This window comes from Panthera onca, chromosome C2, assembly GCF_046562875.1.
Source record: "Panthera onca isolate mPanOnc1 chromosome C2, mPanOnc1 haplotype 2, whole genome shotgun sequence".
NCBI lineage: Eukaryota > Metazoa > Chordata > Mammalia > Carnivora > Felidae > Panthera > Panthera onca.
The window spans coordinates 142,919,875-143,064,053 of NC_138347.1; the positions used below are offsets into that span (position 1 = coordinate 142,919,875).

Below are 144,179 nucleotides of genomic sequence, written 5' to 3' on the forward strand. Positions count from 1 at the left end.
ACATTGCAGACTAGGGAATCGCTCCTGCTGCTGGGCTGAGAGCAGAGGACAGTTAGACTTTTTCGGAGGGTAATAGAGTACCCAGGTGAGATATGATAATGTTCTGAATCAAGCCAGCAGTGGAGGGGCCTTGACAGAGTGGTGTGGACCATTAGCAAGATATTGAGGGGGTAAACTTAGTTCTATTTGATGATGCATAGGGAGGCCAAGGGTGACTATGTGGTGAGTAGAGAGAAGAATAGGACTTTGAGCTTCTTTTACGCCCCTTCGCGCCCCTCGCTGAAATTGTTGCACGACTCCTTATGTCCAAAGGTGCGTGCCAGATACACCCAACAACCTATAAATGTAACTCAATCTTAATTCCTGGTACAACTCGCCAGCAGTGCCTCTCGCCGTGTAACTCTTGAGGAATTGAGTAGTGTGGCTCAAAGAACTTTGGCCATGTGTGAATATTGCACCTTTCCTCTCGGGTATGATCTCTATTTTTATTGAACAACTGTCAGTAGGCCACGCAGCATTGCCAACAACACACTGAAAATAGAATGAAAGCAATTACCTCAGCAAAGATTAACGCAGAAAGTAAAATTGCACTTATGTAATACTCCTTTTCCAGGCACTGAGACCAGCCTTCCGTTGGTTTGTCTGTATCTGTTTCAGAACCGTAACAGAATGACACCATCCCTGTCCATGCTGGAGGGATCCATTTTCTCCATAATCCCCTCTTCCTGCGATCTCTAAATCTGTTCTCAGAGCAGACTCCAGAAGAGGGCTGCTCCCCAGGGATGATTTCCCATCAAGATGCTACAAACAGATGAGAGATAATATTAGCTAACAACATATCAGCACTCCTCTGGTGTTTGGCAACTACTTGTCAGTAAGCTTCAAGAAGATGCTTGTGTTTTGGAGAATGTCAGTCCTAAGAGGAACTAAGAGTTGCAGAAGAGATGATTTAGGCCAATTCTCAAGCCTGGGGAAATAAATGGCTTGCCTGAAGCTTCCTTTGTCCCTTGAATTTAAAGAAAGGATTGAAACCCCAACCTCTACTCCAACAAGGGCATTTCCCCCACGCCCTTGGCTTCTTACAATGAAACAGGGACCATAGGGAAAGCTTCCTTGTCAAATCCCTAACACCCCCAGTGGGTGGAGAAAACCTTAATACAAAAGAAGAAAATCAACCCCATAATTAGATACAGAACTGACTCCAGACCAGCTAGCAGAAATATTGTGCCGGCTTCCATAAGTGCTACAGAAGGAGGAAAGGAAAGTCTGCATCAGCAACTTGAGGCTTACATGTGGGTCTGATGGAACGATACCATTTCACAAAGCACAAACAATAACAAAAATAGCTATGATGGGAGGCAAAAAGAAACAAGAACAACTAATTGCTAAGGAGGGCCACTTTGGCATCAATTGTTAATGTCACCCAGCTTCACCCCCCCACCCCCCGCCAAACCCCACCACCAAATCTCTGGCATTACAGACTGAGTTGGCTCGTTATACCTATTAAGTTGTACTATTATAAATGTTAACCTCTGACCAAACCTTGTCAAAGCAAATCTCACATCTGAAAAGTAACAGGGAGACAGGATGGTAATGGAGATCGTGGGGGGAAACAGGATGCCTGAGATGCACTGATGATTCTGCCTTATGCACCTAGGTCCCCATGTTAGTTAGTTAGAAAGAGAGAGAGGTTATCTGCCAGACAAAGTAAGTGTTATATACACTATCTCAATTGATAGTGTATAATTCTTATAACGACTTTACGAGATGAATATTGTAGTATTGTTCTCCCTTAAGGTAGGGAAACTGAGTCAGAGAAGTTTTGACCCTTCCCAAGCTCAGACCTTCCCAAGTTTAGACCCAAGTTTAAAAACTGCTTATTTTAAAGTAGGTTTACATTTGCAAAAGAATTGCCAAGATAGTACAGACCGGCCATTCCCGTACACCTTTTACCCAGCCTCTCCTAATGTTAACATTTTACATCACAATGTGGACCTAACTTCAAGAGCTTTGTTCCGATGCAATTCACATACTATATAGTTGACCTATTTAAAGTGTACCTTTCAATGGTTTTTACTATATTAAGAGATATGGATAACTCTGGTCATGTTTAGAATATTTTTATCACCTCAAAAAGAAACCCTACACCGTTCAGCTATCTCCTCCCTTCCCCACTCCCCTCCACACGCCCAAGCCCTAAGCAACGGCAGATCTATTTTATGTCTCTGCAGAAATCCTAGGCATTGCATATAAATAGAATAATATTATATGTGATATTTTGTGACTGTATTGTTTTACTTACCATCACATTTTCAAGATCCAGCTGTGCTATAGCAGGTCTCAATATTTCATGCCTTTTAATGGCCAAATAATATTCCATAAACATATTTTGTCTATCCATTAATCAGTTGATGCTTATTTGGGTTGTTTCCACATTTGGCTTTTATGAACCATGTGAATATTGCTGATAAAGCTGTTTGGAGAGCATGATTTTAGATCTGTAAGGATCTGGTGAGTGTCCTAATACATCACTCCTGGAATAAACTGACTTATGCATCCAGTTGCTAACTGAAGACCTTCCCACGAAGGCAAGCCTTTAAGCCCACAGCAGAGGGTAGTCCAAACATGCATGTCCTATGAACTTGCCCTCTTCAAAAGAGTTGAAGTAATAGATAATGTTCAGTTTCTTCTTTCAAACTCATCGATCAGGTAATCTGACAGTCTCCCTTCAGGATGAGGATAAAGGGGCCAGAGATATGACTTAGCTCCTTAACTCAGGTGAGCCCAGAAGCAGAACCTTGAGATAAAGGCAAGAGTTTGAGTAGTTTGTTTGGAAGGTTCTGGGAGAGGTGAAGGGAAGTGAGACATGGAAGGAAAGGAAACCAATAAAGGGCATACTTTTAAGCAAATTAGTGTTGTGGGTAATTGGGGCACAGTCACATCGAGGACCTCTTGGAGACAGTGTGGAACATGCCTTGGAGTCAAACCAAAAGAGGTGGAAGGTGTAGGGTATTTATCCATCAACTCCCATCAGTCTTGGGGGTAAGGAGTAAGTCCTCTAACTCTTCCAGGGGAAGACCAGGGGAACAAGAAGAGAGCTTCCATCCTGAAAATGAGACTTTCTGAGTAGATACTGACTGATGAGTACTGGATGCAGCCCTATAGACCTGCACTTACTCGTCTGTAGAGTGAGGACTAATTCCATGTTCACTAAATCCTTGATCATTAGAGCTGGAGTTATATATGAAGCAATATTCCAGTCCAGCCCTGTCCCCTTTTAGTTTATTGCTACGGAAGAGATCCCTGCCCTGTATGTTAATATGTGAATGTGGTATGTTAGAGAGAGCACACGTTTTGGAGACTGGTGCTCCTGGGTTCAAATCCTGACCCCCACCATATAGAATCTACGTGCAAACTGTTTGAACAAACTGTCTCATCTTAGAACAAGTTCTCGGAATCCATAGTCGTTTCCCACCCACAACCTCCGCTCCAAGGTCAGGTAATAAACTCAATGACATGTTTGTTGACACTGAGCACAGTGGCTGATTTGTAGTATGGATTCAATAAGGAGTCATTTTCCATATTTCGACTAGGACTAAGGAAGATATGCAACAAATAAATGCATTCATTCATTCCACAAATATTTATTAAATAATGTGCAGAATTATCTAGCATGTGAAGCATTCTATTGTAGTCATCAGTGAACAGTGGTAAAGAATCCAGATTTCTCCCTCATGAAGCCTACATTCCAGTAAGTCAAAAACACTGGGATCCTGCTTTTACATGTTAGATCCTATTTTTATTATCTGGAAAAATATGGTTCAATTTATATTAGTCACCGGGCTTTTAACTTCTCAAACTATAAGCCTCATATCGAAGTGTCCCCAAACACACTCTCTCCAACCCTTAATCAAACATATTCTGAGAAGCATTTCTCAAATCTTTCTTTGATGTTGCATTAGTTGGACTTTTTTTTTTTTTTTGGTCCCAAGAGACAGAAACTAAATGTGAACTAGTTTAAGCAAAAAGGTGATTTCTTGAAAAAAGAGGATGAATAAAAACAGGGGAGAGCAGAGACATGGCTGGACTTCCAAATAGCTTGAACCAGGGACTCAGACCCTACAGGGAATCACTCTGCCTCTCACATTTGTCCCTGTGTGGAAGTTTTGTCACTCACAGTATAGTGTGGCTTTCTCTGCATGGCAGATATCATGCCTGCTCATGGCTCCTATGAGTTACACCTTGCGATGTTAGTCATCAGAAAGATGAGCCCGGTCTTCCCAGTTTTCTTGTCCAAAATGCCCAAGAAGAGAGTCTGATATTTCCACCTAGGGATAGGAATTCTCTATTGGATCTCTCAGCTACAAGACACTTCCCACAATAATTATATGGCTAGGGAACTAAGAGTGCAATCCTAGAATCCCATAGGTACTCATATGACCTGTCAAGACACGGAACCCCAAGAAGGCTGATTCTCATATCCTGGGCACCTTTCTGGCAGAAAACATGTATAATAGCCGTTCTGAGAGCTGGAGAAATGAGCAAACAATAGAGCCAGAAGAGGCCACGTCTTATTCAGTCCACACAAGGTGTCCATTAGTAGAAATGAGCCAACAATACATTACTTCCTGCAAATTTGTTGAGTATATTCAAAACAAACACATTAAAATGGATTATTCACCATTTATGTGTCAGGGAAGTAATAATAATGTCTTTATTGCACATATTAATGTTCTTGAGTGCTTCCAAAGTACTGTGGAACTTCAAAACATTTTCCAGTTTCAGAGAATTAATTAGCTCCCCTGTGGAGCAGCTCACGAGCAATATTGCCATTTTAGAGATAGAATGATTGAATTGGAAAGGCAAGGGGTGTTGAATTATTCATCTTTTCAATAAGCATGTATAAGCACCCACTCCTTGCATGGCTCGACTGACAGTTGTGGGGGCATAAATTGATCGGAATAAAGTCTCTGCTCTCAAGGAACTTTAGCCCCCTATGATAAGTCTACTAGGAGAGGTGAACTTGTCAACAGCTAGCCTGAATAGGAGTCTACATAAAGCCAAGATAAGATGGATAAACATGAGAAGATAAAAGAAGCTGACAGAGCTGGAAAGAAAGTTAAATGGCAGAGGCCTATGAAAAAACCATGATAGGGAATTTGGTCTTCACTATGTGGACCAGTCATTAAATACACACACACACACACACACACACACACACACACACACACAAATTACTATGCATTTATACATGGCCAGCCCTCTAATTCCTTTATTTTTATTAAACAGTAAACCTATTTCTCCCATCTCCCCCAACCTCTGCCTCTGGCAACCACCAATATGTTCATTGTATTGAAGAGTTTTGTTTTTTGGGTTTTTTTGGTGTTTTGTTTTGGTTTGGTTTGGTTTAGATTCCACATAGAAGTGAAATCACACAGTATTTGTCTCTCTCTCTCTGGTTTCTTTCACTTAGCATAATGCCCTCAAGGTCCATTCATGTTATTACAAAGGCAGGATTTCCTTCGTTTTTATGGCTGAGTAATATTCCATGGTGTCATTTTGTGTGTGTGTGTGTGTGTGTGTGTGTGTGTGTGTGTGTGTCTGTGTGTATGTATTTTTCATTACCCATTCATCCATCAATAGACACTTAGGTTGTTTCCATGTCTTGGCTGTTGTAAATAATGCTGCAATGAACATGAGGGTGCAGACATATTTTTGAGATCGTGATTTTGTTTTCTCTGGATAAATACCCAGAAGTGGAATTGCTGGATCGTATAATAGTTCTATTTTTAATTTTTTGAGGAATCTCCATATTGTTTCCCATGGTGGGTGCACTACTTTGCATTCCAAATGATCTCGGTAAATGGAAGAAAAACGGATCCATGTACCCAAGTCTTCCAAATGATGAGCTAGATTCACGAGTGTACATTGCCCAGTGAGTTCTGGGTTAAAACTTGCAATGCCATTCGAAGACTAGATTGTTTGTATAATGTTCAGATTTTCATTATCCAGGCAAGGTCCGACTCCTATCGGGTTCTCTTCGTAAACCCAAATGGCATAAAGTGAGGAAATCTATGAGGAACTATGGAGATATGGGAAAGATGCACATGGAAACGCCCATATGGAGAGAGACTGAGGTCTGAGCCTCAGCTCCTGTCGAACGCCAAGAGCCAGCACATGCTGCCAGGCATGTGATGGAACCATTTGGGAAGTGAATCCTCTACTTCTGATTCCAGTGGCCCTAAGCTGACACTGAGTGGGCCAGAAGTGAGCCTTCTTCCCCGAGCCCTGTCCAAATTCCAGATTCAGGCTAATAAAAGATTGTTGTTATTTTAAGCCAAGAAGTTCGGGGGTGATTTGTTATGAAGAGTACTTAACTGGAACACGTTCCACAAAGGATTCATGATATTAACATCTTCTTGCCTTGATTCCATTCATTTAAGTCACCCCAACTATTTAGATTTCAGAAAATCAACTCAAGGGCTCGGAAAAATGCGTTTCCATTTCTCTGGAGAGTTCCAAATGGAAAATGCAATTACAATTTCAAGAGGTTTCCTTTAGTTGCAAAATTACTGGAATATATTGATTTTTTTTTTTTTTAATTTTTTTTTTCAATGTTTTTTATTTATTTTTGGGACAGAGAGAGACAGAGCATGAAGGGGGGAGGGGCAGAGAGAGAGGGAGACACAGAATTGGAAACAGGCTCCAGGCTCCGAGCCATCAGCCCAGAGCCTGACGCGGGGCTCGAACTCACGGACCGCGAGATCGTGACCTGGCTGAAGTCGGACGCCCAACCGACTGCGCCACCCAGGCGCCCCGAATATATTGATTTTAAAACAATTGCTTACCCCTATTCTAGAGAGAGTTAAACTGGAAACACCAGTAAGTAATGTAATATTTGTAATACACACATAAGTTTTACAAAAGCTCCCCCTCTGGGTCAGAGGGGCCACTGCTGTGATGTGAAGGTCATTGAATGAAGTGGCCCTTCAGTGCTAGGCTTCCTTCTTAATTCACTAATCAAGTTACAAATATAGCTTCTGATACCTCCTCTCTTCTCTTTTTTTATAGGTTGTCAAGACAAGTCAGGGGCAGCAACCAATCAGCTCCTCGTATTAAACAGCATATTTTGCTGAGCTGGATTTGACTCCTGGTTGCTACAAAACAAATCTAAGTTTATATCAGAGGTGACAAACTCCATGCCCTGTCATTTATCCTTTTTATAGCATGGGCGACACCAATGGTCAGCAAGTCTTGTTGATGAGCATGTGAATCAAGTAGAGCAGAAAGCATCCCAAGTCTAGAGGTTTCCTCTGTCAATAGGTAGAAATTGTTTGTTTTAATTAAAAGAGAACTAATTTAAAACAAATTCCTCTGCTTTTGATTACCCTATATATTTTTTTTAATTTTTTTTTTACATTTATTTATTTTTGAGACAGAGAGGGACAGAGCATGAACGGGGGAGGGTCAGAGAGAGAGGGAGACACAGAATCTGAAACAGGCTCCAGGCTCTGAGCTGTCAGCACAGAGCCCGATGCGGGGCTCAAACTCACAGACCGTGAGATCATGACCCGAGCCGAAGTCGGTCGCCCAACCGACTGAGCCACCCAGGTGCCCCTACCCTATATATTTTAAAAGATACTTGTAATCCCTGTATGAACAGGGATAACCACTGTTAATACTGGAGTATACATTACTCTAGACAGGAGCCTAAATATATGCATATATTCACATTTATACATGTAATGATTGCCAAGAGAAAAACATATTGAGATTTTTACCGTGTAGTAGGCACTTATTTGTGAAATAAGTGTTTTGCAAATTTCAATGAAAACAGAACACTATGAGGTAATTAACATCAACCAATTATACCTTTAAGGAATTGGAAGTTCAAGTCTAAGATTTCTACATAGCTATCAAGTAGAAATGTAGAGCTCCAAACCTACATCTGTTGACTCCAGATATTAATTTTTATTATTGTGTCTCTCATCTTGTGCATCTGATTTTTTTGCATCTAAAATTATAATTATCATTTATAACAATACTCACTTAACTCATTTACAACCACAGTTTAATGTCTGACCAGTATCCATTTATAGATTTAAAAAACATTTCACTATTCCAGTCTTGTTAGAAATTTCAATTTGGTTTTGTTTATTTTCAATTTTCCACTAGTGTAAACAACACTGTAATGAATATCCTTGCATATAAGTCTTACTGAATATCCATTATTTATTCCCAATGATGAATTTCCAGAAGTACAGTCTTAGGGACAATGACCTCCAAAAAGTTTATGCTTTCAAGAGTAACATCATATTTCCCTTCAGAAAAGTTACACCAAATTACATACCTGCCATCCATAAGTCCTAAGACTTCATTTAAAAAACAAAAACAAAATAAATAAACAGAACTTAAACCACAAAAAAACCACAACCTTTCCAATCACAGTTTCATCTTAGAAATAGAAGATATCTTAGCAATGATGTTTTCTAATCTCCTACACATTATGGACCTTTTCCTTAGCACATCCCAGATCTAGATGGTATTCATCCTACAATGCATAGGAAGTGGGGATAGAAAATAAAGAACAATTTTAAATATCCCTAAACTACATAGCACTTTTTTTTTTTTTTTACCTCTCAGCAATGAAGTACTCTTCAAACTATTCTAAAATGCATCTACAATAAGAGAGCCTCATTGGAAATGAGGACACCTTGGCAGTCTTTCAACATACTTGACACAGGTCATGAAATAATACAGATTTTTTTGGTCATTCTCTGCCTGGAATGGGCTTGCTTTAGGTGTGGGCAACTGAGTACATATCACTTGCTCTATGCAGTTGCCCAACAACTCGGTTTCCCTTGCTTATGGGAATTCAGCAAACAGACGCAGGCTGGTCAGTGGGAAAAGAAAAGTGTCCAGAAACAAAAAATGAATTAAATGCTTTTCCATTTCTAGGTCAGAGGAGCTGGGAGTAGAACTGTGTGTGCCCTCCCCTTCCCCAAACCCTCCCAAATTTCGTCACCCAAGTTCCTTTAATTCTAGACACACTGGGATTTAGCAGTGTTTAAAGGAGAAAACGACTTCCAACAGGCTAAGCTTTCCTTGAGTACCCACTAGACACAAAACAAGTCTGGATGTTGCAGTGGTATCCTAAAAAAGAAGAAAAAAGGAGGTAATACAGGTGAGTGATGCAATAGAAAACTATAAAAAAAAATCTATACCTATGTGAATTCTGCAAGTGATTGGCAAATTTGACTGTGATAGCAAAGAGAAGAGGAAAAGTAATTCTGCCTGGAGTGAGGGGTGAGGGCTGGGGTGGAAACAGGGCTGTAAAAGAAGGTGGTATGTGTAGATGCTGGGAAGGCTGGTTCCTCTGGCCCCACTTGCTTGTTTCTTGATTCATTTATTTATTTAGGTGCAGCTCTGCTAAATAATTTAAATCATGAACTGAGAACCACTAAAACCAGCAATTTGTGTTAATCTTAGCAAACACACATGAACACACGCACATACACTTTCTTAAGGTCTATATATACTCTGCACGCCCTTTTGTTGTTGTTGTTGTTTTGTTTTGTTTTCGTTTGGTTTTGGCTGTAGAAAGTCATCCCTGCAACGGGAAGGCAAATTGAATTCTAACACCTTCTTCTGCTTTGGGAAACTGGACTAGTAGGGGGTGGGGATCAAGGCCCAGGACTCATGGCCAAAACTTTGTGCTTCAGGAACCGCAGGGGATCATTCTGATATTGGAACATAGAGCCTTCGGGGAATAGCTCACTTGATCCCTCTTACCCCGGAACAGCCTACTACATACAGCACTTGGCACCCAGTAGGCCATCATTTGTCGAAGAGATGTTAGGCATCCGCCTTTTCCCCATTAGAGGACAACCAACCCATCACCTCATTATGCTTCTTCTGCCGGTTTTATTCAGCTCGGATCTCAGTAGTTAGATAAACAGGAGAAAGAATGGGGCCGTAGCTTCCAGAGAGAGGAGCTCTGCACCGGCGGGGTGCGAGGAAGGCAGGCGAGGGAGGCGGAGGGAGCCCATACTCCCACCTCGGCGCCTCTCCTCCCGCAGCAAACGCTCAGCCCCCGCCCTCTCTCTCCGTTCCGGACCCTCCACCCGGCTGGCGAGAGGGCAGCGCGGGAGAGGCGGTGGCAGGGCTCTGACTGTCACGTTCGTTCCCTGCTGCTTTTCCCGTCCCCAGCCTCCTCGCCCCTCCTCCCTCATCCTCAGCCGGGGTTTGGAGGCGATTCCCCTCTAGTGCCTGAGACGATCGCATCTGGGCGAGCGGCGCTTCGCCTCCCTCGCGTCTTTGTCTCCTCCTCCTGCAAGGCTCCGGGGCCGGGCGCAGGGTCTGCAGCAGCCGCCGCAGAAGCGGGAGCCAAGCGGTGCTCCGCACGGCCGCCCGGAGCCGCACCCTCGCTCGGTGGAGGCGCCGGAGGACGCCGGCCAGCCACGCACAGCCGGCGTCCCGCGCTCCTGCCGCCGCGCACTAACGCCGCCGCCGCGGCGGGGAACGAGCCCTCCCGGCCGGCCGGGTCCGGGGTGGGCAGCCCGGCTGGCAGCGGGGTGGGAAGAGCGGGCGCTGCAGCTCTGGCAGCTCACACCCCCAGGCAGACGCATCCAACGCCTCTTCCCTGCGCCACGAGGATGGAGCAGCCACCCCGGCCCGGGACTGGCGCAAGGTAAGGTGCAGCCGCCTGTTGCTTTTCGCAAAGCGCGGTGTCGTCCCTCTACCCGGGTGCCTAGGCCGTCCCTTCCCGTAACAAGTAGAGGGGAACTGTCACCCCAGGTCAGAGCCACGTCCAAAGCTCCGGTCCCCTTGGCGCAGACCCCGGGAGAGACCCCTCCTGGCGGGGGGAAGTCGACCCCCTGCTCGCTTGCAGCCCGCTGCTGTGCAATAGTCTGCAAAGTTTTGTGCCCCCCCCTCCCCGCGCGGTGCTCACCCCGTGCCGTGCAAGTTGCAGGTCTAGTTCTCGCGTGCGCCCTTCCCCCAGCCCTCCCCCACTACCACCCCTGACGTTTGCATCTGCCCATTTCTCTTTCGGTGTTCTTGCCAGTCGACTTTTCACTCCCTGCAGCTCCCGCTAGAGAGGCGAGGGTTTGGGACTCAGCAGTGCTCATCCTGCTCGTGAGGGTGGGATAGGAGCAGAGAGAATGCAATAGGAGGGGTGGGACATGGGAGGAGGCTGCGGCCACCCTTGGGGCTCAGTCTAGCACGGTCCATCCTTGCGTATGCCACCCCGAACTCGGTAATGAAACCCTTGGAGTGGCTTGCGGCTGTGTGCCGCGGGAACAGCAAGTGCAGATCCGGGTGGGTGAAGTAAGTCATTTGGGGAGAGAAATGTTGCTGGAGGGGTGGGGGTGGGGGTCTCGGGTAGATCTGGTTGACAGGGTACCAAAGGGCTCCGCTTTTAAAGTGGGCGAGGGGCCAGTCCAAGCCGTCACCTGACACGGAGGAAAAAGGATTTGAGTCCGGAGAGCTCTGGCCCGGGTGTGTAAATAGAGATGGGGGGAGGGGCTAGGCACCTGGGAAGGCGCAGAGAGGCAGAATGGAGCCCTGGAATGCCAGAGCCGGGGGGAGGGGGGTGGAGGGGGGGGGGTACTTGGGAAGGCCGGCTTCTGGGTGCCTGGAACGGGGCGATCTTCCTCTCCAGGAGAAACAAACCTCCAGGCGAGATTGTGAATGCGTTGGCGTCTCAGGCGGCGACCGAGTGGTCAGATCATGGACCAGGGATGCTTTTCCTGGCTCTAAGAGGACCAGAGTCCTCTCCTTTCCCCGGCACCCGCTTCTACACCCTTCCACCTCCGCAGCCGAGTCCGTAGACCCACGCCCACCTTCCCTGCCGGGCGCTCTGGAGTCAAGGAGGTCTGCACAGCCGCAGGGTGGGAAGGGGATTCCTGGCCCCCAGGAGAGGCGTGTGTGCCGGGCAGGGGGGCGGGGGGAGTCCCCAGCGCCAGGAGAGTAGACAGGGGTTCGAACCGGTTGGAGGAGAGCGCAGGGGCGGAGGCTGCAGTGGGAAGCCACCTTTCCGTCCCCCCCCCCCCCCCCGCCCTTCCGCAAATCGCACCTGGGCGGAGCGAGGGAGTGGGGGAGCCCCAAGCTGTGCCCGCAGGCTCGGGAGCCAAGAGCCGGAGGGCGTGCGGGAAACGCAGGGCGAGGTGGTGTGGGCATCCGATGAGGGGAGACTTGGCTTCCAGGCCGGGGCCCCGGGCAGAGGTGGGTCTTTCCACGTTTGGGCCCCTCGGTAGGTCCTTGTGGTTGTTGCAGCCGCCTTAACGGATGCGGGAAGGCGAGGCTCTCTCCTCCTTTGCCCCCCAGCAATCTCGAATGGAAGACCATTTGCGGGAGGGGGCCTAGACTGCTGTTGCAGAGAAGGGGCGCCCCCCCCCCCCCCCGGGCTCCATTTCTCCAGGTGGGCTACCAAAGGCCTGGAAGCACCTCGTTTAACCCTTCTCTCTCTGAGGAGGTGCACGCCCCTCTCCAAGCAGCACCTTGGAGAGTCCAGTGCCGGGTTTCCACTGGCCCATCGAAGAATTTGGAGGTTGCGTGGGGTCCCGAGCTGTTTAAAACCCTCTGGCCCTCCTTGCCCAGGCCTCCCACGTGCAGGCTTTTCGGGGCACAGCCGCCTCTGCGGTTGCCCTGTTATAATAAGTCTGCTGCTCTCCCGTAACCAGCCGGGAGAAAGCAGAGCTCAGCGCAGTCTCCTTTTCTGGGCCCCACGCCTTGGCCAGACCCTTCCGGAAGAGACGTCGACTTGCCAGGGCTCCGGGGGAGGAATCCTGAGGTCTCTCACTCCCACCCTGGGGCACCCCTGGAGCAGCGAGCTCCAGTCTCCCCGCGGCCGGCTTCAGAGCCCCGAGGAGCGGGACCGGGGATTCCCTCAGCGCTGACTCCCCGCGGCTCCTGAGCACAAAGGCCACACCCTCACAGGCCAGGCATCGCAGGGGACAGAGCGTTGGCTTCTGCCGAATTACCTGGATACCTGAGGTAGGATCCCAGAATGAAGTCCCTCACCCCGCGAGAACTACCCCAGGGCCAGTTTCTTTCCGGATGCCTATTACCTGGGTTTGTGCTCGGGCCACTTCCCTCTGCATGGAGAAACAGGTTGGAACATGTCCCTGGGGAACTCTTGAAGGAAGACTTCAATTGCACACCAAAGTGTCCCCGTCCGTCCTCCCCACCCCCCCCCCCACCCCCGCGTTGCTGAGATATCCTGGGGAGACAGGTAGTAATAATAATCCGCGCCAGTGTTTATTGAGCTCTTACTCTGTGCCAGGCACTATTCTTGATATTTTGCGTGAACTGTTTTAGTTTTACTCCTCACAACAGCCCTGGAGGACAGTTATTTTTTGCCCATTTTATGGGTGAGGAAACTAAACCATGGAGAACTTAAGTTATGTGTTCATTGTCATCCAGCCAGCAAGTGGGGAAGCTGGTTAATCTTGTGGGTAGAGAACACTGGGTGTGTCCCAAGCTCCCTGACCCTGTTTGGTACTAAAGACCTTTTGTCCACAAGGAAGTATGGGTGAGGTCTCCCAGCCCTTTACTCCAAACCCCGCAGGCATACTGTGGGAGGCTGATGGGGCATGTCCCCTCTCTCAGAGTCTGTTGGGGTACATCTTGGTAGAATGGGATCCTGGTGCTGAAAGCAAATTTAGGGAACTGGCTGCTGGCAATGGACTTCTTTTCTGAACCTTTTGGTAGACCTTCCCATTTAAAATATGAAGAGCAGTGGAGAGGGGGGAATCCAAACGTGAGCAGAGATCTATAGTCACAAACCGTAGAAACTGTGTTTTGCCAGTGTCTTTCTAGTGATTGAACCACAGAATATTAGAGCTAAAGGGATCTCAGATATCACTGCCCCCAATCCAGAAGCAGGGAGGAGATTCAGTGATATGTTCAAGGCCACTCTGTGTGTTCCTAACATAACCAGTGCTAGAACCACTGTCTTCTGACTCTTGGCCAAAATAAGCCATGTTGATGCATAAATGGATTATGGCCACTGCTGTTTTTCAGCATCTTAAAATTAATTAGGGAAAAACTTATTAAAAGAAAGTTCATTTTTCTAATTCTTCATAACTGCCTCAGTCAGCATAACCAGAAAAAAAATAACTATCATATAACGGATACACCATCACAAATGTGTCTCATTTGCAAGAAATTGCAACCAAATACTTATAAGCCTTCAAATCAACAGCGTTTAAGTAACCATGCAAACCTTTAGGTGACGTTCAATAAAATTGAATGGATTCCCAATCATTGTAGCAGTCTTTTTGTCAGGAGGAGTAGCTCTGTCTGGCCTCACTCCCAAGTATTTGGGAAAATAAGAGAAATCATAGTAGATCAGAGGGGAAAATTCTTTTGAATACAATGGAGTGATTTGGTATGATTTCTTCTGAATTTCTGACCGTTGGGTCACACTTTAGGCTGTTGCAAATCTGAGGCAAAACAATATCTTTCTAGCGGATATACCTGAGGCTCAGAGAGGGGGAAAATAGCCCTTTGCTACTTTGTTACCCACAGAGACCTTATAACAAAGGGACCTTCTTCAGCAGCCTAGGGATGCCATATGGCCCTAGCCGTTCTTATAGGACAAAATTTTGGTTTCTAAGAACATCCCATGTCTTTTCTCTGTAGCTACTGGCATCAGGAGGTCCTGCCCCTGGAGACAAATCAAGAAAAAGTCAGCTGGAGTAAACAGAGAAGGGGATTGAGAAAAACCTGTTCCTTAGAGCCACACAGAGGGGTGAGAGTTACAGGCAGACAGATGGTGGAAGCTTGGTGCCTTTTATGTAGCCTGGGGTAGGATTTGCATCCCCGATGTTGTGAGAAGCCAGGACAGAAGCCTTCAGGCAGTAACTAGGGGTGAAGGAGGAAAAGGTGAAGGTGAGGGATCATTGCTGTCAAGAACCTGGGGTGGGGGTAGATGGAGGTCGGCTGATAAAGGGCTTTGGGGTGACAGGAATGACCATGGAGAGACTGAACTGAGAGATGCTGTTCTTTCCCCTTCCCCGCCTCCCCACCACCTCAGTTTGCCTTCTGTGTTGGGTTGACTGGTCCGAATCCCAGAATCCCCTGTTATCTCGAGGGGAGCACTCACATTTTTAGAGAATTTATTAGAAATGAATATTATTTTATGTTAAGTCAGAAAACAAAATATACATAGCTGTCCCAATCTTTAGGGGAAACCATGAAAATTCACATTAAAGTGGAGAAGCTGGTCTAGTGAGATCACAGCAGTGTTAGAGGAGAAAAGATGTACCATTGAAATCAGGTATGACAAAATCCAAAAGAAATGGTCTCTCTTTTAGGAAGCACAGGAAGAAGAATCCTTTTTGATCTGGGCAGACATCCTGGTTCCCAATTTGTAGCTTTTCAGGGATGATAGGAGACTTAGCTGGAGCCTCATCCTGTTTATGTGGTTGGCATCCCTTCTCCCTGTTTTACTGTGGCTTTTATGTGGTGTAGTGTTAAAGGGCCCACACAGCACTTCTGCTGGGACAATTCTTTGCGCGTGTATCTACCTTAAATCATATAAACTGATATCAGTTTGTTGGCAGAAGAGCAACTGCTTTAAACGGCATGTTCTGGGGAAAAGAGTATGGAAAAAAAAAAAAACCCGAAGCCTTTTTATTCAGAACACAATGAATAAACGCATTTATGCAATACATAGCATGAATTAAAATTCTCAGTTTGGGTGAGATATTTGAAAATAAAAACATAATCAAGGACCGGAGCATCTGAACTTGACCTACTTTGAGTAACAAGAGAAGCCGTATAATAAGTTTCTGTGGAGTTTGAAGAAGACGTTGGAGGGGAAAAAGGTTCACTAAGTAGAATCTGAGAAGTTTTACCCTTGTGTGTTTTATTTTAAATAAATATATACTATCTTAATTTACACTTAAGTTTGAATATTCCATAAGATCAATAAATCTAATATTTTATCTGCAGGTTGTGACTTTGGAGAGCTTTATTCTACAAGTGGTTGGGAACCATGATGGCAGCTTTTATATCTGACATACTAGTATATAATTGTATATCCCTTATAAAAGCCCAGTGAATTAATACATTGTAACATGGCGTATGAAATTTTATGTGAGAATGAAGTCTGCAGTCTTCTCAAGAGCTAACAGCCTTGGAACATGCTATTTTCCCAAAGGGGATGAGTTGTTGGCAAGGGCAGTATAATTCATTTAAAATAAATAAATGAACAAGTGTTGAAAAAGAACCACCCTGATAAAAATGGATTTTTTTCTCTAAGAGGATCAATGAACAGATCAGTGAAGTTTATAAAATTTGTGGTTTCAATTTATCCCAAGTTCTCTGAGCTGCTTCATATGTTAACAACTCTCCAATGTAAGTGTCACTACACTTTCAGATAGTTTTCTAAAAAGAATTGTGCCTTTCCTTAGAATTAAATTGGAAACAGAGGTGCCTGGGTGGTTCAGTCGGTTAAGTGTCCGACTCTTGGTTTCAGTTCAGCTCATGATCTCAAGTTCGTGGGATCGAGCCCCACGGAGCCTGCTTGGGGTTCTCTCTCTCCCTGCCCCTCCTCTGCATGTGCTCTCTCTCTCTCTCTCAAAATAAATAAACATTTTTTTAGAAGAAGAAGTAAAATAGAAACATTAAAAAAAAAATAAAAGATTGTGAACCATTCTCGAACACAGAATAACCCTCCACAAAATGAAGCATGTCTTCAAATGCAGATTCGTTTCCTTTTTTCTCTTTCTTCTCTTTATTTCTTCCCTTTTGTTCTTTCTTCCTTTCATTTTTTAGGCCATTGATACACGTTTTCAGTCTACATGTAAGCCTTCAATACCTTGCTGGGAGAGTTGGCTATTTCAGGACAAATGTTTCCCCTGGTGAGGGCAGGGAGGAGGCGCAGTGCACTTGGATGTTTGTCCAGAGCAAAAGCACACAGGTCATGAAGGCACACTGGCTTTCCCTCTAGTCTAACCTCTTCACTTCTGATTTAGAAAAGCAGTGCTGGTAAAGGCCTGCTTACAGAGGGCTCCCCCTGTTAGCAGTGACTAAGCAGTATACTTCTCTTTTGCTACTCTGGGAGTTTATGCACTGAGAAGAATCCTGGTCTAGTCTGCTGACCTTCCCTAGACATCTGGTCAGCAGGGATTATCAAGCAGGAGTGTTTCCCATCCTCCTACAGATTATATTTAAGTTTGCGTTGGCAAAGGCAGGTACCCTTCTCCCATGGAATGTTTGGTTGTCATTTATTCAGGTGGTCAGTCTGTTTTTTGGTGGCTCCTTAGAAACGTGTCATCTAGACAAAATAAATTCCCTTCCCCAGTGCAAGGTGGACTGTAGGCGCTTGGTGCCCGAAGCATCTGCTGCAAAATCCAGGAAGGAGGGAGGACTGACAGCCAGCTGGGTCAGGGGGGCGAAGAGAGAGGTAACAGGATACAGCAAGGAGAGAAAGGGGGTGAGAGAGGTAGGCCAGGAAAGAAAACAGACCACCTGAAGGAAGAAAACCCAGCTCTGTGCACAGAAAGACTAAATGAGATTTAATAGTATGCCAAATATGAGGGATAAGATTTAAAAGGCATAAAAATAAGAAGATACGGAAAGCTAATGGGGATGATAAAGGGCTGAAGAAGTGTACAAGGAAAAATAACGTACCCAAATAATTCCTCAAGGTGTAGGTCAAAGGACAGGCAGGCTGGCTGCTCAGCCAGAGGGCCTGGTCTCATACCCACATTCCCCTGTCCCCTGTTCATGTGGCTTCTCTACCACCAGGCCAATCAATGGCTCTTCATCTCATTGATGCCTGTGGCCCTTTGGCAGTCCTCCAAACTTAGGGACCCGCAGAATGACATGTTTAAATGCTTCAAATGCAACCCAGAAGATTATAACACTAGATACACACATGCGCGCGCACACATGCACACCATTGTAAGCTCCTAATGTATGTGTAACAACAAGATCTGGTGGGAAAGATGGCCACCATCTCTCCTAAGTAGGGATCTGCAACGGGGCTGCTTTGAGACACCTGCAGCAGCTGTGTTCGGACACGAAGAAGTCTGCTTTCTGTCAGTGGCAAAGTCTTTGGTGCTTTTACGACATGGCAGACCGTAAAGGCAGTATTGTCGCCTGCCTTTATGATGGAATGAAATACTAAATTGTAGTGCAGTGTTCATAAACAAAGTTGTGACTCTTTCCCTGTTCAGGTTTATGGATCACTTGCATTCTGTTGATAAATGCCCTAGAGGTCTGCGACCCCAAAAACCTTGGACCCATGTTCAGTGTCTCCAGCTAACGCGGTAGGAGTACATCGGAACAGACTTGGGCAGATTATAACAGGGTCCTCCCAGCTTCTTTTGTCTCTCTGGGATCTTCTCTCTCTCTGGACCAATTTTCACTTTTCCGGCCCCAGGAACTGGCCTTACCTGCCCTATTCCTAGGGGTCATGGTTGTAGACAATGACGGGCGTTGGCAAATAAAAATCACTGTTAGCTGAAAGAGACTCACATATCAGGGGCACAGGCAGGCTGTGGGATGCCTCTGTAAGAACTAGAAAATAGGCAGCAGCATCTGGCTCCTGGCTAGGTGAAGATTGGCCTGTATCTCAGTCCCCGATGGCTGGCTGCCTTGGCTACGTGCCCTGTCGCCTTGGCTGGTCACCTGAAGTGTGCATTTCAGCTGAAAGTTTTAAGTTCCCCTCCAACACTTTTTTCTCCAAATCAGAGCTGCTATAATGATTCACTTCCTTTCCCTGTCCATTTCCTGCTTATCAGGAAATGGCCTCAGTTCAGGCTAGGTAGATGGAGACCCAGGGGGAAAGGTCTGGGTCTGGAGAAGTGAATTCTTAAACTGATGAATAAGGCCATGAGTGATAGAAAGGAGACTGTGGTCATAGGAGTGTTTTCCAGACAGATGGCTCATACTGTCCTGTGTTACAGGAGAATGCCAGGATGTCCCCGATCGTGGAGATCACCATGTTTCTGTCTGTTCTATCTGGTGAAGTAGAACCTGCTTAATAGAAAAAGTTCTCCTAAGAAAGCCTTTGACTTTTCAGGAGGGAAGCAACATCTCAGAAAACATCCTGCTTATATGCAGGTAGAGTATTTGGGAACGAGGCAACCTCATTCTACATCAAACTTTGGCCTTAATCAGCATGATGTCTTTGGGCTGGTTAAGTTGACTGCCCTCTGCTCTACTTCCCCAGTAAACTGGAGGCTTTCTAGAGCCCCTTCCAGCTCTGTGGTCTCTAATGTCAAGGATGTGTCTGGCTTTGCTTTACTGATAATACTCCGTATGATGGCTTTCCTGTTGAGCTCGTTCAAGCTCACTTCTTTGCTTAGGCCCTCCAGCCCTGACATACCAGAGGACCAGTAATGATGGGCAGAGACTCCCCAGTCCTGAGGGTCTGTTGACCCCCAGAGCTCTTCCAGGAGCCCAGAATAAGAGGATGGTGGTGGTCGGCAGAGGGATTGATAGAGGGAACGACAGCTGACAGGTGAAAAGGGATAGAGTAGGCAAAGGGCAGAACCATTGGTAAGTTTCCTTGCAGCAGTAACTGTCACTCAGGAAAGTTGCAGGAAAGATGAAGGAGGGGCTCCTGAGGTTTGACTGTGTGCCTGTCTTCATAACTGTATGATGTGTCACTTGCTACTAAAAACTTCCAGGTTACTCGTTGTTGTATTGAGGACGATCCTCAGTAGGGTTCCATAGTTCCTTCCTCACCTGGTCCTGCCTGTCTCTTCCTCTGTCGCCTTCCTAGGTGCATCCTGCACTCTGGTGTATCTGAGCTGACGTGTTAGTACCGGGTAGTGCCACCGACTCGTCCCATTTCCTCTTTCCAACTCTGCATTCAGTGATATCACGTTGAGAGCTCAAAATCCTCCACGGTAGGATTATCGGCACCACAGAAACTCACAGACACTGCAAAGCAGGGCTTTTTTGATGCAGAGAATCTGTTGCTACATTTTACCAGCATACGACACTGCCCTGGCCCCACCAGGGACCTTGTGGTTGCTGCCACAGAACGTGCCTTTTCCTGTTCCTAACAGTTCACCTGACTGGGTCTCCCTCCTTTCCTCTCTTTTTCCTTTCTTCCGTCTCTCCCTTCCTTCTGTCTTTTCATCTACCCATCTATCCAGAGGTAGCCAGACTCGGTTCTAATTCCCCTTCTGCAACTGAATAGCAGAGTGAGTGACTCCGAGAATATTCCCTGACCTTTAATGTGCCTAAATATCCTCAGACATCCATTTTCTCTAGGTGAGATGAATGTAAGGATAGAGAGTTGTGAGGCTTACATGAGTTAATATGTATTAGGTGCTTTGAACCGCGTCTGGTACATGATAAGTACTACTTAATTCTTTGTTTTTAGTACGGATCAAAACATAGCTGATTGCTTACTATGTGCCCAACACTGAATATGCACACATGAAAAGACGTTTAATAAACACAAAAAGGGAGGCCTTGGTGCTCAGTCAGTTAAGCATCCGACTTTGGCTCAGGACATCATCTCACCATTCGTGGGTTCGAGCCCTGCATCGGGCTCGGTGCTGACAGCTCAGAGCCTGGAGCCTGCTTTGGACTCTGTGTCTCCCTCTCTCTCTGCCACTCCCCAGCTCGCACTCTGTCTCTGTGTCTCTCAAAAATAAATACACATTTAAAAAATGTTTAAATAAATAAAATAAACACAAAAAATATTCAAGAACAGAGGCTGGTTCGTTCTTCCAGGGATACCAAGAACTGACTTTTTGGAGCCAAGGGCATGCGAACTGGATCCTGAAAGACTGATCACATACACATACCAAACTGGCAAGACAGGCAGAGACGTCCCAGGAAGACAGAAGTCATGTGAGCACAGGCGTGGAAGTGGGAACAGCCTGAGCTGTTAGGGTTTTGTGTAGCTGAGCATGAGACCGTGGAAGGAGAGAGTCTTTGACTGTGTTTGGGTTCTGGGTTATCCATGGGAAAGCGGGCTACAGTCTCCTCTTAGCTCTGTTCTTTGGTTGCCCTGTGTGAGGACAGATCTGAGCTTTTTTTTCCCCCCAGAAGTCAGAAATCCAGGTTTTTATGTGAAACCTCCTGATGTTTGACGGTTGGACCAGCTCAATTAAAAACAGAACAAAACAAAATACAAAACACATCCGCAGGCTACGTCCAGCCTCCTGCAGAAGAATGGACTTCTAGGTTCCCAAGCCCATGTAAAGATGATAAAATCTGCCCTTGGAATTCCTGATTTTGAATAGGATTCTGCCATTAGCTGTGTGACCAGAGGTGAGAGTCCCTTCAACTTTCTGAGCCCCGGGTTTCTGCTAAATGGCTATCATATTTCTTGTCCTACATCAGTGGCTGTGAGGAGCCTTTAGTACTATGGAAATAAAAGCCCTTGCAACGAACGAGAGATGCCTTAGAATTATTCCCAGACCCTGTGTGCTGTGGCAGAACCATCCATCCAGCACAGCCCGATTTAAGTCACCCAACGATACCCGCTTTTTTAATTTTAACACGAGATGAGGGAAGAGACACGTAGGAGTGTCTTTTTCCCCTTCGTTCTGTTAGAAACAGGAAGGAGCTTGACCTTCCGTTTTGGAAGTCTGGATGTCAGAGATCCAGCTAAAAGTTCTCGATTGCTTCTGCATGGATCGAGGACCAGGGCGAAAGGTGCATTCAGCCTCTGTGACGTGTGCTGATTATTTCTTTGAGGTGGCAGAGGATGGTCTGAAAGGAAGTCCGCTGCCCTAAGTTTTAGAGTCAAAACCTGCTTCTGGATTTCTGTAATTTCTCCTCTGATCCCTTTGCGTGCCAGGCTGGCTTTGATCATCCGGGCTTTTAAGGAAATCAAACCTCGAAGAGTCAAATTACGTCTAGTGGAGGGGCTGAGCTTGGTGGGCGATGCCTTTAATGTATTGGGGGGTGGGGTGTGAATACCCACCTACCCTACTTCCTCAGGTCCGGCGAAAAGTGCTCTGTGATTGCAGTTTTGTGAAAACCTCACGATAACGCATTGAATCTTGCTGTTATTCTGAGTTTGTGTTATTTTTATTTGTTTTGCTGTACTGCCTGATTGAACTTGATCACGAGAACTTCAAAGAGGGAGGCAGGCCTTGGAGTATGGATACTGGATTTTAAAAAGCATATCGTTTCTGAATTTCGACCTCACTGCGGAGATCTTATCAGTTCTGCTTTAGATGCTGACCTGAGAGCCTCAGAGCCTGTTTTACTTTCTTCCAAACCCTAAACCACCTGCGTCCTTAGGACTGGGGGGGTCTGGTGCTCCTCTGGCTCTCATCCTCTGTTGGTGTCTAAGGCCCTCAGCCCTAACCACTACAGAAAGCCAAATGGCAGAGGAGCCAAAGTCCCATTCTTCTGAGATGGATTTGAAAGACTTAGGTCTATTGAATTAACATGACAGATGAAATAGCACATTTGATATTAAAGAGGTATTGAAGCCCTAACCCCTAATGTGATGGCGTTCGGAGATGGGGCCTTGGGGAGGTAATTAGGTGATGAGGGTGGGCCCCTCATTACGGGAGTAGCACCCTGATAAGAAGAGATATTAGAGAGTTTACATCCTCTCTTTCCAACCACACCCACTCAAGAACAGTCACGCGAGGATACGGCAAGGACGTGGCCATCTGCAACCCAAGGAGAGATCCCTCATAAGACATTGGCCATGCTGGCACCTTGGCTTTGGTATTTGGTTATGGCAGCCCGAGATGACTGATACAGGAGGTGACCGTAGGTTAGCCTGGGCACCCAGCCACCTTGTGAAACGTTCCTTTGAGCAAAGATGGGCCTGTGTTGGTACCAGTGTATGTGATGTTCACCACCAGCCTGGCACATAGTAGGCATTCACTCACAACTTGTCGAATGAATGAACACTAATGAATGAAGTGACAACCATCCAACTTATAAACAAATATTTGGAAAACCATTCAAGTATTGGGGATTTTCTGCAGGCACGGTTTGAGATGAAGGAAGAGTAAATTATTTTAGAATATACTGTGTGTGGGGGGGTGTGTGTACGTGTATGTATATACCAAGCTGTTAACAGCCTGCACTTTTTTTACTAGCCCACCCCACGGAGACATAATGATAGTAAAATAAATACAGTCAGCATGCTTTCCTATTTACCCAGCATGCAAGCAAGTGACTATTTCCAAGCATTTGCAATTTCATCAAGGTCTCCTAGAACCATTCTCCATAAAGAGATGCTGAGTTGGACTGCTGACCTACCAAAATGTAATTATCTGAAATTTAGTAAAAGGAAAAAGAAAAGTCATTTCTTCATAAGAGAATCACAGAACCTCTCAGTATTGGAACTTCTGAAGTTCCTTTGGACTTTAAATCCCTAGTGGGCACGTTGCCAGTGAAGGATGTGGTTTTTTTTTTTCTAACAAAATGGTGGCTTTAGGGTTCTTTCTTGTTCCTCTGAGAAATCCCTCAGACACCGTGACGTGTTTGCTTCATGGCTTTTGCCATTTGAGAATGGAGAAGCTATTTCCTCAAGATGCTATTCATCTTTATTCATATCTGAGTGCAGATGAGTTCAGAACATGTGGGTGTGGGATTTGAAGAGTGAAGTGCTTAGGTAACAGTTGGGGTGCCAGTTCTGTAATGAAGAAAATGTATTGACAATATTAAATTGTGGGCTGAATCTGGCTTTTGGTGTTACCAAAAAAAAAAAAGAAAAAGAACAAAATTTTCAAAAGCGACAGCATTGTTTTGATGCCGGGATGTTTCTAAATGTTGGGACAACAAGTGCCTAGGAATACCGGTCTTCAGTGTGCGTCACTTTCTTTCTGCCCTGCCTGGTTTTACCCTTCTAAGCCCAGCGTAGCTTTTTTTAAAACTGGAATGTGTTGCAGTGTTTCTAAATATACATTCATATTGTACTTAACTGAGGGAAATAGATTCAGTAATAACAGGCAAGGTTTTAATCCACTTTTCATATTGCAGGTGGAAGAGCCAAGTGGTTTCTAGAAAAACTGATCGTAACTTATTGAGTCACTAGGAAGTTACTGTTTGCTTCCCAAGCTCTAAAACCTCCACATCATCATCAACTTCTAAGGCTTTAACAGGTGAAAATGTGCACCATTACACCTCTCTCTTATTTTTTAAATGTAAAATTAACATTTCAAATTTGTCGAGATTAAGTCTAGAAATATTTTAAATGTAAAAATTAATGTACATAAAATTACAAAGAACAGCACCACCCCCACCACCTACAAAACGCCCTGATTCTCAGGGATTCTGGGAATCTCTGTCACACTGAACTTACAATATTATGCATGACCTATATCACTGCCTACTCCGTCATCAGTGTTTTAAAAAAATCACTTTAAATAACACACTTGGATAGTTAGCTTTACCATCAGATGTGTTTGAACTTGCCTGGTCTGGATTTGTAGTCCACAGACCTGTCATATTTCAAAAGCCAGTGCTAACTTATGAAGAATTAAACCTTCTCATTTAAGCTGTCCGGCTTTGCAGAACTATAACAAATAATTTAAGTGGTTGACTTCTTTCTATTTATCCACGAAGAATAAACAAATGTCGACAGGGGCAGCCATTAAGCAGCCTCAACGCCTGGATCCCTGGGTGAGAAGATGCACCCTTTCCCTTTTGTGGCTGAATGACTACCAGGTGAGAAGTTGACCAGTAATCCCCTCCCTACATTAGAAGGGGCTGTGGTCAGGAGGAATTAACTATCCTGATTTTAAAGTTGTGATATTCGTAAATGATATTTCAGGATTTCGTTATATATACATATATATATGTATATATATATATATATATACATATATATATACATTTTAGAGAGAGAGAGAGAGAGTAGGAGTTGGGGGAGAGGGGCAGATGGGAAGAGACTTTTAAGTAGGCTCCACACTCAGCGTGGATCCCGAGGAGGGGCTATTTCCCACAACCCTGGGATCGTGACCTGGGCCTAAATCAAGAGTCAGGTGCTCAATCGACTGAACCACCCAGGTGGTCCTATTTCAGGATTTCTAAACAACTGTGCTGCCATGTAAAAAAAAAAAAAAAAAAAAAAAAAAAACTGTGATTTTTTTGTTGTTGTTGTTGGTGATGTCACAGGTACTAATTAACAGTAGTGTAATCTGTTGCTTGTCTTTAAAATTAAAGAAAATGCCAGATTCCAGTTGTTGATGAGTGGGGGAAAAAAATCAGAAAAGACCTTCCATAGTTGTGGATCCCCTGCATTGTAACCATGGCCTCAGTGGGGGACCATGGAGCCCAAAAACCTCTGTCTCAAGGTGCGAGTCGATGCCTGATAATGTGGGAAATAACAATGAAAGCAGTTTTCAGACACATGAAACCCACAGAAGGGGTCAGAAAAAAATGTCACTGTCTGGTAATGTATTTTTTTTTTTTTTTTAATTTTTTTAAAACATTTATTTATTTTTGAGACAGAGAGAGACAGAGCATGAATGGGGGAGGGTCAGAGAGAGAGGGAGACACAAAATCCGAAACAGGCTCCAGGCTCTGAGCGGTCAGCACGGAGCCCGACACGGGGCTCGAACTCACAGACCGTGAGATCATGACCTGAGCCGAAGTCGGCCGCTTAACCGACTGAGCCACCCAGGTGCCCCTGGTAATGTATTTAACAAACATGCCAGAATTTGACCTAAAGAGTGTGGTTGGTTTAGTAACTAGTCTCTGGAGAGAGATGCTGTTGCCTGTATTCAATAGACATTTGGGGTCTTTGAGAGCCAGGGGTATATTGTTGTGAATAGTCTTGTCTGTTAATTCTTAAACTGTTTAGGGTTGGGTCTGGTGTTTTGAAATAAGCCAAAGTCATTTGAAGTAAGGCTGCTGAATATAGAGGGTGATCAGGTGTGCACACCAGATTGGGACTTGAAAATTCTAAGTCTTCTTTTCAGAAGGGACTCATCAGCTCTCCTGGAATCTGATCCATTGTGATGGAGGCAAAGTAATGATGAGGTCTGGAAAAGATTTGAGTTTCCAAAATGATAATATCCTTGGAATCAGCCTTCAGTCCTCTGGGGTGACTAATTCATAGAGGAACAGCCATTTCCCTCTATAAACTAATGTTCCAAGATGGTTTCAAAATATTTAATAACATTCAGTAGTCACATTCTATATAGTCTTGAATGGAACTGCGCTCTTCGGTAGAAATATAATGCTAGCTACTTAAGGAATTTAAAATTTTCCAGTAGCTGCATTAAACATGTAAAAAGAGGGGCGCCTGGGTGGCTCAGTGGGTTAAGCGTCCGACTTTGGCTCAGGTCATGATCTCACGGTTCGTGAGTTGGAGCCCTGCATCGGGCTCTCTGCTGACAACTCAGAGCCTGGAGCCTGCTTCGGATTCTATGTCTCCCTCTCTCTCTCTCTGCCCATCCGCTGCTCATGCTCTGTCTCTCTCTGTCTCTCAAAACTAAAGTGTTAAACAAAGAAATTTTAAACATGTAAAAAGAAAAAAGGTGAAATTAAGTTTAATAATTTTTTTTTACTTAACTCAGTATATCCAAAATTATCCTTTTCACATATAATCAAGTTAGAATTTATTGATTTTTTTTCCATACCAAATCTATGAAATCTAGTGTGTATTTTATACTCACAGCCCATTGCCCTTTGGACGCTGAGTTTTCATCAGAAACACTTGACCTGTGTTCAGATTTCAAAAAACTGTTGAGAAAGCAAATCCCCATAACCACGTTGCTTCAAATATGCTTGAGTGTTTTCCGGTGACTGGAGTATTAGGTTTTAAGTTTAATCACAAATAAAATTAAACATTTAGCTCCTCAGTCACATGAGCCACATTTCAAGTGCTCGGTATAGTGGTTACCTCATTGGGTGGTGAATGCTCTAGATTATACGGGGGAACATTGGGAATGGGATCCATAGGCACAGTGTGGACATTTAACCTCTGGAAAACTTGGGAGATTCTTGTCCTTCCAGTGTTTTGGCCTTTCTATGAAACAGTTCTTTTTGTTAATCCAGTATTTTTCCAAAAGCTTCCCATCTTCTCCTTCGAATCCATTTATATGCGCCCCCCCCCCCCCCCCCCCCCCCCCGCAAAGGGCCTTTCCTCGTGGGTATTTACCATTTACATCCAGGGGCACCATATGGCCTCTGCTTCATAGATGGAAGGTTCAGGGATGAGTAGAGATGATTAGACAAAGGACAGAATTAATACCCCTGCTCCAGGTTCTTATGACTAAGCACTTAAAACACAGGAGCAAAGTTTCCTGACGGTAAGCCCCACTGGACGCACCTCTGATTCTGATTCTGAAGAGCTGGGGTGGGGCTCAGGAAATTGCATTTTCATCAAGTCTTCTTTGTTGTCCCTACCTCCCCGCCCCAGGTGATTTGGCACAGCCTAATCTACTAACTACTACCCCTCGCCCCATTATATTCTTTTTGCCAGTGGTCCATAAAATGTGTTCTGTACCCTATGTCTTGTTGAACTGAAGAGTCCTGGGCCCTGCCCCAAACCAGCCAAGTCAGAATAGCTGCAACTGTGGAGCTGAGAATCTTCATTTTAACAAGCCCCTTCAATAATTCTTGTGCCTAGTGACTTTAAAAAGCACTGCTCTGTGCAGACCCCTCCCAAGTTGGACAGACAGAATTCTTTGATCCCACTCTTTCTCGTTCATTCTCTTTCCCCATGTCTGATGTTTAGAAACCCCCCTGTCCCGTTTATTCCACTTCCCCTGTGTTCAAGTCATTTAACAAATATGCATTTGTCCCAGGGATTGGGGATACAAAGATATAGATTGTGAGATTCTGTCTCTGACCTCTGAGAGCTTGCGGACACAGGAGGGAGGGATAGATCTATGGACAACTGAGCTCATAAAGCATCACAGGTGGAGTGCTATGTGTATGTTCTGGGTGCAGGGAGATCACAGAGAAAAGAGTCATACTTACCTGGGCTGCGAGTTGATGATGAGAATGGCTTGAAAGGGGCTTTAGAGACCCTGGATGCGTTGAGGGAAAGATAGAATTGGTTGGCCTGTAGAGAGAGGGGGGGAAGGATACGTGGAGACCCTAGTATGAATGAGGTGAACAGGGAAACAGAGCTATCATGAATGAAGGATTTACTGTATGAAGGATCCCAAACAGTTTTCGTTTAGGTGGGCAATATTATCCCTAATTCCCATTAGAAAATAAGGCTGAGAAATTTTAAAAAATGATTGCTGATTCATTAAAATGACGATAACAAACCCATTACCTATTAACATAAAGAACACATGTTTATGAAAACTTATTTTCCAGAACAAAAATTCAGTGAGAAGAGTGGCATCCTTTTATGTTTCTGCACGTCTCTAATACCCGACTTAAGACAAGACTGTGATTCTCAGATCTGCTTCTGGATTCACTCTGTTCCGATAGCCCATGTCAGAAAACCTTTGGAAAACTCCACAGTACACTCATGATAGAATAAGTGTAGAAAAGGCAAATCGCATCTTTAATATCATATCTGTATTGTTATGGAAATAGTCTATATCATGTTCACAGTCAAATCATGTCTACAGAATCATGGAAACAGTCTCATTCTCACGTAAGGGTCTCAGGGACCCCAGGAGTCCCTGGACCAAACTTTGAGAGCCATTGATGTAGAGGGTGGCTTGGTAGGCAGGCAGTAGGCAGGGATACCAGGGGGGAGACCTTGTAACAGTGTAGGGGAGGAACATGAGGGCCTGCACCAAGGTGTATCAGTAGGGAAGGAGAAGAGAGAATGGAGGGGACAAGTTCTAGGGAGACAGATGCCACAGAACTCAGTAACCAATCGGCTGTTGGGATGAAAGAGAGGGGAGAGCCCCTGAGAGCGTCCTGGGCCAATGGATAGCTGGGTGTCTACCAGCTGCCAGAACAGGTGTGGGGGGTTCGCCAACCCATGCCTGAGCTCCCCAGGCCTTCTGCTCCACAAGGCTTTGACCTGAGGTGTAAAGGAGGTGGGAGGTCTAGCCCTAAAATAATTTTATGGAGGTCCAAATGCTGAGTTTTTATAGTATGATTATACCCTGGCAGGAACTAGAATGGGTAGAGTTACTAGAACCATTTTCGCATGGGCTGGCCAGGGCTGCATGGTTCACAGAGCAAGGGACACAGGGAAAGATGATTGTTTGGTGAGCAGCGAAAATGACAATGGTGAGGTTCAGAGAATGAACCTCTGCCCCTTGCCTTTGGGGCTGAACACATTTGTGGTTGAAAAAGCATTTAGGAGGGATTCAGGAAGCCAGAATGTGGTTTTGCATATGTGTGTGTGTGTGTGTGTGTGTGTGTGTGTGTGTGTGTGTATAAATATGGCTTTATATGTGTAATGGTATATATATATGGTTTTATACATCAAAAACTGTATAGGCTCAGGCCTCAGCATGGGGTGTAGAATGAACTGTTCTCAGGGATCTGAGATTGTAGATGAAGTTTCTGGTTTGCCACCAATGAGCAGTGTGACCCCGGACAACCCACCCAGCGTCTCCGGGCCTCTGTCTCTTTCTGGCAAATGCAGAGGGGATGAAACCTCAGGAATTCTGTGATCCATATGCATATTTTATAGGCCACAAAGTGATCTTCTGGAGGACACAGTGATTCCTTCCATCAGTGTCAGAGTTTGCCCGAGTAGCATTTTCCTGAGCCTGTTTTCAATCTTGCCTGTTGAGGGCCTGGGAAATGAATAGACAAGCAATCAATCTGGCGTCAGGGGACTGGAGATAGCAGCTGTGCCTCTCAGGAAATGCAGGCCTTGTCATTTGTTTAGATGTTGTCCCTGACTTGGCCTGACAACCTGGGCACCTTCTTGTTTCCTTAATTCTTGAGAAGGCCTTTTATGCCAACTCGGTCTACACACACACGCGCACATGTGTGCCCACAGCAGGGCGACCCTACTGTACTCAGTGTTTCCCCCAGAACCCCACTGTGTTATGGGAGATGGTTTTAGATGTGCACAGATTTGTTTTCGGTATTTTTGTATACCAGATAGGTGTTAGAAAAATAGAGCAAGCCCAGCAGAACCGTTGTTATGGATATTATTTCTTAGGATAACAGTTTCAATAAGTTGAATTAAAATAAATGACTGCATCAATGCTAATGTAAGGAGAACTTGGGTGTAACAAAATTCTTGAAGATCATATGTGAGTGACTAATGTGTGGGAAGCACTAACCTGATTGCGTTGAGGAGGCTTTTAACAAATTGAGGAGACTTGTTTCTCAGGCAAGACCTGATGCCTGTGTCAGAAGTGTTCTTATCCTTCATTGATTCGCTATTTCAGCCTAAAAATTTCTTTTGGGAACCAGAGGGATTTCATATCTACTTTACATTGGTCATGTCAGGTACTTAGAATGATAGACTTCACCCTAGATATAATTAGAGGAAACAATCAGGTCAATTAAAATGGAAGGAAATTCCCTAAGAAGCTGGCCCAGGACACCACAAAAATGTCAGTGTCATACAGGGCCAAAAAGAAACAAACAAACACGGCTGGGGAACCATTCTAGATTAAAGGAGACTCAAGAAAGATGACAACTAAATATAATGGGTGATACGTGATTGGACCCTGGGCCGAAAATAAGAAGTTATCAAGGACATTTGGGGATGTTTAAGGGATGTGAAAACCAACTGCTTATTAGGGAACAGTAGAGTTATAAGTTTTACATTTTCTGAGTGTGATAATTGTAGTAGAGGTGACTATTCTTGGTCTAATGAGATTCCTGATGAAGTATTCAGGGATGAAGTACATCAATGTCTGCCACAAACTCTCAATTCAAGCCAAATATACACGTACACTCACATGTTCACCTAATGCCCTTACATACATGTACGTAGCTACACGTACCACATAGCACGCACGCGTGTGCATACACGCAGATGCACGTGCCCACATTCACACATGCATACTCACATGTACAAGAAGAGGGAAAGCAAATGTGACAGAATTTCTAACAGTCGCTGTCTATAGCGTCCTTCGTGCAATTCTCCCACCCTTTCTGAAGGCCGAGACCTCAAAATTTGGCAAAATAAAAAAGCATGGAAAAATATTAGACTTTTTGAGGTAGAGAAGTCTAAGATAATGCGAGATTTTCATCGTGTAGATCAGGAAGCAGGTGTTGAGGAGTTGGGTAACCTTTTCTTTGAGCTTACTCAGGGGCATGCTTACTTTGGTGCGGAGAACCCAAATTGCCCTGCCGCTCTTGGACACCTAGGATTCCCTCTGGCAACTGACTGTTAGACATAGAATCAGTCTCCGGTCAGCAGACAGTTCATGATGAGCGCCTAGATTCTAGCTTGCATAGGCTTCACTGTTAACAGCTGATGAAACAATACTCTTGCACACAGAATAGCCTCTGCTCTTGTCTAATGTGAAGTCGGAAGTCTTTCAGTTAAGATTTATTGAGTACCCACTGTGCTCCAGGCATTGTTCCTAGGGGCTGGTGGAGGGTGGTTAAAATTCTCCTTCTCAGGGAGGTTATGTTCTGGGATGGGAGGGATAGAATAGCCGGGCAAGTAATGAAAACTAATTGGGCGATTCCAGAAATTGTTTCGTCTTGTGAAGAAAAAGAAAATTCTGAGGGTAACATGACGGAGAGTGATGAGGCAGGGTGAGACAGGATGGTCGTGGAAGGTTTCTCTGAAGAGATGGCCCATCGTTAAGATCACAAGGAAGAGTATTTTATTTTCCACGTCTGTACTGCTTATTCCCAATTCTCCCAGCCTTTGAGTTTGACGTCAAGGTCAAGCGTCTTCTGAAACCTGACTGTTCTGTTGGTCTACCACGGGTCTGTGTTTCTGGTTTTGGTTCATGCCAGTTGGCCAGAATGGAGCCAACACTTGGATGTGTTCTTGTGTCCTCGTTCTCTCGTTGCTAAATGCAGATGTCTGGGCATTTTCATCTGTGTGGTGGACTTTTGAAAGAGTTGAATCCAAGAGCCACAGAAAGCCCATCATTTGCTTGTACTGATACATGGTGATGAAAGTGAGTTATTGTCCCCAAATAATGCTGCAGGAAGCCTTCCAGCCAGCAATTTTCAATAATGCCACATTGGCACCCCTCTGAATTACTATCTTCTTTTGCTAATTCGATATGACAGGTTTCTAAAGCAATTTGAGCTCATGTAAAAGCAGTGTCAGAGAGAGGATTCAAACTTGCTTAGAGAAGGAACTTATACTGCATTCTTCCCTCAACACCAATCCAGAGCCATTTGGATTCATTTCCTGGAGGCATTACATATGCTTTACTTCTTTTCCCGTCACCTTTTTAGTTTCATCTGATAACTATATTCTATGTTCAGTGCTTGAATTTGCCTCAGAGTGTAGAGACAGTCAGCTGATTCTTTAGACCAGAGGCCACCAAAGATAGGAAACGAAGACGATGTTGCTTCGCATTTAGAGAAATCGCAACTTTTAAAATTCAGGCTGAAATTACGTCCCTCATAAGCAAACGCTCACGACACAGGCCAGCAGGTAAAAAGGCTCCTGTGTGGGATTCAGAATATCATTTTTCCTTCTCTTTCCCGCTTCCACCTGGGTGAACCAAAGCTGGCCTTCCGGATGGCAGGGTGTGAGCCGGGCAGCACGGCATAGCACGAGACACACAGGATTTGGAGCCAGAGAGTCTGGTTTGAGTCCCAGCCCCACCACTTATGGCTGAACTTGGCTCCAAGTCTGGCCCACAGTAAACACTCGACAGATATGAGCCCCCTCCATCTTATTTCTTTACGCATGGTCTTGTACTTCCAAGCAGGAAGGCCCTTTCCACCTTTCCAGCCCATCTCTTTTCCCATTCTCTCCAAAGCCCCCATCAGTCACGCTGGCCTTCTTGCGGTTTGTAGGACATGCCAAGCAGGTCCCTGCTTCAGAGTGGCTGAACGTGGGGCGCCGGGGTCAACTTCAGCTCAGGTCGTGATCTCAAGGTTCGTGAGTTCGAACCCCTCCGGTCCTCTCTCTCCCTCCCCCCAGCCTCTCAAAACCAAAGTTGCTGAACGCGCCCTTCCTTCTGTTTGACATGCCCCTCCCTCAGATCACCCTTTGCTTGCCACTTACCCCTTGCCGTTCTCAGTTTGAGTATCACCCTCAAGAACAGCCTCCCCATCTCTGACATACTGCCCCGATGGATTTTCTTCATGGCGTCTCTCACTGTCTTAAGTTATCTCGATGATTCATTTGTGTTTGCCGTTCATTATCTGTCTCTCCCTCCCAGCCCGGAGCTCCGTGGGAGCAGAGGCCTTGACTCCAGTGGGTGTACCAACAACACCTGTAACACACACCGGTTACTCAGCACATTATTTATTGTATGGAAGTTACCGGAAACTCCCTGAGAGATGGGACAGCGTCACAGGGCTATTCTGAAGGTCAGATGGTTCGGGTTTCTGAGAGTCCTTTGGAAATTAAATCACATCACGCAGATGATGCTTAGTATTATGAAGAATTCCCAACCTCATCTATGAACCACCCCTTCTCAGTGCCTCCGCCTGAAGTATCCTTTTCACATTCGTACAGCATTTTCTGTAGATTGGGTGTTTGTGACACACGATTTCACTCCTGATATACTTCCCCGGCACGAGTTTCACATGAAACCTAGAGGAATTTGAAACAAAGGAAAACAGTTCCTGCTTGGAAATTGGTAGCCAGCAACCCAGTTTACAGGTGTAAAGCTTCAGTCCTCTAGAGGGCACAGAGCATGCAGCAAACAATGGCCGGCATCAGAGGGAGACTGTATTAAGAATTCAAGTTACACACAGCTTCCCTGTGCCAAGTTTGGCGTAAAGGATATGGCATCACACGCCTGGTTTGGGGGAGGCACGAATAAATGCAGAGGTTTCAGCTCGGAGGCAGGCACAATGGTGCAGCGGCCCTTCTTTGTTCCTTGCGTTCTTTCAAGACAGCAGCACAGTGATGAAGGAGAACAGTGTTGATAATGAGCGGCTGAGTACATCTTGCCCGTGTATGGTATAAGGCTTTTTTTTTTTTTTCTTCATCTACCTACCTTTGTGGAAAATTTTCAACCTTTACTATTTATAACCTTTTCAGGCTTCAATCAAGATGTAGTATGTTGGCTTTGAAAGAGCTTGATTTAAATTATGGAGGGAAAGGAAGGGGTTTCAGAAATCTCCATCCATTATTCATGATGTTTAGAAAGATGTGTTTTTGCAAGTGTGAAAATCATCCTGATAGAGACTGAATCAAGGAGCGAACGATGTTGATTTCGCGGTGAAAACCCCTCACTCGCTGCCACCTTGTAGACAGAGTCTGCAGGGATGCTTGCCTTTTCCCCTCCCCGTTCTCCCTCCAGTTCCCCAGGCAGTTCAAAGGGCTTCTTTAAGTTTCAGTGGAAATTGAAGCCTCTGGTTTAAAAAACTGAAACCAAATCTTGAAAAATGTTGGGAAAAATCACTTCACCTGTAGCTCTCAAAATGGATGTTCGCTCTGTTTCTCAAAGTGCAAGGATTTTGGTAAACTGAGTCAGAAAAGGAGACTGAATATCCAGTCTGTTTTCTCCTCCCCCCCTCCCCGGAAGATCCAAATCCTGCCCTCACTTCCTAGGATGTGGAGTCTTTTTCTCCCAAGAGAAACACACACAAATGCTCAGATCTACTGGAAAAAAAATGTATATAGCACGAGGGCTTTGATACTTGATGCAAAATATTTCAATTATACTGTTTTTAATTTGAGTGATTTGAAGAATGCATGGTTGCAACACAAAATTTATAATATGGATGAGACCTTAAAATCAGCAAATAATTGCTGATAAAGACAAATATACTGGCTGTCTAGACTCTCTTAAACTTGCATCTCTCCCTTGAGACAACTCACAAATGAGAGCGAAGCCTTTTTCTTTTTTGGAGCGCTGAAGATTTCTTGTAGGCAGCGTTATTTAAAGAGGAGAGGTGGGGCACCTGGGTGGCTCTGTTGGTTAAGCATCCAGCTTTTGATGTTGGCTCAGGTCGTGATCTCTTGGTTATAAGGATTCATTTTTATTCTTTGTTTTAGGGTTTACAATTGAAGCCACTTGCGTTTCCAGGAAAAGAATTAGAAATAGAAGGTAGATCTTAATTTCTAAAAGATTCTCAGGGTTTCATATTCTATTGTCTGACTTAAGGTCAGCTGTCCCAGGTAGGACCAACCACCAGACAGAAGTTTACTGGACCCTCATGTAAGTGATTCTTTTTTTTTTTTTTAACTTATTTTTGAGGATGGAAAGCTTCTCCTGGTTTTTGTGGAGAAACCAGCAGTTGAACTCTAGCATTCAAAGAGAAGTCTTTGTCCCTCTGACTTTTCTGTATTGTTTCTTTGGGAATCTAGCTCAGAATTTTTAGCTTAGAGTATTATGTCAGCAGATACAAGAGCATTTTACTAGATGCCAGTTGTGTGACTTTCTTCCCCAGTCTCATACTTCACATCCCCCAAGTTAAAAATTTAGCCCAGCCTCTGAGTTTTAATTTTGTGATGTTTGATCCTTTGTCTAATGTCACCCATTCCATTATATCTGAAGGAGAACTTCTTCAAATTCTTTTATCACTTTATGCCTGTATCCGCATTTGCTTCTCTTTACCTCCTTCCTTTACCCCAGTCCTTCATATGACTTCATATTTTCCTAAAATACCACTTTGATTTAGTTACCTCCTTGCTTAAAGCATTTGGTGACACTCAGCTGCCAGTAAAGTCAAACCCCTTAACCCGGCTTTCAAGGCCACCTATGGCCCCATTCTACTTCCCCTAATAGATTTCATGGTGCATCTCCATGCTCCTGTTGGACATCATCCAAACTGTTGCTTGACTGTTTAACACACTCTGCATTTTCTACACCCCTGAGGTCGTCTGCCCTGAAGATTTTCTCTTCTCCTCTTCCTTTTACTCATCCAATGCCATTGCATCCTTTTGAGACCTGGGTCAAACACTAATGCAGACATTTGCCTTGACCACCCCTGATTAAAGTAATCTCTCCTTTTTAATAAGATTCTATCTCTTGAATTTATTTGCACTATGGGTTGTTTGTTTGTTTGTTTTTTGCCTTTTATAATCTGTGCCCAAGCTATGTCTTAAGTTCCAAGACTGTGTCTCATAACTTTGTGAACCCCTAGCTTGCCCTCTCACACATTATAGATATTCGGTCAGTATCTGTTATTTGCTGTCAAGAATGAGGTAATGCTCTTTCTCATAAACATGAAGGTTGGGTGGCTCCATTTCTCTGCTCATCAAAAAGCTTTGTTTGTCATATCACTTTACTTCTGAGGGATGAGCTGTCGTATTCCGGGACCTGAAAGGCCCATGAAGAATACTCGATGGCATCACACCAGGTCTGGAAGTGAGGAGAGTGGGGACACTCACCTCATCCCATCAGTGGCTTGTCTAGGGTGGGACAGGGGGAGCAGCACACCCCGTGGGCAGGCAATAAGCAGGTGCACAGAGGATTTAAACCTGTCATAAACCTGCTGAGTAGTTCTTCTTATTATCACCAAACACTAGCACATCTAAACAACGTCAGTACTAAAATACTCTTTCCTCCCCAAAATATATGTTGCTGTGGTTACTGTTAAATTTTAATAATGTATGTAAACTACAGGGGCGCCTGCATGGCTCATTCGGTTGAGCATCTGACTTCGGCTCAGGTCATGATATCACGGTTTGTGAGTTTGAGCCTCTCATCGGTCTCACTCCTGTCTGTGCAGAGCCTGCTTTAGATCCTCTGTCCCCCTTTCTCTCTGCCCCTCCCCTGCTTGTCCTCTCTCTCTCTCTCTCTCTCTCTTAAATAACAAAATAAACATTAAAAAAATAATATATGTAAACTCCAAATTAGCACATTATTATTATTATCTAATAAATGCTGAATTATGCACGGGTGTTAATTTGGAGAGATCCCAATATGCCGCATGGGCCACATGGCCTCAGGTGTCCACTTACCAAAAGGGACTTAACGGATCCTGTATCCTTCCCTTGTTTCAGGCACAGCTTGTGCCCCCAGCCCCTGTGGGATCATGTATTCTTGCATTTAATTAGTAGATTTGGAATTAGCAGTGGAGGATGATGATTGTAAAAATGAATAGATCTTGAGTCTCATCTAATTCTCATCTAATTCTTTCATCCTCTGTGACCACTTGTGGTTTTTGTTTGTTAGTTTTTAACAATCGGATACTTCAAAGTACAGGGTTTTGTTTGATGAATGCATATTTTAGTTTGTACATGAAATAAATATATTTGTCCCATTTCATGATCATCACCACAAGTCATTTTTTTTCACGTAGAGAAGGGGTATGATAAAAATGACTTAGTCCAAAAGTCATATATACTAAGAATTCTTATGTATCAGATGCATTTGTTTTACTGAAGGACAGTCTCCTAGGAGGTCCCCATGGAAGGCTCTACTCAATGTCACCTTATTAGAGAAGTTCCACTGATCAACCACCTACAGTCTGTAGTCATTCCCCTGCCTCCACTCTCTATTCCCACTCCAGTTTGTTTATCTCCAGAGCACTGATATATTGTGTGTGTGTGTGTGTGTGTGTGTGTGTGTGTGTGTGTGTGTGTCTTCTGCTGCTCTCAAGTTCCACAGGGCCAGGAAATTTGCTTTATCAGTGTTGTATCCTAGACACCTGTACGATAGTCTGACATACAGTCAAGGCTTAGTAAATATTGGTGAATGAATGAATGAATGAATGAAGTGTCATAATACGTCCTACAGAGACCTTTCCTTTATGTTCTCTCCAGAGCTTATCTGAGTAGGGAGAATGAGCAGACTTTCACATGGGTCATAGATATAGTGCTTTTTTTTTTTTTTTTACCTAAACTGGAAGTTGATGGAAAATTGCCCCCAACTTTTCTACCCATTGTTCAGCCCTGTAGGCCTAACTCAGAAGATGGATGTGTAATCAGCAGGTAACATATATTGAAAATTTACCATGTTAGGCCATTTAATATGTATTATCTCAATGAATTCTCAAAAAAAAAAAAAAAAAAGGCAATTTTGGAAATGAGACCAGTACCCATGTGATCAGCTGGATCTGCCCTGTCCCCGGGACCAAGGAGGAAGGACAGCGGGGCCCTGGGAGGCACAGCCCAGCCCTTCATGGGGTCTTCTCCATTTCTCAGTCTCCACCGCTTTGGCACCGGCTCCTGCCAGCATATGCTGCCGGGAAGTGTTAGATGTCACCGCACAGCTGTGAAGTGGGGTGGAAGCCAGAAGCGGAGGGAATAGCACAGAAGAGCTAGGGAACTAAATGCAGGGCTTCAGAAGGTTAGGAGAACCACGTCAGCTCGAACCCTGCAAGAGTGAAAGAGATGGTCTTCAGGGAAAAGGATGCGTAGAAATCCGGGAGTTCGTAGAGTCAACTGCACACAAGGAAGGGGCCCGTTTCCTGTGTCCGTGCGCTAAGAATGCCTCCACAAAGATATTCATTCTGTCAATTACCCACCCCTCAACCCCACTTTTCCCCCAAGCCATTCATAGATGTTTTAGGGACTTGAAGGCAGCTTTTTAAAAAGTGTATATTTTTTTAATTACAAGTTTAAATTTCTGCTCTAAAACCCTGCCATAACAAAGTTATAACAACACTGCAGGAAATAAACAGAGCATCTCCTGAAATTTCACCATGCTAAAAAATATTTTTGAGTTTTTCTGGGCTCCTCCCTTTCTAGTTCTTGTCCATCTGCATGCATATTTTTATTTTGGCAGAAGCCTGTATCTGGAATGTGCTGGAATCTGTTTCTGGAGGGAGTTGTGGCTTCCACTGCCACCAGTGCAGGGCATGGCCAGGGTCAAGGAGGAGATTGAAGGGATGACAGCATCCCTCGTAGACTCACACATAGGGAGAGGTCACCCCAAAAGCAGAGGCTGAGCTTGTGAGATTTAAAAAAATGAGATTGGGGCTCCTGGGTGGCTCAGTCGGTTAAGCGTCCGACTTCGGCTTAGGTCATGATCTCACGGCTGGTGGGTTCGAGCCCCGCATCAGGCTCTGTGCTCACAGCTCAGGGAATAGAGTAAGGAAGAGAGAGCAAAAGTGCCTAAAAGAGTGAATTAAAAAAAAAAAAAAATAGAACAGACATAGGTGGGAAAGGGGAAAATGGGTAGGAAGAAGTTATTAGAGGGAATGAATGAAAGGAAAATGACTTGCAGCTCCCTGACATTCAGTTTGGCCAATTTGTGTTAGCCACAGCCTACATCGGGGCAGTTTCTCCATGAAATCTAGAATTTCTGTCATTTTTCTTCAGGCAGAGTAACAAATATGGTGGAAAGACTGATTTGAAATATTCTCAAAGATGGGCTTGGATATACATGTGAGTTCAGATGTTGCAGAAATTGGTCTGTCATTAATAATGTTTTAGGAGAAACTGACATGCCATTTCTCACTGACGTAAGCCTCTGGGAGGATGAGAGAGGTGGAGTATAAAACGAAACATGTAAACCGTCAGAAAGAAGAACTCACAGAGAAGAAAGCTGACAGTGTCCCTTAAGCAACAGGAAGATAACCTGAGTCTCGCAGAGATTTTGAGAACTCTTGACCATGCTGGGTGTATTAGGCCTTTAAATCAATCTGATTACTGCTCAGGGCCAGGTATTAGATTTTACTATGAATTATAATGTTACTCATATAAAGTCACTCTGAACTGTTTGTTTTTGAGAACAGACTGTGCCCATGTGTGTGTCAAGAAATAGTTATGCCCGGCCATACTGAAAGACGCCATCTTGAAAACAGCAGTTCATCTCATGGGTGGCGTTTGGTTTATTAAGAGGCAAATTACGTTCGCGTGGATATTGGAGAAGAAGTTTATAGTGTCCATACTTGGTGGCACCAGATGGCTACTTTTTCGATGTCTAATTAAGAACCTAAAATAGCCTGCACGATACATTTCCTAGATGCAGAAGCCATCCACAGCCTGGCTGAATTGTGATGCCTTCCTGTTCCTGGTGGTCTGTTTCTAATAACCTGCACAATAATGTTATAGAAGCAGACTGAAAATCCATCAGAAATGTAGGTGTCCTGGAACGAGACCAGGGTAGCCTTACCTTTTAGCAAGCCAAGGCCCAGATCCGTTCAGAAGGCTGAACCAGATGCTTGAGTCTTTTCCCACTGACATCCATCTGTACCAAGGGAGACAAACTTAAGAAGTTCACTGTCCAACAGCAGAGGCCTAGAGAGGATTGTAAGTATCTATAGCAATGGTTCTCAAGCTTCACTACATGCCAGAGTCTCCTGGGAGCTTCTAAAATCCGCCAAGTTCCAGGCTATGTTCTGCACACATTAAATCAGAATTTCTAAGGCTGGGGCTGAATGATCAGTAGCTTAACATATCTTCCAGGTGGTTCCGATACACAACTATAGATTAGTATAAGAAATGCTGATGGGAAATGTGGGCATACTCTAGATGTACCTCAGAGAAAAGAAAAATAGCGAAGGCTTCCTTGGCAGGCAGTAAGGAGGGTGTTCCCGGCAGTGGGAACAGCATAAGCAAACACAGAGATAAGAAAGCATGTAGTGGGACAGTGCAAACTTGGTTGCTTTTTTGCGGTTAGTTTTTATTTTTTGCTTTTGTTTTTGTTTGGTTTTGGCTATAGCGTGGAGGCGTAGGAACAGCGGGAGAAAATATCATGGAGTATCATGATATGCTATCGAGGGGGTTTGACTACCAGGCTGATGAACTCTTACGTGTAGTTTCCGAGGCAGAGGTAACTATCAGAGAGAAAAGGTGTTTGTTTGTTTATTTTTTTTTCATTCATTTTTGGACGCTTTATTGTATAGCCTCACCCCAAACACCAATTTTTCCCCTCAAGAACCACAAGTACCTATTTAAAGATTTAGTTTATTTTTAGAGGGAAAGAGAGCGGACAAGCAGGTGAGAGGGGCAGAGGGAGAGAGAGAAGCTCACGCAGGCTCCATGCTCCGCGCAGAGCCCGACGCGGGGCTCAGTCCCATGACCCTGAGATCGTGACCTGAGCCGAAATCAAGAGTGGGACACTCAACCGAATGAGCACCACTCAGGTGCCCTGAGAACCACAAGCACTTCAAAGATATCATATAAATGTTTCTTATAATATCCCTTTGATGTTGGGATCGGATAAAAGAACCCTGCTTTACGGGTGACAAAGTTGAGGTGATTCTCCAACACGTTTCCTAAACCATTGACAGATGGCATCTGGGTTACAAGCCTTCCGATGGCTGGCAGAATTAATTTTTGTTGACAAAATGGCACGATTTTGTTATATCTTAGCATCCCCTCAACTATGGCAAAGGAGAGCAGAAGCCTTTCTTTTCTTTCTCCGAGTCCTGCCGGGCACCTTGTCTCCTGTGTATTTGTCTGTGGACCCAATGCCTTCCTGATGACAGTGAGGTACGAGGCGGGGGGGTGGGGGGGAGGTGGGGGGGTGAGGCTGCAACTTGAGTGAGGACACAGAGGTAGACGTGAAGTTTTCATTCAAAACTTGAGTTGTACGTGCACATGCCATCCAGGGGGCCATTTTAGAGAGAAAAGAAAACCGCAAGAAGCAAACCTTAAAAAAAAAAAAAATGTTGCTCCACATTCAATAAAACCGAGAAAAATCACATTGTCCTTGGTAAAAGCAGCTGCCACTTCTTCCAGAAGGCCTTTGAAGACGGGCTGCCACCTCGGTGCCATGAGAGGCGGTGCACCGTGGAGCATGAGCCCGGGCAAATGCAGCTTGCTTTCCGGCCACTGTGTTTCAGCTGAGAAAGAAACGAAAGGGCACACTTCCGGGCACACTCATCTCCAAAAGGCTGCTTCCTAAAATTGCTCATTGTGCATGTTAAATAGAAACCAGAGGCTCCCGGCGGCCTCTCCGACTCCTCTTTGCAGATGTTTTGTTTTTGTTTGTTTGTTTGTTTGTTTGTTTTTAATGAACAAAGCCCCGGTGTATACAAAGTGCCTACGGGAAAGCAGAAACTCTAACCCTGCGTCACATCTGGAGGCTCGTGTGGCTTTTAAGCGACGTCTCCCAACTTTAGTCATTAGCTGGCATCTTCATGATTTTTGCGCACAATTTCCTAATACTTTTCTTTAAATGGACTTACTTTACTTAAATTATCTACAAAGAATATATACGTATGTGGATCTCCGTCGATACTTACACAACTCCCTTAATGGAAAACTAGTAGCACTTTTCATAAATGGAAGCTTAACCTTAGGAACTAAGACAGAACTAAAGGACTAAAACAAAGGCATTTCTTGATAGATACTCTCACCCACCGAGGAGTCCGACTTCGAGGCCCGGCCTCTTTGTGAAAAGGGAAGGTTTGCAAGGGGTGTGAAAGACAGAACGGCACCAAGCAGGGCAGTGGCCATGAGTCTGGAGAAGATGGAATGGAAACGAGACCGCTCAGAGGCAGACGCACCGGTCTTTGGCCAGTGGCCCCTGTTGGCTCTGCATGAGGGTGATGGGCATTTTGTCGGTGTTGCCCCCAGAGAATGCAGCTCCAGTCTGCCTGCCATGTGTCAGCTCGAATGCCAAAATACCTACAAGGGATGTGGCTGAGAAAGATGGTAAAGATCAGGACAGCGAATCTTCGAGAGTTCCTTCAGATCTAATCATCCCCTTTTATTTTGCCTGCAGAAAAGGCAGCTCCTGATGGTTTGATAATCCCAGGAAGAATGTACTTGCTCTCGGTGTGTATGAACCTAACTGGTAACACACACTGTAACTAAATACAGTTGGATTTAGTGATTGTCGTCTTTAAAACACAATACCAAATAAGAGAATCATGAGAATTTGGAGTGTCACGAAATTTGAAAATAGTGTGCTGCATGGCTGTAGTTGTATGTGGGCACATTTTATTTTGGTGAGGGGCTGATTAGATGTGAAGTCGAGAGAACACTGTGGTGTCCATATATGTGTCTGTGTTTTGTATTCACGAAGCACTGTAAATGGAAACTTTCCAAAGTAGATTCGAAACTGCTGGGCAAAGAAAGTAATGAGAGAACTAAGCCTGCACTCACAGAGCAAACATTACGACCCTATCTTTAAAGCCAGTGACCAATGGAGAAGGAAATGTAATTCTTACTAACCCTCTGGAGTTCTCATAAAGCCTTTGAGACACATAATAATGTCCTTATCTTGAGTTACATGCTGCTTTGTTTACGTAGACTATTAGTAAAATCCAATCTAGAGCCTGCTACAATTGCATGACTAAGGCATTCTGCTGATAAATAGATCTTACTCGACAGGTAGGACTAGGATTATGAGTAAAACCCAGTAGTGCTGGAGACAAACCCGCTTCTGTTCATTTCACTGATTCATCTGCCCTGTTTGCATCGACAGCACCTACCTGCATCTTTTTCGTTGTCAAGTAACTGTCCTTTGCGGCTGTCTCCTCCTTGGAAAGCCAAGTTGAAGGAGAGTTCATGTCTCTGATTTTCTATTACCAATTGCCCGTATTACCTTCAGCCACCATTCTAGTTGTGTTGTGGTGACAGAAAAGCCCACGGTGCACCTGCTAAAGATCGCTAATGCCTGCTGGTTTCTAGACGTCCTTTACGGGCCAGGGCCTGTGCCATGCCTGTCACTGACATTGTGACGTGGCTTAACATTCACCAGAACATTACTCTTGTTTATCATCACCATTTTATAGATGAGGAAACCAAGACTCCGAAACTAAGGGACCAGCCGGAGTTTGCGTAGCTGAGGAATGACGGAGCTAGACTCCAGACTGAGGTCTGTTCACAGAGTCAATCTCATCTGCTTCTCTACACTGCCTCCAGTTGGCTCAATGACTTGTGAGCACAGTGAACAATCACCACAGGGAGGGATTTGACAGTCTCTGTGAAACAGAGCAAGACTCACGTCGCTGCTGCTGTTGCCCCAAATGAGCTGGCAGGCGGGGAGGCTGGTTGTGTATCATAGCCAGGATCCTCTAACTGCTTAAACAAATTGACCCAATCATGTCATGACTCAACACAACAAAAGTTTTATTTCTTTTTTTTAAAATTTTTAATGTTTATTTATTTTTGACAGAGAGAGAGAGAGAGAGGGAGGGGCAGAGATAGAGAGAGGGAGACACAGAATCTGAAACAGGCTCCAGGCTGTCAGCATAGAGCCCAACGTGGGGCTCAAACCCACGGACTGTGAGATCATGACCTGGACCGAAGTCGGATGCTTGACCGACCGAACCACCCAGGTGCCCCCAAAAGTTTTATTTCTTAGTCAAATAGTTTCCAGGGCAGTTTGAAGTTGATGGTAAGGTGGGAGGGAAAGGTGACTTTGCTCCATGTAGCCATTCAGGGACCTCAGCTGTCCGCGGCTCTGTTATCACCATGCGTGGCTTCCATGGCTGTCGTTGTTTGCCATTCCAGTCAGCCAGGAGCCAAGAGGTTTAGAGGCATGTACATGGGATACTTTCATAGGCCAGGCCTTACAAGAGGTGTATGTTCCTTGCACACCCATTCCATTGGCCAGAATTCAGTCACACGGATACCCTAATGGCAGGGAAGCCTGTGAAATATCGTCAAGCTAGGTTTCCAAGAAGAGGAGGAAATGAATTGTCCCGAATACTCACATCAGGGGAGCAGAGGAAAGCTTCCCCAGTCTAGGAACCCAGACATTTCCTGACGACCCATTACTAACAGCCACTTGGCAAGTTTCTCATTTGAAAAATCAGAATCAATCACCCTTGCAGCTTTGCACTCCACAGGGTAATTTAAGATCAAAATTAAAGCGAAATAAGGTATGTGCGTATGTATGCTTTGTATGCAACTTAGCGTGGAATAGTAGGCAAAGACCTAGACTGAGATATGGAATCCAAGTTCACATTCTTTTTTCTGCCACTTCCTAGCTATGTAAGCATGACTCACTCATTTGAGCTGTGAGCTGCAAGGCCTTTTCTCTTAAGTTAGGAGGAAAAGCACCTCCTTACCTTCTTTGTAGGCTTCCCGAACATATACAAATGAATCGGCTATGAAAAAGTGTTTGAGAAACCATTCAATGTCAAGGAGATAGTTAAAGCATTTAATGTTTTGTCTTTTGGTATCATCAGGGACTTCTGCTTAAGGGCCTATTACCTGGGGAGTTGCTTTCTGAACCCCATGCTCCGTGCTTTGCCCTTCCCCCTTGGCTGAAGTAGAGCCTTTACGCGTGAAAATATTTTTTGTTTCTAAAGATTGAAATAGATGTTCATTCTCCACACACACCGTGAGTAACTAACTGTAGGCTCCTGAGCGAACACCCTGCATCACCTCCATGTTTGGAATCCCCACCAGGTATTCATACGTCCCAGGTATGCAGTTGCTGTCCAACTGTTGCTTGCCGAATTACTTTCAAGTTTAATTTTTTTCAAGTTATTTATTTACTTACTTATTTATTTTGAGGGAGACAGAGACAGCATGAGAAAGGGAGGGGGAGAGAGAGAGGGAGAGAAAGAGAGAATCCCAAGCAGGCCCCACCCTGTCAGCACAGAGCCCGATGCGGGGCTCGAACTCACAAAACCATGAGGTCATGACCAGAGCTGAAACTCAGAGTTGGACGCTTAACCGACTGAGACACCGAGGCACCCCTGAATTACCTTCAATTTTAAAATATACTTGCTGGCCAAAGACAGAGTGACTAGGGGGCTGGTACAAGAGGAGTTCGTGACTGACCCCCCTGGGATTTAACGGGGGGCTCATTCAGGTCCCATTTCTCTCTTTGAGGGTGTTTTATCCTAAGTGATCACATTCCAACTTTCTTATTTGCTAAATCATTTTTCTGAATTGATGGTGTTAGTCACTTAAACAGACTCAGACTTTCTTTCCTACATTGAGTATTGCCAAAATCAGAGTGATTCATTACGTTATTTTCCTTTTCCAGTTCTTTTTCCTTGTTGGAATCTCTTGAAACTTCTTAATTCCAGCCACCGAGTTCATTCTGTGAGAGGTTGCTTTCTGAGCTGAGTCTTGAAGAGGGATGGTTCGCCTGGCCTTTCATTCATTCCTGGGCTCACCCAGCTATGAGTTGTGAAAGTGGGATGACTCACTCTTTTGTGGTTCTGGGTGGTTGCAGGTGAGGCCGCATCTGCTTTGTCAAGCTTTCATGAGTAAATAACAAGGGACATTAGAGAAAATCTGGGAGATTGGCTGCCTTTAGTTCTAGAATGGTTGCTGAGGTGGATCGTAGTACTGACTATCAAATTTAGGCTAATCTTGACTTTACATGCCCACTGAACAGCTACCAAAGTGTCATTCCTTGAATGGGCCCTCCAGTAAGAGAGACAATTGCAAATAAAGGTCCTGCAGAGAGGTAGCCCCGTGCTTCTCAGACTTTCACGTGCACGGGAACCAGCTGGGATCATCCTTTTTTTTTTTTAAGCTTATTTATTTATTTTGAGAGAGAAAGAGAGAGTACATGGGGGTGGAGGTGGGGGGCAGAAAGAAGAAACAGAATCCCGAGCAGGCTCCATGTTGTCAGCACAGAGCCCAACACGGGGCTCGATCTGATCTCACGAACCATGAGATCATGACCTGAGACGAAACCAAGAGTCGGACGCTTCACCAACGGAGCCCCTCGCCTGGGATCACCTTACGCTGCAGATTCTGATGCAGTGGGTGTGAAATGGGGCCTGGGATTTGGCATTTCTAGAAAGCTCCCCAGGAATGCTGCTGGTTGAGCTACCACATTTTAAGGAGCGTGGGGGAGTTGATGAGGCTGAGACCATTCTTCCCAAGCCTTTTTTTTTTTTTTTTTTTTTTTGGATGGGGGCAGTGAAGGGGAAGGAATGAACATTTATGGAGCATTTTCACTGACCAGCTGTAAGCTAGGAACATCCCATAGCATCTCATTAATATTTAATGCATACAACTGTTATTATCTGTTTCTTAAACCTCTGTCAAATTAAGTTATGATAATTCCAAAAGCAAACTCCAAGCGTCAGCTTTTTCAAAGTATGTTCCTCATGTAGTACATTTCATTAGCCCATACAATATGGTTATTTCCTCTGAATGTATTAAAATTTAAAGGGAATAATGGGCATTCATCAGAAATAGCAAATGACAATGAGCTCTCCAAGAATTTTTTTCTCCAACACTCAATTTCTGGGAGTTGAAATTTAGGGTGATTAAGATGGCCAAACCGGTAGGTGCTGCAAGGCCTCGTTCTTTATACAAAATATTTTCAGATGAGGTGGTCTCTGTGATAAGGAGTAATAACCAGGCTGCGATTGTGAAAGTAGCTAAAAAAATTGCAATCAGGAGGCAAGTGGGATCTTTTACGTTTTTTTAATCTACAGTATTTTATAAAGTGCCTCTTCTGGGTCCGAACGAGTTTGTGCCATTCAGGCCACTCCAGTGCTAAGGTTGCATCTACGCGGACCGTGAACAGGAAGATAACAGATCCCATTCCATCTGAGAAGTGCTATGAGCTGACTGCAACCGATTACCCAACAGAAGGGATGGTGAACTATGAGAGCAGGGGTGAATATCGGGATCATAGAAAATTAGGCATCTGGCTTGGGATCAGATGCTAACTTGCTAATGATTTTGCATAGTACATTGGGAGTTTGGAGATACCCAGATATAAATATTGGAGGCATACCTTCATAAGTACGTTTTTATGTCTAAAAGGGGAGGTGGGACCAAATATCTGCACATAGTTAATGATAACAGCCACAAGTATAGTGCTTACGGGGTCCAGGCGCTTTGCTCATATTAACTCATTTTATCCTCACAACAGTCCTGTCCTTGTCTCCCTTTTATAGATAAAGAAATTGAGTCACAGAGAGATTAAGCACACTCTCCAGTTCAACAGAGCTCAGATTTTGAATCTGAGCAGGCTGGCTGCCGAGCGTACTCTCTCATCATGCTCGTCCTGGGCTCACATACACCAAGGATGTGGGGGTTCAAGTTCAGATTCTGCCATTTGCATCTGTCCTTTGAGAAGTCCTCTAGTCTCTCTGTGTCAGTTTCATCACCTGTGAAATGAGCCCAGTGCTGTCCTGCAACCTCCCGGGGTTCTTGGGACGTTGAGATAAGATAATGCACTGAAATTATATACATTATATACTGCTGTATAGACAGATTCAAAGGTTAGATGGACACATTCAGTTATCATTGGTATATATTTTAAATAGCATCGGGTAAAGACCCAACTTATGTTTCCTGAGTCTCTATTTTTATATTTTTGCTGCTTCCTCAGAAAGAACTAGTTTTGCCTGGACACTTAAACAGAAAACAACAAAAAAAGTCTTTTTGGATTTGCTTTCTTTAGGTTTTCTGAAAATAGAATGTTCTGCAGAGGCTAAAAACCAGTAGAAGCCCCATCAGCTGATTTCATTCATTCCTATTTTGTGAAATATTCCCTACAGGTTCTTCTCTGAAGTGTTAGCCCATCTGGATTGAAATGATTCTCTGAGGCCTCTAGCATTTAGCTCTTCATTTGGAAAGGTGTTTTGTGATGAAATCCACTTCACCAGAGATTTTTGCACTCCGATTCAGCCCGTGATTTGTCTTGTTGCCTTGTCTCGCGCCAGCATATTTCTCATTCTGCAAAAGCCGTCACTTAGAGTTTTAACGTTCCAGCTGCACACAGTTCTGTCCCTCTAAGTTTTAGTGAGAGGTAAGATAGGACTTGGGTCATAATTGTATTACTACATCTCTCCTCTGCCCAAGAATTTAGGGGACTTGAGAATATGAATTGTCAGGAGGAAAGATCACAGGGGCTTTGCTTGTTTGCTGGGACCAGGATTTTGATGTCTCTGGTTCCTGGATGAGTGTGATGGAGGTGCCTCCTGATCATTAAACTATACAAATTATGATTAGAGATTAGCTTTTTCTTTGTTTTTTGTTTATTTGTTTGTTTGTTTTGGTCAGAAAGTCAGGGAATTGAAGCAAGTGAATTTTAAACCAGAATGTTATTCTATTTCATTCAATTTCTCCAGATCAGAATTGTTTTCTTTTGGGCAGCAGCTCATGATAAGTCTTTCAGAGTAAATGTTAGTGTTAGATACGATTAGTTCTCTTAAATAAATTAGCAAATTCGAAACAGAACAAATTCACAGAGTGAATTTTATGTGTGCAAGGAGGTAACATTTTGAAGCTGATTTCATCAAAGGAGAACCATCAGACAATGACATCATCATTTTCCTTTAAGTGTAGCTTCTAAGATAGGGTTCGTTTAGATTTCGGAAGTGGCCCGTGGTTACTGAACTCCAGTAGTTAGTGTGTGTATGTCTGCTCCCGAACATGGCTTGCTTTCTCTGGTATTGTTTTAGAGCAAACAGTGACAAAGAAAGACGGTCTGTGAGGACTGTTGGCTTCCAAGCTATCTATGTATTTCTGGAGTCAAAAAATACAGACAGTATAGGATATGGTCAAAGATATAGGGCTTGAGGTCAGAGAGCACCCAGTTTAGATCCTGCTTTTTTCCTTTCCTAGCTGCATGGCCCTGAGTGAGTTAACTCATCTTGCCTAAGCCTCTGCCTCCCCCTTATGTGGAGTGGTAATAGTTTCCACCTCAGGGGTTGTGGTGGCGACCACACTAATGTGTTGTGTGGAATATCATGTATTTCTTTAAAAGATGATAAAACTTGTTAAGACAAGTCTTGAGATAATTTTATCTTTGACTTAACTATTAATCCACGTGGGACCCTAATGGCTACAATAATTTGTGTTAGACATTTGAACGATTTCAAAAACACCCTGAATGAATTAGGAATGCCTTTCAAACCAGTCCATAGAAATGCCATCCCAGAAATGTGTGCATCTTTAAGAGAAACCCCTTCACTTCAGCTCAGGTCATGATCTCACGGTTCATGGGTTCAAGCCCCTCATTGGGCTCTGTGCTGGCAGCTCAGAGGATGAAGAAATGCCACTCAAAATCTCAATCCCCAACCCAAAGATTATTAATATTTGGGGTTTTTTTTAATGACTTTAGGTGTTTGTTGTTAGTTGCAATCATACTGTACAGGTAATTTTATATCCTCCCTTTTCATTATGTATGTTAAAAAACATTATTATTACAATGTCTTTATAAAGATCATTTTAATGACTGTGTACCATCATATTGAATGGATGTGTTGTCAGTTTTCAGGCCAAGTTTGTAGAGTAAAACACATGCTTTCCCAGTTCTTAGCTGTCATACTGATGTTGCAGCATTTGTGACAATGGTCACATGTCTCCCGCATATGCCAAATATGTCAAGTCATTAGAGTTGGAAGTTGGTTCATGCAACTGCCATCAATTTCTCCCACTGTATTTCCTGATGTTTTGTAGAGTCCCCCAGCTCAAGATCAAAGACCAAGTCAGTCTCTGACATCTCCATGTCTTTTAAAGGCTGGAAGGTCAGGAAGGTACAGAAAGGTCTGGAATGGATCGGGGTCACTCATCTTGCTCAGCTAACCGTGTTCTCAGGGTTATAGGTTCTGAACTCTGTGACCCCTCAGAGCCTTCTAGTAATTACCCGAGGCTCCTGAGGCTCCTTTGAGAAATGCTGCTGTCCTTAACCTATCACCCCAGCATTCCCTTATCTATCCCAGAAAACCAATCACATTAACTTCACCTTTAAAGGAATATGCATTTCAGATCTTTTCGTCAAAGCCCTTCTTTATCTTTCCCTTGAGTTAGATAATTTAAGTCATTTCTTCTAACTATTAAAGCTACCCTGCCTTATCTTTTTTCCCCCTTGATCATTATAGTTAATTCAATTTGTTACTGTCCTTAAACTCTCTGCCATACCCTACCTGTGCTTCACATTTGGGGATTTAGAGAGTTTAATAAAAGAACAATATTCTTGTTTGTTAGGACTGATACTCTTCTGATCCACATGGTACCAGCACACCAGTCATTGAAATAGTGACATGCATTAGTACTGAGTAATAGTTTCTACCACTATGTCCCCTTAAAAGGCCCCCCTTCACCCCTAACTTTCTCCTACTGTTCTGGCAACCCCAGCCCCTCCTCTGAAATCTCTGTGCCATGCAGCTTCTCAATTCTGCCGTAGCTGCTGTTTCCTGCTTGCCTTAAGACAGACAGATAGACAGATATCTCCGCTCTATTCAAATTGGGATTGGGGTCTTTGCCTATAAATTTCTTGGAAAGAAGGCAGCTATTTTGGTTGTACGAATATCACTTGATTCCCACCATTGCCTCTTGCTTTCCCCGACCCAGACGCTTCTTTAAAGGAGGTCTATTCTCAGATTGATGGTGGGATGATGAGGCCAATTGACATCGCCATTATTTTCAGGGAAACCTGACACTGGTCTTTCCTATTGCTATTTCTCCTCATTTTGGATACCAAGGAGTTTAAGTCAAAGAGAGCCGAAAGGAAGGAGAGATGTGAATACGTGCATGTGTATTACTCAGGGGGCCTTTCTAAGAGCTGGAACACTTGGACAGAAGGGGAGCCAAGGTCTTGTGCTGGCTTTGCCATTCGGTCACTTTTGCTCCCAGTGCATCGTGTGCAAGAGGATGGAGCTAGACTGGGTTGTATTGTAGGCACCAGTAAACCCTCCTCCAAGTCATTTCTACATATTCCTCCCTTTATGCAGGTGGTAAGCTCTGGCTTTGAGAAAAGAGGCACACTTAATGGTAATATTTATGTACCAGAGTCAGGTGCTGTGCTCGCTCCTGTCCAAATAGTAATTCGAGGGTTTCATTTTGCAGGTTGCCTTGCTGACCGCTTACAGTGACTACGTATTTGCTCCCTGCACCCCAACACAAACATCTTTACTTCACTGTTCGTTCTCTAGTAAACTTGTACATGGCTCTACGTCTGATTCTCTCAAGGCTTAGAATTTTATTAATTACTGACGAAATACTGGATAATTTCATAAGCGTTCCATTTAAGTAATCATGCCTAAATTGCATTTAACTGAAAGGGCCTGTGTATTAATTGTGCCTGGTGTTTTTGTTGATTAGGCAATTCTGTATCTGTGCTAATCAGAGCCGCCTTGTGTCTGTCGGCACCGATGAAGTTTTCGGTCAACTGTGTTGATGTAGAATATCAGTTGTGCCTTGCTTTCCTAAGGTGGGGGAGCAGTTCTCAGCAGGACTGTTTTAGTCCTTATTCTGAACTGACAAAATGGAAATGATGAGGACTCTAAGTTAATTGCATCACTTAAGCCAGAAACCTGGATTTGTCCTTGCCTCGTTCTTCCCTGTCATTCAGTACATTTATGCAGTCAAACTCTTGTCACTTTCACCCCCCTAAATATTTCGTGTGTTAACAGATCCTCCTCTAGCTCGGGCCCCTGGTATGTCTTGCCTGAACTATCCCTGGAGTCTTTGACTTGGTCTGCCTGATGGTAGGATCATCCCTCTTAATTCAGCCAGAAGGATCTCCCTATGCACTTCTGACAGAGTTACTCTCATGCTTAAGAGCCATCAGCAGATACAGAAAAAGGCCATGCTACTTTACAGGGCACGGACGTCTTCCTGTGCTTCCAGTGCTTTCCTATTTTTTTCAGCATCATCACCTGCCCCTTTCCAATTTGAACTTGACACCACACGAACACCAAATCATGACTTTTTTCTCTGTTGCTCGCTTTCATGTTGTGGTCCGTGGTTTGGGCTGGAATATTTTGTTCACTTTCCCTATCCTGACTCGCTAAACCTCATCCACACTTGAGCAGCTAGCTTGGCTTATTGCCCCTTTCAGGAATTTGGGGGGAAATGTTTTCCTAGCACTGTTGAGAATTTCACTATTGTTATACTGACAATATCCATTCATGTGTCTGCTTCCCACCACTATTGGCGCTAGCCCTAAGTTCTCTAAGGGCAGAAAGACTCCTGTTGTTCGTGTTGTCCCCATTCTGTAATACGGTGCCCGGAGTCTAGTAACAATTGATAATGTAATGCTAGGTCACCAGGCTATAACCAATGAAGGTGGATTTTCTTTTTTTTCCCTGAAGGACATATTTCTTGTGTAGTTCCCTAGGAGCAGACTCTGAGCTGAAGGCTCATGTGAAAATGATTTATTAGGTACTGGTCCCAGGAAAAAGTAGTAAAGGAGTAGGGCAGTGAGGCAGGGATATAAAGGTAAAGAGGTCAAGTATGGGCTGCTCTCGGGAGAGTCCCACAGAAGGTAATTTTGGCTCAGTTCTACAAGAGAGTTCTGGAGACAGTTTAGGTCCCACCTGTGATTTGTCCCCACCAGAAGTGGGGCACCTGGGGTTTCGATACACTCGCGTCTATCAACGTTGGCCGGGTACTGCCTCTCCCCAAAAAAATAAAGTCCCAGTCACTTGACTTTCTATGTATATAAGTCAGTGGAGCTCAAAACTGCTCATGTGTCAGAATCCCCTAAAGGGCTTATTAAAATACAGATTGTTGAGCCCTACCCCTAGAGTTGCTGATTCGGTGGGTCTGCAGTTGGGCTCAAGAATTTGCAGTTTCAACAAGTTCCCAGGTGGTGCCGATGCTTCTGATTTGCAGACCGTATTTTGAGAAGCACTGGTTTAAGCAAAGCAAGTTACAGCAGCGTGAGGGTCATCCTACAATAAGGGCGTGGATATATAGGCTTCTAGGAATGAAGACATACCAGAATCATCAAGGGATCCAAGGGAATAAGGATATTGCTTCCACAGCATCTCCTTTCAGGGATTGAGCCCAGACTAATGCCCAAGACGATTTGAGCCGTCCAGGGCAGAGTGCTGCTGGCCCCATTTGTACTCCAAGGGCAGATCCCAATTTGAAGGATGACTTATGTGAGTAACTTCTAAATCAAATTTCACTTTGCGGTAATTGACGATCACACTTTCACTAAACTATTTCTTCTTCTTATCGTTGATTCTCTTCTTGTCCTCATTAAGTTCTGCCAAAAGTACTTCCTGGAAGCACCATTGGATGTTGTCTTGCTATGTTTTTCTTCCCAGCTGACTTCTTTGTATGTTCTCTTTTATCTTAATGTACCAAAACAAACTTCAAAATGTCATTATCTAATCAGAAAAGAGTAGAGTGTAGTAATAAAGAAAAGAGTTGAGGCAACAAACTAAAAATATAGTGTAAGAAAAAAGTGTAGCATTAAGAAATAAACAACCAGACAGTAAAATAGGCTAACTCAACAAGAAAGGACCTAGAATTAAACAAAAACAAAAATTAGAGCTTAGTTTGTGGATTTTCTAGATGCTCTTTGGAAATAAGTGAGGAATCTTGGCAATTGTGAGAATTTTGGTCAAACCTTAGGTATGATTTTATTTTACTAAAAGAGGATTTCCTTCCACAGTTTTTATCCTGGGTTGTTAGAAAAAGTTCATGGAGCTCCCAGAGGCATCTGATGTTCACAAGAGTAGCTCATGATGTAGTGGAAAATCTATCTAACCTGGTGCTTTGAAATAAATATGCGAGAGCTAAAAGTTTAGTGTTGTGATTAAATCTGACATCATGCTAGAATCTTTGCAAAGGTGATAAGTCACTCAAGAATCATGAAATGGTTCTTTCACTATACTCCTTGTTCATTACTTTAAGTCAACTTAATAGAAACATAATGAGAACCTACTCTGTGTAAAGGGAAGAGATGGAACCACAGAGAAGGAGGACTTTCGCCCTTAGAAAGCTTACTGTCAGCATGCCTTTGTGAGAGCACTTAGTATGATCTGAATCTGAAATTTAGTCATATGTGGAAAACTTAGAAAGACCAGGAAAATGACTTCATGGAAGAAAGAAGTGTAAGAGGAAAAGCTGATGACAAATAGTTAATTGATGGTGAAGAAAAGGACAAAAAACCCCATAACCATCTTCAAATTTGTGTAAGTTCATAATAAGAGAATAGATTGTTCAGTTGTGCCATGACAGAAGTACACATCAAAGAATTTGTCTGATAATGAAGCGGTTGATAAGGGTTTTATTAAGGGTTTACTTGGAAGGAAGGATATTACCACTTGCTGGATCCCTTCTACAAGCCCATGGTTTTATAACCTATTAACACAACAAATCTACCAAAGATATTACCATTTTTTAAATAACATTTTAAAATTTTGTTTACAAAAAAAGTAAAGCTAGAACAGAGAGTTCTTTGTATGCCCTCAGTCACTTTCCTCTATTGTTTACATCTTATGTTAGTCTGCTTTGTCACAATGAAAACTCTTAATATCGGCACATCACGATCAACCAAACTCCAGACTTTAGTTGGATGTCACCACAGTGCTTTTCTTTTCCAGGATCCAATTCAGTATCCAAACTACCCTTATCATCTCCTCTGGTCCATGACAGTTTCTCAATCTTCCTTGTCTTTCGTGATCTTGGCAGTTTTGCAGAGTACTGGTTAGGTATTTGTAGAATTGAAATTGCTATTTTTAATAGACATGTATCAACTGTAACACTTACATCAAAGATAGAGATTTCGGCTGAAAAGGGGGGTATTAGTACGAACTTTTGCCAGCAACAACATTGAAAACTAAGAATGAACTGTTTTGTACCAATACCTGGGCTCCTTGAGTTCTAGAAATGTTGCCTCTGTGATTTTGTTTTCACTGTTTCTAAAGGCCCCCTTTTGAGAGAAAGAAACAAGCCTTAGGTTATACCAGAATATCCGTTCCCATGACCCTTCAGCCTCTGGGAGATTTGATGAGGATGCTAACCTTATGAGTGAATTCTTAAGGATCACTAACACTTGATATTCACTACTGAACATAGTGCCTAACTTAAGTTTATTAAGTGTTCTAATTCTGCATTCTGTTAAAATGTCTGCTTGTCATACAAAACTTCATATAGCCTTCAAGATAAGGTTTGGCTGCAAGTACAGAGATTTGAAAAAAAAAAAAAAAAAAAAAACCAAAGCCCAGTAAATATAGCGACTTAGGGGCGCCTGGGTGGCGCAGTCGGTTGAGCGTCCGACTTCAGCCAGGTCACGATCTCACGGTCCGTGAGTTCGAGCCCCGCGTCAGGCTCTGGGCTGACAGCTCGGAGCCTGGAGCCTCTTTCCGATTCTGTGTCTCCCTCTCTCTCTGCCCCTCCCCCGTTCATGCTCTGTCTCTCTCTGTCCCAAAAATAAAAAAAAATTAAAAAAAAAATATAGCGACTTAAAGAAGGCAAACATTTATTATCTTCTCACCTAGAAACAATTCAGAGTAGGCAATACAGAACTGGAATCAAAGCTAAAGAAATTATTCACTCAGGGATATAACCCCCCCTTCAGCTCACTATTCTATCATCCCGAGAGTGTGGCCTGATTCTCCTGGTCCAGAAAGGCTGGTAAAACTCTACTCATCACATCCACATTGCATGTAGTAGGATGGAGCAAGAAAAGGGTGTGCCTTCTCCCTTATAAGAAGATTTCTGGAAGTGCAGCACAACACTTTCTCTTCATATCTTCTTGCCCAAAACTTAGTCCCATGAACGGTCCTAAATACAAGGGAGGCTGGGTGTATGATTTTTATTGCGGGTGGTCACGTACCTGCAAAACTTGAGTATCTCTTACCAAAGAAGAAGGTGATACTGGGAGTTGGGAGATAAATAGTGGTCTCCACCACACTTAGCAATGTTGTATGATCCCTCCTGTAGATGCAGACACAGATCATTGGGTTACTAACAATTTTCAGTGCACCATCAATGGTTGAGTCTTTTGACTCAACATGGCTTTGGACCTATCATTAATCGTTGCATAAACAGTGTTTTGACGTATCATTTTCAAATAACTAGATGATGGAGACATATCTGGGTTGCAGTTAAATCCTAAAGAAAATGGATTTGCTGTCTTTATAATCTACCTTGGGAATGCATAGAATAGGGGAGCTCTCTTTTTCCCTCCATAAGTGAATTGGAGAGCTTTTGTTCCAGAGGATGTGTCCTGGGAAATACCTAGACTCTTTGAAGAACTAGTAAGCAAGATGGCTTTGAAATGCCATGACAGAGCCAGAGTTGGTTACTCAACATCATGGTTAAGCATTAAGCTAGAGAGGTTAGGGGGAGGCAGTATCAGAAAGCTTTGAAGGCTGTGCAATTTTCCTCCAAGTCAAACAGAAGCAGAACAGGATTTCTTTTGTGCTGAAGATGTAGTTGTTCTTGCCAGAAACCTAGTTTTTGTGGGATACGTCATGGTTGTAGAATGCACATTTACATTCTCATAGTTTCCCACATTGCTTTGCAGGAATGGGTCCTCAGGAGAGAGTAGAAGCAGCTATTAGGGACATTTTCCAAGAGTCTGGGTGTTTAACTTTACAGTGAACTGCTAGGTAGGGCCTTCCTGATAATCATGGCATGGGGACCTTTTGTTAAGTTTTTGTTTAGCTTTTTTGTTGTTTGTTTTTACTACAAAGGGAATAAATAATTACTGTTGAAAATTTGGAAAATACAGAAAAGCAAATAAACCTCCCTAAACTATTCTAGCCAGCAATGAATACTGTTACCATTTTAGTGTTTGATACTCTGGCTCTTTTTCAATGCAGATAGACTGCAAATTTTTGCAGGATAACGTGCTGGAATGCCTTCTAAAAGCCTATTTTTAGTTCATAGAGTCTTTAGTAGAAGAGAAAGGGCTTAGTAGTTCCCATCTGGCAGCTGAAAAATCCTGGGGAGCCACGAATTACTTATAAGGGTCCTCAAATCCGCATGCTTATCAAACATTATCAATAGATTGAACAAATTAATTTGTCACACACACACACATACACACACACACACACACACACACACACACATGTTCGACTATAGGGTAAACATACAAAGATGCTATTCATTGAGATTAATAAATGCAAATTCATTCAAAAGCACTACTGAATTTAGAGTAGCTTGCTGTCGTTATTTTTTCAGTCAATGAATATTAAATAAGTTCAACTACCTTATTTTTTTTTCAACGTTTTTTTTTTAATTTTTATTTTTGGGACAGAGAGAGACAGAGCATGAACGGGGGAGGGGCAGAGAGAGGGAGACACAGAATCGGAAACAGGCTCCAGGCTCCGAGCCATCAGCCCAGAGCCTGACGCGGGGCTCGAACTCACGGACCACGAGATCGTGACCTGGCTGAAGTCGGACGCTTAACCGACTGCGCCACCCAGGCGCCCCGAGTTCAACTACCTTATAGTAGGCCCCCCGATGTACTGATGTTCCAAAGGGGTCCCTGTGTTTGTGATGAGGGATGACTGACTTATGGAGCCATCACTGTTTAGACCATGTCATACTTCAGTCCATGCCAGCCACATGCTTCCAGAATACCTCCTTTGCCTTCACTCTTCTTACTTTGCTCCTTTCAATGAGAAGCAGCAAATCGCTCACATAGTTTGGAAGGTCCTTCTTCCACAGTTACATTAATAAACCTGATTGCTTACTATTCTTTCAAAAAGTCTAGTCATTTCCCAGAACACATCCTCTGGAACAAAGGCTCTCCAATTCACTTATGGAGGGAAAAAGAGAGCTCCCCTATTCTATGCATTCCCAAGATAGATTATAAAGACAGCAAATCCATTTTCTTTAGGATTTAACTGCAACCCAGATATGTCTCCATCGTCTAGTTATTTGAAAATGATAGGTCCAAAACACTGTTTATGCAACACTTAATGATAGGTTCAAAGCCATGTTGAGTCGAAAGACTCATCCATTGATGGTACACTGAAAATTTTTAGTGACCCAACATTTGTAAAATAAGGAGATGACTTTTGCCATTTTACCCTTGATAACCCCGAGAGTCATGAACCTTCTTTCACTAATTGCTTGATTCCTATTCTTTAAGATTTACTCTTAGTGAAATCTGCCCTATTTGAAGAGAGCAACCCAGTAATTTGGAAAATAAAGATTTCCTATTTGCCATTCTGAAGAAAACACTATTTCACACTTCATTACTTTTCTTTCCCCAAAGTTGAATCTTACTTAAAGCCATACAGTCTCTAGCAAAAGGTGATTTCTTGGATTTTCCATGAGTAGGGTGTGCTCACAGATGCCCCTTCCAGGCCCATTAGTTTCGCTTAGTGTTGTTCGTTTGGGTTCAGTTCTGTTACTTGGGGGTGCTCACCCCAGGAGAAGAATCAAGTCCTCCTCATCCACTCTAGCACATTCCAAATATACTCACATTTCCCTGAGCTTCATAAAATGCTCTTTCTCCCTCTCCACCCTGCTTAGCCTTCTCCTTTTAGGTGATTAGAATTAATACTTCTGTCCTTTCTATACCTGATGGAGTTTTGCCATCAGCTTAGCACCTCATTCTCATCATTTATCTCCTTTGTCCTGTTTGTTTTTATCCTATGGGTGCTGTTAATTAGTCTGTTTCTTTCATCACTGGAGAAGTGAGGGTGTTTAGGAAAGGAGGTACATTTCCTGGTGGATGCTCTGTTCTAAAGAGAAATCACTTCATCACTTTGACTTTCACAAGTGAGAGATGCAAAGCAGTTTTCTAGAATATGGAGAGACATGTTAGTACTGTGTTTCCCAAAATAACTGAAGGGATTTAGTTCGCAGTCCTGTGCCCTCCCTTCTACCCCATTTTTTGATAGAAGGTCATGGTGAACTATCCAGGGGAATGTCGTCATATTAGTATTCTGAAGGCTCGAATTCTTGTTCACTGCTCCACTTAGATCCTTGGGCAAATTATTTCTTCTTCCTGAGTTTTGGGCCTTTTAAGCTATCAAATAAAGCTCATGATATTCCAGGATTGTCTGGGAATCTCAAGAAATACCACAAGTGCTATAAAAATATCAGGAATCAAAAGTTTTATTAACAAAGCTGAAGGCACAGTCATTAGTTTCTTATTTGTTTCCTTATTATTCAAAGAGATAACAAGCCTGGGTATTGAATTCCCAAGCCTACTAATGTATCACCTTGAGCAAGTTACTTGACCTCTTTGTGTCTCAGTTTCCCCAAGCATAAAATAGAGATAATCATAGCTACTACCTCATTAGATTAGGCAAATAGAAAGCAATAATTCACATAAAGAGCTCAGTGTGGTACTTGGAGCATAGTAAAAGTTGAGTAACCATTAATGTCTTTATCAGCACATATAAAGAACTAGCAAGGAGAATTCTGACATTTCAATCCTTTCAGGCTATGTTCATTGCATCCTATGGCAGGTGCATCATAGTGGAACCTGCATTGGGAGAAGTGAACACAGTCCTTTTCTCCTGTATCTTACGAAAAGAATGTCTATATTTAAAGGATCAAAACTAGCCCCATTTTACCGATAAAGGAAACTGAAGTTCAGGGACATGAAGCAGATTATTTTAACCAGGACCACATTCTAGGTGTTCAAATTCTGTCCTAGAGTTCCTTCTTCTGTATTTGCAAACTTGAGCTTGACATCCTTCCCTAACAGAAAACTCTCCCAGAAAGGACAAGATATAAACGTTGTGGATTTTAAACACAAGATCTGTTTTGTTGCTAGAAAATTGAAAAGCCCCTACAGTAACAATGGTTCATTGTGAAACTCATTTTATAGACTTTTCAAACATATGGTGTTCTGGGCACACCCCTTCCCCCCAGCTCTAGGTTTCAACCACTTGAAATAAATTGCTATCCAGTAATTGAGATGTTCATCCCCTGAAAACACCCTGCTTTCTGGGTAAACAACTGTGTCACTCTGCATATATTTTTTGGATTTATAAGAAAAATATTGAATATAAAAAGATCTAATACATACATACACATTGATATGGCAATGCCAGTCTTTTTAAATGGAACCCTTATATTTAAAATTGAGTACATTTTTTGGAAGACAAAATACATTTTGAAGAGAATAATCTCGATTTGTCAAAAGGCAAAGCCAAAGACATATCAAGAAAGAGGGAACACAGCTTTTAATGATATGCTATCCTAGCAATCACAGTCAGCAATTCTGGAGGAGAGAGGTGGTGATAAGTTGGTTGCAACACGCCATGCAGTTCTCAGCCTGATTTCTTAGTATTTTCATTGTTCAATTGCTAGGTCAGTTCTTAACTGTTTGATAAAAGTTAGTTGTGATTACAGGTATATGGAAATATCTTCCCACAATGTTCAGCTAATTGTAAACAATTAAAAAAAAAAAGAAGAAGACCCTTCACTTGGGTGGTTACCCTGGGAAGATCACCTGCCTTTTGAAAAAGAACGTTAGATTTAGCGTGCATTTCCTGGACTGGCAGTTCATACTGAGTCCCTGCTCCCAACCTCCAACCCGGTCAGGCTGTTGATATTCACATTTTTATCCTTAGACATAAAATCTCAAATTGGTTATCCAGTTTCCATCAGAGACTGAAACCTCAGCCTCAAATCTGGGGCTCAAATTACAGTAGCAGCTATTCTAGTAGCTACTTAAGATTTTTGCACTCACCATATTTGATAGTCCCTCCTTGTCTCTGAAATCAATCCATTTTGGATAGAATGCATCCAGGTCTTTTTTGAACATCTTAATTCAGAAACAACTTCATAGCGTACCTTTTGTAGGGGCCACTTTTTGGAAGGTTAACGATACTTGTTACCATCTTTCACCAAGGCGACTACACCACATGACTGTGAGTTAGAGCAAGGCTGCCCACGATATAAGAATGCTGGATGGCAGACTAGGTTTACTCACTGTTCTAAAGTCCCGCACCACACCCAACTTCATAGCATTTGAGATTCCAGTTCTGGCCTCGGCGAATGTAAACGTTGCCTCATAAAGTGAATCTTAGAGATCGCACTTGCGTAGCCCCCAAGAAGGTCCGTTGCAGTGGTGAGCAGTATTTTCTGCACAAATGTCAAACCAAGAAAAATTAAAGTGTTCATAGATTGCTTTCTTTTTTTCTTGGTACAAATCATAATCCTTAAAAAATGGGAACATGAAGTATCTAAAAGTTAGCTTCTGCAGTCTTTTATTTCTCTTATGCTAAGGTTTTCATTTCAAGCAGTAACTGTACTGCTGTGTCTTTAGATACACTTTGTGCGAGATGAAAACCCAACGATATTCAAGGGGTTATTGCAAACTATGTAGATAGTGGAAAAAAAAATGGCACCACAGTTGAGCCACGGTACTATGAAAATGTGTTCTATTAAGGTTTTCTCAGCTGTGTAGGGAGAATTTTAGGGACATGTAGTAAATGGGACAGTGCAACGGGGCCTGTGGATTGGATACAGACACTTACCAGTGAGTCCTTGCCTGTTCCACATCTATTCCCAGCCTACAAACAGGATAGAATTCCAGGGGAGCTGTTCTCTGGCACAGGATGGAGTAAAAGCTGTCCTCTCTATCTTGCTTCCTCTCTGGCTACTTTGCCCTCTACTATGTCTATGTCATGTAAGAAGATACCGGTGTAGGTAGTTAGATACCATATGGGTGGGAACTTAGGTCGTTTTCTTAAACTAAAATAGAGACATCTCAAATGTTCTAGAAGATGACCCCTGGATTGTGCACCACATTGGAAAGCTGGCAAGCTACAGGAGACCCAATCTTCGGGCCTCGTGGAGATTGTAAATAACAAATAATAATAAAACAATAGCAAAGAAATAAATAGGTTTGCTGATGATGAGATTTGGGGCTAAGTCAATTCAATGATTTAATAGTAGTCATTGAAACATTTAAACCTCCTGAATTTTTGAAGCAAGCACACTCTGCAGTTTACAAGAGAGGTTTATGTTGGGTTAGTTTGTGGATTCATGATGTGGCACTCTCAGAAATGTGGCTGTGACTTTCATCATCTCCCAAAGTTAATTAATAGAGATCTTTCTGAAGTCTGTGGGAGGTTGTGCTATCCAATTCAACAGGTTAATTATGAATATTTGGTAACTATATTTTGTCATATTGTCATAGGACAAAAGCAAACACATTTACTCGTGAAGGCGAAAAATATTAAGGTGAAATTAAATGGACTGAAATAAAATGTAGGCTCTTGACTAATTTAGCCAGATCAAAATAACAAAAGTAAAATGTTGGAATTATGTAAATGTGACAACACTTGACTTCTATTCCTGTTTTCTTATTTAAAAAAAGATGAGGTGCCTGGCTGGCTCAGTCAGTAGAGCATGCAACTCAGTCTTGGGATTGTGAGTTTGAGCCCCACATTGGGTGGGGTGATGACTTAAAAAAGAAAAAGAAGGATGCTCTTTAAAATTTGCAAATGAATTACATATTTAAAAACAAGTTTTCTCAAAGAATAAAAGCATTTTATTAGCTACCACAGAAATGGTTGCTATTAAAATGTAGGTTCTCTGTGGAAGCGGGGCTCGTATTCTTTTTTTAATCCCTAGAACCTAATGCTGGGGTTGTCAGTCATTAAATATACAGTTGACCCTTGAACAAGATGGGTTTGAACTGCATGGGTCCACTTATACATGGGTTTTTTTTTTTTTTCAATAAATACCATACAGTACTGTAGATGTACTTTTTCTTATGATTTTCTTACCATTTTTTCCTCTAGCTTACTTTACCATAAGAATAAAGTATATAATACATAAAACATACAAAATATATCTTAATCAACTGTTTATATTTTCAGTGGGGGTTGTGGTCAACAGTAGGCTATTCATAAAGTTTTTGAAGAGTCCAAGTTATACACAGATTTTCAACTGTGGGGGCGGGAGAGGGTTGGTACCCTTAGCTAACCCTGTGTTGTTCAAGGGTCACCTGTAATAATAAATAGTTTTAGATGATTAAATGGTTTATAAGCTACCTACGAGACCTCATAACCTCAAAGTCCCACAAGTACATCAAACGATCATTTCTAGAAAGGAGCTCAAACTTGACCGTTCCTTATGTGCTTCAACCCACAACCTACTCCTCTCATTTTCTTCCTCAGTGAAGAGAAAAGGGTTTGACCTGAGTGTCAACATGTTTCAAGTTCTGTCCATCAGGATTGTCTGTCAAAGAGCATGAGCTTATAAATATAATCTAAAATGGATTTAGCATCATTTTATATTGGGCTATTGTGTTGACATTCAATGACTTGATCTGAAATAATTGTAAACACCCTGGGGTATCGCAAGCAGAAAGACCAAGAAATCCTTCTCTTAATGTTTTCTAGTCTTTAAAAAAAATTGTTTTTAATGTTGATTTGTTTTTGAGAGAGAGACAGAGACAGAGATAGAGCATGGGTCGGGGAGAGGCAGAGAGAGACAGGGAGACACAGAATCCCAAGCAGGCTCCAGGCTCTGAGCTGCCAGCACGGAGCCCGGTGCAGGGCTCGAACTCCAGAACCATGAGATCATGACCTGAGCTGAAGTCGGACACCTAACCGACTGAGCCACCCAGGCACCCCTGTCGTCTAGTCTTTGATATATGTTTTCTCTGTACTTTAGTAGAATGTCTTCCCTATGGAGTCCTTCCCCACCTAATTTCTGTTGCATATAAGAAGATACCTGTGTAGGTAGATAGATGCCATACAGGTAGGGACTTAACGTTATTTTCTTAAAATAAAATGGAGACATTCAAGTATAGCATGTAAATAAAGGCAGTGATTCTTCAAATCAGATCTGTAACACAAGTGCCTGTGATACCCCAATCAGATAATTTGCAAGTGGCAGGGTTCTGAATCAGGCCCAGGCCATCAGCTCTGGGTCTCAGCAGAGGCTCTAGGTGCTGCAGTCCCCTTCCTACAGCACCTGCTACCTTCAGCCAGATGCACACCCTGCCAACGATCCACTGTCCTCCTAGAGTTCCAGGGAGAGACAGAGGCAGAAAAGAAACCAGTGGCATAGAAACAGTTGATTCCCCACTTCTTTCAGTTGGCCTAGAATATTCTAAGCTATGTGAAGAAGCCCTAGTGAGTGTTATTTCCATTTTTATCAAATAGCATGTGAAACTGGGGGGTTTGGTAATATTGACAGAAATGAAGTTAATTGAAATAACTGTTTTTCTTTGCATTGGTGAATATATATATGTATGTATATAATATATATACACATATGTACACACACTCAGATTGACAAACTGTCAATTATTAATATATATAAAGCATAGTTAAAGGAAAATTGTTTTCATTTTTCTAATTTTAGATTTGAAAAAATAATTTTATACATATGTATTTATTTATTTATTATTTTTTTAATATATATATTTTTTAACATTTATTCATTTTTGAGAGACAGAGTGCGAGCAGGGGAGGGACAGAGCGCGGTGGGGAGACACAGAATCCGAAGCAGGCTCCAGGCTCTGAGCTGTCAGCCCAGAGCCTGACGTGGGGCTCAAACCCACGAACTGTGAGATCATGACCTGAGCTAAAGTCGGACTCTCAACTGACTGAGCCACCCAGGTGCCCCCAAAAATATAATTATATCTTTAAAAATAGAGTGGTGCAAATGGTTTAATGGTTGTTTCTTAGGAAAGACTAGCTCTTATTCTAAAATGTTTTACTTTCTATTTTGGTGGTGGCCATGTTACTTTTATGAAATAATGGTGGTAGCTGACACAATAAAATGTGACCGTACTATATCGGTCCTTGGTTTATTTCATCTTTAAATTTCGCACGTCCATGAACACTGGTGTGGAAGCTTGGTTTTGGAGGCTGGGAGTCTAGGCTTCCCTGCAGTCTCTGACTGGATGGGCACGTAGATCGGAGATGTTTGTGCTTCCGAGTTGCAGCATAAAGTTGGACTTGGGTGAGGTGTCACGGTGGAATAAAAAGGGCGCTAGTCTTGGGGTCAGAGAGCAGGCTTCACAGTCTCGCTCCATCACTGACTGGTCATGAAGATGAGTCATTAACCTCATCTGCAAAATGAAGATAAAAACCGTGTCTGTCTTCCCCGCAGGGATGGTGAACAATCAAAGAAAAGAAATGTGCAGGAAGCACTTTGAAAATTGTACAGTACTATGCAGAAATAAGTCATTCATTATATAAGGAAGCCATAGTTTCCTCTGAGGAAGTGGGGATGTGTATAGGTTGATTTCGAGAATATTCAACCACCAGTGCTGTGTGCTGCAGAGATTGCACTTCCCATAGGCTTCCACGTGAGGGCAGATATGAGGGAGGTTTGGCTAGTGTTGGGCTATGATCACAATGGTGGGTGGTGGTTGGAGTCAGGTAATGGACCTTTCGTGGAGCTAGCACTGCTGTCTGTCAGGAGACAGGCTCGTCCACCATGGTCCTGACCCACTCTGGAGGGGCTAGGGGTTTGTATGTGAAGAAGGGATCGTCTGTGTGAGTCAGAGCAGATTGACTAGGGGGCCAGTTGGCTGAGGGACACCGGAAGCACCTCTGTGCTAATGCTATACAAATGTGAAGGTTATTTAGAGCATGTAAGGACAATAACGCTGTAATTCCAAAGAAACACAGGTACACATGTCATGCATTCTCACTGCCAGCCAAAATTGAGCTACCAATATGGCCAGATTAGAATTTTTAAAAGTTGTTTTAGATACGTACAAAAGCACAAGAGAGGGCTTCTTGGTGAAACCTGTGAACATCTGGCAGAAGTAGAGATTGTTGATCAGTGTTGGTGTCTAAGGAACCAGATTTTGCACCTAACCCTCAAAGCCATATGCTAATCATGATCAGCGTTCTTGATGCTTATTCCGGAAGAAAGGTTGGAAAAGCACCACAGTCAAGATTCACCAAAATCGTAGATTCATAGAACCAGAGATAAAAGTGACTTCGAAGGTCGTCCAATACGCAATTCACATTCTATTGAGGGTTATTATAAAAGTCTTTGAGAGTAAGGGGGGGAGACGAGCTTCCTAAGAGGAATGGTTATGAATTTCCTTCTTAAGTCTGCCTATGAGAGAAATGTGTATTTTCCATGGTTTCCCATTAGAAACAAAGTGAAATCCGGAATTCTCTAAAAACCTCAGATCTTGAAGGAATATTTGGGTGGACTTCCTGTTGACAATGTGTCTGTTATCCTATAGCAAATCCAAATAGATATGGTGAGAAAAGATCAATACTGCATAGCATAGGATTATTTGCTTCAGGTAGCCAAAATACGGGCAATCGGAACCATTCCTTCAATCATTCATTCAGTTTTTGACTCAGTCATCAAATATTTGAACAAGGGGGTACAAACCCTTAGAGATGGACAATCTGTGGCATTGTAGATGCTTCTTTAGAAGAGGTGATGGCTGGTGGCCTTGGTGTGAACACAAGAGCTGGAGTAATCTTCCCTTTCCTCCTCTCCCTCCCCTTCCCTGTTTATGTATTCATTTTGAGAGAGAGAGCCCAATAGAGGAGGGGGGGGGGGAGAGAGAATCCCAAGCAGGCTCCACGCTGTCAGTGCAGAGCCCCATGTGGGGCTTGATCTCACAAACCGTGAGATCATGACCTGAGCCAAAGTCAACAGTCAGACACTTAACTGACTGAGCCACCCAGGTGCCCCCAGAGTAATCTTTTCAATATATAAATCAGACAGTCTTGCTTCTCTACTCACAGTCTTCCAGTGGCTTGTCATTGTGCATAAATTAAAATCCAACCCCCTCCCCCCACTATGGTCTTTGAAGACCTGCTGACCTCTAGCCCCTGCTGACCTCTCCAAACCTATTTCTGCCACTGTACCACTTCACTTCAGCCAAGCTAGACTTTTCACTCTTCCCCAAAGAAGTTGCAGATGTCTCAGGGTCTTGGCACATGCTGTTCCTTCTGCCTGGAACACTGTTCCCCAACTACCTTCAGAATGGTTTCCTCACTCAGTTCTCTGCTCAACAGGTACCTCCTTGGAGAGGCGTCCCCCAACCCCTGTCTGAAACAGCACCATCCCACCACAACAGGCTTTTCTTGTCCTACTTTATTATGACTCATAGCTACTCCCTGACATTAAATGGTTTCTTTATGTGTTTGCCTCCTGTCCATCTCACTCCTCCTCCTCCTCCTCCTCCACCCTCCTCCCTCCCAAGCTTTGTTTGGGCAGGGACCTGGTCTGCTGAGTGCACTGCCGTACCCTCAACGCAGCGGGGGACAGTGCCTAGCACAGAGGAGGCTTCTAAGAAAATATTTGTTGAGTGGCCAGATGAACGAATGAAAGCGAGTGATGCGGGATTGGAGGTGGGGAAAAAGCCAAGAAACGCCACATTCAGGGGAGAAGGGGTCCCTGAGCTTCATTTCCTCCATGGGTCACTACCTCTGCCATGCTCACTTGCTTTCCTCCTTCAGCCTACAGAGGAGGCTGAGGCCGAGCGAATCAAACCTTCAAGTGCGAGAAAATCACCTGGACCTTGTGAAAGTGCAGCTCTTTATGTAGGAGGTCTGGGGTGGGACCTGAGATTCTGCATTTCGAAGAATCTGGAAGGTGCCGCCATTACTGCTGCTCCGTGGGCCAGGGGAGGACAAGGGTAACAAAGCTGCCTGCCACACCGGGGCCCTTCCCCCCCCCTCCTGGCCCCACCCACCCCTTTCCCTACCTGTGGGCCTCAGGTGGGTGGGGCCTTGAGCAAAAGGCAAAAGGGAAAACCTGAGGAAGTTGCCAATGGAATCGGCTTCTCCCCCAGGGCCCTTAAGGTAAATTCCCTCTGAATGAGTCCTCCTGAGGATCTAATTCCATGGGATTTTTGATTTTTTTAAAAAAATTATTAAAGGTCAAGGAAACTATAAAATGACAAAACCCAGACTACCTGAAATTCTGGGATTTACATTTTCTTGACTTTATTTATTTACAAAAATAAACTGTGTTTTCCCAGAGGTCGTTTTGAATTTCAAGGAGGGGAAAAAAGCTCTTTTGCTTGTCTGAGGACCTCCTCGCCCCTTAAAAGTTATGTAATTTTGGGGGGCGTGCCTGGATGGCTCAGTCAGTTAAGCTTCTGACTCTTGGTTTCCGCTCAGGTCATGATCTTGTGTGGTTTGTGGGTTTGAGCCCCCCATGGGGGTCCTTCCTCTCTCTCTACCCCGCTCGCTCTCTTTCTCGGTGAAAAATAATCAAATAAACATTTTTTTTTCAAGTTCTGTAATTTCAATTTCCATGTGTCTCATCCTGACTGAAGAGTCAAAATAACATAAGAGCTTTTTATTTGGGTGGATCTTTAATGCATTTTGATATCAATTTATAAAGAGTTATTTATCCTTTTCACTCTGTTTCTACTGATAAGTGGAAATGATACCCACTGTGACAGTCTGGTTAGACATTTGGTGCAGTGCTAGCGTGACTGGATAATTTCTCGAAAATCTCAGAGTCCTGGGGTAGCCAGTGAGGTGTGCTGGTGGGTAATCCCCTCTAGGAAATGATGATTATGTGCTAGATAGTGTTAAGGATCCTATGTCTGTAAACATTCTGTATCGAGAGTCCTCCCGAAGATTTTCCTGCCAGAACAAGAAAGTAGCTTCTCTCTGCATTTCATTTATAATTAACAGGTAAAGATTAAGGAAGATGCACTAGAGACCATATGGTTTTGCTTTCATTTGAAAATACATTCACAGAAATTTAAACAGGTTAAGTCATCCTCCCAGAATCACACTGCCAAGCCTGGACTCAAATTCTTTCTTCTTCCCCGTGGCACCTGTTGTCGCTCAGATTTAGACACAGGAACTCATGGTCAGACAACGAGGCGGTGCCCATCTCGCTTACGTGCTGTCTGGAGTCCTTGTTGTGAAGGCGGAGGCTCACTCTGTTGTCTTTATTTCTGCATCCACGGCTCCTTAGTCAGTGCCTGGCACATAGTAGGCCCTCAGTAAAGAGCTGTTGAGTGAATGAATGTCATTACCATCTGCCAAAGCGAGCATTTCATTTTCTGGAGAATAGTCTAGACTCCCAGGACGCAGGGACTTCTGTGCTAACAAGAGAGTGGATGTCACATTCTTTCCCTCCAGGAGGGTTTTACAGCCTCCTTGTCCCCTCCAGAGGTTTATTCTCTTCTTCACCCCCAACTCAAGAGGCACAAAGTCATGCCTGGCATCCTTATCCTGGACTCCTTACTTGAAATTTCCAGCCCTTCCTTGACCACTCCCTCTCCCAAACCAGATATGCAAGAAAGAAGCAAGGCCCAGCCCAGAGGCATACTTTATGAATAATTTAAAAACTGGAATTTAGAAAGCAGACATCAGTTTACTACCTACCCATCCCAATCAATCCAGCATAAAAGTCCATAACTTGTATAACTTGCATTACTAGATTAGTACAAGTAACAACCACGTTATATTGGGCAGGCTACAAAGATCCATTTCATTGCACATTATTTTTTTATTCTGAGAGAGGGGTATTCTGAGCACTCCCTTTGCAAAAGTATCAGAGGTTACTTGGCCAGTATGAGATTCTCTTCCATTTCACCTGCAGGCTTGGATCACCTACCTTTACTACTCTACCTAAGAGTCAAATTGAGAATTAGTAGAATGAGACTGTGGAAGTTGATGAGCCAATCCTGAAGTAGGAATAATCAATGTCCCCATTTAATTAGATGAGGAAACTGAGGTACAGAGAGGATAAGGTAACTTGCTGAAAATTATAGATGATCACTAGCAGATTCAAGGGTAGGATGACAACTTTGTTTTTATGGAAGAAATGTCAAATGTACTCGATACTTAGGCCTGGCCTATGTTTTTTCCTTTTTTTATTGAGAAAGGAATGCACAGAGCTTTAGTATTCACTGAAATTGATGGGAGATCCTTGGGAAAATTTCCATTAAAAAGCTGAATCTCCTGTTTCTTGCCATATCAAAGATTTTCCTTTTTATATTAATCCAAACAGATCAATAAATTGTGGTTACTGTCCCAAAGTTCCAAGAACTTTCCCAAGGGAAAAAAAATTATATGCATAAATTCTCTTGAAGTTCCTATGTTTAAGAATTGTACTAAGTTGTACTTGTTAAATATATGCCTTGTTAATCTACTTAGGAGTTGACCATTCCTTCTTTCACACATGAAATAAAAGGAGATTCTGCTAGGATTTCTCTGGATGAGGTCTAATGCCATGGACAGAGACTGCAAATTTCCCAATGCCTACGAAATAGGATTTTGTATCCTATCCATTTGCTGGAGGATCATTCCAGAAATGTCACATATAAGGCACTTCTGAAGTTTCTCTGTCACCCCAAATCACAAACATGCAGTTCCTACCCTATAGCCCAGCACTGCTCAAAACAACTGACTTCTCAGACCTTTAAACAGAATGCAGAGAGCCTATGGGTAATATGCAGAGATTGTTTGGGCATTGGGATTGGTAGAGGAAACCGTAGCTAGTTTCCCCTCTTGGGCTCAACATCTTTTGTTTCACTGTGGTTAAAAGAATCAAAATATAGTTCAGCTCAGAGAGGGGACTTACCTTGGTGTATCTTAAAACACAGATTTCCAAATATTTCAGACAAGTATCCTAATCCAGAAAGATGGCTTTATCGTTCCTATTTCATTAGTAATCATCAAATTTTGTTTTGGAAGCTAAAACCCAAAGGCACCATTAGACAGAGAAAGGAAAAATGACTCTTTTGTTCTCCCAAATGTGTTTTTTTGTCATGTACGTACTACCCAAGACAGTTTAAATACGGTGGTCTGGGTCAGGCTTTTAAAACAATAGCTGTTGAGGGAGCAAGAAAGCAGTTAGGGAAAGGTTGGAAAGTGAAATAATTAATATATGGTTTCTGTTCTCATTGGCATTTACTTGTCCTTTTGTTGTTGTTGTTCTTTTGTGTTCGTGGAAGTTTGTTTAGATTTAGGTAATCTAACATCAATCCTTTGGGATCCCACTAAGCTGTGTTAACACAATGATAGGTGTTGATTTTGTGGTTTAAGAGAGGGTAATATTGAATACGTAGTTGTAACAGGGAACATATTTGAAAACTGAAGCTGAATTAAATATATTTATGAGAACATATTTGTAGCACACGAAACTCTTTCTCACAGCCCAGTAGGGAGGAATAGATACAAACCCCATCAGTTCTGCCCACCAAGAGATGATATTCCATAATGTTTATGAGCTCAGGCTCTTGAGTTGGCAGATCTGGGTCAAAATCCAGGCTGTGTACCTGACTCAAGCAAGCTTCTCTGAGCCTTGATTTCCTCATCTATAAAAGGAGCTACAGTTGCTCACACATTTCTGGGTAGCTCTGCGTGTGAAATAAAATGATACGATGTGTATAAAGCATATAGTCCAAAGTAAAGGCTAAATAAATGTCAGCCACTACAGTTATAATCATCATTCTTATCACCATACGATCATTAATGTCAATCACTGTCTGGCACGAGATTAGCAACCAGATGGTTTGATGAACTTGGTATGAGTAAAAGTGTTTCTGAAATGGGCAAAGCCTCTTCTGAGCTGAAAACTTACAAACACAAAATACTTCACGTAATAAATCAGGATGTGCAGTGTGTTTGCCAGATTTAGCCATTAACCAGATCCATTTTATGGTACAGCCAAGTCCTACGGTGAACCCCAAGCCCTTCCTACTCAGGACTTGGCAAAGACTGTGTAGCTGGCATCTCCTCTCTGTCCAGCCCGTTTATTTCACACTTATTTTGTTCTCCTTACACGTTGCCCAGGATTGAGACCCCTCTACACATAATGTGTGTCCCATTATTGCCACCTCTCCCTCGCAGACTCTCAAGTTCACTCGCCCTTTCTCTTTGTGCCACACCTGCCGTGCACACACACATGATCAGCTGAAGAAGAGAACTTCTTTGGTTGCTCTCTTGTCACCTGGTTTACCGCGTAACATTTCCTTTTGTTTTTGTTCTTGGTGGGAAGAGCTATTTATTTACCCCCAGGAAGTCCTGTCATGGAGACGGGAAAATGTGTTTCCTGGCTGTGTGCCACTGGAAAGACCATCCCCCGTCTAGAGAAAAATTAAACATTCCTTTTGGTAGTGACGTTGTTCACTTTAAAGCATCATTAGACATCTATGCAGTCCCGCACAAGGCTCTCACACCAGGGCCATTATTACCCCAGTGGGATGGTGCGTCCCCTTCCCCTTGCGCATTGTATGTGGCATTCACCCACAGAACATTAGCATCAAAAGATTGCTGTTTTTCCTTCCTCTACATCAATTAGCTCTGTATTTCCTATTTCACTTTTCCATGGTGTTTACCCAAAACAATGCAACATCTGAGATTTCCTAATTTACACCCTGTGTTTCTCTGCACAGGCATTCTGCAGCTTGTATTAAGAATGACACACAAAAACAATTCTGTCTGCATTTTTTTTTTTTTATATACCAGTTAAACCCAAGCAACTCACTTCTGAGGTCTTTTGTATTCTAGTCATGCTTAGTTACCAGGCATGCGGGAACTTCAGAAGCACCTTCTGGAAATAAGAGGAGATTAGGAAAGGTCAGGATCTAGGAAAGGGAAGCTAATGAAGATATGGGGCTTCCCTCACCCCATCTGGGGAGGGGACAGCAGTTCTGATCATACCTCTAGAGGCCTGGTAAAAACTGGCTCGATAGAGGATGCATCGACACCCAGCTGGAATCCCCACATTGAAGAGGGACTTGGCAGGAATATGTAGGGAGTTGGATTTCAAGGAGCAGAGAAGTTGATGGCAGGGCCCCACCAGGTGTTATATGCTGCAGGTCAGGAATTTTCAAAGGCCTGATCCAACACGGAAGGGCAGAGACTAGGTGGATCCGAGAGTGACTGAGACTCTACACTATTGAAGCGGTGAAACAAATCCCACATTCCATCCCTGAAATACTGCCTACTCAAAGCAGGACAACTTCCACTAGTCTGCTAACCCAGAAGTTATCCATTCTTCTGAGTCAAGAGGGCAGGCTCGCTAGATTTCCACTTTGTATCCCCTTGTATTTTCTTCTCTCTTTTTTTTTTTAGTTTATTTATTTTGAGAGAGAGAGAGAGACTGAGAGAGCAGGGGAGGGGCAGAGAGAGAGGGAGACAGAATCCCAAGCAGGCTCCACCCTGTCAGCGCAGAGCCTGATGCGGGGCACCGACTCATGAACCGTGAGATCATGGCCTGAACCAAAATCAGGAGTCACCCACTTAACCAACTGAGCCACCCGGGCACCCCTGGCTTTGCGTTTTCTGACGGCAGCGAAGGAACCAAAGGTGAAAGCCATTTGCATGGAACTGGTCAGTCCAGCTGCTTCCCATGCAATCAAGTCAGAGTCTCAATCTACGTGGCATTGAACAACGGACCATGCAGTGTTAGGAACTGGGCAGGTTGTAGCAAAATCTTGATAATGTCCTGGCCTTGACGATGGTGTAAGCTCCGTCCGTGCTTTACACTTTTCTCTCTCTCCTCTGACAGTTTCTGGTCCTTTGCTCCAGCTCTCTTGCTGACTTCCTGTAAACATATCCAATGAGTTCCGAATGAACCTGATATTCACTTGGCATTCAGAACTCTGAGTTTTGCTCTGAGCTCTCTGTCCCCCCACACTGGAAGGGATATTTGCGGATGCTCAAGTATACTTTTTTACCTTCTCGACGCTGCTAAAGTTGGTCTTCCTTCCCGAAATGATACTGCCCCTCACTCTCTGCCAGTCAAACTGCTTCCCATCTTACTAGTACCTGAACCTCAATTTCTTTGTCTGTGGAAGGACGGTAAAAGCAACTGTAATCATCCTCAGATGTCAGTGGCATAAAGGGACAACAGCCTCTTTTTCATTCACACCACATAACATGGGTCAGGGAGGGGATCTGCTTTTCCTAGTTATTCACTGACCCAGGAAGATGGAGACGGAGGTAGGGGAGCCTAAGTTCTGCCCAGAATTCACTAGCCAAAGTGATCACATGGCACAGCTAACCTCAAAGAAGGAGGAGAAGTGCAATCCTACCACCTTCCAGAAGGAGCACTGAGAATTTTGTGAGGCCCTGAAATGGCAGCCCAGCCTCTCTAAAGCACATGATAAACCCATACAGATGGCACTATACTTCCTCTTGGCAAGGTCCAGCTTCAGTTTGGTGATGAGAAAGAGATTTTAAATTAACCCCTCTCTGTTCTTTATTTGCACAGGCATGATAAAAGAAAGCCCAACATGGCGGTCAACGTAGATTCTGCATTGGTGCAAATCCTGGCTTAATGACTTACTCACTCTGTGACCTTGGGCAAATTAGTTAACTTGTCTGTTCTGCAACTCCTCCACCTGGAAATAGAGACAAGAGTTGTAAATTCCCCAGAAGGTGGTTAGGCATGTTAAGTGAGCTGGGAATTGTGAAATTATCAGGTGTACCTGAGGCCATATAAGTATTTGCTGAGTCAAATGGAATTATACCACCACCACACACTGTTATGCAACTGGCCTTTTTGTTGTTGTTGTTAATAGTGTAGACTTTATGTGTGTGGGTGTGTGCATGTGTATGTATGTGTGTATCCACCTTGTTTTTAAAACTGGTTACATATTATTATTATTTTTTTTTGCTGTATCTTAATTTTCTCGGGCAGTTCCTCCAGTGATGAAAAATACCTATAAAACAATTCAGGAAAACCTTGGTTTCATGAATCTCCATTTGTTGAGCTGTTCCCTGCTTTATTCCTCTCAGATGTAGGGTCTAAAGGCTGTGTCTAATACCATTCATTGGGGAAGTGTGTTCAGATCTATCAGTAATTTAGTCCAAAGGAAAACCCGGGTGGTTCAGTCTGTTAAGTGTCTGACTCTTGATTTCGGCTCAGGTCACGATCTCAAGGTCTGTGGGTTCGAGCCCCGTGTGGGGTTGAACTGTGCTGAGCTGACATTGCAGAGGTTGCTGCTGATGGTGCAGAGCTTGCTTGGGATCTCTCTCTCTCCCTCTCACTTTCTCTCTCAAAAATAGATAAATAAACTTAAAAATGTTTTTTTAATTTTTTAATGTTTATTCATTTTTGAGAGAGAGAGAGACAAAATGAATAAACATCTCTCTCTCTGCTCCTCCCCCACTTGTGCTCTGTCTCTCTCAAAAATAAATAAATATTAAAATATATACTTTTAAGTCATTTTTATTTTATTTATTTATTTATTTTTAAATTTTTAACGTTTTTATTTACTTTTGAGAGAGAGAGACAGAGTGTGAGCGGGGGAGGAATAGAGAGAGAGGGAGAAACAGAATCCGAAACAGGCTCTAGACTCTGAGCTGTCAGCACAGAGCCTGATATGGGGCTTGAACCCACGAACCGTGAGACCATGACCTGAGCCGAAGTTGGACGCTCAACCGACTGAGCCACCTAGGCGCCCCTAAACTTAAAATTTTTAAAATAATAATTTAGTCCAAACTCTCTGTTATGATCTTACCTGGTGGCAAGCTTTCTCTGTGACTGTATTGCCAATAATTCCCCCAAATGAAAGGTATCATGTTCTTAGGCTTAGCCAAAAAACACCACAAAAAACAGGTTATGTTCCCATTGATGGACTCAGTTATGGTATAGGATTCACACAGACTCCGCCTCTTGCCTTGCTGAGGTAAACTCATGCTGTCCCCTTCCCTGGTCTCCCCAGTGCTTGGGCCTGTTATGGGTGCCATACAACTATCTTGAATGATGTAGTTGTGATGTGTTCATGCTCAATATTCTATTTTTTGTCTCTTTGTTCTATTCCCATTTGGTTCATTCATGGTCTTGTTCTCTCCTCCATCCCCTATCTCTCCAACCTGTCTCTCTTTGATGTGTTTCATAACTTTTCTTCCTGTATATGCCAGCATCGTACATAAAAGTAAATCTTTCACTCAGAGAAAGTGATAAGCTGTACATCCCAGGCAGGATAAGGAAAAAGTAGTGACCATTGCATGTTGAGCTTCCAGGGTAGAAGACTCTGGAAATGGGATTCTATATGTGAGAGGTTCGTTAAGAAGTACCTTTGGTGGGGGGAGCACCTGGGTGGCTCCATCAGTTGAGCATCTGACTCTTGATTTTGGCTCAGGTCACCATCCCAGGGTCATGGGATTGAGTCCCACGTCTGACTCCACACTGAGCTTGCTTAAGGTTCTCTCTCTCCCTCTCTCTGCCCATCCCCCTTGCTCATATGGGCTTTCTCTCTCTCTCTCTTTCTTTCTGAAAAAAAAAAAGTACCCTTGGAATCAACATTTGTGGGCGGGATGGGATGCACTGGAGAGAGAAGTTGAGCTGTAATGTATACCCAACGACAACCTCAGGCAATCCCTCAGGCAGCTCTGAGTCCCCTCGCCCCGCTGTATCTCTCCAGTGGCCCTTCGGAGCTGCCCCAGGTTGGGCTGAGCAGGCCAGGCCTTTATCCTCCTACATCGGTCAGTCATTGGATGTAGGCTGTCCCTGGAGGGCAGAGCCACCCTCTGCCACACAGAGACAAGCCCCGAAGAAGCTGACAGCGGAAAGTTCTCTGCCCCCAGCACTCCCAGCAGCTGGAACAAGCCCTTCATTAGAGGGGCATTTGGGTGGCGTATCACAGCGTCCACCACAGAGCAGGACAGGACCGTGGTAACCACAGGCCTCCTCCTTCCTATTCCATAAGCTCAGAGAGGAGGGCACCTCCTTCTGCAACACAGTTCCATCCACTCCCTGCCCGCCTATCTGTGTTAGGGGGAGTGGGCTTAAAGGATTACTGTGTTTTTCTTCCCTTTCATTATCCTTTAAGGTTTTGATACAGCCCTTGCTTGTTTCTGCCTCTGCCGTCCTTGGAAGCAGCTCTCAAGAATACTTTCTCATTTTCTTTTTGCTGCTATGACCATCAGTGCATCCTCTGCATTATAATTGCTCTAAATACGGTCTCAGCATCCCTTTCCCTCCAGTGCTGAGGGAATAAGATGCTTCCAAACACGAGTTTGTTTAATAAAATTTGGGCTACTCTGCATGGCACGCTGCCACCGAGCATATAATTCCTTTCTCTTTTATTCGAAGGAGCGACTGATGGAGCCTGCTTCCCCCCTCCTTTCTTCTTTCATCCCACAGATCATTTCCATACAGCCCACTCGATATTGCCTGGCAGCACGAGGGACAAGAATAGCAGGGAGCTTTGAAACCCACAGAACTGCAGCCTCCTCCCCCTTTGTGTACTTGTGAGCTGAGCTGCTAACAAGTGGCAGGATGGATTCATTTGAATTTCATCTGCCTTCATTTCCCCTGCCTTCCCTCTGGCACTGGTGGTAGTGAGCAGTGAAAATGGCCGGGGGCCCAGGAGGCACACAGAAGTGGGGGAGAACCCAGGGCTTGAGAGAGTCCATGCCTTGAACACTCACGAATTAACCTCGGTCCCTTCCCCTCGCCCCGCTGTATCTCATGTGGCCGCTGAACAGAGCCCACTGAATGCGGAGCCGCTCCACAAGTGGCCTCTGGGAAGATTTCTGTCCGGTTCTTCTTTTGTTGACGCGACAAAGGCAGCTCATCGAAGCTTTCCTCTTGGTCATCTCAGGACAAAGCTCGGGTATCCACAAGTGCACTTGGGAAGACATAACATGGACTTTGTACGATCATAGGTTGATAGAAAAGGGCTGAACCTTCAAAACTCTGTCCACGGCCCTTTCCAGACACCCGGGCGTCTGTCCTTCTCTGGTCAGCAGATCAGAGTAATGCTGGCCTGCGGAGGAGAACAGGGAGCAAAAAATTGTACTTGCCGCTTCTTTGTGCCGGTGGGGAAAAGACCAGCTTAGTCAGGGAGTATTTGTCAGCACCAGTGAAGTATAACGACCGCTCCCATCCACCCCCGTAATTACTGCCTGGAGCATATTTTTCAACCACTCCCTCTTAGTTCTGGCTTTAGCAGGGCAAGAATGGCCTCTGCCATATATAGGCATACCTTGGAGATATGGTGGGTTCAATTCCAGACCACTGCAATGAAGCAGGTCGAATAAATTTTTTGGTTTCCCACTGCATGCAAAAGTTATGTTTACACTACGTTGTAGTCTATTAAGTGTGCAATAGCATTTTGTCTAAAAAACAATGTGCATGCCTTCATTAAAAAGTACATGGCTAGGATGCCTGGGTGGCTCAGTAGGTTAAGCCTCTTGACTTCAGCTCAGGTCATGATCTCACAGATCATGGGTTTGAGCCCCACATCGGGCTCTGTGCTGACAGCTTGGAGCCTGGAGCCTGCTTTGGATTCTGTGTCTGCCTGTCTCTGTCCCTGTCCCATTCAAGCTCTGTCTCTGTCTCAAAAATAAATAAATGTTAAAAAAAAAATTTTTTTTAATACTTTATCGCTAAAAAATGCTAACCATTATCTGAACTTTCAGTGAGTTGTAATCACGTGTCACCGTTCACCATAACGAACGTAAGAATGATGAAAAAGTTTGAAATATGGTGAGAATGACCAAAATGTGACACAGAGGCACGAGGTGAGCAAATGCTGTTGGAAAAATGGCACCAATGGATTTTCTTGATTCAGGACAGCCACAAACCTTCAATTTGTATAAACAAAACAAAACAAAACAAAACCCAGCAATATCTGTGAAGTACAACAGAGTGAAGTGCAATAAAACAAGGTATGCCTGTCTAATTGTTAGCTGGCTCGATCAGATCTACCTGGATCCCCAAGATGACAAGGGTCTAATACCTGGATACTAGAGGAATCAGCGTGTCATGTGACCAAGGCCTCCGCTTCTCCATCCTTGGAGGGGTGCCATCTGTTTCTGCAGCTGCACAGAACGTGGTGGCCACAGCTCTACCACGTTTTCCTGGACTCCACAGAGTTCTCAGCAGCTGCGCACAAGCAGGATGTGTAGACTCTTCCGATGCCCCGTCTCCCTAAGGGTTGATAATGATGGCTTCCCTTCTAGAGCTGAGGCAAAGTAGAGGCAAAGAGGGAAATGCTGTACATTAGTACAGTCAGTACAGTCAGTCTCTTTCTGCCATTTACAGCGCAGAAATATTTTACCTTCGTGTTTTGACTATGTGTTTCTGAAAATCATGGGCCAGGCCCGAGTCACGGGCCCAGTGGCCAATGGTGAGCCCTCCCAGAGCCTGACCTCCTGTGACCATGGGCATCTCTGGGTGACTTGTGGGGAGCAGAAGTGTCATCCTCCTTTATCTGGCTAGGTGTCAGATGTCATGAATTGGATGCTGCCTCCCCCATGTCCCCAGTGTCAGCAGCTCTGCTTTTATTCTGAACCCAGTTGCATAAGAAGCAGCTCATAATTAGGGGCTCCTTCCCTCCTCCTCCATTTCCACGTGGACTGCCACAGTGATGAGAGGTGGAAAAGTCTGCACTGGTGAGGGGAGGGTGGCTCATCCCCGGGACCCCAGCCCCTACCCTGTCAGGGTTAGGTTTGTGAGAAGCTTCCGTGTGTTTTCAGTCATCTGGCCCTTCACTGAGCAAACACGTCCTGAGCACCTCCTGTGTCTTTGTCCCTAATGTGGCTCTGGGGATGCCCACAGCCGAGACGTTCAGATGGTCCAGAGGCCCACCACACGTGGGAGTTTGGCTCTGCTCTGTCCAGCTCTTCCCTCTGTGACTTTAAGAATTGCTGAAGTGGAAAGAGAGAAAAGGAAAAGAGTGCCAGGGGTTGGGGGTGAATGGGCTGTGTGCTCATGCTTAGACCAAGTTTACTGCATCAGGGGATCAGGGACACCAGACCAGTCTCACCACCCTTCCTGTTATCATATCCTGAGGCTCCATGCAAGGCAAAAAGCAACAGGTTGGGTATAAACAATACTTTCTCACCTAACCAAACATTTTTTGAGCCAAACGTGTATAAGCAGTAGCTATTCGGTCTTGATTCCTGAAACCATCCTATAGGCAATGAGATTTGTGATTGCATGTTAATACTGGGATGACCTTTTTTTTTTTTTAATTGTGCGAGCATTTAGAGGAGACAAGATAGGATTTCGGATGATCTTTTTTTCTCTGAAAATGGCTGTCTCTCTTCTGGTTGACTTTTTCTTAGCTTCACCTGGACTGACCTTACCTTTTTTACTTATCATAACCTGGCTGGTTGGTTCACTGAGATAAGAGGAAATGCTAGGATGAAGAATACCAATTCAGTTTTATTTAAACTGGCATATTATGTCTGAGCAAGGAGATAGGGGAAGCCTTACTACATCCTGCAGACAATTAAATGACTTTGGAAAGTCTGATTTGCTTTGTTGTTGACAGGAGCTAAGTCCCTGGGTAGCTGTTGATTTTTCCGGGTGACTCCCAAAGGACAATCAAGCCAACTCAGGGCTACGCATTTCTCTATGGAACTTAAGTGAACTATACAGCATGGAAAAGAAAAACCATAGATCTCTGTTCTGATTTTCTTTTTTTTTTTTTTCTTTTCTTTTTTGTTGTGGAGTTTTGTTTTGTTTTGTTTTGTTTTGTTTTTTTACTATGAAAAGAAGATTTTTTACATTTGATAGAAGCTTACGTTTAACTGAAAAGATAAAGGGCTCAGGTGGAGAACAGGAAGCAGTAAGACCATTTCTAGACTAGATACAACCCATCGATCTAAAAAGGGCTGCCTCTTTCATGCATTTGCATAATTAGGTAAATAGCAGGCAGCCTGTCCCATGATCCTCTTGTTAAAATTAAACTGCCATCCATCGTATCCAGGCAAGTTCTTTGTACTACTTTATTGTTCTACAAATACTGGGTTGTTTTTCTGTTCTGTCTTCTTCTTTAGGGAGGACTTAAGGGTTGTTGTTGTTGTTGTTTGAAAAATACACTTCACAGGATAAAATAAATGAAGAAATTTCTATCTTACATGATCCCCAGGTGGTCACTGAAGAGATGGAATTTGAAAGTGTACATTAGAGAGCTTAACTGAATGAAGAATCTAAATTTGAAATCAAGGGCAAATTTACGTGAAGATTGGAATGATTTATCTACCACTTAGTTTCCGCTAACAGATTGGAGGGGTAGCAATTCTATGTGCTTTAATAAGCACAGCAGTTCTGGAAAGGAGAAACTGTGAGGTTCTAGAAGGAAGGGTAATCTGAGTGCAAATAAATTCTCTGTTCACCTTTCATTGAAATCAGAGTTCAGGTGTTAGCCTCAGGTCATCAGCCTAGGTCATTCGGTGAAAATGTCTACGAGGTCCCAGGTCTGGGCAGGCCTGTTAATGGATAAATGGCCAAAATGAAATTGGAGGAAGTGGACCCTCAGGGTTCTACCCTTCAGGACTGTGTAATGGAGAGTGGGTTCCATTTGGTGGAAACCTTTTGCAGACAAAACAACAGGGAAGAGCCTCAGAGTGTCTACATGCTCGCTATAGCTCCTGAATTAATAAAATGTTACCTATTTCAGTTCTGTTTCATCGCGATTGCTAAGACATGACATTTCAATTCTTCACTGACTCTCTAGAAACTTCGCTTTCTTTTAGTTGTCTCTTTGATGTTTGCCTCTGTGTTTGCAGGATAGCTTCTGAGAGCCTGAGAGATCCAGCAAGCCCAAGGGTGGCTACTCACATTTGCCCAGAACTACCACACGGGCTCTGTTTCCAGGAGGATGTTTCAAACAAAAATCACTCGCAAAGAGAAATGACTAACATTTCTTGTGTACTATGTGCCATGTAGGTACGTTGTCTAAATAATATCACTTAATCCTTATACGCAAGAAGCAGTAAATGCTTCTGTAATCCTCACTTGCAGGTGAGGAAACTGAGGCAAGGCAAAGTTATGGAAGGAACTGGGACTCAGACTGAGCCCTTGCTCCTAACCCCTGGGCTGCACTGGTAGAGCCCTGACTCCATGCTGGCACTGCACTTGGCATGAGGAATATGTAAGCAAACAATATTAAGGTGTCTCATTCAGGTTTGACCTAGGAACTGGATGGATGTCTTTCATCTATGTATCAGTTTTTCTGGGCTACTTGGAGGTTACCGTAACAATTTTGAATATTATTGACAGTCATAGTCAGCAAATATATAGTTTGGTTTCCATTGATAATGTAACTGCTGGTGTCCTTTAGCACTTTCTTGAATGAGGTCTCTGTGATTCTTGTATGAAGAAGCATGTTCTTCTATTGGTAGTATATATGCATGAAACAAATGTCAAACAGGTGTCGTAAGAAACAGAAACATATTAACTTTTTAAATTGTTAAAATAGTCACGTGTATCAGGTGGATTTTGCTACATCACAAGCACACCCCACACCCAGGGTCATTTTTGTCGTTCGCAAATTCATGGGTGGCTGGATAGTTTTTCCGTTCTCGACTGGGCTCACTTACGAATCTGTGGTCAGCTACAGGTCGGAGAGTTGTATCTGACGATCTGGGTTGGCCTTTCTCGCATGTTGGAAGTGTGGCCAGCTCTAGGCTAGAGTGACCCAGGTGGGCCAGGCGGCCCCTCCTTCGTATGACTGCTTATCATCCGGCAGGCTAGGCAAGGATTATGGTGGCTTGCGGTGGGGGAGGGTTCCCACAGCAAAAGCAAGAGCATGGATGGCCTCTTGGAGAGGTGTAGGCTTGAAACTGGCATGATGTCACTTCTGCCTCGTCTGTAGTCAAAAGGACTTCCGAGGCCAGCCTAGATTCAAGGGAGAGAGAAATGGACCCCATGTCTTCATGGAAGGAACTCCAGGTTACCTTGCAAAAGGACAGGGATGTTACGGGGTGGGGAGTAACGGAAACTGTTTGAAAATAAGCTACGACAGCACGTGAAATGATTATGCTCACTGTGTAGACGAAAAAAATTGAGGCCCAGTATTAAGTAGCATGCCCGAAAAACAAACTGACGACTAGTAACTTACTAGCACTGATTAGTAACTAGTAAGTGGTTGAATGACAAAGTTAGGCAAACTTAGGCACGTCTAACTCCAAAGTCCTTCGAAACCCCCAGTCTGTAAGGTTTTCAAGGTCTTTGGGGGTCATGTTATTAAATGATCTCGTCGATCATTTAAGTGGTGCCTGAGGAAAAAGATATAGGAGAGGATAAAATTCAAAGATAATAATAACCCATTTTTCATTTACTTATAGGCATGACTAGTTTTAATCAAGGGGCATTTCTTTAATTAAATAGAACCACCCTAGATAGCTATGGATAGTTTTTTCGTCTCCGCCCGTAATAGGCATCAGTTGGCAGTGGCTCTTTCTCTATATTATACAGCCTGAGAGGGATCAAGTACAAATAGAATTCGCGTTTGCAAAACTTGTGACCATATATTACTAGTGATTATAACGGAGGGAGAATGAAATGTTCTGTAATTAATTTGAATTTAGCCAATGCATTCTGTGGGTGTTTATGCTATAAAAATAATGGGGTGTGGGGAGGCCTTTGGCAGGGGGACCAAGTATTGGGGAAATTATGAGGTAATCGGTTACTTTGCTATTTAAGTTCTCAGAACCTTTAACAGGCTGGCACCCATTGTGGCGCTCAAAGAGGGTATTTCTCCCACTTATGTGACTCCAGAACATTCACATGGTAGAAATCTCAGATACCTAGTATTCCGCAGAACCCTTGGGAAATCTGAACTGGATTCTTTCTCATCCCTTTGAAGGTCAATAGTATTTGTCAAGCATCTATCTGCTTTGAGACAGACACTGTCAGAACCAGGCATTATCGGAAACCCATGAAATAGGCGTTGTTTTTTTTATTTATAGTGGAAGAAACTGAGAAGCTGGTGCCATAACTGGGAGTTAAACCTGGTTTTATCTAACATCAGGCCTATAATGTTTCCTGTACACTCTCCTGGGATTCAGAAAGTTTAAATGACTGCCCGTGGTGACTCAGCCGCTCAGAAGAGACACTATGTTTCACATTTTTGTAATCCCTATAGCTCCTGACAGAAAAGAGATGATATGTCAATGCCTCCTGGCCAACCCCTTTATTACCTACTTATCGGTATGATCATGCTCATGGCAAAAAAATTGCAAGGCTAGGAAAGGGTATAAGATAAAAAGTGAAGATTCTTCACCATTTTTTTAGCTCCAGAACCTTCCCCTAGAGGGTAAGACTATCATTTTTTATTGTTCTCCTGTAGCTTTTTAATTACGTGTGTATGTGTGTGTATAGATCTTTCTATTTTGTTTTACACAGATGAGATTGTACATGTACCTTTTTCACTGAATATATGTCTGACATCTTTTTTTAAAATCAGGATTTATAGATTGCTTCTTTCTTTTGTATTTATGAACCATATTTAATCAATTTTTGTGACGGACTTTTAAGGTATTTATAGTTGTATTTTTAATTCCTTCTTTTTTATTTAAAAAAAATTTTTTTAATCTTTATTTATTTTTGATAGAGAGACAGAGCTGAGTGGGGGAACGGCAGAGAGAGAGGGAGATGTAGAATCTGAAGCAGGCTCCAGGCTCTGAGCTGTCAGCACAGAGCCCGATGCGGGGCTCAAACCCACGAACCATGAGATCATGACCTGAGCCGAAGTCAGATGCTTAACCAACTGAGCCACCAAGGCACCCCTAATTCCTTCTTTTAAAAAAAAAGTTCTGCTGTAGCAAACAGTGTCTCAGTGAAAAAACAATCTTATACCTATATCTTTGCACAGTTACATGTTTAATGGAAAACAAAAAGCAAAAACAATACAGAACATCATTTTCCCCGGTGACCTCTCTTAGGAAAAATAGTGGACCATTGCCAAGGAAGTGTTAATGAGCTGTAAATAAACATTTCTTTAAATACAAATTTTGGACCAAATATAGTATCCTATTTGTTTGGTCAGCTCTGTTCTGACCAGAGGGCAAATGGACTGAGCCAGTGATCCTATCCAATGCCACTCTGACTAAGGTCCACAATGACTAAAACCAGGAGAGGGTGACTCAGACTCTGGAAGCTGTTACCTGCCCTGTGGAACAACGTTACATATTTTGGTTTTGACGCTATGGACACATACTCAATACAAAGTGGACAGATGTAACCAACTCTTTGTCATTTAAAGACTTGCCCATAATTTTATGCAATTGGCCCTTTCAGTGATGGAAACAGTGAACAGAATTCAGATGCAGAGTTGGACTTGAGTAAATTTCACCTCTAGGAATTTATCATAAGGCAATGATCCAAGAGGAAAATGTATCACCCTGAAACATTTATTTCAGTTGCATATTATTTATGATAAATTACTAGCAAAAATGGGAGAAAATCAAAATATCTAGCAAAAGAATAACATTTGAATGGATCTAATGTATAACTGGGGCATTGTGCTGGTATTAAAATGATGAAGAACATGACAATTAAAATCTTAAAAAAAGAAACAAAATTGTCACCTATGCTAACATGGCAATTATAAAATTGCGTGGAAGGATAAGATACTTAATTTGTTAGATGTTTGAATTCTAGGTAGTCTATTTCATTTAGAAAACATATCTGGTGTATAATATTATTTGTAAATTCAGTAAGTTACTAGTTCACAGAAGATAATTTGTATGGATGTCGAGGAAGACTGTGAGGTTGTTTTCAGTGTTTATTTTTGAAAGAGAGAGAGTATGCACAAGCAGGGGAAGGGCAGAGAGAGAGGAGAGAGAGAGAATCCTAAGCAGGATCTGCTCCGTCAACGCAGAGCCTGACGCAGGGCTCGAACTCACAAACTGTGAGATCATGACGTGAGCCAAAATCTAGAGTTGGATGCTTACCTGACTGAGCCACGCAGGTGCCCCATGAAGAATGTGAGTTTTGAACAAAAGTCTGTTTTTTGTCTCAAAGACTGACGTATTCTTTTGAAAAGGCATACTATAGGTCTGGCTAGGCTGTCTCCTCACCTTGAAGGATGTTGCCTATTAGCAAGATGACCACGTGTCTCATTTTTCTGGGACAGTTGTTGCTTGACCCTGTTGTCCCAGTACAATTGTTCCCAGCACTGCTTTTCACTGTTGGAGGTGACTTGGTTTGTCTGATTAAGTCTGTGAACCCCTGCACTATAAGGGGCATGCTAACCTTCCTGTTCTGTCATATTTTCTATCCCATCCCTGTTTTAATCCTGCATCTCTAGTAAATATCCGACATGAGAATTTAGCTTTCTGTGGTTTAGGAAGCCTTTCACAGAGCAATGACTTCACATTCCGCCTAGAGCCAGAAGAGAGTTTGCGTACGTCATTAGTGCAATTGTAAAGATCTTGCCCGTTATGTCGTGTGGTCGTCCTTTCACAGAATCTTTTTAAAACTATGAAATTTGAGGGGTGCCTGGGTGGCTCAGTTAGTTAAGCGTCTATCTTTGGCTCAGGTCATGATCTGATGGCTTGTGAGTTCGAGCCCCACATCAGGCTCTGTGCTGACAGCTCAGGGCCTGGAACCTGCTTTGGATTCTGTGTCTCCCTCTCTCTCTGCTCCTCTCCTGCTCACACACACACACACACACACACACACACACTCTCTCAAAAATAATTTTTAATCATGAAATTTGAAAGTTTCTCTCTGCTTGCCAGTCATTTTTCACTACATTAGATAGCAATCATTTTGTAACTCGACATTTTTGTCTTCTTCCTTTGGCAGGAAACTCAGAGCTAAGCCAGGTATTTAGTTGTAGCAAAAGTCCTTTATCCAGTGTGATGGAGAGTCAGATAGAATGGACCGTGGGTTCTATTCTTCACTTACTGTGGTGCTAGTTTCCTATGGCTGCTATCACAGATTACCACATACTTTGTGGCTTAAAACAACACACATCTGTTCTATAGTTCTGGAAGCCAGAAGTTTGAAGTCAGTTTTGCTGGACCAGAATCAGTTTGTCAGCTGGGCCCACGTCCTCCAGAGGCTCTAAGGGAGCATCTGTTTCTTGCTGCTTCCGGCTTCTGGGGGCTACCATGTTGCCCGTAGCCACATCACCGCAATCTCTACTTCGGGAGTCCTGGTGCCTTCTTGTTTCCCACATCAATTACACCTTTGCCTCCTTCTTATAAGGACATTTATAATTACATTTAGGGTTCACCCAGATAATCCAGGATGATCCCTCCATCTCAAGATCCCTAACTTAATCATATCTGCAAAGTCTCTTTTTCCATAAAAGGTAACATGCATGGGTTCCAGGGGTTAGGACCTAGGTATTGGGCGGGGGCGGGGGGGGGGCATTTTTCAGCCTCCTACAATCTACCTTCTGGTCCCAAAGATTCACATTCATCCCCCATACAAAATATATCCATCTTATCCCAACATTACCGAGGTCTCAGCCCATTATGGCATCAATTCAAAAAATCCAAAATTTCATCTGAGGATCATCAGCTCAAAAGTCCCAGATCTTATCATCCAGATTATCCAAAGCGGATATGAGGAGACTCTGGGCATGATGCATCCTGGGGCAAAATTCCTCATCGTCTCAAAGTAAAGTTTTTGCACATAGTACATGTCCAAGAAATGTCAGCCACTATCGGAGTTACTCCCTTTATTGCATTAAGGGTACATCACTCTGGTCCTCCATTGTCCTAGCAGAGAGAAGACAAAGTGTAAGATAATGATGGTAATGATAGTAACAATAATTGTAGTGGTAGAGTGAGTAATAGTAAACTCTCATGGACAGTTTCTTTCTCATGTAACAGAAGCTTTTCTAAGTGTTTTATATGTGTTGCCTCAGTGAATCCTCATGAAATCCCTTGGATAGAACTTATTAATACCCCCATGTTTAACTGTGGGGAAGAGAGGATACATAATTAGTAAATGGCTAAGCCATGATCTCCATGCTGCCCAATTAAAACCAGGTCCACACTGCACATGTGACGTCTGTCCGTGTGCTGGGACTTTGGTAGTCCTGGCATACAAGAAATACAATTTTATTTTCTTAAGTTTATTTGTTTATTTTGAGAGAGGTGGGGGGGAGAAAAAGAGGGGGGGGATGAGCAGGAGAGGGGCAGAGAGAGAAGGAGAGAAAGAAAATCCCAAGTAGGCTCTGCACTGTCGGTGTGGAACCTAGCATGGGGCTCGAACCCATGAACCGCAAGATCGTGACCTGAGTTGAAACCGAGAGTCAGGTGCTTAACCAGCTGAGCCACTCAGGTGCCTCCACAAAATACAGTTTAAAGAAGTCCTTCTCATTTCACCTTCGGTTTCTATTCAGTGTCACTATGAGGAGATAGGCCACATTCAAATGAGTATTCCTAAAACTCTCTTCCTTCATCAGGAAGGGATTTCTTTTTCTCTTGAAGTTCTTTCCGTTGCTGTTGTTTATTTTTTAAGCCTAGAACCTCCCCTCCACATGTTCCTTTGAGAAACGTGAAACTTTCAGACAAGATGGAAAATTGGTACAATGAATACTTTTAGGTGATCACTTTCCATTTACCAGTTCTTAATCTTTTGCCCCTTTGTCTCTCTCTTTCCAGATAAAAATATAGTTTTGTTTTTCCTGGGTATTTTGAATACCCTTTGCAGTTGTCATGACACTTTACCCCAAAACACTTCAGTATGTACCTCTTAGGAACAAGGATTCTCTCCTTCCTCCTCAAATCATGAAAAGCTCAAGAAATTTATATTTGATTCAATAATATCTAATATAGGTTATAATCAGAGTTTTCCCTCATTGTACCAATAATGCACTTTGCTAGCATATGTTTTTTTTTACAGCCGGAAGCCAGTCTTTTGCATTGCTGTTGGTTATCACATCTTTTTTCTTTAATCAGGAAGAGTTCTGCAGACTGCTTTGGGTTTTTTGTGTGTTTGTTTTGTTTTGTTTTGTTTCCCTTCAGTCACCCTTTGAAGAGTCCTGATCAGTCACATTGCAAAGTGCCTCATGTTTCAGATCGGTCAAATCCTTTCCTCATGATTAGATTCAGGTTAAATATGGTTTGAAATGAATACTATCATAGGTTATGTGAGAATCGCATCCTAGTTGGTTGTGCTTAAGAAAAAGACACGTAAGGCTCTGGAAAAAGAATGATCTGGTATTCGAGCAAAACAGCCAAATACTGAAACCCACAATACAGCATAATCTTTAAGTGGCCACTGATGGCTTCTGAAGCGCATTTCACATATATTTATTTCAGTTTATCCTCATAACTATGAGACCAAGGAGGTGAGTATTATTCATTATAGGTCTATGATAAATAAAGCTTAGAAGTGTGTGTGATTTGCTAAATTCCTGGAATTCATTCCTCAGAAGCCAGGGTTTGAATCCAGTTTCTAGACCTTGGTTTGGATCTCAATCCTGTACTTTCCCCACCAAATCAATGAATAAGGTTAAACAAAACAAGGGTTTAAAAAAAAATGATAACAGTCACTCAGCCTACTCAGAAATTCCACTGAAATCAGCATAAGCTAGTGTGCTCTAAAAGCAGCTTTCAGATTGCCTCAGGACCCTCTTGAGTTTTAGGGAGCCTACATTTATGTAGATTATGTGTTAAGAGCTTGCAAAGCTCTCACTGTTAAATGTCATAGGCACTTGCTGAGAAATAATAATAGAGAAGCAGAAAGAAACTGAGATAGATGGGTTCCCACTCAATCTCCCTATAAACTTGCAGCATGTTGAATAATAAATACAGATGTAAGCAAAGACATAGTCTTATCTTTATTCTGTGTTTAGTCCCAGAGAGAGATAGATACTATGTCAAAAATAAAAAAAAAGTGGATTTTGTTTATGTATTTCTTTGTTTTTCAAGCAGGTTTATGGGTGGGAAGAATTTTTACATCTACTCTGGAGATCTATGGGCATTAGATCATGTAGAAAGGAGGCAATGTATTCATAAGAGTTGTTTGTCCCCCAATAAGTTCAGGGTTTGTTTAAAGAATTATTTTGTGAAATAGGTTTCAAAAGAAGAAAAGCGGTGCCTAAAATGACTGAGATCTGGGACAGATGGACATCATGTCGTTTTGATAAAAGTTTTGTATGAGTAGCTCTTAGAAGATTTTTTGCAGGAAAAGGAGTTTCTCTTCTCGTTATTGACCTTCCCAAAGTCTGTGGAAAGTAGTCAACAGAGGATTGATTTGGCATTTGAAACTCAGTACTTGTGTTTGCAGACCCTCTATATCTAACTGTGGCCAGTAGAAGGATTCTATAAATCACTGAGTGTTGAATGGAATCTACCCTGTGGGACACCTAGGATCCAAATTTTGTCCTTCTGCTAACCAGCGTGTGACTTTAAGCCATTTCCATTTGGTGCGTTCCTCTACTGTGCTAAAGTAGGACCAATGATGTTTATCATGTTTCCCTAAAAAGGCTGCTTAGAGATAATTAAATAAGAGCATATCCATGGACTTGCCCCGCAGGCATCTAATGTAATGTAGTTCACAAACGTAAGGCAAATGTGTCATGTTAGAGCTTTCAGTTTAGAGGTGTAAGGGAGGAATTTTTTTCCTCCACATCTCTAGGTTTGTTTGGCTGGTCTGTTAATTAAATTGACATAAAACAGGTTAACAGAAAAAAACTTTAATTATGGAGCAGGAGCCCCACAAAGACAATGAGAGGCTTCCTGACAGGCAGTTGAGGTGTGCGTGCCATTCTGAGTTAAGGGGAAGGGGGTAGGGATCTGAGGCTTCAATGGGGAGGAAGCCAACTCACAGAACGATGGGAAGACCAAATGGTTAGTAAACTAATGTCTGTGGTGCCATGCAGAGACAATGGGACGCAGAAAGGAATCTGAACCAGCAGGCTCTGCGGACCTCCAGCCATCCTCTAGCCCATCCTGTTCTTCCGAACTGGGCCCTCTGTCTGAATTTTTCCAGGCAGTTAAGGGGGAGGTGCCAAGCTCTTCCTGAGTCTTTTGGGACTTGATCGTCTTCAGTTCAAAGTAGTCATCATGCCAGAACGGTGCTCTCTGGGGAGACTTGTTCTGAACCCCTTCAGAAGCATGTGTCACCTTTTCTCCCTCCCTCTTGTTATCTCACTAGTCTTCTTTTTCAGCAACGCTTCCCCCAGTGCTCAGGGTTGTCCTGAGGATTTTGCAAGGCGACATATGTGTATCCAGAATAGAAGGCAACTGACTTTCTGTTTTCACCACTCCTTTAATCTCTATTCTGTGCAAGTGACCATCTTCCTCTAGTCCCTGAATGAAACCCATCAGTCAGCCAATCTGTGCCAATCTCAGGTAATAGATTGTCCTACCATTACCTTAAGTCACAAAGTCAATTGACTTAAGCCAGAGTAAAAGTTGAATATGATTATGTAAGCATCTAATTCAAGAGATTAGCCAATACACTGAATTTCATCTAATATTCAACTATTCCTCTCTCTTCTTTGTTTCAGGCGTAAAGGAAAGGGAAAGAAGGTATGGTGGGTAGCTCGGTTTCTTCTCTCTGCCCTTTCACCCCACCCCAGGCCATCAGCATAACTGGGCTTCAGCTACTCTCCTCAGAGGCTCATTGGAAGGTAGAATGAGATGGGCTTGGTGCTTCTTTCTGGAGCTCTTTTGTGCCCCCTACCCACCTGTATGATGCCCCGAAATATGACTCCCCTGGTCCCTGTGGTGGATACATTCCAGATGGCTACATTCCCCAAATCCAAACATCTGCCCTTCAGTTTCTTGTTGCTCAGATGCCTCGGCCCTACCAGGGAATCCTATGGGACTATGAGAAAGGACCCAAGATACTTTTCACTGGGGAGTTCCTTCCCTCAGGTGGCCATATCTGACCGATAGGGAGTAGTTTTCTATCCCTTGTCTGACAGCTCTGGGAGTGCAGGCTCACCCCAACATCAAAACATTACCCAACTCTACCACCAATCAATGGCCAACCTTGTGCTAGGACATTCTGCACCTCCACCCCAGCTCCAGGAATCCTATTAATAACTCTCTCCTCTCTTTGGGGAGGTGATAAGATAGATGCCTCTTGACACCTTTTTCCCTCAAAGTGGACAAGGAGATGTTAGACTCACAGAACATGTTACCCAACCTTCCCATGGCAACTTGAGCCCTCACTTTGGAATTCTATATCCATTTAACTAGGAACCTAATCAGAACTTCAGTTTCACCATCCATTACTCATGTGAGATGAGTTCATCACTTAATAAATACCTGGCATGTAATAAATGCCAAGTGAACAGTAGCTGTTTTATGATGAAATGAGGATGGATCCTAATTCATTTCAATAAATATTTATTAAACTCTTACTATGGGCGATGCAAGAATATAAAAATGAGTAAGACATTGACCCCTACCTTCTGAAAGCTCATGGTCTGGTAGCAAAAATAAACCGATATCCTCAATTGTAAAAGCAAGAATTTTGAGATTTCAGGCGCTTCCTGACTTAACCTGTTATGACATATTGGGTCTGCAAGCAGATTAAACTCCTTCTAAATATAATGATCCTCAGTTCCTCCTGTATTTGTTGGCCTTATTAGTTCATATCCTTAACTAAATGATGATAGTTGCTTGTTATAAACCAGCCGAATGACTCCTGGGCCAGATCTTCATCGTCGGATTTGAAACCAGGAAAGCGAATCCAAGCTGTAGAGGCTTGGGATGACCTCTGATAAATCTCACGCTTGTGGAAGGAAGTGCTCTTCATCATCAGCTTTCTAACTGTGGATCTCTGTTTCCTGAGCTCAGGTTTCTGTGTCTAAGTGTGGTGGGACATAGGATTGGAAAAGGAGGGTTGCCATGAACAACAGGGGCTCGTGAAAGCTTTTTGGCCAGTGGAAATTCATGGTCAAAATGTTACTTGCACCTGACATTGGAAGGAGAACAGAAGCTGCACACAGGCAGGCCGGGAAGGAGGCTTTGGCTTCCTTTTGGTGCAAGAGGATAGTGTTTTGAACAGGAGAGAGAAAAAGGGGACACAAAGCACAAGAGAGCCGGCAGGGAGAATGAAAATGGAAACGGTTCCCAAGAAATCAGGAGGGAAGAATAGGTGGTTTATGGTAGAAGTAGTTAGTTGGGTGAGGATAAAGGGTGAAAGTGATTTTACTTTTAAGGATGCCCATTGTGAAGCCCAGGTGGAATCTTTTGGTGAGAGGTGGTTGCGAGTGGAAATGCAAAACTAAAGTTCATGGCAGAGCTCAATGCTAAAGATTGTGAATTAAGGTGTCATATCTGTGAACGTCATCTCAAAATTATCTATATAGTTCATTCACCTGAATTATTCAGATCCCAACTGTCCCTCATTTTTTGGTCAGGAATTATACGCATTGATGTTTTATGCAACCAATACTTAGTTTATAGAAAACCTGAGCATGTAAAGAAATCCCTATATAATTTCTATAATAAGTTATAAAGCTAACTTTGGAAATACTACATTGAAAATATCACATACTGTAGTCTTTGCGGAAGTAAATGAAAACTACCCAAATGAGAACAAGCAGAGGCCATTTTCCGCAAGCTTTCTATAGCAAGGGAGCCAGCCCTGATCCCTCGCATTCGGCAGAGACTCACGGGGAGGCAGGGAGTGTAAAAGCTTTATCGTGGGACAAATAAAAGGCTTCAGATGTGCCCTGATTGGTGGCTCTTGGCATGAGGAATCTGGAAGCAGGCTAACTAGACCCAGAACCTCGTTATGTGGTTGCTTAGGGGAGCAGATTTGGCTCTCCCTGGTTAACCCTAAATTGGAAGCAGGAGGGAAAATGAGGGAAGCTGGCAGTTACTGATCTGGCTGAGTTGGGACAATTGCTATAGAGGCTGCAGTTTGCCTTCCTGGGCTGGTTTAAGCAGGTTGTGAGTTGAAGTTCTGTTTTGATATGTGGTCTCACCATTGTCCCTTTGCGTATTCAGTCTCTCAGATTGAAACACGTTCAGCTTTTTAAACTTTATCGTCTTGTTATTGACCCAACCTTCTTGGCCGCCATTGTCCAACTGTTTCATGGTGCTCGAAAGTTGTCTTCTGAGGCATTATGTTCAGATTGTTTTTTCAGTTAAGTTCTGGTCCTTTTGCACTATTTTTTTTTTTAATTTTATGTAACAAAAACACCTTTGTATCATAAAAAGTTAAATCCACTAGAAGGGTATGAAATAAAAAGACCACTGCTTTTCTCCCCATCAGCCCCTTGAGTTCTGCTCCTCAGTTAACACTATTAATAGTTTCATATACATTTCCTTCCATACAGATCCTTTCAGAAACAAACTATGCATTTGCAAACATATGTTATATACCTATAGCTGCACATTCATGTCCTCTTTTTAAAACTTTACACAAACAGGATGATACTATAAACCCCTTTTTCCTAGCTGCTTTTTTGAGGTCATCTTTGGAGATCTTTACATCAGTACAATTCAGTCTAACTTGTTCTCATGTTTTAAAATCTGAATAGATATTCCTACATTGCTTGTACAAAAAGAGTGTCCCAAGTATCCCCTCATCAAGGGTTTGAGAGTGCTTTGTTTTTTACAAGGTCACTTACAGTGACCTTAGTTTTCCTAATTTTAACCAAGATGTTAGGTACTTGCACTTGAATTTATTCTTGTGTCAGTGAGATCAAGGATCTTTTCATAGGATTTTTTTGGTCATTCATATATATTGTTTTTCTGTCCTATTTTTCTGTTGGATCAGTTTCTTATCCCTTGGTAAGAATGTCTTGTATATTAAAGAAATCAACCCTTTGTTTTAGCATCTGCCCTTTCATTTTGTGTATGGTCTTACTTTTGCCCTATGGAAGTTTTAATTTTAAGTACTTAAACTTATGAGGTTTTTTTTTTCTTTTTTCATTAATTTGAAAATTAATGAACCCACCCACCCACCCACCCCCCCCCCCCCCAGCCCGAATCAAAGGGCCTTCCTGTGTTGCTGTATTGTGCTCTTTAATCAGATCCTTGTTGGTAGCAGTGTTGCATGGAAAGAAATTGGGAGAAATCGGTCTGTTATTTCTTCTTGAATTGGTGTGCTCACTGATCTTAGAAGAGTTAATGAAAGCTTTGGGTTTGAAGCCCTGAGTGTCCCTGAGTATCTATCCCCTAATGATGAGAAGAAAGGAATAGGAAGCAAGATAGAGTTGTTAACCACTGAAAGATCTGTCTTCTCAGGCAGTTTGCTAAATACACTTTTTTTTTCTCCTGGAAACAACATTTGATAGTTACTACCCAATCCGGGCATTAATTGTTGGACCTTGGAGACCCGTGTGATGGGGAAATGTGGGCAAGGCATGGGTCCAGGGATAAAATGGCCCCCTTTGGGAGCACAGCTCATACCTAAATACCACATTCCAAAAATACAGTAGCTTCCTGACTGCCCCAGACATATTTAAAGGGAATGAAGATAGGGTAGTATGATGAGTTGAGAAATGCAGGGGGTAGTCAAGAGGTAGAGAACGCACTGTTTAATTTGCTCTGTCCCTTTATCGGGTCTTGTTCCTTATCAGGAGGACAGGCAGTGATGCTGCTTCTATTCTTGACATCACCAGTGTGACCCCAGCCCTTCTCTGGTGTTCTACATACTCCTCCTGAAGTTAGAAAGGAGACACTCTATTTTTTCTAGCAGGATATTGTGTTTGCTGCTTCGCATATTTGGGTAGACCTGGCTGGAAATAGAGCAGGAGGGAGTTTTAAGTTTTTGAGCTGCTCCTTAGCTTTATACTCTGCTGGGTGGTAGCTGATGTCAGAAGAATACCTATGTTTTTCACTGTGAGGCACACCTCCCATGTCTTTCTTTTCCAAGAACCTCTTTTGACCTCTCCAGCAATTTAAGACAATGTCAAGCTGGTTTTGGAAAATAGTAATTCGGCATATTAGAGTGGAGAGGCCGTTCTTCCATCTTCCCTGCTGAAGATGACCTTGACTCAATAACTCTGGCCCCTGCTGTCTGCTTCCTAGACATCCAAGGGCTCAATTCTCTACTCCTTGCATCTCTTGTCACTTTGTCCTGGCTGAGCATGGGAGCACTAGAGGCTGAGTCATAGCAGCCAAGTAATCTAGCCAGTCCCAGAGCTTTTGTTTCCCTTTTCTCCAACATGACAGGAAGAAAATGAAATACTTAGTTTGAGCCCAGCATCTCTGAATGCAAGAGATACTCTGTATTTGTATTCCTAATAGGCATTCTATTCAGTGTATAGGTGGACCATTTCAAGGTTTCAAGGTGAAACCATTTCATTGGATTCCATCTCAAGAGGTATTTCATTCTGTTGTTGAAAACTCAAGATGTGTTCTCATCATTTCTTGTCTGTTACCATGACTATTGGACCGATCATCCTGGAGAAACCAAGATTAAGTCTCAAGAAGCCTCCCGGAAAAGCTCCATTCTTCCTTTCATCAGCTAGGAGCCTGCGTTCATGATTTTTCCAAAGACCACCATGTTGACATGTAAAACCAATAGACATTGGAAGAGCCAATATTTATATTAAAAATAAAAATAATTATCTTAGGGAAGAAAAAGTAAAGCTATATGCTTCAATATGTTATTCAATCATTCATACAATAGATGTTTGTATAGCCCTTACTACATGTCAAGCACTATGCTAGCATTTGGGAACGTATCTGGGATAATAGCAGTAACCGTAGCTAACAAGTATGGAGCTCTTACTACCTATTAGACATTGGGCTAAATGCTTTATGTGGATTATCCCACATAATTCTCAAATCAACTTTGTAATTGTGTTCTTTTATCATTTCTATTCAAAGATAAGGAAAATAAGGCTTAGAGAGGTTAAATAACTTGCCCAGGAACACAGTGCTAATAAGGATTAAAGCTGGGATACATGCCAGTGTACTTTTTAATTACACTTTGCACTTTTTAATTGTTTGCTGTTGTTTCCGCACGAGGCAGAAACAAGCCCCTGCCCTCATGGAACTTACGGTCTAACTTGGTGAACACTTTTCTTCAGGTAGACTCTTAATCAGTCTCTGGAGAGATGTGGAGGGTCTGCCAGAGAAGCCTTCCCACCTTTCAGCAGGATTTAGGCTGGTTGTACAGCCTCAGTTGATGGGAGTTGGTTGATCGCATAGACTTTTTTCATGTTCTCTGATCATGTTCATGTCCCCCATCTCCTGTGTCCTTCTCATGCCTTTCTCCTAACATCCTTTATCTTATCTTTCTGCCACCCTCCTTTCTCTCTGAATGCCCTCCCCTCCACACCTGCTTATTTTTTCCTCTCTCCCATCTAGACAATCACTAGAGTCCCAAATGTCGTGCAATGCAGTTTTCAAGGAAAACATGGAAGGGAGGGAAACTCACTGCAAATGAAATGAGCTATTGATGGATGGCTCAGTAAGCCTAGAGGTCCTTCTTTAGCATTCTCTGGCATTTAAGGGACTCAGGATTCCAAAAGCACATCCACTCCATTCTGCTAGTGCTAATCTCATTTTTTCCATGATTAACAACCCCATTCATTATGTTTTCAGCTCACATTAATCTTCTCTTCTGTGAGTTTGGTAACATTTGGAGTCATTTCCCCCTGTATTTATCCATCTGGGATCTTTAGAAAAGATAAGTTTGCAGAGACTCATTTGTTGCTCATGCAGAAAGTCATTTATTACTCACTGTGGTAAGAGGAAGGAATATTCCCCTTGTTTCTCACATCCTGAGAGAGGACACTCTGAAATCAGACATCAAGCTCCATGGGGTACTGAATTTGGGGTTGAGCTTCAACATAACAGCATCAGAAGTCACCACAAGCAATGCTTCCTTGATCCCAACTGTCTTTATAGAGCAGATAATGTTGGGAGAGCATTGTAGGGGTAGTAGAGAGTGTTAGGAGATTAATAAGTCAGAATAAAGCCTCTGGCGTGAGTCCTGTCTCTGCCACCTACGAGCTATAACCTTGGGCGAATCACATAATCTCTCCAAAATCCACTCGCTTCCTCTGTGAACTGGTCCCAAAGATGCCTGTCCTCTCTATATGAGAAAAGAGTTTTGAGGGTTCACTTAATATTCTCATTTCTGTTCCTGAGTAAGCTTGTATCCTTACTTATATTACTTAATATTAAAATATCACTTAATTACATTTCAGAAGCCCCCTCCAACAATATTATATATATATACAGCAAAACCTTGGTTTTCAAGCATAATTCATTCTGGAAACATACATGTAATCCAAAACACTTGTATATCAAAGTGAATTTCAAGAACCGTTGCCTCCGTTGTGATCATATGACATTCGGTGTCATGTACCACTGGTATTGCAAGACATCACTCGTTTATCAAGTTAAAATTTATTAGAAATGTTTGTTCATCTTGCAGAACACTCAGAGAGCAAGTCACTTGCAATCCAAGGTTTTACTGTGTATTTATTATATATGTAATTTATTATATATATATAATTTATCATGTATATGTATATATATACATTTCAGCAATAATATATACATATAATGATTGGAAAGAAAAAAATAAGCTATTGGGAAAGTCTTAGAGGCTAATATTTTTTAGTCCTTATCTTATATTTTAAAAAGTCTTGGAGGTGTGTGTCATATTTGAAGACCTATTGGGGACGGGATAGGTTGTTTAGAAAACAGAGAGAATCAGGGAGACAACCCTTTTGGGGATTCTGTTCTATCAGTCCCTAGCAACATTTTGTTGTAAAGGTTGGAATGCATTTATTCATTTCTTAATTCAAGCAAGATGTTTCTTTAGAGAAAATATTCCAATTGAGCATCCATTCAGGAGCCATGACAATTATTGCTATCTATGGTCATTAACCATGAAATATCAGTGTTATTTCTCATTGCTGCTCAAGAGGAGGTCTAAACTGCATTCATGCATCTGCAACTGTAGAAAGGAGGAAAGGCATAATTAAATTTTATTGCTATATAATTTAGAAGGGGTTCAGGATGTTGAGAGGACTAGTAGAGATGACAGAATTCTAGACTGTTTGCTGTAATCCTGCACAACTAAAAACAAGGCAGCATTATTCGGAAATGTCATTTATTGACAGACTTTTCCCCAAGCACCTGGGATTTGAGCAGGAGACTCCCATTATGCAGACATCTCCCAGTGGTATCAATGGAAATTACCTCTCCTGCCCACATAGAATGCCAGGCGCCTGAGAGCACTTTTAATTGCTCTCTCTGCAAAAAAAGCTAATTGTCTCTGCTTCCCTTTCCTTTAGGTACCCAAGCAAGGACAGGAATAATGAAGAGACACATGTGTTAGCTGCAACCTTTTGAAATAAGCAAGAAGGAAATCAGCAGTGTGGACAAGGCTGGAACCGTTGCCACGCTTGCTTGTCGGAGTGAATGAGGAATGGGCTTGTGATTATGCTGACATTCCAGCATGAATCTGGTAGACCTGTGGTTAACCCGTTCCCTCTCCATGTGTCTCCTCCTACAAAGTTTTGTTCTTATGATACTGTGCTTTCATTCAGCCAGTATGTGTCCCAAGGGCTGTCTCTGTTCTTCCTCTGGGGGTTTAAATGTCACCTGTAGCAATGCAAATCTCAAGGAAATACCTAGAGATCTTCCTCCTGAAACAGTCTTATTGTATCTGGACTCCAATCAGATCACATCTATCCCCAATGAGATTTTTAAGGACCTCCATCAACTAAGAGTTCTCAACTTGTCCAAAAACGGCATTGAGTTTATCGATGAGCATGCTTTCAAAGGAGTAGCGGAAACTTTGCAGACTCTGGACTTGTCTGACAACCGGATTCAAAGCGTGCACAAAAATGCCTTCAATAACCTGAAGGCCAGGGCCAGAATCGCCAACAACCCCTGGCACTGCGACTGTACTCTCCAGCAAGTTCTGAGGAGCATGGCATCCAACCACGAGACAGCCCACAATGTGATCTGTAAGACTTCTGTGTTGGATGAGCACGCCGGGAGACCATTCCTCAATGCTGCCAATGATGCTGACCTTTGTAACCTCCCCAAAAAGACTACCGATTATGCCATGCTGGTCACCATGTTTGGCTGGTTCACCATGGTGATCTCATATGTGGTGTATTACGTGAGGCAAAATCAGGAGGATGCCCGGAGACACCTTGAATACTTGAAATCCCTGCCCAGCAGGCAGAAGAAAGCAGATGAGCCCGATGACATTAGCACTGTGGTATAGCGTCCAAACAGCCTGGCACCGAGAAAGAAATTCGTTTGCAGTTGCAATAGAATAAGTGGTTTACTTTTCCCATCCTTGTAAACATCTAAAACTTTGTATCTCCCTTTCTTTTGAATTATGCCACTGTCGAGCTTTTAACAAACATGACAACATAACAGATAATTTTAGTTTAGGTGTCCCACCCCTTAATTGTACCCCCAGTGGTATATTCCTGAGTAAGCTACTATCTGGACATAAGTTAGATCCATCTCACTATTTAATAATGAAATTTATTTTTTTAATTTAAAACCAAATAAAAGCTTAACTTTGAACCATGGAAAACAGAGTGACTTATTGGTCCAGAAAACAGTACAGTCATTCCGTTGCTTTCAAGAGAAATCGACAACCCTTATGAGCCTAAAGAATTATCATAGTGAAAGATGTGTTATTAAGTCCTACTGGACACGGGGAAGCCATAGCTGAATGAGCAAGGAAAGTGTCTGTCAGACTTTAAAATACTGAGCCTTAGCAAACCCGAGTGATAACACACATTCCGGCATCCTGCAAAGGCTTCAGCTGGGATACCGCTAGATGTTCGCTATCTAAAAGTTGGTGTGTTTAGCTGTTATATTAATTATATTATATTATATTATATTATATTATATTATATCTGGCTAAACACACTGCTTTTACTCTATGCCAGATACATGGACAAGAAAAGGACAGCACATATTCTGTCCGGAAGATCACCTTTTGGTGGGCAGGTGTATGTAACAAACATAGAAATAGCGATGCTGAAAAGGAAAGTCCTGACTGTAATATAGCATCAACAGTGTGCGAGGCATTTTTATACTATCATTAGGTCTCTAAACCTTCACTGCAAAAGGAGAATGTAACAACTGCCCCATTTACATAAGAGGAAACTGAGGTGAAAGAAGGCCAACGAAGTGCCAGGTAGAAAGTGTTAGAACTTGACTTTGAACCAAGTGTTCCTCTCTCCAAAGGCTGAGACATTCTCATTATGTTCCTACTGGGTTGGTTTGGAGAGGTATGATTTACATGCCAGAAAATTGGCCATGTTAAGGGTACGGTTCCATAAGTTTTGACAGATGTATGTACCAGTATATCAAGATATTGTGTCCCTGAAACTGTTCTGAGATAGGAGAAAGTTAATTCAGTTCTTGGAGCAGGGAATTGTGGGTTTGGTTTTTGGTTTTCGTTTTGGTTTTAAGGTGCCATTACAGATAACCCTTGGAACTTGGGTGGGATCTCATCAGATGGTGATACAGGCAAGGAAGGTAGATGAAGCAGGGGGAGGAAAGCGGTAAAAATGCAGGGTGGTATTTGGGATGAAGGAATCTGTGTCGGGGAAAAGTGCAAGACAAAGCTGGAGCCCTATCATGGGGATCTCAATTCTGGGCTCCAGAGTAAGAATGACTAATAGAATTTATGGAGCATTTACAACGCACCAAGTACTTTCTTTGGGTTGTATTAATTAGTCCTTGTAATTACCCTATGAGATAGTCTTTTGTGAATGAGGTATCAGAGACACAAGAGTGTAAGTAATTAATTCAGAAAACTAGGCCTTATAAGAAGTACAGCAGATACTGAAATCCAGTCAATTTTAGAACCCACGGACCTCTAACCAATGTACTGCATTGCTTTACATTCACTTTACTGCCTAAGTTGCTGGTTCCCCAGATCAAGAGGCTTGCAGATTCCCAAGTGATGGTCTCATTAACACAGTAATGAGCAACAATGGCTTTTTGTGGGGCTTAAGTAGGAAGGTTGGATCCTTTGCAGTTTTGACCCACAGAGCCTTCTCCAACCCACATTAGGTTAACTTTGGGCCTCTAGGAATCACATTCCTGCCCTTGGAAAGCACCACAGTTCCTGTCCATATCAATAGTCTCTTAAGAGGTTCCTGACATGGGTCATGAGGGTCAGCCACTCTGATACCTGGAGTAGAGCGTTCAGAACAATGTGGCAAGGCCACACTGGCACATACTCCGGGGCAATGGGATTGTCACACCCATCCTAGTCTTACTAAAAAAAAAAAATGCAAAACCTAGTCCACAAGTCTGAGATGTGAAATTCAGAATATGGGCCCCAGTACTTCTGCATCCCAGTGAGAAAGAAGCCAGACTGTCTGCTTTTGCTAACTGGGTTTGAACGCCTTCCAGAGGAATTGGAGCTTTGCTGAAGATTTAACGCCCCCTGGAGGACAACATGACAATGTATCTCTGTAAGTACTACCACAGAGAGATGTCTAACTGACTGCACCTTCCCCCCACCCCACGCCAACTAAAGAATAGGAAAGTCCAGCCATTGCAAAGGATAAGCCTTAAAAAATTAATTGCGTTTATTTGAGTGGGTGAGTCACATTCATTTTAGAAAAGCTTTCACAAATCACAGAATCCACTTCAGGTTGCCTCTTCCAAAATAGCCTTTTCATATTTCTTGCTAATAAGAGTTTATTTTCCTAATGGCCAATTGCATTGGTCAAGTGTGAGTACGTATAAAAAAAAATCTCTGAAGAGTGTTGCAGCACAGTGGCAGGCTGGTTCAGATGTGGCAACATTGAATTCCCACATTTGGGTTTGTAGTTCCTTGTGTACACAGAGTTAAGAGGTGCACCCTAGGTTAATAATCATTCCCCTGCCTAGATTCTGTGTACAGATTTTCAGCTAACAGGCTATAAGTGTGAGTGCTTTAAAACAACAACTTTAAGTTAGGTTTCTGTGATTGGAGTAGTTAAGCCACTGGAGGAGAAAATTAATTCTTTAAAAAACAAAAACAGGGGAGCCTGGGTGGCTCAGTCGGTTAAGCATCCGACTTTGGCTCAGGTCATGATCTCGCGGTTCGTGAGTTCAAGCCCCGCGTCGGGCTCTGTGCTGACAGCTCAGAGCCTGGAGCCCGTTTCAGATTCTGTGTCTCCCTCTCTCTCTGACCCTCCCCCGTTCATGCTCTGTCTCTCTCTGTGTCAAAAATAAATAAACGTTAAAAAAAAAAAAAAACAACACCAGATACCAGGCTATCAGGCCCCTTCGTGACCGGAACTGGAAGGAAACACACTTCCCATCAGCTTGTAGGGATGATCCACCCCACTGGGCCAACAGTGAACGAGGCCAGTGAGTGGCTTCTTGAGGCCCGTGGCTGGCTGTACAGGAAAAGCTCTGAAATGCATGCGTCAGTTTCAATCCCAGCATGCTAAAGTTTCTGGACTCTCGTAAATGTATATATACAAGGAGAGCTACCTCTTTTAGAACTGTAGGGTTTTTGAAATGCACTATCATCTTATCATCTGAGGCACATACACACCATCTTGCTTTTTAAATATTTTAATTGACAGCTTCGGTGCCCAAACCTCTCCTTTGCCATCACTCACCCGACCTCAACCTTTGCAGTTCAAAAGTACCTGGGAAGTTGTGTCTAATCGTTGACAATGTGCTTATCTCTGAAGCAAGGCAAATCATAAAACGTGCCAGCCCAACTGGAACATTTTTAAGGAAAGTGATAAAAAAGTTATGTAACGGAAGATTTAACTTTCAAGAACACTTTGGCAAATTGTAATGCACTGGTATACAAATTCTGCCAGGTACGCGTTGTTCTTTTTTACGTCCTTCGATGATTACCCACAATAATTCATGTTCTGACATCAACAAGCATAAGGCAGTCTGAGATGTGGGTAGGTTTTCCTTACTGGCTCGAGACTTTCAATTCATTCAGTAAGTTTTCTCATCTATCTGGCACAGCTAGAGAATGGAAAATTCTGCCTAATGAAATGTTCAAGTTACTAGAAATAGGCAAACTCCTAGAATTTCAGGGCTGGGAGAGTTCTGGAGATGATCTCACCCGCTGATTTGACAGGTACTGAAATGGAAACCCTTCAGACATGGACATTAGCATGCATGTGTCCATACTCTTCACCCAGTGTCCTTCACAGGGCACCAAGTGCCTCTCCTGATGAACCATCCCCCAGTCTTCAAAGAAAGAAAACAATGTAACAATATACACCACGAAGATGTCCCAGCAATCAGTAGCAGTTTCTCTGAGGAGTCAGAAGGCAGTCGCGGCTCCTACATTGTCACAGAGTTGTAATGAAGAGTATCTGTGATTCTAAAAAGCTTCTTGTTCCCTCAAGATAGAATGAGGTCATCAATTTTCCTTTCACAAACAACCCCCAGATAACATGCTCAACACTATGCATGATCTGGCTTCCCAGGGGAGAGATGGAGAAAATGATCTTGATGCAGCTTCCTGGGGAGGGAGGGTTGATGAGCATTTGTTTCCTTGAGTTGCTGCCTAAATCCTGTGTGGTCAAATACAGCCTTGCTGGCGGAGGCAGGGGGTGGGGGGAGCGGGGAGTCACCGCCTTTAACCCTCTGGTCTCCAATTCCAGAGTTCTTGTCAGTCTGGCTTCCAACGTGATGTCACTGATTCATCAAGTTGGCTGGTCTGACCCCGATAAAGCAAACCAAAGGCAAAGTCATTTAACCACACATGTGTAAATGCCCTCCCCAACCCTTTTACAAATCCAAATCTAAATAGAAATTTAGGGAAAAGAAAGACCCAGATTCCTCATCCCACATTTGCCCATAGATGGATGGTCCCAAATGCCCCAAGTGAATAAGCAGGGGACACCCCTTAAGGTCTAAGTCTCTAATGCCAACTCAGGGAAATTATGATCTTGCGACTATGAGACGTATGGATATAGAGTCCCATAGTATCATGGGTGGGAGACAGTAAAAGAAAAACCACCTCTGTTTATGGCTCTAATTTATTTAACATAGAACCAGAAGCTAGTGTGAATTAAGAAGTGTGTGTGTGTGTGTGTGTGTGTGTGTGTGTTGTGCACATTGTGGTAATACAGTGGGGAATTGGCCCCTAAAAACACCAGGAAAAGAGATAATGAGATCACTGAAAACAAAATATTTCGGTTATCTGGTCTAGGGATGGCCTAAGTTTGGGATTTCCAGGGAAATTATTAGATGTATTTTCAAGGCTATCCCCAAGTTCAGAGAAACATTTATGCTTGTCACTAATGGCAACTGAGTTAATCAGGTTGGGGAGCTGTGTGCTTTCTTTGGCTGACAAATGTTTTGCATTTTGCTCACTATTTTCAAAAACAAATCAATGCATTTACTTTCTTTGCCTGTAGACATACGAGCATCCGACTGACAAAAGTTTGCCGAATCTGACCTTAAAAACCAGGCCTGAAATGAATACATTGTAGGTCTCCCTGGGGTTGGGACTGAAATTCTATTTTTTTTTTCCTTTTGTATTTCATGTACTTTTTTCTTCAGAGAAGGGTTTGCAAAATGGAAGGCAATTTAAAATCTGGCTGTTGGTCTGAAGATTAATAAGCCATCTGTTGAGCTAATGGCATTGATTGTTGAAGAGATTTTAAAATAAAATGGCCCACAGGGAGTGGGATGGGGCTAATTTACACAGATCCAGCTTCCTTGGGCTTGTCCACATTCCTTCTGGAAGGAAGATATATGAAAGACGCTCTCAAAGTTTTTCATCCTCACAGACTGTCTTGCCAATTCCCTGACTCTCTGTGGAGCAAGCTGCACTGACAAGAGGAGAATGTAAAATGAAGAACGAAGGAGAAAAACCAGGGAGAGCGCTACCTGGAGGAAGGCTCTGAGGGAACAAACACGACTGACCTAAACTGACATTGTCCGCACGTTACCACGGACAAGACCTTCTATCTTCCCATTGAAACATGAACTGAGGAATCCCTGTGTATAAGTCACAGATGAAGAACCTTTGATCCTACAAAAGAACCTTTTGTTCAATAGTTCTCCCTTCCTTAACAGCACTTCTCATTTACTTGGCAGAGTACGAGGCTCTGTTTCTACCTTCCCTGGTTCTTACAACATCCCTGCCCGGTAGATATTATCATTGTTCCCATTTTACAGATGAGGAAACTAGGGCTCAGAATGTATTCTGCCCAAGTTCCCACAGCGAACGTGCCAGAGTGGAGCCAGGTGTAGTTCTCCTCCACGTCCTTTGCTCTACCTAAGCTGCACTGTCTAGTTATGCTTCACCCTGTAGTTACATGAAGTCTTGTCTTAAGTCCCGTGGTAATAAATGAAGAGAGGGCAAGTCAATTTTCTTAATTTGCACAGGAGAGAAATGAGGTTAGCTGACCCAGCCAGTGGGCCGGGCCTGGTGTTCGGGGACTGCAGTGGTCCATTCCCATTTTACACCCATCCCTCTGTGCCCGGCTCTGAAGCCCCACGTATGCATAAAGTAAACCACGCTGTTGCACAGGGAAGATGTGAATATAGCTCTGGGTCGTGGGGTTGATGAGTGACCCTTGGTCACTTGTTCCCAGGAGGGTCGTGAGGGTTAGGGACACCAGGGAATTGCCATCTGCTGGGAGCAGCCCTCAACCGACGACCGCTAGGCACTTCGTGTATAAACACCCAGCTCCTTCACTCTCAGAAGCACGTGTCCTACTCTGTGTTACTGTTACCCCAGCAGGATGAAGCTGTGCTAGACCACTGGGCTAATGGGCTTGGTGAGGCTCTACTTTCGCTGCCTTTCCTCTGTTGTCTCATTTCTCCACTACCCTATCTGTGCTTCCTTCACCTCCCGCATAAACACTTTGCATTCAAATCCTTGTCTCCCTGCCTGCCTGTCGGAAAAACCTAAACTAAGATCCCTGAATACCCCCCATCAACGCTTTGCAAACCTGACTAATGATCAAGCAGATTGACCCAGCCTTTGCACAATGTAAATACGCACTCAGACCAGCTGAACTGGAAACCTTGAGGGTTGGGCTCTGGCCTCTGAATGTTTTGATGGTTCCTCTCTTCCTGAGAGATCTAGGGTGGCCAGTCAGGGTAGTAACTCTGACCTAGAGGACCTTCTGCACTAGAATTTCTTCTCAGACGTTGTGCTTTGCTGCCATAAAAAAGTGAACAGCTATCCCCTCATGGAGAATGAATGTCATGTGAATCCTTCATAAAATTTCCCTTGTTTGCCTCCTGTGCCAGACAATTAAGAGGGAAAAAAAGTCTACACTTCTAATTTAGTAACCATATCTGATCTCATAGACCATCTAGCTACAGTTTAGTTTTCTCTACTTTGGACCTGCGGTCACATGTAAGTAATTAGCTATTCTGATTGTTTTAAGTGTATCATATGCATGTTTCTATTTTACTATAAGTATTCTTTTTTTAAATTTTTTTAATGTTTATTTATTTTGAGAGAGAGAGAAAAGGAGACAGAGTGTGAGTGGGGGAGGGGCAGAGAGAGAGAGGGAGACACAGAATCCGAAGAGCCTCCAGGCTCTGAGCTGTCAGCACAGATCCCGATGTAGGGCTCGAACCCAGGAGCTGTGAGATCATGACCTGAGTCGGACGCTCCACCAACTAAGCCACCCAGGCGCCCCTATAAGTATTCTTTAAGACCCCTCAAACCCTTCATGTAATGAAACAGGGAACACATTTATGTTTATTTTCTGCCTTTTACATTCCCCTCAAATTTATAGATTGTTTCTGACTCATTCCCCATTCAGTACTGCTTAATTTCTGATTTTTTTTATCATGTGTTTCCCTTCGCTTTTATGTGCCCAAAATATTTGATATCCAGTCATCCTTTGCTATGAACCTATGTCTAATCAACAAGATTCAAGATCTAACACAAGTTCAAGGCCCAGAATCTCACAACCCCTCAATGGCCTCTGGCTCATGTGATCCCCTCAACCACCATGGAAAGAGGGAGGTAGAGTATATAATAGCATCATTTTCCAAATGTGGGAATTGAGACCCAGAAACACTAAATGACTGCCCAAGAAGGTAATAAGTGAAAGAGGTCAGACTTACAAGAAGTTCTCTTGACACTAAAGTTCATGCTCTATCCATTTCTCACTTTGGAGGCATGAACAGTTTTGGGGAGGTCTCAGGTAATTATAAGGAGAAGGGTAATTATCTGGTGCCACAGGACACTTGTTTTTTGGGATAAAAAAAAATCTCATATTCATCTCTATTCAAAGTTGGCAGATGATATTGTCATTGTTGCTGATGTTATAAAACCACCAGCAATATTTTAGTCCTTCATTGGGTTTCTTTCTCCATTTATTCTTTTCAACGGACGCCACATGCTATCGGATGAATTGTGCCCCCTCAGACGTTGTATGTTGAAGTCCTAATCTCAATATCTCAGAATGTGACTGTACTTGGACATGGGGATTTTAGAGAAATGATTAAGTTAAAATGAGGTCATGAGGATGGGCCCTCAGCCAACCTGACTGGTGTCCTTATAAGGAGACGAGAATAGGACACATAGAGACACATCAGAGATGCATGTGCCCACAGGAAGGGCCATGTGAGGACACAGCAAGAAGGTGGCCATCTGCAGGCCACGGAGAGAGGCCTCAGAAGAAACCAAACCTGCTGACACCTTGATCTTAGACTTCCAGAACTGAGAAAAAATAAATATACATTGTGTAAGGTACCTAGTCTGAGGTATTTTGTTATAGCAGCCCTAGTAGACTAATACGTTTTATTAACCCTTGATTTCTAGGGAGTATTTTGGAAGGTTTTCTTCGGAGGCAATGTAAGAAAATTTTAGAAAATGCAACTAATTAATCAATGCCATCCCGTATCCAGATCTTTCTGTGTTGCCCTTAGTTTTCAGAGACAATTTTGCTTTTGAAAGGGATCTGCCTCTTTGCTCTGGAAATGCTCCGTACTGAAGAGTAAGCATAATAACTCTGAGAAATGAGGACTTTCATGCAGATATATGAGAACAAAAGAGACAAAATGAATAAATGATCAGATAATGCTTCATTTCCAGATAATGAAGACTATTTTAAAGGGGAAAATGGCCATAGGTAATAAACCATCTTAATTGGAAGAATGATATAATTATCTGTGAGCCCTATATTTAATTACAGCCAAATCCCTACTCCACCCCCTGCCCCAGCTTCATTAGCAAATTTTTTTTCAGAGCAAAAAATCTCAACTATTCCTTTACGATAGTTGTCCGTAAGAGCAGGGGCTGAAAAATGGGAGGCTTTATCCATTCCTTGCCAGCAATTTCTCAGTAGAGGAGATCAGTTTACAATCCAATGATCACTTCTCTGGTTAGGGGCTCTGAAAACTTTGACCAACGTGGCAGACGAGGACCCTTGCCTCTCGCCTTTCAAAGAGCAATAAAAACATTGTAATTGGCATTGGCTTTTCATTTAGCAGCTGCTGCACACAGCTGGCTCCCCTCAGCTAGCAGAGACTATGGTTCAGCTAGTAAGAGGCTCAAAAGACTTCTGTAGGCAAGAAACTTAGAAGCCAACGACTGTCGGAAGCCTATTAGAACACAGTTCCTCACGCCACAGATTCAGCTACTGTGAAATCCTACAGCGCAGAGGGGCCCGATTAACCCAGTGTTTTAATCGGCCTTGTAGTGTGGTTAGAAGAAAAAAAAAAGGACTCGTTTTATTTTGTTTGCACGATGAAAATAACCATAATGTTTAAAAACCTGAGAATACAGAATCATGTAGAAAATGAGAGTAATTTAAAGAACACAAAGAAATGTATAAACCACTCCAAATCTCAGCACTCAGAAGTAACGGCTCTTCACATTTTGAACTTTCTTCTGGACATCTCTCTCTGTACATACACATACAAAATTTTATATAAAAGGGACATCCAATGCACATTCTTCAGACACCATGGCTCATGGTTTTCCCCTCAGTAATGCCCAGGCCAAACCCCTTAATGCTAACATTGCCCTTCTTGACCAATCTTGTCCAGTTTTCCAGCATGATCTCTTGCCTCCACCCCTCGAATCTGTTAGGTTCCTGCCTCTCCCGTCATGAATTCCTGGAAACTGCCTCTGCCTCTCATGAGACTCCTTGAAGAGTCCACAGCTGCTATGAGAGCGTGATCAGCCTTCCATTTCTGGAAGCTAAGTAGCAGATGTGGTCAGCAGGAATTGCCTGGAACCACAGGATGATCAGAGATGGGGAGCCCAGGTCTTTGTTGCACTAAATTCAGATTTAAAACAAAAGCTATTCTCCTGGGCAGGAATTGTGGAAGTGGAGACAGAAAGCAGATGGATCCAAGGACATGTTTGGGAGAGGCATTCAGGTATGAGGTAAATGCTGCCATCCTCTTCCTCTTCTTCCACCTGCTCCTCCTCCTCTTTCCCTCCTCCTCCTCATCCTCACCACCACCAAGGTAGTTGCTATTGCTATATTTGGGCTCCATCCCTAGTGTTTAATGATTATACCTGACAATAACGGGATCAAGGAAAATACATGGAATCACTGAAGCTTCAAAAACCCAGCCTAATTGTTGTAGCCAGGAGACATGGTTTCACTGTTGAGCTCAACCTCATGTAGCCCAAAATAGGTCAGATTTCAGCTGCATCACAGATTAAATGATCATCCATCTTTTCCTCTGGTTGTCAGAAAAGGATAAAGTTCATTTTATTTGAAGACCTCTTTTAATAAAGGCTTTAAATCAAACACTGCGAACGCTTACCACCTTGCAGGGAAATGACTCAGCTCATGTTAATGCAGTTTATTAAATTTCTGGTCTAATCCTTGACCTGAGAATCATAATCACCTGGAATCTCTGCCTTCTAGCTCCTGCCACATCTCCACGGAACTGTCCTTTGGGAGGCCTGGGAAATCTCTGCGCTTTTATTCAGGAGATTAGGGTGTGAGATGCTTGTACCTTGAGCTCATAAAAGGAGATGTTCTCAAAGAGTGGATGGAAACAACTGGAATATGTGCTTTCCCCTTGCCACTCAAAGGTCACATCATGGAGTTCAAAAGGCCAATCAAAAATGTTACATTATAAAGGATCAATGTCTAGTTGTCAAAACTAAGAGGAAGTATATTGTGTTTAAAAACTCAGTATGATAAAATACTCTCTGGGATCCTTTTGCATTGCAGAAATTTAACACATAATGCCACAAAATAATGAAAACAACCATTTCAGCTGATAACATGTATTAAGCAAGCATTGTGTGCCAGGTGTCACGCTTAGCACTTTTCATGACTTTCTCGCTCGGTTACTCTTCAGAGCAACCTTCTAAAGCAGATACTGTTACGCTTCACGTTGTACAGATGAGTAAACTGGACGATGAATTCACATGAGCTCATGCCTTCAGGAAGGTCAGGTCCTCATACAACAGGAAGGTCAGTGCCCCCAATCCCACACCAGAGAACACACAGCTAAGTGGTAGCCTCCCCGTGTTGCTCTATACCAGGAGGACACGGTCCACGGTTTCATCATCATGATAGTTAACTCTTGGGTTAATTCACTTAAGCCCAAGAACATTATGGATCATTATTATCCTCATGCTATAAGAACGTACACCGAAAGAACCTTCAGTGACTGATCAGGGTCCCTGAGTTAGTAAGGGAGAACAGGGACCATGAACTCAGTTTTCTGACACACAGAGGACTGCTGCGGTGAACCTCCTGGCGGTCAGCATCCCCTATCCTGTTCCAAGTCTTCAGTGCTGTCACGCCTGGTTGTTAGCTACCAAATAACATGGGGAGGTGAAGCTAGCCATCTTTCAAAATAAGGGACGCTGGATTTCATCAAAGTTAATCATTTGTATGTCTTAGCCAAGCTGCCTTTCTTTAATCACTCTTAGTCATCATATGTAATAGACTATACAATTTAATACCTACATGAATGTCTGTTTTTCACCCATCTTACGGTATACTGCCAGTGCTGAGAAGCTACCAACCGTGTTAAGAGTTAACAGCCACAGTCAAGGTAAAGGGTCTTAGTTAAGACAATAAATTGTAATGTATTTCATTATAGGTAGATGCTGAGTCTAATTCATGAATGTTCCAATTTTGTTCTTCTCTATAACAGGTTGGGTGCTTTAACCATAACATACACTCTTCTCTTTGGGAAAGTATGCAGTAAATTATTCTTAAGCATGACTTTTTTTTTCCCTAAACATGATAGATGTCTCCAAAACACAATTTTGTGATTCATCTGAAAAAAATCAGAAGTAAGAAAAATAGGAGCTTTGGGGATGAAGTAATCTTACGTGATTTTAGTCCTTTTTTTTTTTTTCCTCCGAGGGTTTTAGCCCTGCCTCAATTAAATGACATTTCTTTATTTATTGATTTATTTTGAGAGAGAGAATGGAGGAGAGAATGAGCAGGGGAGGGACAGAGAGGCAGGGGGACAGGGGTTCCAAAGTGGGCTCTGTGCTGACAGCAGAGAGCCCAATGAGGGGCTCAAGCTCACCAACTGCGAGATCATGACCTGAGCTAAAGTCAGACGCTTAACCGACTGCACCACCCATGTACCCCTAAATGACATTTTGTAGTGCCTTTGTATAAATTATATGAATTAGAAGGTGCAATTTCAAAAGCCAGTAGGAGGAAAACAAGTACTCCCGTAATAGATTGGGCCATGCCCCCATCACATCTTATCTAGTCCCAAGTGACTTGCAGGACCTCTTTCTGGGCAGAAGTAGCAGTGCGCCGATTCAGAGCCTATGCCTCAAAGAGGCATCGAATGCTTCCGCTCATCTTCTTACGCCTCTGCTACTCGCCATGACAAAAGCATATCTCAGCCATTGGGCTAAGGCGCATGATAGGCCCATGAAACAAGCTCCCTGAACTTCCCAAAATAGATCATCTGGTTGGTTGAAGCAGGGTCACCCCTGCTGACTTCCAGAACCTTGAGCAAGAAAAATAAAAATGTTTCCTCTTTGTCTCAGTCTGTGTGGGCTGCTATAACAAAAAGACCACAGACTGGTTGGCTTAAACAACAAACATTTACTTCTTGTAGCTCTGGAGTCTGGGAAGTCCAAGATCAAGGTGCCAACAGATGGGGTGTCTGGTAAGAGCCCACTTCCTGGTTCATAGATGGCCATCTTTGGTTGTACATAGCAGAGAGCAGAAAGAAGCACATTCTCTCAGGATTCGTATGAAAGTACCAACCCTGTCCATGAGGACTTTCCATCATGATCTCATCCAATCTTAATTAGCTCCCCAAAGCCCTACCTCCCACTACCATCACACTGGGGGGTAGAGCTTCCAACATATGGATTTTAAGGGGACACAATTCATTCCATAACACTCCTTTGATTCATTAAGATGTTTAGTTTCTTTGGTATACAGTATGATGCAGCCATAGCTGACCACTACAATCCATAGGAAATACCCTTAAAGTACACCTAAAGGTAAAGGGATGAGCAAAAAGTGCCCTCAAGGATTCTGCCTACTGCTGTAAGTGAACGGCCCCCAACATCAATGGGGAGAAATAGATCAGTGTTACTGCATTTTAAGCCTGGAGGGCACGCTTTATTTTAAGAGGAAATGCACTCTATGTGTGACGTGCATAGAAAAAAATCCACACCCTTCCTTTGTAAAATTTCTTTGGGCAAATCCTTCATCAATACCAAAATCCCACCTTCATGTGTCCATCTGATTCTCACACAAAAGCCAATGACGGTAGGCATGACTATCAGGAAACGTTTTGCTTATTTCCCGAAATCACAGTATATAAGATTGATTAGAACCATGGCAAATCAGGCATCTACGTTTTATTCTAAACTGTCTCTCTGAGATGGGCCTGAACAAGTCATAAAACTCAAAGGACATGTAATCCATGGGGAATGGATTGTATTGAGGTTCAGCAAGATAATTAGCACTTCGCTTGAGGACCAAGGTGCTCACTGTCCCCAAGGGCTTCCCATCAGCAGAGCTGCAGCTCATTGAGAAGAGAAGTATGTGGCAGGAGAATCAAGAATTTCCACCTCACTTTCCTATTCACATCCTGGTGTCAAAATTCATTGTTAATTGGAAGTATGGCCTCTTAGGATTTGCAAAGTGTCCCTCGGAAGCTGAGTCACTGCATATGTCACAGCTGTAGAGTGAGCTAGAACCAGCTTCGAATCCTGAATTTTCCATTTCCTGGGAGTCACCTCCGGTGACTTAAATAGTAAGAACTTCAGGTTCTTGGACTGCAAAGTGAGAAATCATAATAACTATCTACTGGGCTTATTAGAAGGGTGAAATGAGATATATTGTGTCAAGATATCTAGATATAAGACCTAAGATTAAGGCTCAATATGGCGTGCTGCTTTGACATCTGGTGAAACGGGGAGGGACATGAATGGCCCAAGTGCCAGCTCTTCTCTCCACCACTCCACTCGCATGGGCAAGATCACCTAGCCAAATAACACTTCTTATCACAGGGACAGACACAGTCCTTGCTTACCCTAAACAGTGAGCTACAGTTTCCTGCCAGCCCACAGAATTATTCAAGCAACCCATCACTTCCTCCCATGGGAATCAGGGGCACCTCACTTGCTTGATATTTAAAACCTGCCTCTGACGATCCCTGGTTTTTCACTCTGTCCCTAAGCACAACATTGTGTAACCTTGCATGGCATGCAGTGTTCTCCTCCCCTGGGTGTGAGGATATGTGATTAATAAGCAGCTGTCAACTTTGTCTGTTCAGTGTTGACTGTTTTGTGTTTGGCCATCCCTATAGCACAGGAATCTCTCTCTTAACAATGTGGTGAAGAGACCATCAAAACAAATACCTAACACACTGCAAATAACAAATGGTAAATGATGTAGTTAATTTTCAAGAAAAATAAACCTTAACATTGCTCTCCAGCCTTTTAGGAACCTTTTTTAAGTAGTTTTTCCTCGAAGGAGAGCAGTGGCCATCCTCTGTCTTTTGTTACCCAGAGCTGACATTTGGATACGGAAACCAAGGGAGAGGAGTGAGGATCAGGGCTGGGAAGAAACCAAGGGGTCTTTGGCCTATATGATTCCTGCTCCATGTGGCCCATATAAGAAAGAAAAAGGAATGAAAAGTTAGGCTTCATAGTCACTATGATCCTCTCAACATGTCTAAGGGGTCTGGCCCCATGGTGAACTCAGAGGATGATCCACAGACATGTCAGAGTCGTTGGCTGTGTCTCAGCCTTCTGGGAGATGAAAGTCACTTCTTCCTAAGAGTTCAACCATTATACTAGATAAAATGTAGTGATATTCCCTGCTGCCTTCATAGCTCTTGGTGTGAGGCTTCACATTTATTTTTTTTTAGTTTATTTACTTATTTTGAGAGAGACAGAGAGAGAGAGAGAGCCAGTGGGGGAGGGGCAGAGAGAGGGAGACAGAATCCCAAGTAGGCGCTGCACTTTCGGCACAGAGCCCCATAGGGAACTCAATCCGTGAGATCATGACCCAAGCGGAAACCAAGAGTCAGATGCTTAACTGCCTGAGTCACCCAGGAACCCCGCTGTGATGACTCACATTTAAAGGGCTTGCAGCAAACATGCGTTGAATGAATTATTGCTTCGATGAATGAATGCTAAAGTCAGATGAATTCACTGTGCACCTAGCACATAGTAAGAGTGTAAGGATTATAAAATATGGTCCCTAGGCTTAAGGAGACTGCAGTATATTTGAGGAGACAAAACCCAGAATCAAAGAGCAAGGAGGAACTCCGTGTGGGAAGGAGGAGCTGTTGATGGCTCGGTGAGGAAGGTGGGGAGCTGAGCTCAGTAGACAATAAGGAGTCAAGTCAACTGGGAGTGGAGCTGGATGAACAGAAGCCCATGCTTTCCTTCCGTGTTTCTTGCAACTTATTTTTCAGAAGGAAGAGCAAAAATGTGGATGAATAGGGACGTGTTATCCTGCAGGAAATGCTTTGAAAACAAATGGTCATGCTCCAAGTATACCAATTAAATCAAAGGATTGCTTGTGAAAAGAGAGGGCAGTGTTATCCCACTTAGCTTTCTATCGAAGGGCAACATCATCAGCTTTGCACATTCTCATCTGTGAAATGTAGCGTACTCGGTGTGATACTAAAATATCGTTGATACAGTGGAAACGAAGCCCTACCTCAGGATAAACTCGACAAGTGTCAGTTTTCCCTTGATGTTCTTTTTCATCATGTGCAAACTAAAAAGGGAGCCATGGTGTAACGAAGACTTGACAAAGCAATGTTGAGGTGACAAATATCTGAGGCACAGAAGTTGAAATGTGACATAAAATACGATCACTAAAAGAAAATAATGGTACCTTTCAAACGGGCAAAAAAAAAAAATCCCATTATAGAAATAGGAAACCGGGAGTTGTGCTTTTAGAAAAAGACTTAAAGCCAAATTCTTTCTCTCCTACTCTGGGGGTGTGGTTCCATGTCAAAATATTAGAATCAGAAGTTGAAATATAGTCTTAAAAGCCTGGATTAATGGACAAATCACATTAGCAACCTAAAAAGATTCGTTAACCTTCAGAATAAAATATGTTTTTACATTTTGAGAAACTGTCCTAACTCCATTGAAGATAGGAAAGATACAAGCCACTTACTGATATTTTTAAAATGTTTTATGGCTGATACAAATAGCTTCTGTGTGCCAATTTTTAGTACACACACACACACACACGCACACATACACTGTTCTCTGTGAAACAGAGGCTTCGCTTTTAAACCAAACTGACAATGTTATCTGTTTATGTCTGATGAATTTGCCTCAATATCTCACAATTTCCAAAAAGTCTGAAGTGTATAATTCCTCTCTTTAGCTAGAAACTTGAGATGACTAACATTGTGTGGCACTGACTGAGCCTTTTCAGGGTTTAGGGATTTGTGATTTGGATTTAGAAAGTCTCATTGTCATGGAAATGTGAGATGCTTTTTTTTTATATAACTCAGGGAAGGTGGTGAATGCTTTCTTAGTCATTATAAGGCCAAGCTATTAGTTTGTAAGAAAGAAAGTCAAAGTTAAATTAATATGAGGAATAGCTTTTCTCAAGTTGTCCAGACTTGAGAATCCAGGAAGGAAATTCAACTTTGCAGTATTGTGACGGGATTGAATTTAGATATTCCTATAGAGAACCATCCATTGCTTGAAATAAAACATTCTCTCTTCCCAACTTCCCCACCCTGAGCGCCTGGGAGGTAGGCTCAGCCCCCCCTCACTGTGGGAGCCTTGGATGCCCAGACCAGAGCAATGGCAGTTAGAGGATTAGAAACATTGTCAACCAATTTTTGAGAATGTAAGCTGTACAGGACATTAGGAGCGACAGACAGAGACTAAGATTGATCATATTCTTGGCAAATCTGTTGGTTCCCAAAAGAAAAAAAAAGGACAGTGGAGACACTTGAATGAAAAAGTGTGAAGGGGGAACACTTTAGGAAGTGGGAAGAAAACAAAAACAATTAACAGGAAGGTCCGTTGCTGGTAGGTATTTATTACCTCTTTCATGTATATTACGTACAACTGGCTACAGGGTGGGTGGTCATGCACCCATCTCCCTACCTCAGCTCTCTACTACTTCAGTTCCCTCAGCCCCTTCAGTTAAGGAATTTTTAAGCCCTCTTTGGGATCCACTGAGTAGAGAAGGTATTCCTTTCCTTCCTGATCACCAGTGGGCAGAAACAGCACCCTCAACTCCAGCACTAGGTAGGGAGCAGCTTCTATTGGAGACCAACTACCCGGTGGAAAACACAGAAAGATTGATTTCTTCCAACCTGCCAACATCTCTTCCCACAAATCATAGCTAGAGGACCAACCTGGGGGCAGGAGGAAGGGAGGGGAAAGGAGTTTCTTCTGCGGTTAACAGTTATGTTTTCAGTTACAGAACTGACCGTCCGTGTGAAAAAGCAAATATAGAAAGATCAAAGTAAAGGCAACCAACAGAATGGGAAAAGATATTTGCAAATGACATATCGGACAAAGGGCTAGTATCTAAAATCTATAAAGAGCTCATCAAACTCCACACCCGAAAAACAAATAACCCAGTGAAGAAATGGGCAGAAAACATGAATAGACACTTCTCTAAAGAAGACATCCGATGGCCAACAGGCACATGAAAAGATGTTCAACGTCGCTCCTTATCAGGGAAATACAAATCAAAACCACACTCAGATATCACCTCACGCCAGTCAGAGTGGCCAAAATGAACAAATCAGGAGACTATAGATGCTGGCGAGGGTGTGGAGAAACGGGAACCCTCTTGCACTGTTGGTGGGAATGCAAATTGGTGCAGCCGCTCTGGAAAGCAGTGTGGAGGTTCCTCAGAAAATTAAAAATAGACCTACCCTATGACCCAGCAATAGCACTGCTAGGAATTTACCCAAGGGATACAGGAGTACTGATGCATAGGGGCACTTGGACCCCAATGTTTATAGCAGCACTCTCAACAATAGCCAAATTATGGAAAGAGCCTAAATGTCCATCAACTGATGAATGGATAAAGAAATTGTGGTTTATATACACAATGGAATACTACGTGGCAATGAGAAAAAATGAAATATGGCCTTTTGTAGCAACGTGGATGGAACTGGAGAGTGTGATGCTAAGTGAAATAAGCCATACAGAGAAAGACAGATACCATATGGTTTCACTCTTATGTGGATCCTGAGAAACTTAACAGAAACCCATGGGGGAGGGGAAGGAAAAAAAAAAAAAAAAAGAGGTTAGAGTGGGAGAGAGCCAAAGCATAAGAGACTGTTAAAAACTGAGAACAAACTGAGGGTTGATGGGGGGTGGGAGGCAGGGCAGGGTGGGTGATGGGTATTGAGGAGGGCACCTTTTGGGATGAACACTGGGTGTTGTATGGAAACCAATTTGACAGTAAATTTCATATATTAAAAAATAAATAAAAATAAATAAATAAATAAATAAATCAAAGAAAAGTGGGTGAGATAAGTGGAAAAAAAAAAAAAAAAGAAAGATCAAAGTAGGCCTGGTATGTAGGATGACCAGCAAGTCAAATAGCGAATGGAAAACCCCGCCCAAGCAGCCAGTGCCTTGCGTCAGGCCCCAGGAGCCTGAAACCCAGAGAATGGGTGCTCACCTTACTCCAAATGGAGAAAAGTCTCCGTAGCAGGTCTGCCTTGTCGGCACCTGTGGGCAATCCCACAAGGAATGGAAGTGGGTAAATGGGAGGAAGGGAAGAGTGGCTAAGACAAAACGTTGTGGGCTGGGTGGCCTTTAGAATCTAGCTCAGGGAGTCCTGATCTCGGCTGCAGGGTTAGAATCGCCTGGGGGAACTTTAGAAGTCCTAATGTTCCTGCATCTTGATGGGTGGGACCAGTTAACTCAGCATCTTGATGGGTGAGACCCAGGCGTCAGTCCAGGTGATTCCAGTGTGAACCCACCACTGTGAATCACATCTCTGGTGCATTTTCACATCAGGAAGCTCCCAGGTAGCACAGATTCAATTCCTCAGAAGCTTGAGAGTTTGGGGCAGCCCCTGTAGCAACAAGCAGACCCACAGAAACTATGCCACTGATGGCAATGGTCTTCAAACTGAGCCACATGTCAGAACCATCTGGGGAATTGTTTTTTTAAATGCCACCACCCAGGTCACAGATCAGACTGATTCAATCAGAATTGTATAGGGGAGGAATACAGGCGTCAGTATTTTTTTTTTAAGTTTCTTGGGTTATTACAAGTCCCACTCCTATAGCTCCATTGCTTCCCACAGTTTACTATGCAGAGAAATCACCTGTGGATGCTGATAAAATGAAGATTCAGACTCAGCAGGTCTGGGCGATGATTCTGTGTTTCTAACAAGCTCCCAGGTAATGTTGATGATGCCGGCCCAAGGAGGACACTCAGAGAAGCAAGGCTTTAGTCTATTTTCTTGTCAGAAAGCCACCAGGGGGCATGTGTACTAGTCAGCAACAGTCTAGTCAGAAAAAGGGAGAAGCTCCTTTTTCTCCCACCAATGATGAGAGAGAAACAAAAACAAAATCTCGCCACTGCATGATATATACATTACCAGATCATTACGTCGCACACGTTGTTACAAAATTATGTGTCAGTTAAAGCTCAATAAAACTGGGGGAAAATCGTGTCCCCTCTCAATACCACACACTTGCATAATCAGGTCTAAAGCCCCTGCTTGCAAGAGCTACAAGGTGCCACAATTTTGTGGCCTGTGGGTCCCTGCATTTAGGTCCCACTTGTGCTAGTTGTTCTGTGGTCAATAGAGCAACTTTTTTCTTTTCTTTTTCTTTTTTTTTTCTTCAACTTTTTTCTTTTTAAATGACCATGCAGGCTCTTAGCAACGAGTTTGGAAATCATCTTTAAGAAGGTATTCGTGGGGTGCCTGGGTGGCTTAGTCAGTTAAGTGTCTGACTCTCGGCTTCAGCTCCCATCATGATCTCACGGTTTGTGATTTCGAGCCCCATGTGCGGCTCAGTGCTGCTGGTGCAGAGCCTGCTTGGGATTCTCTCTCTCTCCCTCTCTCTCTGCCCCTCTTCTGCTGTCTCTTTCTCTCTCAAAATAAATGAACTTAAAAAAAAATAGGTGTTTGTAAGTGCACAAGGGAAACAGAAGGGAAGGGCAAGATCCTCAAGAGTGGAGATGTGGCTGATAAAACAGAAATTCAAAGTCAATTCATGGTCCTCTAGCTGTCAAATCTTCCCAGGAGCACATTCCAGGCCATGTTCTCCTTCCTTCAATAGAACTATGTGAACAGGGACACCATAGAATAGCTAGTCCACACTTGCCCAGCCAATAAAAGGGGTTAAAGGATTTGGATCCAAAAGACACACAGTACATAGGACCCAATCTAAAATTATAAACTCTAATACAATACCTAGAATATTCCACACCTTAGGTCCAAGAAATCAATTGCACAAGTGTAGGGTGGGGAGAGTTGATATAACAGGAATAATAAATGTAAAAGATGTACATATAATAGCTGAATGCAAGAGTGAATTAAGTTAATATGGCAATGTTGTGGCCACTTATTCATAATATTATTTAAAAAACCTAGATATAGTACAACACTACACTCTATGCATGCAGAAAATCAGATAGCATCTCTGGCCTTAAGGAATTTACAATCTAGCGGTGAGGAAGTTATAACTAATGCAACCAGCTGCAAAATGAAATATAGAGTCTAGAGCCAAAGCCAGATTTGTCCACCTCTTCTTCACTGGTCGATTTTCATCTGGAGCATGTTCATCTCTGGGACAAAGATTTTAAAAGAAACACTGACAAAACACAGATCTTTAGGAGGCTGCCATTAGAACAAATCTACAAATAAGGTTAAATTTGGAAAAGAGGGGAGCCCAGGGGAAGCTGTGCTATGGTTTTCAAATACAGGAAGTGTTTATTCAGGAGCGGGTTGGAATTACTTTTGTAGGACTCTGGAAAGGTGGCCCAGGGCCACTGGGTGTCACTTCGTCGGAGGCAGGTCTGGCTTGGAAAAGAGCGGCCCCACAGGGGAATACATTGTTCAGAAAAGACCACACCGCACATGTTTTGAGCGTCCACTCCCCCTAGTAAGTCCCCCACCTGCCGGGAGCCGTCAAGCTGGTGCTGGATGACACTTTTTTGGGAAGGATATATAGGGAGGATCATGGCTATGGGTAGGGAGCACAGGATGCTGCTCAGGAGAAAAGTACAATTTCTTTTAATGTTTATTTATTTTTGAGAGAGAGAGAGAGAGGCAAAGAGCAAGGGAGACAGAATCCGAAACAGGCTCCAGGCTCCGAGCTGTCAGCACAGAGCCCAGTGCGGGGCTCGAACCCACGAACCGCGAGATCATGACCTGAGCCGAAGTCGTTCGCTTAACTGACTGAGCCACCCAGGCGCCCCAGGAGAAAAGAACAATTGTAAGATGCCCTCAAGTTTCTTAGACCGTCTTCTGGCTATAAAGCTACACATCTAAAAAGAAGCAGGGTCTGAGTGTGCTCTAAGTCTCACCTAGAGAGTGGGGTACAATTGATAGGAGTCTCCAAGAGCCTTGAGAGTAAAATATCCCGGGGGACAGCTACAATAACTGACAGGAGGAGACTGCAATGATTGAGGAATGACAAGTAAAACTGAAGAAAAAAATGGGGCTGAGAAATAAAATATAGGAGGCAAAATAAAGCCTTGGAAACGTGGTGGGTCCCACCTGGGTCAGCTGACTGGAAGATGGCGGTGTGTGGAAGATGGTTCCGGTGAAAAGACATTGGAATAGACTGTGAAATATCCTAGGGTTTCACAGGCACCTCTAAATGCTGTCATCTGTGTGAAGCCACCCAGTGATTCTGGAAAATCAGACACACGGCCTTAGCCCAGACTATGGGACTACCCGGTGGGCCTCATTGCCATGAAATGGGGACTAGGAGCCTTTCCTGCTCTCCCTCCAGTGGAATGGTGAGGGCACAGCTTGTGGAAATTCGCCCCTTTAGTTCATGACAGGCCTGGTGAATCTCACCAGATAACCAGAGCTGAAATTCCCCCACCCAGCGGGCTCCAGAGTGGACGAGAATTGGTGCCGGCCCGGATGAGGAGGGAGAGCCAAGTTTTCTCAGATTTCTAAAACATCTTGTCTTATAAATAGCATCTTTGCTAACTCAAAAGGGAAAGGATTTTAAACTTTAACGTCCTTCTTGTCATTTTTATACTTCACTCATTCCACGAAAGTGAAGCCCAGGTTCGGCTTCCTAATGATTTCCTATTTCATTTTATTTCTCATTATTATTACATGTGCGTTTCTAGTGATGCTAAGGACCATTCGTAAAAAATTACTTTCCTTAAAATCGCTGTCCTTTGATTCTGGAAACAGTCCCATTTGTACTAAGAATTATTAGTGAACCCTTCACCCATCTGCCAGCCTTTAAAAAAAAAATTCTTACTGAAGCCCAGATTTCAGTTCAAGTCATTGAATTTTTCTCCTTTAAATCACCAGTCAACAAATTCTACTTGAACGTTCTAGGATTTGGGCTTAAACAGCAGGTTTAAAAAAAAAATCAGGCTAGAAGAAGAAACCATTCCTTGGCTCAGCAAGTTGATCTGGCTAATCCAACTGCAAATCCTCTTGTTAGGGGCAGATTTGCAAAACCTCAATCAACACAAAGGGAACCTTTCATAAAAGCTTTTCTCTGCCACATAATGTTTTGCTGCCTTCTTCTCAAAACGCAGGTCTTTCCATCAAGATGCCTAACACACTACATGATTTAAAGTCTTTTTATCCTGCTTAAAAGTGTTGCTGCATTAAAAAGAAGATCAAGGAATAGTAGCCATCACAGTAATAGCACGTGCACACAATCTGAAAGTTTGTTTTATGCCTATAATTGCCTATCTTACCCTATTACTTCCCTTCTGTGTGCTTTTCATTATCTTTTTCTATTTTCAGCCTCTCTCTGTGGTCTCTCTTTTATCAGCCTCTCCTTCCTTTTTCCCTTTTGCTTCTCTGTGCAGAGCCACCCTAGCACATATACCATATGAAACTTCTAGAGAAAAATGTTGTGTGTGTGTGTGTGTGTGTGTTTTCTGAATTTTCAAAGAGACAGCTTCTTTTCATGCAATCCCGTCTCCCTTGCAATGGAATGTGGCATTTGGGTTATAGGATGCTTTAAGACTTCTCAGCTTCTTTGGATCTGGAGATGAAGGGGGGAAATGGAAACTGGTGATGGCGTGGGGGGAGTTTTCTATTTTTATCTGCAAAACATCTAGTCAATGGCCCAGCTTGTAGATGATTTTTATCATTTTAAAAGTGGGGGGGGGGGACAAAGATTGATCTACTTTCTCTTGAAAGGAAAATACCTACAACAATTGTCATAATCTTGTAGAAATAATGCCCTCTTAAGGACAAATGGCTTTCAGTTGAGAGGTTTTTGGAATTCTACAGCATTCTTCTGAGAGAATGAGTAGGTGGCCAAAGGATGGAGATTGTTATAACTCAACTAGAGGTTGTCCACCAGGCAACATAAGTGGTCAGCTCCAGAAAGATCCATGGCAATGGAATTTGGCCCTTGTAGTCAACTTCCCCCAAAACTATAGCTCGATTCAGGGTCAAGTTACAGCCAACCTCCCTCTATGCTGAACCATGTTGAAAGGAATTATTCTTGTCAGTTAAATATGTTGACTGGCTTAGTCTTAATGCTACACATTAATTTTACAGCAGCACTTACCACATAGTATTGTAAGTATCACCCTATGTTTTTTCTTTCTCCTTCAAATAGTTGTTCATTATTTGAAGTCAAAGACTATGTCATGTTTATCTATGTGGCCCCATTCCCATTATTAGGGGACATGAACGTGAGTTAGGCTTTTTTTTTAATGTAGCAAGTGGTGAAAAATGCAATTCAAATTGGCATAAACAATAAAAGAAGTTTGCATAATCTAGACATAAGTGTAGCTGTAGGTGAAGCTTGATTCAGAAGCAAGAAAGAGTTCTTCAAGTACCTAGTTTCTTTCTGTCTGTTCACTCTGCCTTTACTGGTTAAGTTTAAATTCCAATTATGGTATAGAAAGAGTGCAATAATTCTATACCTCCTACCTTAACATAGAGCATTCTGTAAAGGAGAGAATGTTTCTTGGGAAAGAGAAAAAAACATTTGTATCCAGAAGCCCCAGGAATAATCTTCTTCCCTGTTTCAGTCACTTGCCCATCTGTGAACAAATACATTATGAGCAGTGGTCTGGGATATGCTGTAGGGCTTAAGCCAATCTTTCTGGAATTTGGTATGACCAAATTTATCCAAATTACATTCCTCATAATTTGAAAGAAGTGAATTCCAAAGGAAAACTAATGTAAGTATAGTAGACAAAAGGAACAATGAAAGCTTTAGGGAAAAACTAAAAAAAAAAAAAAAATTCTCTGTAGCACCTAAGAAGGATTTGTTGAACAATTAAATACTTTTTCTAGTTAAGAATATTCTTTCTTAAAGTATTAGCAACAACATAAACTTTACCAAAAACAAACCTGCAAATTATTGAAGTGATGTTTAAAAACAACCAAAGCCTTCTTGGCCATCAATGTGACTGATTGCACTTTGCAGGTATAAAAACACACTGTTTTCCACTGGAGGTTTGTGCTTGCTTCCATTCTAGATAAACATACTGGTTTCAAAAAGCTTAAACACCAAAAAAGAAACAGGGGAAAAATGTATGAAAAGTGCCCAAGAATGTATGCAAAGACAAGCTAGACTCTATTAGAAAGCTTGTATCCCAAAATATGTAAAAATTATTCACTAGGCTATGAGATTTTCTTTCCTGGATGCATGTCCTGTGGTGCCAGAGGAAAGATGACCAGTTCCTTTATGGTATGTAATTGAAAGAAGTTTGGAAAGGGTCTCAGCGCCTTGACATAAGTACCTTGAAATCTGTGCCTATTGGTTGAAAATCCTGTCATAGTGGACAAAGGTGTTCCAAAGAAACAAAGCTTACAAAGCAAACATCTTTGGGAGAAAGACCAAAACATACCTTCCCTCCAGAAGGTATGTCCATAGTCAATATGTTCCTGAATGATAGAAGGAAACTTTGCAAGAGAGAATAATTGTATCCTGGTCCCAGTGGAAGTGATGCTAAATTCACTGGTCCAGCCACTTCAAGACGTTGTTCCTTCCTTTCTCCTCATGAATCCCTATTAATCCTATAAAACCTATTCTTATTCTTATGTCCTCAGTGCTAACCTCAGAGTCTGGCTCAAACCAGGCTGTGAATAAATGTGTATTTTAAAAATGAATAAATATTTGTTGAGGGGATACTTACTGGGACTCATTCTATTGTGAAGGAATAAAGAGGACAGCGTTCACATAAATCCAAACTGGAGCGGCCCCCCAGTGGCAGTGAAATTAGCTATGGTGGTCTTAGGTCCATATCAGGAGTAATTCCTCGAAGACACCCAAAGCCTTGTAAAGCAAGACCCTCCACACCTTGCAAAATCTGTCCCCGAAGTAGAGTCCATAGGTGGGATATGGTCTCCAATATATGAAGAAGGAGCAGTTACCTTCTGGTGGCTTCTTAAAATAGAAGCTTATTTATTTATTTTATTATTTATTTTTAATTTTTTTAATGTTTATTTATTTTTGAGAGAGAGAGACAGAGACAGAGCACAAGTGGGGGAGGGGCAGAGAGAGAGGGAGACACAGAATCTGAAGCAGGCTCCAGGCTCCGAGCTGTCAGCCCAGAGCCCGACGCGGGGCTCGAACTCACAGACCGTGAGATCATGACCTGAGCCGAAGTCGGACGCTTAACCGACCGAGCCACCCAGGCGCCCCTAGAAGCTTATTTAAAATTTGAATTGTATCAACACCTCAAGGGTTTAAAACATGAAGGAAAACTTTTTTTTTTCTTTTTGCACCCAGAATTATGGGTAAAATGTTAGTATTAAAAGGGTTAAAACTCTCAAAATAGTGTTGACAGAAAATATATACAACCACAGACGAATAACAAATGGAAAATATTAGCCAGGATTCTTGTTGGAACTAACTGCCCTATATTGAGTGTATCAACATTCATCATACATGTCATGGTGCTTTTGGAAGTGGGGGAGGTAAAAAGACAGTAGAAATAAAAAGGTATGTTACACTGACTTCACTTTAAAATTATCTTTTTAAATAGGGTCGCCTGTGTGTCTAGATCGGTTAAGAGCCTGACCCTTGATTTTGGCTCAGGTCATGATCTCATGGTTGTGGGATTGAACCCCGCGTTGGGCTTTGTGCTAATGGTGTGTGAAGACTGCTTGGGATTCTCTCTCTCCCTCTCTCCCTAGCCCTCCCCTGCTTGCTGATTCTCTCTCTCTCTCTCTCTCTGACTCTCAAAATAAATAAAAATTTTTAAAAAATTTTTAAATAATACTTCGTATATTTAAATTCACGTGTTAGGTAAAGGAGGAGAGATGAAGTACTCATGTTTTGGCTTTCATTCATTCTTTTATTCATTTGTATCATTTTTCATTTCAGAAATGATTCTAAAGCAGCTTAAAAACACTTAAACAATATAGAAAGGTAATGTTTTACCTGTTTAATAATTTACTTTGGGGGTAAATCACTGCATAGAAATGACTGAGTGAGGTCACTATCACTAAAGAGTGATCTTTCCTGAAGATAAATAGGGGAGAGATAGGGTAAACATTGTACATCAAATAAAATGAAGCTAAAATTTGGGTCCATCGTTTAAAAAGGCAGTTTCTTGTGTTTTCTATCCAGTGTACCGTCCCATTACTTACAGCTAAGCACAGCTGTGGACTCCATTATCTCCTGGAAAGGGAAGCTCATAGATGATAAGAGGGTAAGTAGGATATATGGAGGTTGAATGGGCCACACATTCAGCAGGGAGGTTCATGAGTTGGGTATTGTGAGATGGTCCCTCCTTCTCCTAGGATTCTACAAGATTCTACTAAGCATAGTTGTCTTCCTCCAAGAAGCTTTGAGGATAGGCAGAGGATAGAGGTGAACAAGCTAGAATTCAGCAGTGTCTAAATTGAACAGAGCAGGTCAAAGTGCAGGGACCAGAAGGAATTGTGACTGGAAATCTGCAGACATTTCAAGCAGAGCCACATTTTTCAAAACCTCTGATGGAAGAAATGTCCCAAGTGATATCTCGGTTCTATATGGCTGCAGAATCAACAGTAAGCCACCCTCTGCTCTCCTTCCCTGGTTCCATATTTTCCCCACTGATATCTAGCTCTTTATCACCATTCCTTCTGGTCACTGATAGGAGGTGTTCTTCTAAAAGACTCCTATGTGATCCTTTCCATATGGGCTTCATTCATGGTTTCTCTACACTAGACTCACTGAAGCTAACACCTACACAAGCCTTAACTTATACGTCAGAATTCTTGCACTACTTAAAAAGTGATTGACTTTTCCCTCCCAGGGAGAAAATTTTGTGATCGTGTTACATTGTTCTAGCTAGATGCCCATGTCTCATCACTATTTCTAAGTTCTGCCTGAAGGTCTTGGATTGAGATTTCAGTAAACTCCATTTTTCAGTCCTTCTTGAAGGAGATACACCACTAGATGGAGTGAACAATGGGACCAGAGCCCCAGAGGAAATGGAAGAGCCCAACACATTTCAGACCACATAAGTCCTCTTTCAAACCAACAGAAATGATTGCAGCCTCGGGAATTGTTGTTTCAAAAAACCCAGAATTCATGCTCCCCCAATATGGAGTAGTTTCTTTATATTAATGACAAATTGTGTCATCAAATACACCATACCCAACTGGGTCTCTTAAGGTGCTGGCCCAGCACACTGCCAGCCAAAGCGTTGAGGGGACACCATGTGGTGATGACAGCCCTTTAAGTAAACAGACATGATGGCGAGGAGCCAAGATCCAGCTATGTTAGGACATATTGCTTCTCAATCAAATTTAGCTGCAAACCATTAGGCATTTGGGAAGTAACGTGAAGAGCATAGTACAAGCAAGACCAGGAATCAGAGGATCTGGGTCCTACTTACAACTACTAACTAGCAGTGTGGACCCAGACAAATCATTGCCTTCTTTGTCAGTTCCTTCAGTGAAACCAAGAGACAAGGGCCTATCATTCTGGAGGCTTCTCCATTAATGGAGGTCATGGATTGTGTGTGCATAAGTCCTGTCTTCTTCTTTTGGTTTAGGAAATAAAGTTGAATTTTATTACTTTGGTTTTATATGCCCTCAACAATCCAACCCCAGCTTATATTCATGCTCTCTCCCCCAACCCCCACTTAATACACAATTTATTCTAAAGAAAGCAAATGGTAAGTATATTCATCCTGGTATTCACAAAACCAGTGATGTATGTTGGTCTTCCCAGATAAGTCCCTAGCAGGAACTAGGCCTTTATTTTTTCTTCTTTGAGTGCCCAGGCTAGCCCAGAGCCTGGCATAAATTTTTAAATTTTTATTTTATTTTTTATTTTTGAAAATTTACATCCAAATTAGTTAGCATATAGTGAAATGATGATTTCAGGAGTAGATTCTTTAATGCCCCCTACCCATTTATCCCATCCCCCTTCCCACAACCCCTCCAGTAACCCTAAGTTTGTTCTCCATATTTATGAGACTCTTCTGTTTTGTCCCCCTCCCTGTTTTTATATTATTTTTGTTTCCCTTCACTTATGTTCACCTGTTTTGTCTCTTAAAGTCCTCATATGAGTGAAGTCATATGATTTTTGTCTTTCTCTGACTGACTAATTTCACTTAGCATAATATCCTCCAGTTCCATCCACATAGTTGCAAATGGCAAGATTTCTTTTTGATTGCCGAGTAATACTCCATTGTATATATATATCATATCTTCTTTATCCATTCATCCATCGATGGACATTTGGGCTCTTTCCATACTTTGGCTATTGTTGATAGTGCTGCTATAAACATGGGGGTGCATGTGTCCCTTCGAAACAGCACACCTGTATCCCTTGGATAAATGCCTAGTAGTGCAATTGCTTGGTTGTAGGGTACTTCTATTGTTAGTTTTTTGAGGAACCTCCAGACTTTTCCAGAGTGGGTACACCAGCTTGCATTCCCATTAATTTTTTTAATGTTTATTTATTTTTGAGAAAGAGAGAGAGAGAGACAGAGCACAAGTGGGGGAGGGGCAGAGAGAGAGGGAGACACAGAATCCAAAGCAGGCTCCAGGTTCTGAGCTGTCAGCACAGAACCTGATGTGGGGCTTATACCCACAGGCCATGAGATCGTGACCTGAGCTAAAGTTGGACACGTAACCGACTGAGCCACCCAGGTGCCCCAAGGCTGGCATATTAGAAGTGCTCCATAAACACTTATAAAATGAAGAAATACAATGTGCTGCTTCTCCCAGGATGAAATGGAGATGCTAAAAGGTTGAAAGTTCTGACTTTCAAGTTCTAGTAGCTGGCAAGAGCACCTGTGAAGGCTGGGGAGTCTGCTGGTACACTTGAAGGTCTATCTCCTAGCTGGCCATATATTCTAGGTAGTCAGCCCCAGTGCTGTGGTCATTCTGAGCTTGAATCTTTTTTTCAAGCATTTTCTGGTGCCTGGCGTGGCTTTCTCTCTGCCTTTCATTTTTCCAAGTCCTGTACCATCTGTGAAACTGTCTCCATCTACAGGCCCTTATTTGTCTTTCCTCTTCTAAAGTCCTATATCACTTAACATGTCTTGCTTTTATTCACCTCTTATTTGTTAATAATTAACATTTCACAGGTCAAAGCACAGGACGTGGGATCAGGAGCTTCAAGTTCTTGTCCTAAGTCAGCACTGACCAGCTCTGAAATTATGACTAAGTCTCTGAGCCTTCCTGGAACTAATGGGGGAATTTGATGAATCTGGGCCTCAGTTAAGTTTCAACATTTGTGCCTAGTGATCGATAGGGTCTGTCTGGAGCAGGGCCCTGTAGAGATTTTTAAGACAGTCCTTAGGATCAGAGGGGGAAGAGTCTAATTACCAGTGGTTGCTGTGGTCAGAGCAAGAATTAGACCTAGCAGTAGACCTAGGAGTGACCTTTAGGAATCTATGGGCACATGTGTCTCTCTTATGAGATCCTAATGTTATCCTTGCCTTGTACTTCTGTGAATAATCTACAGCCATCAGTTCTGTGTCCTGCACATGGTAGTTATTCTATTAAGATATTTTGGATGAATAAATGAATACTCAAACCTTGACCAATTCCGAAAGCATGCCACTTAAGTTACATCAAAACATGCTGACAGAAATACACAGACTTCTTTTTCCCTAGTATATTTTATCAAGACTTTATTTTTACCTCACTATCCTAAGACTTAAAATGTAGGTTTCAATGGAAAGATTTCCATATATCCAATGTGATGATGAAAATCTTTTAAATAGCACTAGAGGGGTATAGCCATACGCTTGATGAATTCCTTATGATTGGGCAACTAAGGTATTAGATATGTCTTTGTATTTTGTATGCAGGATTAATTTTTAATTAAAAAATTATGTTTATTTATTTATTTTGAGAGAGAGAGAGACCATGAGCAGGGGAGGGGCAGAGAGAGGTGGAAAGAGAGTGAATCCCAAGCATGGGATCCGAACCCACGAACCATGAGATAATAACCTGAGCCAAAATCAAGAATCAGGTGCTTAATGGGGCGCCTGGGTGGCTCGGTCCGTTAAGTGTCCGACTTCGGCTCAGGTCATGATCTCACAGTTCATGAGTTCGAGCCCCACATTGGGCTCTGTGCTGACAGCACAGAGCTTGGAGTCTGCTTCAGATTCTGTGTCTCCTTCTTTGTCTGCTCCTCCTCCGCTCGTGCTCTGTCTCTCTCTCTCTCCTTCAAAAATAAATAAAAACATTAAAAAAATTTTTTTTTAAAGAATCAGGTGCTTAACTGACTGAGCCACCCTGGTGCCCCACCAGTTTTAATTTTTTAAACAACATCTTTATTGAGATATAATCCCATACCACAAAGGTTACCCTTTAAAAGGGTAGAATTCAATGGTTTGTAATGTATTCATAGAGTTATATAACCATCACCACTATCTAAGTCTAGAACATTTCTGTCACCTCCAAAAGAAGCCCCATATTCATTAGCAGTTATCCCCACCCTAGCATATCCCATCCCCCCAGCCTCTTGTAACTGTCAACCTATATTCTGTCTCTACGGGGTTGCCCATTTTGGATATTTCATATAAATGGATTCGTACACAATCATGTGAACTTTTGTGTTTGGCTTCTTTCATTGGGTATGCCTTTAAAGTTCATCCATTTGTAGTATGTCACATATCCATGCTTCATTTCTCTTTATGACTAAGAAACATTGCATTGAATGAATGCATTGCATGAATATACCACATTGTGTGTGTCCATTCATCAGCCAATGGGCATTTCAGTTGTTCCCATTTTTTGGCTATCATGAATAATGCTGCTAGGAACATGTACAGGTTTCATATAGACGTCTGTTGTCAATTCTCTCAGGTCTACACACAGGAGGAGAATTGGGTCAGATAAGAATGCCTTAACTTACGGAAGAACTCGCCAAATGAAGATATTGGGGGGATATACAGGTGTCATCATATTTAAATGATATTGTTCCCCAATGATAAGTTTTAGGTCATCCCTCTCCTTCTATAATCAAGCAACTTAGTGACATACATACCTGGTCAGTAGCAGGGATACTGAGGAGGAAATTGGACTTGAGCTCTGAATAGAATGAACGAGCACATATGGGAAAAGCCTCGCCCTAACTCTGTTCCCCATACACCTTGTGGTCATGGTGCCAGCTTCCAGAAATCAGTGAGGCAAGAAATGTCACCAAAGAAAACACTTATGTCAGGGAGTGGCCCCTGAGGCTGATATGCATAGCACAGGCAGATACCGACCTTTGGACGATTTGTTAACAACTCTTCCTCTTGTTCTTCTTCCTTTGCATTTTCTCAGAATTTTTACTCTTCTTCCTCCATCTCATAATCAAGTTATTTTTACCAACAATCTGGAAGCAAATTTCTTAGTGGAGATCCAAACCTTTTGAGAAGACTGGTTCCGGTACAAATGCTGGGATTTATCATCAGTGGGGTATTCTGAGCTGTGTCCTTACTGTAATAACACGTACTCCAGGGGATTGTTTTGAGCAATGTGGGATAATAAATGGAAAGTGTCCAAGATGGTGCCTAGCACATAGAAGATTCTGGGGCACCTGGGTGGCTCAGTTGGTTAAGCGTCTGGCTTTGGCTCAGGTCATGATCTCATGGTTCATGAGTTCCAGCCCAGCATCAGGCTTTGTGCTGTCAGCACAGAGCCCGCTTAAGGTCCTCTGTCCCCTTCTCTCTCTGCCTCTCCCACACTCACACACACACACACACACACACACACACTTTCTCTCAAAAATAAAATAAACATTAAAAAAAGAAGATTCTAAGTGTTTCAGGTGCTTCCCTTTCACTTCAGTATGATGCAAATTTGAGAGGTCCAAAGAGTAATAAGCTTGTAGTCAGAAGATATGGGTTAGGGTTTTAGTTTCACTTCATGAATTTTGGACAAATCAGTGTAAGCCTGAGTTTCCCTGACTTTAAAATGCAGACAATCCTGCCTCCTTTCCCTTGCAACTGCCTACCTCCCGAGACTCTTAAGAATGTATGAAGGGGCACCTGGGTGGCTCAGTTGGTTGAGCGTCCGACTTCGGCTCAGGTCATGATCTCGCGGTCCGTGAGTTCGAGCCCCGCATAGGTCTCTGTGCTGACTGCTCAGAGCCTGGAGCCTGCTTCAGATTCTGTGTCTCCCTCTCTCTCTGACCCTCCCCTGTTCATGCTCTGTCTCTCTCTGTCTCAAAAATAAATAAACGTTAAAAAAAAAAAATTAAAAAAAAAAAAAAAAAAGAATGTATGAAGAAGTGCTTTGTAAATGTATGAGTGTTCTATAAATGTGTATTAAGAGGATTTTTTCCCTCCATGTCCCTGACAGGTTTCAAGCTTGATTCACGTCTTCACCGGCAACAAGAGATCAGAGGAAAAAGAGCACACCCAGACTTCAAATATGTGCGCTGCCACAGATTGCTATCCTCACTCACCCTATGACATATAGACGCTGTAATCTTTGCAGACAAAAACTTTTCTCCTGGTTTCTGAAACTTGAGATAAATGTGATGCTGCCCTGAAATGAAGGTACAATCCTCCAGTGTGGGGAACTAGACAGTCCCTAAGTTTCACAGAAATGTCACAGGGTCATTGTGGATCTGGCAGAGGTCAAGAGTACCCAGGACCCATATAATTTTTACTATCGACCTTCCATCCTGGCATATGATGCCCAAACATGCCCCTACGTATTCAGTGAATGCTTTATTTTTTAGGGGGGAAAAAAACTTCCAAGAGGAAAGTCTAGTACTTGTAACACACACTATAGATTGCTTGGCAACAGATTCTAGCTTGCTTACCTGAACGATAGAATCTGCCAAACTAGAAGTTACACTTTAAAACCGCCAAGAAGGTAGAAATCCACAGGAGAACCAAATTTTACCGCACAGATGCAACCCCACACGTCTTAGAAGGCAGAGGAGGAAATTGAGGCAGCACCTCACGCTGGGATGACCCAACTTGTCGCAAGCAGGGGTGTGGTTATGCTGGTCCCTAGGAAAACATTCTAAGCTCCAGGCCTTAGCATCACATTGCTGAGTGGGAGGCGGTGTGGGCAGTGATATGTCTGGTAGAGAGCTCCATGGTATGTTCTGTTCCATTTGACTGCGTTTTTCTTCACTGTGTAGCATCTAGGCCTAAGTCTCTGTGACCTGCTTAATACCATTTCATATCTCCTTCTTATTAATAGCTATGGCGGATTCTGTTGTCGGTGATTAACAACACTGACCAAGCATACTCCATGATGGAGCCTTTATGAGAGTGGAAAACAACCACTGGTTCAGATTTGTCCAAACATTTGGAAAAGGTAACAAGAGGTGTCATTTTTTGAAATTAGTTTAATGTAACCTCTTACTACTATGAAGTTGAGAGAGAGTTAGAGTTCTTTTTTTTTTTTTTTTTCTATGATCATAGTCAATTCAGTACTATATGCATGCAAGGTTTATGTGGTTGTGAAGTTGTTTGGGGGGGTATCATCTATTTTTCTTTAATATTTTCAAATCTTTATTCTAAATCTGTTTTCTTCAAATTAGGAACAGCAGCTGCCTGCCAAAAGCTAATAAGGTTATTTTAATTAGTGTTAGGAAAACCTTCTAATTTGCAAACACAGATATTTTTAAATTATGAATTGTAAAATTAACACAGTGTTAACCATAAAGCCTTTTGGTGGCTTTATGCTGGAGGACTGTTAGCTTTTCAGGCTCAGATTCTCCAGGCACTACATTTCAATTATGGTTTGAGTCTTGGAAGAAATTTGAGAGGCAGAAACACTTGTATTTATTATAGTTAAGAGAGCCAGCCAAAGATCATCCTAACAACTGGCTACGGACTCATTCTTGTGAAAGAAAGAAGAAATAAGAAGAAAGGCAGGAAAGAAAGAAAAAAAGAAAGGGAGGAAAGGAGAGAGAGAGGGAGGAAGGAAGGAAAGAAGGAAGGAAGGAAGGAAGGAACGAAGGAACGAAGGAAGAAAGAAAGGAAAGGAAGGAGGGAAGAAGGAAGAAAGGAAGAAAGGAAGGGAAGAAGGAAGGAAGGAAGGGAAGGAGGGAGGAAGGAAGGAAGGGAGGAAGGAAGGAAAGGAGGGAGGGAGGAAGGAAAAAAGGAAGGAAGGAAGGAAGGAAGGAAGGAAGGAAGGAAAGAAAGGAGGGAGGAAGAGAGAGAGAATAGAAGGAATTCTCTTATCACCCTCTAGTTTGAACCGGACACTTGTGCCATTTCTTCTAAATTAGAGTCCTGTTTACTCTTGTTTAATTTCTACACTTTAGTCCTTCTTTTAAACCTAATCATTTTTCTAGGGAAGTGTAAAAAGACGATCTTCCTGTTTATTCAGGACAATACTTGTTATGTTCTCTAGTTAATTAATTCATCTCTGGTAGAGACTACTGTTTATTTGCTACAAACTGTTTCGCCTTGTGCTTGAAAGAATGAGATTCCCTTCACCCCCAGAGAGATCCAAGATGGGTTCATCCTAACTTCCAGAACCTGTGAATATGTGACAGTAAGTAGAAAAAGGAACTTTCCAGATATGAATAAGCTAAGGATCTTGAGATAGGAAGTTTATTCTAGATTACCTTGCTGGGCCTAATGTAATCACCAGGGTCCATATTCAAGGCAAGCAGTAGGGTCAGGGTAAGAGAAGGTGATTCAGTGACAGAAGCAAGGTGAGAGAGAGAGAGAGAGAGAGAGAGAGAGAGAGACTGAAGAGAATGTACTGCTGGCTTTGAATGTGGAGGAAGGTGTCATGAGCTCAGGAATGCAGGTTGCCTCTAGAAGCTGGAAAAGGCCAGGGAACAGATTCTCCTCTAGAACCTCCAGAAGGAATGCAACCCTGCCAACACTTTGGTTTTAAGACTTCTGATCTCCAGAACTTATGAATAAGGTGTACTGCTTTATTCTACTAAATTTATGGCAATTTATTGGAGCAGCAATAGGACACAAATACATTTCTCTTGGGTACACAGTTGGACTACATTTCCCACCTTCCTCTGAGGATAAATGTGTCCATGTGACTGAGTTCTGGCCAATGGACTATGGCAGAAGTGAGATACATCACCTCTAGACTAGGGAGTAAAATCCTTTCTCATAATTCTCCATGGTTTCCTTTTGTAAGATGTATGAAAATGATGCAGCAAAGAATTCTAAAATTCTATGAGAGGCTGGAGCCAGAATGTGGAAAAAGCCTGCTTCCTTGAATTTCCACATAGAAAGTAGCCCACCAAAGAACCACACTGAACTGATACATAGGCCAAAAATAAAGTTATCATGTGGTCAACCACTGAAATTTTAGGCATGTTTGCTATTCAGTGGTTATCCTACCTGACTAGCACATCATTGTTAGGGACCTTCCTTGAAAAGATGTGACTGCCAATTAACCCATGAGCTGGACCTACCTGGACAATAGGAGGCTCCTCCCCACCCCCATCCTTGGGATATGGGTTCTATTTGCATTTTCTGTTCCCATAAGCTGCTGCAAGGACATAGCTTTGAGAGAAGTATGTGATATTGAGAGTATCTGGACAATATACATGAATAAACCCAGTTAAGTCCTTTTTTAAACATTTTTTTTTTTAATTTTTTTTTTTCAACGTTTTTTTATTTATTTTTGGGACAGAGAGAGACAGAGCATGAACGGGGGAGGGGCAGAGAGAGAGGGAGACACAGAATCGGAAACAGGCTCCAGGCTCCGAGCCGTCAGCACAGAGCCCGACGCGGGGCTCGAACTCACGGACCGCGAGATCGTGACCTGGCTGAAGTCGGACGCTTAACCGACTGCGCCACCCAGGTGCCCCTAAACATTTTTTTTTAATGAGAGAGAGCAAATGGGGAGGGGCAGAGAGAGAGAGGGAGACACAGAATCTGAAACAAGATTCAGGCTCTGAGCTGTCAGTACAGAGTCCAATGCGGGGTCGAACCCATGAGCCCTGAGATCATTACTTGAGCTGAAATCGGATGTTCAACCGACTGAGTCACCCAGGAGCCCTTTTATAAACTTTTAAAATTTGAAAGCTTAACACCAGCATTCTTCTCGAAACTAGAACAAGCAATCCTAAAATTCATATGGAACCACAAAAGGCCCCAAATAGCCAAAGTAATTTTGAAGAAGAAGACCAAAGAGGAGGCATCACAATCCCAGACTTTAGCCTCTACTACAAAACTGTCATCATCAAGACAGCATGGTATTGGCACAAAAACAGACACATAGACTAATGGAATAGAATAGAAAACCCAGAACTAGACCCACAAACGTATGGCCAACTCATCTTTGATAAAGCGGAAAGAACATCCAATGGAAAAAAGACAGTCTCTTTAACAAATGGTGCTGGGAGAACTGGACAGCAACATGCAGAAGGTTGAAACTAGACCACTTTCTCACACCATTCACAAAAATAAACTCAAAATGGATAAAAGACCTGAATGTGAGACAGGAAACCATCAAAACCTTAGAGGAGAAAGCAGGAAAAGACCTCTCTGACCTCAGCCGTAGCAATCTCTTACTCGACACATCCCCAAAGGCAAGGGAATTAAAAGCAAAAATGAACTACTGGGACCTTATGAAGATAAAAAGCTTCTGCACAGCAAAGGAAACAACCAACAAAACTAAAAGGCAACCAACGGAATGGGAAAAGATATTTGCAAGTGACATATCAGACAAAGGGCTAGTATCCAAAATCTATAAAGAGCTCACCAAACTCCACACTCGAAAAACAAATAACCCAGTGAAGAAATGGGCAGAAAACATGAATAGACACTTCTCTAAAGAAGACATCCGGATGGCCAACAGGCACATGAAAAGATGCTCAATGTCGCTCCTCATCAGGGAAATACAAATCAAAACCACACTCAGATATCACCTCACGCCAGTCAGAGTGGCCAAAATGAACAAATCAGGAGACTATAGATGCTGGCGAGGATGTGGAGAAACGGCAACCCTCTTGCACTGTTGGTGGGAAAGCAAATTGGTGCAGCCACTCTGGAAAACAGTGTGGGTTTCCTCAAAAAATTAAAAATAGACCTATCTTATGACCCAGCAATAGCACTGCTAGGAATTTACCCAAGGGACACAGGAGTACTGATGCATAGGGGCACTTGTACCCCAATGTTTATAGCAGCACTCTCAACAATAGCCAAATTATGGAAAGAGCCTAAATGTCCATCAACTGATGAATGGATAAAGAAATTGTGGTTTATATACACAATGGAGTACTACGTGGCAATGAGAAAGAACGAAATATGGCCCTTTGTAGCAACGTGGATGGAACTGGAGAGTGTGATGCTAAGTGAAATAAGCCATACAGAGAAAGACAGATACCATATGTGTTCACTCTTATGTGGATCCTGAGAGACTTAACAGAAACCCATGGGGGAGGGGTAGGAAAAAAAAAAAGAGGTTAGAGTGGGAGAGAGCCAAAACATAAGAGACTCTTAAAAACTGAGAACTAACTGAGGGTTGATGGGGGGTGGGAGGGAGAGGAGGGTGGGTGATGGGTATTGAGGAGGGCACCTTTTGGGATGAGCACTGGGTGTTGTATGGAAACCAATTTGACAATAAACTTCTTATATTGAAAAAAAAAAGAAAAAGAAAAAAAATAAAATTTGGCAGGCAGGTGCAGGGATCCATTTGTCTTGCTGTTACCCAAGACAAGCCTCATATGTAGATTCAATTACTCATTAAACACACCATGTACCAACTTGGTATAGTCTGTCTCTTCCTTTGGTCTTTCTCCGCCCTCCAAGTATGGGAGCTGGTTTCAGATTATACCCAGGAAGCTCCCAAGAGGGTTGTCAACCAAAATCATCCAATCAATAAATCAATCAATATTTATTAAGCACCTACACTACACTACATCATAAACATGATTCCCGTGCTCGTAATATTTACAGAATTCTCACAGATCGTTCTGCTTACTTAATGAAAAACCTCCAGATAGCTCTTATTAACGCTAAATTATGTTAAAGATTGTCACCCATGTGGTCGCGGTAGTCACATATAAAATGTGAAAAGATGTTAGTGCCTGGGTTAATAGTAGATTAGTGACTCGCCTGGGAATAATCATAACACCTATTAATCAGGCTATGCTAACTTTATAACAAATAACTTGAAATTCTCCCTGTTTTAAGGCAATGGAGGTTTTTTTTTTATTTTTGTTTTTGTTTTTCTCTCCTGAAAAGTCTACTGTGAGGTCAGGCTCTTTGGGTAACTATCATGCCAGAGTTGACTCAGGGACACATTGATTTCCCTCTTGAAGTTCCATGTTTGCTTGGGCATGTACCAATCAAAGATGGGGTGAACTAAGTGGCAGAAAGGTACGCCAGTATGCCTAATCAGCAAGGACCAAAAATCATTCCACTCACATACTATTAGCCGGAACTGGTCATTTCATTTCCTCTAGGCACAAGGGAGCTGGGAAATGTAGTGGCTGAGAGATGATCATTTGCCATCAATTCCCGTGGAAGGGGGAGAATAAACCACAGATGGTCGCTGAGCCATTTCTGCCACATCATCATAGGCAACCACTGTATAAAGATTTTCTCATTTAATTTTAAAGACATTCCTTCAGACATTAGTATTATTCCCCCCTAATCTACAGATGAGGAAAGAAGTCTCAGAAAGATTAATTGTTGTGCAGACACAGTGGGGGGCAAAGCCAGGATTCAAGGAAGTTTCCAGAGAACTTTATATCCTGAGAAGTTATTATTACAGTCTTACATAGCAAACCTAAAAAAGAAAGAAATAGACCAAAAAAAAAAAAAAAAAAAAAAACCCAAAAAGTTGAGGTGGAACAGAGCCCAGCACCTAACTTTTATGCTGTAGCGAGAGATGGTGTTTTACCTTCTGGAAGGATTAGGCATGGTTTTAGAGAATGGGAAGGCCTTGGAGTTTGAGCACTCCGATGTTTTGTTTGCAGTGGTGGGGCGTTTCTCCTTTCACCTTTATGACCCTGGGGTCTTTCCCATCCTCACAACAGAATCATTCACTGCTGGGGAAGCTCTGTCTGTAACTGAACCTCCCACATCAGTCTTCACATTGTCTGTATTTTCCTTTGGAATTTAAAATGTGAGAAAGTTTTAATGCAGAAAACTAAAGATTAATCTAGGTGTGAGCAGTTCCATAGCATTTTGCTTTGGGCTCCCACCCTCTCATCACAATGTTGGAGGGTCACATGGCTTCCCATAGACTCTCCCCCCTCACACTCCCACACTCCCCCCCCCCCCCTCCTTCCGTACTCCCCGCCTCCCCCTATGGCCACCACAGTCTGCTCCTGCTCTGGAGAAGAAGCCAAAAGAATCCAACATTTTGCTTTGGGGAACTTCACACTAGGTGATTAGCTTGACCTCTGAGCCCAAGGAAATTAGATGCAATTTTGCGATGCTTACTGTCTACCTGCAGAGACGGGGAGGCTTTTCCTTTCCCAGAAGCATTGTCTCTGGGATGCCTTCATTAGCTCTGCCAGGCAGAGATCATTGTAACTGTAGCTTATATCTGATTGCACTGGGCTGCTTTGAGTCTGCCTGGCTCCCAAGCTCCACTGTTAGGCAGAACCGGTGGTTAGGGACAATTTTACACTGAGGCTCACTGGATACTGTTATATAATGGAAACAGTATTTCCTAGTTTCCTTGCTTTAACAGTTGCCTATACTTACTAGACTGTGTGGTCAATGTAGTGAGAAGAGGACCAAAAAAAAAAAAAAATATCTAGTTTAAAAGCTGGTAAAGAGAAGGGGACAGGGTCAGTGGAGTAAAAAGGGAGAGCCTGTCCCATTTAGAAAAGCATGCTGGTGTGCCCAAAGTCAGGGGAGCAAAAGTTCTCCACGTGATCTGCTGTAAGTTTCCTCTGTGGGAATGAAAGGCTGTTTCTGAGATACAAAAAGTTGTACTTTTGGGGTGACTGAATAGGTTAAGCGACTGACTCTTGATTTGGGCTCAGATCATGACCTCATGGCTCGTGAGTTTGAGCCCTGCTACGGCCTCTGTGCTGACAGCATGGAGCCTGCGTGAGATTCTCTCTCTCTCTCTCTCTCTCTCTCTCTGCCCCTCTGCTGCTTACTCTCTCTCTCAAAATAAATAAATAAGCATTATTTTTAAAAAGTTTTACTTTTTCTGGGAGTGTTCAAAACACTATCCAAAGGATTTTTTTTACTGAGTGAGGTAGTAATTTGGACTTGAGAAAGAGAAGAACTTAGAAAGCAGTCTTTTCTGAATGCTGCTGGCCCTTCCGGATCTCAGATGAGAGATGAAGTCTGTGTTAGGATGAGGGAGAGAGAGAACATATCTGTGTGTGCATGTGGGGGCGGGGGGGGGGGGAGTGGGGGGGGAGAGAGAGAAAGATTTTAAGGAATTTGCTTTCTTCATTGTGGAGGCTGGCAAGTCCACAACCTGCAGGCTGGAGACCCCGGGGAGGAGCTGATACTGTAGTCCAAGTCTGAAGTCAGTGTCCTGGCACAATTCCCTCTTCTCACAGGAAGTCAGTCTTTTTTCAACTGGTTAAAGTGAGGCCTACCCACATTATGGGAGGTAATCTGTTTTACTCCGAGTCTACTGATTTGAATGATAATTTCATCTAAAAAATACCTTCCCACAAATTCTGAAATAATGTTTGACCAAATATCAGGGTCTCATGACCTGGCCAAACTGATACAAAATTGGTCATCTCAAAGTGTTTCTGAGAGATTCATCCAAAAGATTGCTGGTATTCCAGGGGTCTTTTCCCCCTCCTCTGCTTTTCTCCACATAATGTAGGGGTCTAGGGTGTGGGATCGGACTCTGCCACCTTAACAGGAGAGACCAGGTTATGTAGGGTTTAGTGCTTATATAATCTGAGAGGCCCTCTGTAAGACAAAGGATAAAAACATATAAAATCATGTCCATATTTTATCTCAGACACTGCTGGTTGAAGGGGAGAAAGGTGCAAACACTTTGGAAATCAGGTAGGCAATTTTTTAAATAAAAGTAACCATTCATCTACCCTATGACAAAGCATTTCCAAAGGAAATGAAAACTTACGTCCACAGAGAGACTAAACAAGTGTTTTATAACGGCTTTATTTATAGTAGACCTAAACCAGAAACAACCCAAATGGCCATTAAGGTGAATGGATTGAAAACAATGGTGTATTCACATAATGGAATGCTACCCAGTAATGGAGAGGAATGAATTAATGGTACACACAAAAACATGGTTAAATCTCAACAACATGCTGAGCTCAAGTTCCATACGCAAAAAATGCACAGTGTTATCATTTCACTTATACGAGATTCTAGAATAGGCATAAAATTATTCTGTGGTAGGAGCAGAAAAGGAGTTGCCTGGGGCTGGGGTAGGAGGTAGAAGGGGGCAGTGGGAACTTTTTGGAATGATGGAAATGTCCTAAATCTTGACTGGGAAGGAGCTTACTCCCGTCAGATTTTGTCAAAATCATTAAATTGTACAGTCGAGATTGATGCATTTCATGTAAATTATTCCTGAATAAAGTTAACTTATACAAGTTATAAAACAAAGTATAAGAGAGGATATTTATTTGGAATTAATTAAGAAATCTCAGCAAATTAAAAATTTTTAAGACGAAAAACAGAAATATCTCCAAATCTAGAACTATCACATTTTTATTATCATCATTATATCTGACAATCCCTCTATAATACATTTCCCTTATGTTTTTGACTATATACTCTTTTATTACCTTCTCATATAACAAAGGTCTCGTAAATTTGTCTCTAGAGGAACTAGAAAGTTATTTTAATATTTCCTGTGGCATGAACGCATGAAATTGACTTTTTAAATTCTTGATAATTTAGAAGACCTTCTTTTAGCTTCTCAACGCATTTTTGGTGATGCCTTATCGTTATTTCTCATGTAATTTTTTGCCACGAAGGTGCTTCTGCCTTGGGTGTCTATAGACAATTGGTGTCCTTTGGCATGACCCCTGAAGACCACTCAGCACCTGGCTCAGCTCAGCCAAGTCCTCACTGGGCCCTGCCCTAGAGCCCCTGACCCCTACAGGGCTAATGCTGGAGGTGGGGCAGCCATGAAACCTAAGTCCCAGTAGTCCCTAGTGGAATAGCATCTCCATCAGATGCTTCTCTTTGAAGTAAAGGTAGAGCCCAGTTGCCTGAAGCTTGCAGGTTGCACTGGCAGCCCGAAGATCACTTTCAGGGCACAGAAGTAACCCTCACACTGAGGCATTGCTCTATGCCCCTGGCACTTGGATGGAGCAAGTAGCTTGGATGAAGCAGTAGCTTCTTGCTCCTACATGCTTCATGCTTCAAGCTACATGCTTCTTGCCTCAAAGAGAAGCATGCTAAGCCTTGGGTTGGGCCACGCCAGAGGAGGGGCCCAAAGCTCAAGCTTCATTAGCATTTCCCTAATAACTTCGTGACCTTGTTTATGCCAACTTCAATTTCTTCGTTTGAAAAAGGAGGATGATGAATGATGATGATGATGATGATAATACATGGCTGAAAGGATTGTTGAGAATTAAATGTATTAAAGTGCTTAACGGGTCCACAGTGAATACGCACTGAATGTTAGTACCTGGATGACCACACCCACATACATTCCAAATCTATTGTTTTCAACTGATCTCTATCCTGAGCCTCCAACCCATGTATTTAACATACCAACAAAGTAAACAGTTCTGGTGAAAGTCAAACAGACATTTCAAGGTCAACATATCAAACATAAAACACTTAGTTATCCCCCCAGAACCTTCCACTTTCTGTCACTTCTTTTTTTTTATTTTTTAAGTTTATTTATTTACTTTTTGAGAGAGAGAGAGAGAAAGAGAGTGGCATGGGCCAAGGGAGTAGGAGAGAGAGGGAGAAGGAGAGAGAGAATCCCAAGTAAACTCCACACTGTCAGCACAGAGCCCATAGTGGGGCTCGAACTCACAAACCATCAGATCATGACCTGAGTCAAAACCAAGAGCTGGCAATTAACCGACTGAGCCACCCAGGTGCCCTTCTGTCATTTCTTCTTTGTTTAAAGACAACACAGTTCCCAAGTTGCCCAAGACAGACACCTGGGTGATCATTTTATATCAGTGTTGTCCATTAGATAAATAACATGAGTCACCAGGTAAATGACACGTGTAATTTTCAGATTTCTAGTAGGCACATTAAAATGGTGAAAAGAATCAAGTGAAATTAATTTTGATAATATATTTTATATAACCCAATATATCCAAAAATTACCATTTCAACGTGTAATCAATGTACGAAGTTATTAATGAGATGTTTTAGATTCGATTTTCATACTAAGTCTTCAAAATTAGGTGTGTATTTCATACTTATAGCACATGTC

General features: G+C 42.8%; 1 protein-coding gene across 2 annotated transcripts; it reads left to right on the top strand.

The window, feature by feature from the left end:
• The first annotated feature begins 8,980 nt into the window (after window positions 1-8,980).
• LRRC3B (leucine rich repeat containing 3B) lies at window positions 8,981-100,467 on the top strand. Of its 2 annotated transcripts, none has more exons than XM_060638508.3 (2): window positions 8,981-9,184; window positions 99,213-100,467. In XM_060638508.3, exon 2 carries the CDS (start codon window positions 99,377-99,379, stop codon window positions 100,154-100,156), a length of 780 nt encoding a protein of 259 aa, XP_060494491.1. In that variant the 5' UTR covers window positions 8,981-9,184; window positions 99,213-99,376; the 3' UTR covers window positions 100,157-100,467. The 2 variants fall into 2 exon arrangements, with proteins under 2 accessions (XP_060494491.1, XP_060494490.1); XM_060638507.3 differs by lacking the exon at window positions 8,981-9,184 and adding an exon at window positions 9,936-10,690.
• Window positions 100,468-144,179: the final 43,712 nt, after the last annotated feature.

Bases quoted from the DNA above. Each gene is read 5' to 3' on its own strand.
- LRRC3B (XM_060638508.3), top strand. From the start codon at position 99,377: ATGAATCTGGTAGACCTGTGGTTAACCCGTTCCCTCTCCATGTGTCTC.